This window comes from Scyliorhinus canicula, chromosome 18, assembly GCF_902713615.1.
Source record: "Scyliorhinus canicula chromosome 18, sScyCan1.1, whole genome shotgun sequence".
Taxonomy (NCBI): Eukaryota; Metazoa; Chordata; class Chondrichthyes; order Carcharhiniformes; family Scyliorhinidae; genus Scyliorhinus; species Scyliorhinus canicula.
In genome coordinates this window covers 30,611,092-30,755,270 of record NC_052163.1, presented here as the reverse complement: position 1 = coordinate 30,755,270, position 144,179 = coordinate 30,611,092, and the positions used below count along the sequence as shown (strand labels likewise).

General features: G+C 47.0%; 1 protein-coding gene across 1 annotated transcript; it reads right to left on the bottom strand.

Annotated features, from left to right (window-relative positions):
• Positions 1–74,224: 74,224 nt before the first annotated feature.
• engase (endo-beta-N-acetylglucosaminidase) lies at positions 74,225–132,032 on the bottom strand. The gene is made up of 14 exons (XM_038776858.1): positions 131,865–132,032; positions 130,274–130,350; positions 128,071–128,275; positions 124,905–125,053; positions 123,656–123,810; positions 116,949–117,097; positions 112,821–112,986; positions 109,533–109,636; positions 107,250–107,358; positions 96,568–96,755; positions 86,719–86,867; positions 83,429–83,522; positions 76,558–76,672; positions 74,225–74,678 (listed from the first exon to the last, which is right to left on the bottom strand). The coding sequence occupies exons 1-14, from the start codon at positions 131,978–131,980 to the stop codon at positions 74,265–74,267; spliced, it is 2,190 nt and encodes a 729-aa protein (XP_038632786.1). The 5' UTR covers positions 131,981–132,032; the 3' UTR covers positions 74,225–74,264.
• Positions 132,033–144,179: the final 12,147 nt, after the last annotated feature.

Sequence of the window (144,179 nt, the reverse complement as noted above, 5' to 3'; positions counted from 1 at the left end):
CACCATACTGCCCCTTTCCTTTCTAAAGGAGGCCAAAACTGCACATATTACCCCCAGATGTGGTCTGACTAAGTAGCAAAACGTTCCTACTCTTAGACTCAACTCTCCTTGCATAAATGCCTTTCTAATCACTTGCTGTAGCTGCATACCAACATTTGTGATTCATGTGCCAGTACACCCTGATCCCCCTGTACTGCTGAGTTCTGCCTTCTCGCTCCATGTAAATAATATACTGCTGTTCTGTTTCTCTGGCCTAAGTAGACAAGTCTTACAAAACCAGGTTAATGTCCAACAGGTTTGTTTCAAATCACTAGCTTTCGGAGCACTGCTCCGATTCACCTGAGGAAGGAGCAGTGCTCCGAAAGCTAGTGATTTGAAACAAACCTGTTGGACTTTAACCTGGTGTTGTAAGACTTCTTACTGTGCTCACCCCAGTCCAACGCCGGCATCGCCACATCATAAGTAGACAAGTTCACACTTTCACACATTACACACCATCTGCCAAATTTTGGCCCACTCACGTAACCCATCTATATCCCCGTACAGACTCCTTATGCCCCCTTCACAACCTACTCTCCCATTTATCTTTGTGTCATCACAAATTTAGCGACCATACATTCATTCCATTCTCCAAGTCATTGATATAGATTGTAAACAGTCTCGGCCCCAGCACTGATCTCTGAGTCACTCCATGTTATCTTCTTTGCTGTCGCCACAAAAAGAATCAAAGGTGGCACATGTCGAATTCGCGTTGCACAGTGCAAGGGGTTTATTTACAAGATGCTGCTCAAATGGTACTATGGTGAAATCCACAAAAGCCCGCGTAACACATGACATTACATCAGCCAATGTAGTTACTCTAATACGTAACACTCGACTAGTTACAACTTACCAATCCAAAAATAACCCATTTAGCCCTACGTTCTGCTTCCTGTCAGTGACCCAATGCTCTATCCACGCTAATATATTACCCCCTATGCCATGAGCTCTTATTTGGCCTATTAACCTTTGATGTAAAGCACCTTATCAAGTACCTTTAGAAATCCAAGTATCTACATCTACAGGTTCCCCATTATCCATTTTGCAGTCAAACACGATTTCCCTTTCAGAAAACCATGTCGAATCTGTGATTGCGTTACGATTTTCTGAGTGTCCTGCTGTAACCTCCTTAATATTAGATTCTAGCATTTTCCCGATGACAGATTCTATGCTTTTCGTTCTGCAACCACCGCAAAAAAGGAGGCACTGTGGGACATCACCCCAAAGATTAATTCTGATCCTACAAAATAATGAGTAGCACTCCATGCTCATTGTCCAGACAGAAGGAGCTATAAAGTTTCCCGGTTTTAATCGCTGCAGGATAGCTGCAAGTTTACCCAGTTTGTAATTCATGCTGCACATCGAAAGTTTAAAAAAAAGGAATAACAGCAGCCGCTGACTTGTGCTGCAAATTCCAAATGAGGATCCACCATAATGTGCAACGCACAGGGATTAGTCGATACCTGGAAGGTAATGAAGAGGCAATAATCCAATCAAAGGGCCCCAGATCGCAACATAAACCATCTGGCTCAGTCAGTTCAAGCACTTCATATGCCTGCCAAGATTAGATTACTGCTTTCAAGTCTTTCTAGTTATTTATTATGATTTACAATATGGGCTTTTGGAATTTTACAGTGCATTGATGAAAATGGCTGGCTAGCTGACTTGAGGCTCTCTGTGGTTATTGTTTTTTTTGTCTGACTCGGCTGTTTATAGTAAATTAAAGCTTCCGTGGTGTGTTTTTGAAGTATAGCAGTAGCATATTGTTCCTTGATGCAGAAATTTTCCCATTTTAGGAGTCAGAATGAGAGTAATGCCATTATTATTGAGGACAAAGGGCATTATTTATGCTAGTGCTGCAACCCCTGAAGTTAAACAGTGTGATATAACAGAATGTGCAGTAATGGGAGTATTTTTCAGGAGCAGTTTGCATGCACAGATAATTACGTGTACAGTAATTAATACTCGCACGTGAGCTTGCTGCACTAACTACTGAGGAATTCAGGTAGCAGAGCCCACAAGAATAGCTGGTGAATATCAAAATTAATTGCAATATGTAGCGGGGCCGCAGTTGGCAAAGCATTTTTGCTCGCCTGCCAACACTGAGATCCAATGACACAATTCACATCAAAACATCATAAAAGTGTCTCGATGTTCTTTATGCTTGCCATCATCTTCTTGAGAAAAAGTGGTGCACAGCTGTTCAACTGATCTCCCTTCTAGGCATAAACATCTCTTTGATTCCCAAGTACCTGTTACTTAGATGCAGCACTTTGTTTTGAACAGATAACTTTTCTTACTATTATGCAGCATATGCACAAGAGCAGCCAGCGTCCTGTAGAATTTTAGAATCATCGAATTCCTACATTGCAGAAGGAGGCCATTCAGCCCATCGAGTCTGCACTGACCCTCTGAAAGAGCACACTACCCAGGCCCAACACCCCCACCCCCCCATCCCTGTAACCCCACCTAATCTTTGGACACTAAGTGGCAACTTAGCATGTCCAATCCACCTAACCTGCACGTCTTTGTGGGAGGAAAGCGGAGCACCCGGAGGAAACACACGCAGACATGGGGAGAACGTGCAAACTCCACACAGTCAACCCAAGGCCGGAATCGAACCTGGATCGCTGGGTCCCTGTATTCCAGGGCTGCCTGCGTGCTAATCCCCCAAGGTAGATATCGGCGGAGACAGTGGGGTTGAAGGCTCCAGAGCAAGGTTTTACAAAGAGTTTTCTTCCCCGAGCGGTCCCTCGTGTTGTTGGATCTTAACCCTCGTCACAAGGCCTCTCTCGTCAGCTCGTCACCCTTCAGTATGTTAATGAGAAAATGGCCAATCTCATAATACTGAATATCAACAGACCACCTCTGCTTATCAAGAAAGCTTTAAACATTTAATAGAATTTATCTCTTCTCAACGATACTTCACCTGCATTACAAGCAGATTTTAACATGAATACTTTAGAAGCACTACATTTCAAAAGAAGAGTGAGTACTGTCTCCTAACAATTCCACTTTAACTGTTGAAGTGCACACTTCAAATCACAGGACAGTATAACTGAGCAATGCTTCAATGGTTTATGACCCGAATCCAGGTAAAGAATTATATTATTTTTCAGTAAAACTGTGTCCTGCGGTAACATGCTGTTGACATAAGGCAGGTCAAGCATCATAATTGCTATAAAATGCTCTTGTCCCACTACATAAGTGCTTACATCACAAAGAGTTACATCAATACTGTCATTTCTATCGCACAATGTCACTGTAACTGTCACTAACCCCGGGGAGTCACAGTAACTAAGATTTATAATATGCACAACTTGCTTCCAATCTGAGCATTTAAATAGGAGAGAGCTTGTGTTATGTTACAAGGTTGTATAATGCAATTGTGGAGTTCAAATGACTGTATAAACCACTTGAACTGTTCTGTTATGATTTATGACATCTTCTAAACTGTGAGACTGTGCTACAATCTTGTAACGCATTTAAAGCGAGGGATTGGTTCCAGCATCAAAACAGAAGTGTAGCACAATAGTCAGTCTCCAGTGAAGGCAAGGTATTACTGCTGTGGTCACACTGCACTATCAAATCTGACTGATATTCGCATTGAAGCAAATCAGGATGTGTTTAATATTTGCAATGGCTACAAAGCTGCATCTTAAAGAGGATTCATTTTTCAAAATGTTAGAAATATTAAATAATAGCAAAGGACTCACTTTGACAATGCAAGTATGGGTGCTTAAACAGAATCCAAGCCTTATCAAGCGCTACGTTCCAGCAAATGTCTTTCCAGCACTTATTAAAAATGTATTTCTGCATGTGAAAAGGCAGGATTAATGATGTTGGTTGCAACATTTTGTTTGAGGCAAGTTGGACCAGTTTAGGCTTTTGAAGGATATGAAAGAATATGAAGATTAGCATTCCTGTGAAACATGGCATCGTCTTTTGAATGAAGCTTTAAACCACAGTCTCCATCCGTCCTCACAGGAGGGCACAAATGAACCCGCAAAACTATTTTGAAGAAGAGGTGTTAACCCTGATGTCCTGGCCAACATTCATCACCCAGTCAACATCACAAAAACAAATTATTTGATTATTACTCTATTATTGTTTGTGGGACTTTGCTGTTAGCACATTGGCTGTCGTGTTAACTACATTCCAACCGTGTTTGTGCCCCGACAAGTACTTCATTGCTACTAAGTGCTTTGGGACATCCAGTAACTGTGAAAGGTGCCACATAAATGCAAGTCGCTCTTTCTTCAGGGCTTCCCAAAATCATTTTAAATGTACCCTTTTTGGAATCTCGATGGACAGTCTAGCCGCCCAACAAAATTGCAATCAAGGCCCTCAAAGGATTTCCGAGGACATCCATATGCATAATGCAAGAGCCCACAGTCTAAAGTTAAGTGGTACCAATCTGGTGAGCCATTTCCGACGCAAAACTTTCCTGGTTACACTGGGCAACTTAAGTTACAATCTATCCTCACTTTTACACAATAGAAAGATAGAAAATAGGAGCAGGCCATTCGGCCCTGGGAACCTGCTCTACCATTCTTTAGATCATGGCTGATCATTCAGTAACCTGCTCCTGCTTCCCCCCAATATCCTTTGATCCCTTTAGCCCCAAGAGCTATAAATAACTCTTTCTTGAAAACGTACAGGGCGGGATTCTCCGTTCTGAGACTAAGGGCTGGATTCTCCGATTTTGCGGCTATGTCCGGAGAAAGCGTCTGGTCTTACTTACCAAAACGTCGGTGCCGCCCCCGCACCAATGCTCTGCCCAGTGGGGGGCTAGCAGCCATGCCAAGTAAAGCCTTTACCTGCAGATACAGACGGAGAATGGCCGGTCCTGACCCGCGAATGCTCACTGCGGTGGCCGCGCTGCACAACATGCACTGACCCAGCCTGCCAGATAATGCCCCCTGTAACCCCCTCACCACCCCCTGGACAACCCCCTACCATTCCCTCCCCTGTCCCTGCCGAAGTCACCCCTACCAGAGGAACGCCCCCCCCCCCCCCCACCCCCCCGCCCCGACTGTGGCGGCGTGTACACAGTACGCGCCACCCCCGATTTTGCCGTAAAAACGGATTCTCCAGCCAGTCGTCGAACGCGATTTCGGCGTCGGCAATCAAAGAATCCAGTCCTAAGTGTTGACGCCAATGCAGAATTTGTTGACTTCCACGGCAGCAAAACTAGCGCCGCACCTGGACCGATTCTGCTACTGTTAAGGGGCCAGGTGGAACACAATTGATTCTAATCAGAAATGGTGCCAGAATCATCGGTTTCACAATTGACACTCAGGAGGCTGACAAGCTACAGCCGCATATAAACACTTCACTCCCCACACACTGATCTCAGCCAACAAAATGGCAGCAAGGCTCGCGGATGCCGAGCTCGAGACCCTCTTGGACGCCATGGAGGAGAGGAGGATGACCCTGCACCGCGGCCTGGGCGCTTGTGGCAGAGGTGGTCTGCTCCATGGGCAACATGGTCTGGACCGGCCAGCAGTGCCGAAAGAAACTGTACGGGCTCCTCAGGGTGGCCAGGGTGAGTAAACAAAACTGTGCCCCTTGCACTAACACCTCTCCAACACATCGTAACCCTATTCCCCCCCCACCCCCCAACCCGGAGGGCGTGCAAACCCTCACCCTGCACCACACGCCGGCACCCAAATCGGCCGCCATGGCCGGTGCCCTGCCCACTGAGGAAACCAGCGACCACCCTCTGGGCTGCATGCATCAGACTAAAAAAAAAGGGCAGCACGGTAGCATTGTGGATAGCATAATTGCTTCACAGCTCCAGGGTCCCAGGTTCGATTCCGGCTTGGGCCACTGTCTGTGCGGAGTCTGCACATCCTCCCCGTGTGTGCGTGGGTTTCCTCCGGGTGCTCCGGTTTCCTCCCACAATCCAAAGATGTGCAGGTTAGGTGGATTGGCCATGATAAATTTCCCTTAGTGTCCAAAATTGCCCTTACTGTTGGGTGGGGTTACTGGATTATGGGGATGGGGTGGAGGTGTTGACCTTGGGTATGGTGCTCTTTCCAAGAGCTGATGCAGACTCGATGGGCCGAATGGCCTCCTTCTGCACTGTAAATTCTATGACTATGACTGACTGTCTAACACTGTCGTTTTCTGTTTGATCCCCTCCCCCCAGGAGGAGGCCGTGCACAACCGCCAGGAGCAGGAGAAGTTAGATGGGGGACTACCGGACCTGTGGTCCCTCACTGTGGCTGTGCAGAGGGCCCTGGACGTGGCCGGCGACCCCGAGGAACGGGAGGTCGCCGGGGTGGAGTTTGGCCGTGGGTGAGGAAGTGAGACCCCGCTTAGTTGCAGTTCCCCATGACATGTGTGTCAACATCCCCCCCAACACGACCCCCATACCACCCACACTCCACCCTCACCCCCACACCACCCTCACCCAACATCACTGTCATGTGAGAGTACCTTTAAGAAATGGGTGTTTATAAATGAGTATGTATATAAGTATCTGTAGTGAGAGTACCTTACTACTGCAGTGGTGTCAGAGAGTGGGTGGAGCTGGGCTGTCTGTCAGCTTTTTACTTTTGCTTTAGGCTTTTTGCTGCAGGGTGGGTTTGGTTTCATTTGAGTTGTGGAGAAGCTGCAATCACAGCAGGATGTGTGTGAATCTCTGCAAGCTTATGAGTGTCAATTTGCTGATTTCAACTTGGTAACTGTTCTCAGTAGAGAACTGATGTCTTTCTGTTAAAAGGAAAGTAAGAATTACTTAGTGTTGTATTAGTGTTGTATTCTTTGGAGGTTGTATTTGAATTGTTGGTTGCTAAGATGTTCACGGTATGTTTTAAAAAGGTTAACTTTATATGTTCATAGAATAAACATTGCTTTGTTTTAAAAAAGTACTTTTCCATTTCTGCTGTACCACACCTGTCGAGTGGGCCATGTGCACCCCATACCACAATCTATTAAAAGTTGTGGGTCAGGTGAACTCCATGATACACTTTAGGGTTCTCTAAACCCAGGCCCATAACAAATTGTGGGCTCATGGGGGATAAAAGTCTATCGATTGGATTGGCTTAGTGAACTTAAAGACAGAGGGATGAACATATTGTGGTTGCTTTTCAGGTGTGGTATTCTAGTTTCAGTGGGGAGTGTGTTGTGGACAATGGCTCTATCGGAGTCTCTGAAGTTTTTGGGAGTGGAGACGGTCACATGCAGTACCTTACGGACAGAGACTAAAAGCAGACTGTTAGATCTGGAAAAAACATTGCAGTTAACATTACCTGATAAGATGCGAAGAGGTGAGGTAATTATGGCGGTGGCTAAGAACTTAAAGTTGCCTGAATACAATTTGACGCATTGGAAATGGCAAAAATTCAGTTACAAATTAAGCAAATGGAACATGAGAAAGAATTAAAGCAGCTTGAATACGAAAGAGAGGAAAAAGAAAGAGAGTGAGCAGAAAAAGAAAGAGAGAGAGAGAAAAAAGAACAGGAGAGAGAAGAAAGGAGAAAAGAAAGAATTGCCCTAGCAGAACAAAAATAAAGAGAAAGGGAGATACAGATCAGGGAAAAAGATAAAGAGAGAGCTTTTGAACTTCAGAAAATGGTCATGAAACATGACAGTCAGTTAAAATTGGCAGACGTAAAGGAAAACGTACAGTTGGATGATAGTGATGAGGATAGTGAGAAAGAGCGTCAAAGTCGAAGGCAGGGTGGGGATCTATTTAAATATGTCCAAGCATTGCCAAGGTTTGACGAGAAGGAGGTAGAAGCCTCTTTCATTTCATTTGAGAAGGTGGCTAAACAAATGAAATGGCCACAGGATTTGTGGGTATTACTGATTCAAACAAAGCTGGTAGGTAGGACTAGTGAAGTGTTTGCATCACTACCGGAGGAGGTATCTGGGACGTATGAGGAGGTTAAAAAATTCATCTAAGGTGCATATGAACCAGTGCCTGAAGCCTACAGACAAAGGTTTAGAAATTTAAGGAAAGAATTTGGTCAAACATGCATGAAGTTTGAAAGGATCAGAGTAATTTTGATAGGTGGATAAGGGCTTTGAAAATAGACCAAACGTATGAAGCTCTCAGAGAAATTATACTTTTGAAGGAGTATAAAAATTCAATTCCTGATGTAGTGACAGAGCAGAGGGTTAAAACTGCGAGATTAGCAGCAGAAATGGCAGATAATTATGAATTAGTTCATAAATCAAAGCTTGGTTTCCGACATCAGTTTCAGCCTGTGAGGGATAGAAACTGAGGACACGAGAAATACTCAAGTGGTAAAGGTAAAGGTGATCTGATGGGAGATAATAAGGAGAGTGTACCTCAGACTAAAAATGAAATCCAGGATGGTGGAAAAGAAATTAAAAATTTCAAATGTTTTCACAGTAATAAACTAGGCCATGTAAAGTCACAGTGTTGGTGGTTGAAGAAAAGCACTGGGAAGGCTGATGTGGTAAAACAGGTTAAGACAGTGGAGTTTGTTAAAGTGGTAAAGGAAAGCCCAAGTGAAGCGAAGGAGGTGCAAAAGATTGTACAACCCAATCAAGAGCTAATTGATAAGAAGGTGCCAGATCTCTTTAAAGAATTTACTTGTGTGGGTAAAGTTTACTCATGTGTATCAGGAGGAGTAGATAAAGAAGTCACAATTTTTTTTTTTGGAAATGTTTTTTATTGAGTTTTCATATTTTATATCCAACAAATTACAAATTATTAGAAAAAAACACGCAAAAATTAACATGTATATTTACAGGCAAGCATCTTCATAATAACAACTGTGGCCGCACCCTTTAGCCGGCATACATATTTTACATTCCCCAATATGGCCGAGGCACATGTTTATAGGCATTTATTTACAATTTGGTTTTGGGCCTTAGCTTGCCATCAGACTGTCGCTTGCGGCTTTGTCCTTCCTTTTTTTTGGGAATAATTTTTATTCAAGTTTTCAACAACAAATTTTATCACAACAGAGAAAAACAGTAACCCCTCCCCTCCAATACAAAAACAATAAATTAACAAGAAAAAGAAATAAGCATAAAACCATGAGAACAAACCCCCATAACGAACCCGTAGCCCTCCCCCCCCCCCCCCCCCCCCCGGCTACCTTCCCCCGATTCCCGTCCATTTTCCCCTGATTCTTGGCCACACGGCTATTCTTCCTCTTGTTCGTTGGCCACAAACAGATCCCGGAACAATTGCATGAATGGCTCCCACGTTCTGTGGAAGCCGTCGTCTGACCCTCGGATGGCGAATTTGATTTTCTCCATTTGGAGAGATTCCGAGAGGTCGGACAGCCAGTCTGCAGCTCTGGGTGGTGCTGCTGACCGCCAACCAAACAGGATTCTACGGCGGGCGATCAGGGAGGCAAAGGCAAGGGCATCCGCCCTCCTCCCCAGGAATAGATCTGTCTGGTCTGAAACCCCGAAGACCGCCACTATCGGGCATGGCTCCACCCTCACCCCCACCACTTTGGACATAGCCTCGAAGAAGGCTGTCCAGTACTCCACAAGTCTGGGGCAAGACCAGAACATGTGGGCGTGGTTGGCCAGGCCTCTTTGGCACCATTCACATCTGTCCTCCACCTCCGGGAAGAACCTACTCATACGGGTTCTTGTTAAGTGGGCTCTATGTACCACTTTTAGTTGCGTCAGGCTGAGCCTTGCGCACGTGGAGGTGGAGTTGACCCTATGTAGTGCTTCGCTCCAGAGTCCCCACCCTATCTCAATCCCCAGGTCATCCTCCCATTTCTTTCTTGTGCGTCCAGTACGGTGTCGGCCCTTTCTACCAGTCGGTCATACATGTCGCTACAGTTCCCTTTATCTAGGATACTTGCATCCAGCAGGTCTTCCAGTAGTGTCTGTCGTGGCGGTTCTGGGTACGTCCTTGTCTCCTTTCATAAGATGTATTTGAGCTGCAGATACCGTAGCTCGTTCCCCCTGGCTAGCCAAAATTTCTCTGTCAGTTCGTCCAGTGTTGCGATCCTGCCGTCCGTGTATAGGTCCCTGACGTCCTGCCTCCACCTTTTGAAGGTGGCGTCAGTCAGTGCTGGTGTGAACCTATGGTTGTTGCAGATGGGAGCCTTGTCCGACATTTTGGTCAGGCCAAATTGCTGCCGCAGTTGGTTCCAGGATTGGAGGGTGGCTGTCACCACTGGGCTGCTGGAGTGTTTTTTGGGTGGGGATGGGAGTGCTGCCGTGGCGAGTGCCCGGAGGGAGGTCCCCATGCAGGAGGCCTCCTCCGCACGCACCCACTCGGCTTCTGGCTCCTGGATCCATCCTCTTACTCGCTCGGCTGTTGCCGGCCATTGGTAGAATTGTAGGTTTGGGAGGGCTAGCTCTCCCCTGGATTTTGTTTTTTGTAGGACCTTCTTTGGGATCCTAGCATTTTTACCCCCTCCCCCCCCCCCCATACGAACGCCATGATAAGTTTGTCCAGCACTTTGAAAAAGGCCTTGGGGATGTAGATCGGGATGGATCTAAACAGGAAGAGGAACCTGGGCAGTACGTTCATTTTGATCGTCTGGACTTTCCCCGCGAGAGAGAGTGGGAGTGTGTTCCATCTTTGCAGGTCCTTTTTAAGAAGTCACAATTTTAAGAGATATGGGAGCTAGTCAATCTTTAATACAAAGAAAATTACAGCACAGGAACAGGCCCTTCGGTCCTCCCAGCCTGCGCCGATCCAAATCCTTTCTCTAAACCTGTCGCCTATTTTCCAAGGATCTACTTCCCTCTGTTTCCCGCCCGTTCATATATCTGCATTGAGAAAGTGGGACAATCAGCTTTTATTTCCAAACTGGATTTACTTAAAGGTTGCTGGCAAGTGCCTTTATCCGAAAGGGTGAAGGAGATTTCAGCTTTTGTGACTCCAGATGGTATATACCAATTCAAAGTTATGCCATTTGGCATGAAAAACGCCCCAGCCACATTGCAACGGTTAACTAACAAAGTTGTTTCAGGATCACCTAATTGTGCGGTATACATCAACGATCTGGTAATTTTCAGCCAGACATGGAAAGAACATTTAAAACATCTGATGGAGTTATTCAATCGACTTCAGGAGGCGGGTTTGGTGATAAACCTAGCCAAAAGTGAATTTGGAAAAGCCCAAGTCACTTTCCTTGGCCATACAATCAGACAGGGTCAAATGGTCACACAGGATGTGAAACCAACAGTTATTGAGGAGTATTGATAGCCTCAAGACGAAGGGAAATAATGCGATTTCTTGGCATGAGTGGATTTGATCGAACATTTGTGAAAAATCTTTGTAGCGTGGTTGCTCCACTGATGGACTTGCTGAAGAAACGTCGAAAATTTCAGTGGACAGCTGACTTTCAACAGGCATTTGACTGCCTGAAAGCTGTGATAATCAATGTTCCTGTGTTGGAGAATTAATTACAAGGGACTCTATGATCCGATTGAACTAAAGTATCTGACTTTAAAGAGAAATGCTGAGACGTAGAGAAATAGATGGATCGTGCAGAGACCTTCTTGTTCAAAGAGACTGTCAATCGAGAAGGATTCCAGCTGGAGAAAGAAGAACAAAAATGGACTATATTATTATACCTGTTTGCGTGTGTTGTTTTTGAAACGAAAAAGTATGTTAACTCTGTGCATTTCTTAAAGGATGGTGAAAAGGTGAAAAATGAAACCATCTTGAAGTTGATGGTTTATTTTGTTTCCTTGGGGAGTGGTGTCATGTGAGAGTACCTTTAAGAAATGAGTGTTTATAAATGGGTGTGTATATAAGTATCTGTCATGCGAGTATTTTTAAGAAATGGGTGTTTACTACTGCAGTGATGTCAGAGAATATGTGGAGCTGGGCTGTCTGTCAGCTTTTTACTTTCGCTTTAGGCTTTTTGCTGCAGGGTGCGTTTGGTTTCGTTTTAGTTTTGGAGAAGCTGCAATCACAGCAGAATGTGTGTGAATCTCTGCAAGCTTATGAGTGTCCATTTGCTGATTTAAACATGGTAACTGTTCTCAGTAGTGAAGTTAAGCCTGATGTATTTCTGTTAAAAGGTGTTTTTAAGTCTTATGGATGCTAAAAGGAAAGTAAGAATTACATAGTGTTGTATTCTTTGGTGGATGTATTTGAATTGATGGTTGCTAAGATGTTCACTGTATGTTTTAAAAAGGTTAACTTGAGTTCATAGAATAAACGTTGTTTTGCTTTAAAAAAAATGTTTCCATTTCTGCTGCACCACACCTGTAGAGTGGGCCGTGTGCTCCCCATACCACAATCTAGTAAAAGTTGTGGATCAGGTGAACTCCATCATACACTTTGCGGTTCTATAAACCCTGGCCCATAACACCACCCACACAACACCTTCACCCCCACCCTCACCCCACAGCACCCTCATCCCCACCCTCAATCCCACACCACCCTCACCTTACACCATCCCCACCCCACCATCCCCCCCCCAACCCACACGCTCACCCCCCCCCCCCCCAGTGAGGCTCCTGGGTCACTATCTGCTGTTCACCACACAGCTGATCTGGCACAGCAGGTGGAGGTAGGAACACCCGAGAGGGTGGACGGTTGGAGGGCAGGCCTACACCAGGAAGTAGCTGCCGTCCAGATGGGTTTCTGGCTTCTGGAACAGACAGTCCCATCAATCGTGGAGATGCCATCACAGAGCCAGGGACTACATGAGGTGTTGTCGGCAAGCACCCAGCACCTGCAGGTGCTGTTGGAGAAGTCCGACCACTTGCAGGAGCAGGAGGTAGTGCCAACAATGTGTTGCACCCAGGCCACACCGCACACGTGGCATCCGCGGTGATGTCTAGGGGGCAGCGGTTTTAGCTGTGGATCAGTATCACAGCGTGGGGCATTCTGTGCAGGCGCTGGCCATGGCCCAGGGCAGGGTTTCCGACTCACAGGCAACCATGTGCCAGAGCCACCTGGCCTTTGCAACGTCGCTCCTGAGTGTCCCAGTCACAGCAAGCCTTGCCCAGGTGCTGCCCGATGTGGAGCAGACACAGAGGGAAGTGGCCACTCCAAGAGGGAAATGGCACAGTCACTGGCTGATGTGACACAGTCAATGGGTGATGTGGTGCAGTCCCAGATGAGATGGTGCACTCCCTGTGCTCCACGGCTGCGAGCATGCAGAACCTGGTCAAGACCAGATCAGGCAGCACCAGGTGGTGGGAAAGCCTCAGGGGATAGCTCCACTCGCACCGCACCCCTGTCCCATGGAGTAGCCTGGGGGCAATCAGGCACCCCGAGGGAGGAGGAGGTGATGGGGGCCATGCCGGTGACTCCCGTAGGGGAGGTGTCGGAACATCGCAACATCTCGGTCCCCTGTCCCTAGTGCATCTGGTGGGCAGCCGGCAGCACAGGGCGGCATCACGCCACCTGTGACACCCGAGCAGGGGTCCCAGCAGGCCACCTCCACTTCTGCTATACCATCTGGGGGAACCACCTAGATGTAGCATTAGGGCCTGTAAGGCCAGAACATTAGACACCAGTTAAGTTGCCACGGGTGTCGGGCGCACTTCAGTTGTAGATGCTAGGGCACAAATCTGTAAATATTTGTTCACATTTAATGCCTGTTACCATTGTTACAACCTGTCTTGGTGCTCCGTCAGGTAGGTCTGAGTGGTGGGCTGATCTGGGCTGGCCACAAGAGGGCGGAGAGTGGAAATGGGCAGATGTTGTGGGTGGCTCGCGCTACCCCCCCCCCCCCCCCCCCCCCCCTCCTCCCGACCGCTCCCATCACCGTCACCCCAGGGATTCGATCGGACCATGTGATGGAATGGCCAGCTTACATGCAGGAATAACGCAGGTGGACCGAGTGCTACCGTGGGCAGGAGTCAGGCATTGTCAGACAATGTGGAGCACCAGAGCTCATCGCAGAGCAGGTTGTCATCATCCTCCATCCCATGGACCAGACCCAGTGATACTCCCAACTGAGGGCTCCCACCCCATAGTGCGGCAGTTATACATCACGGGTGGAGTTGTAGTCGGGGGCGGTCGGGGGGGGGAATTAAGGAGTGTGGGGTTGGGATGCGGTGTCCGTGTCCCTGGTCAGTCCCCCCCCCACCCCCCCCACACACCCCTCCCCCCAGTTGGTGAATCTGGAGGCGATCAGAACATCCCATGTGTTTTGGCCCTGGAGCACACATTCATAAAGCCAAAGTACAAAGGGATCTGGGAGTGCTAGTCGAGGATTCCCTAAAGGTAAACATGCAGGTTGAATCTGTGATTAAGAAAGCGAATGCAATGTTGTCATTTATCTCAAGAGGGTTGGAATATAAAAGCAGCGATGTGCTACTGAGCCTTTATTAGGCCCCATTTGGAGTACTGTGTCCAGTTTTGGGCCCCACATCTCAGGAAGGACATACTGGCACTGGAGCGTGTCCAGCGGAGATTCACACGGATGATCCCTGGAATGGCGGGTCTAACATATGATGAACGGCTGAGGATCCTGGGATTGTATTCATTGGAGTTTAGAAGGTTAAGGGGAGATCTAATAGAAACTTACAAGATAATACATGGCTTAGAAAGGGTGGACGCAAAGAAACTGTTTCCGTTAGGCGAGGAGACGAGGACCCGTGGGCACAGCCTTAGAATTAGAGGGGATAAATTCAGAACAGAAATGTGGAGACATTTCTTCAGCCAGAGAGTGGTGGGCCTGTGGAATTCATTGCCGCGGAGTGCAGTGGAGGCCGGGACGCTAAATGGCTTCAAGGCAGAGATAGATAAATTCTTGATGTCGCGAGGAATTAAGGGCTACGGGGAGAATGCTGGTAGGTGGAGTTGAAATGCCCATCAGCCATGATTGAATGGCGGAGTGGACTCGATGGGCCGAATGGCCTTACTTCCACTCCTATGTCTTATGGTCTTATGGAACGGCCTCCCTTGGCCCCATATCCTGCCCATTATCACCCTTCCCCACATCCTCCTCATTGGACGAGGCCTGGTGTTCATCCTCCTCCTTCAGCACATTGCCCCTGCGCTGCACGAGGTTGTGGAGGCCGCCAAGATGTGGGTGACCCTGTCAGCATCATACTGGAGGTTTCCTCATGAGCGGTTCAGGCACCTGAATCGCATCTTCAGGAGGCCGAAGCACCGCTCAATCACGCCCCTGGTCACTGTATGGACACTGTTGTAGCAGGTCTCCGCGTCAGTCTGTGGCCTCCAGTTGGATGTCATCAGCCACGACTGTAATGGATAATCTCTATCGCCCAGGAGCCACACCCTAAACATGTCAGGAACCATCGAGTGTGGCAGGATGAAAGAATTATGCACACTTCCCAGGTATCAGACACAGAGAACATAGAACATAAAACATAGAACATAGAACATATAATGCAGAAAGAGGCCATTCATCCCATCGAGTCTGCACTTAAGCCTCACTTTTGACCTATCCCCGTAACCCAATAACCCCTCCTAACCTTTTTGGTCACTAGGGGCAATTTATCATGGCCATTCCACCTAACCTGCACGTCTTTGGACTGTGGGAGAAAACCGGAGCACCCGGAGGAAACCCACGCAAACACGGGGAGAACGCGCAGACTCCACACAGACAGTGACCCAGCAGGGAATCGAACCTGGGTCCCTGACGCTGTAAAACCACAGTGCTATCCACTTGTGCTACAATGCTTCCCTAAGAGGTAAATGATGCACAGCTGATGGTCACAGATTAGCTGCACGTTCACAGTTTGTTTAGAGCAGCCTATCATCTGCAGGTGCTCGTAGGGATCATGCAGCCAGTCGATCACCCACTGTACAGTGATATTATGGTTGTGTTGTAATTCACCGACTGACTACTAGGAGTCTCATTAGTAAAGAAGTGAATGTTAGAGTCAGGTGACCTAAGACTGACTAGGAAGCTGGAAGAGAGAAGTTGCTTTTGCATGAACGTACTGTTATTCATCTGTTGTTTTGTATAAGGTTGACCCACAGTTAATGTTAATAACTCATTTATAACTTTAGCTACAAGTCTTCTTGTAATATAAATCAGGCCATCCGACAAGAACATTACATGGTACCAGGGTTTGATGGTATTAAACACTGAGAAAAAATATCAGCTTGTCATGAGGTCCACAGAGATTTGAAAATTTTGCAGGCTGCAAGAATTAACAACATTGAGTCATTGAAGTCACCAATGAGATTTTAGATTTCATGGTCATGTGGACAGAAACTGGCGTGTGTTTATTTCTTTTTTTTAAATTTTAGAGTACCCAATTCATTTTTTACAATTAAGGGGCAATTTAGAGTGACAAATCCACCTTCCCTGGGATTTGGGTTGTGGGGGCGAAACCCACACAAACACAGGGAGAATGTGCAAACTCCACATGGACAGTGACCCAGAGCTGGGATCGAACCTGGGACCTCGGCGGCGTGAAGCAGCAGTGCTAAACAGTGCGCCACGGTGCTGCCCTCTGCCGTGTGTTTAAGCAGCAATTTAATCTGTTTCTTACTGCAGTAAAGTTGGGAGATCAATCAGATTTGCTTAAGGTAGCGATGCACCTGACAGCGGCAGGGCCCGAAGCAATTGCTGTGTTCAATACGTTTAAGTTTGCAAACGATGAAGATAGTAAAAAAATTTTAATGAATTAACTTGAAGATTTGATGCACAATGTACCCCTAGAGAGAATGACATTTAATAACGCAATGTGTTTAGATCACGTTTACAGAAGACAGAAGAGTCCATAGATCATTTCATCACTGATGTAAAGCTAAAAGGTAAAACCTGTAATTTTTCTGCAGTGGAACCTTCCATGATTCAGGAGCAGGTTGTATTTGGTTTGAATGAAAATATGCTGAGGGAATGACTGCTGAGGTAATCGGAACTCTCTTTGAAACAAACAGTTCACATTTGGCAGGTTCCCGAGGTAGCAGCACAGCATTCTAAAATGTTTCTCAATAATGACGGTGCCTTCTTGGAGGAAAGCATTCCGGTTGCCGCCCTTTTTCCAAAAAGGTGGGAAAATTCTGAAAAAAGGCGGGAAGGTTCCTGCAGCTCCTCGCGCACCAACAGGTTAAAGATCAGAACTTAGGTATTTCTGTGTGGTCAAAGGCACAAATTATTTTTATTTATTTTTTTGTTTTCTTTTTTTTATAAATTCAGAATACCCAATTAATTTTTTCCAATTGAGGTGCAATTTTGCGTGGCCAATTCATCTAACCTTTGGGATGTGGGGATGAAACCCACGCAAACACGGGGAGAATGTGCAAACTCCACACGGACAGTGACCCAGAGCCGGGATCGAACCTGGGACCTCGGCGCTGTGAGGCAGCAGCCCCACCGTGCTGCCCCAATGACACAAATTAAAACAGTGTCCAGCATTTGGCAAGTTTCATTCCAGATGCAAAAGAAAAAATTGGTCTCTAGCATCCACAAAGGATTGGATCAACACTCTAATGATTCTGAGAACATTATCAGCAAATTCAGCGATGAGTTCACAGGTTTTGGTGCACTACCATTCACCTACAAGATATAACTCAAAGACGATGCAAAACCTGCGATGCAAGCACCAAGAAGAGTATCTGCACCTCTTCGGGGTCATCTCAAAAAGGAGCTAGACAGAATGACACAATTGGAAGTAATCAGAAAGATAGAAGAACCTACCAATTGGGTAAATTCGATGGCACGTGTAAAGAAAAAGAATGGTGCTATTCGCATATGTATGGATTCCAAATATCTTAACGAGTATATAAAAAGAAAACATTACCAAATACCGAAGCGTGAGGAAATCACATCTGAGATGGCTGGTGCACAATGCTTTACAAAACTTGACGCATCTCAAGGTTTCTGGCAGCTAAAGTTAGAGGAACAAAGTATGAAGTACTGCACTTTTAATCCACCATTTGGACGGCATTGCTTCCTGAGAATGCCGTTTGGCATAATTTCGGTACCAGAAACTTTTCACCATGCCATGGAGCACAAAATCCAAGGCATCAAAGGTGGATGATATCATCGTTTGGGGCTCAACCATAGAAGAGGACAATACAAGGTTGCTTAAAGTTCTAACAAGCATCAGGAGAAATGGGCTGAAGTTCAACGAGCAAAAGTGCCAATTTGGAGTAACTGAGGTCACATTCCTCGATGGCAAGCTCTCATCGCATGACATTGAACCTGACAAGGACAAAATCCAAGCAATTCTCAACCTGCCAAAAACACACAACAAGAAAGCCATTTTAAGATTGATGGAAATGATCAATTTTATCGGGAAGTTCATTCCAAACCTGTCAGCAAAAACAATACATCTACGTGATCTCCTGCACAAGACAATGGATTTCACTTAGACTGAGCAACATGAGCAAGAGTGGAAGAAACTCAAGACTTCACTGACCACCATGCCAGTTCTCACATTTTTTGATCCATTTAAGCAGATTAAAGTATCAACAGATGCATCAAAAGATAGTCCAGGAGCAGTTCTTCCGCAACTCGAGCACGACGATTGAAAACCAGTCGCATATGCATCATGATCCATGACAACAATGAGCAGAGGTATGCTCAAATCGAAAAAGAATGCCTAGGTTTAGTTGTAGGCTTGGAGAAATTCCATGGCTGCGTGTATTGATTTCCAACTTTCACGGTTGAGACAGATCATCGTCCTTTGGTTAACATCATCGGGAAGAATCTCAACGAATTGTCTCCGCGCATTCAGAGGTTGGTGATGAAGTTACAATGCTTTGACTTCAATCTCATCTACACGCAAGGCAAATATTTGTTCTTAGCAAATGCATTATTGAGAGCGCTGCTACAAAATATTAGAAGTGAAATTGCTGAAGATGTAGAACTGCATGTCAATCTTATTTCCACTCTACTACCAGTGTCAGATACGAAGCTACGTGAGATCCAAGAAGAGACCAGGAAAGATCAAACTCTTCAAGAGGTTACGAGGAACATCAACTCGCACTGGCCCAGAGGTCAATGTATGGAGTTCTACAATATAAGATCTGAACTCAGTATCATTAATGGAGTGGTGCTTTGTTTGAACACTATAGTTACACCTCAATCGTTTCGCAAGGATGTACTTAAGAGGATACATGAAGGATATCTAAGGATTGAGAAGTGCAAACAGAGAGCTCGTGACTCTATTAACTGGCCAGGTATAAGACAGGATATTGACAGGACAGTCAGTTGTTGTTACACATGCCAGACGCATTGTTGCAAGCAAACAAGAGAATCTATACAAATACCTGATTTACCTATGCCACCATGGCAGAAAACAGCTATGGATCCCTTTCACCTACGAGGGAAAGATTATTTAATTATCAAAGACTATTTTTCAAACTATCCTGAGATAGCCCTACTGTCAAGCAGAATGGCAAGCCGTGCCTTACTGCATACCAAGTCAATTTTTGCCAGACGCGGATCCCTCAAGTTGTCGTGAGTAACAATGGTCCTTGTTTTAGCTGTAAAGAGTGGCAACATTTTCCAGTCACGTATGATTTCAATCACGTCGTGTCAAGTCCATTGTACCAAGGCGCCGGGACCGGACGGATTCCCGGCGGACTTCTACAAAAAATTTGCGGCAGCGCTGGCCCCGCACCTGCGGGAGATGTTCACAGACTCGCTAGCTAGGGGCACGTTGCCACCCACGTTAGCACAGGCCTCAATCTCGCTGATACCTAAGAAAGACAAAGACCCAACGGAATGTGGGTCATACAGACCCATATCTCTGCTGAATGCAGACGCCAAAATACTGGCCAAAATCCTAGCCAAAAGGCTAGAAGACTGTGTACCTGAGGTGGTCACAGAGGACCAGACGGGCTTTGTCAAAGGTAGACAGCTGACCGCGAACATCAGGCGCCTGCTGAACGTGATAATGACCCCCTCCGGGGAGAGAACACAAGAGGTGATCGTCTCCCTGGACGCAGAAAAGGCCTTCGACAGAGTCGAGTGGAAATACCTCATAGAGGTACTGGAGCGGTTCGGGCTTGGAACAGGGTTCACCGCTTGGGTAAAGCTCCTGTACAACGCTCCCATGGCGAGTGTACAGACCAACAATACCAACTCCCAATACTTCCAGCTGCACAGGGGCACCAGACAAGGATGCCCACTGTCCCCGCTGCTGTTCGCACTAGCAATTGAACCACTAGCAATCGCGCTCAGGGCAGCAAAAAATTGGAGGGGGATCCGAAGGGGAGGTAGAGAGCACAGAGTCTCACTCTATGCGGATGATCTGCTCCTCTATATCTCGGACCCACAAAGCAGCATGGACGGAATCATCGCGCTCCTGAAAGAGTTTGGAGCCTTCTCGGGCTACAAACTCAACATGAGCAAAAGTGAGATCTTCCCAGTACACCCGCAAGGGGGGGGGGGGGGGGGGGGGCAGCACTAAAGGGGCTGCCGTTCAAACAAGCCCGACATAAATTCCGCTACCTGGGGATCCAAATAGCCCATGACTGGAAAGGGATCCACAAATGGAACCTCACCAGCCTGACGGAGGAAGTTAAAAAGGACCTGCAAAGATGGAACACACTCCCGCTCTCCCTCGCGGGGAGAGTTCAGACGATCAAAATGAACGTACTGCCCAGGTTCCTCTTCCTGTTTAGATCCATTCCGATCTACATCCCCAAGGCCTTTTTCAAAGCGCTGGACAAACTCATCATGGCGTTCGTATGGGGGGGTAAAAATGCTAGGATCCCAAAGAAGGTCTTACAAAAAACAAAAACCAGGGGAGGGTTAGCCCTCCCGAATCTACAATTCTACCACTGGGCAGCAACAGCCGAGCGAGTAAGGGGATGGATCCAGGAGCCAGAAGCTGAGTGGGTGCGTGCGGAGGAGGCCTCCTGCATGGGAACCTCCCTTCGGGCCCTCGCCACGGCAGCACTCCCATCCCCACCCAAAAAACACTCCAGCAGCCCAGTGGTGACAGCCACCCTCCAATCCTGGAATCAACTGCGGCAGCAATTTGGCCTGACCAAAATGTCGAACAGGGCTCCCATCTGCAACAACCATAGGTTCAAACCAGCACTGACCGACGCCACCTTCAAAAGGTGGAGGCAGGACGGGGGGACACTGACAGTCAGGGACCTATACACGGACGACAGGATCGCAACACTGGACGAACTGACAGAGAAATTTCAGCTAGCTGGGGGGAACGAGCTACGGTACCTGCAGCTCAAAAACTTCCTACGAAAAGAGACAAGGACGTACCCACAACCGCCACGACAGACACTACTGGAAGACCTACTGGACGCAAGTATCCTAGAGAAAGGGAACTGTAGTGACATGTATGACCGACTGGTAGATAGGGACGACACCGTACTGGACGCAACAAGGAGGAAATGGGAGGACGACCTGGGGATGGAGATCGGGTGGGGACTCTGGAGCGAAGCACTGCATAGGGTCAACTCCACCTCCACGTGCGCAAGGCTCAGCCTGACGCAACTAAAAGTGGTACATAGAGCCCACTTAACAAGAACCCGTATGAGTAGGTTCTTCCCGGAGGTGGAAGACAGATGTGAACGGTGCCAAAGAGGCCCGGCCAACCACGCCCACATGTTCTGGTCTTGCCCCAGACTTGTGGAGTACTGGACAGCCTTCTTCGAGGTTATGTCCAAAGTGGTGGGAGTGAGGGTGGAGCCATGCCCGATAGTGGCGGTCTTCGGGGTTTCAGAACAGCCAGATCTATTCCTGGGGAGGAGGGCAGACGCCCTTGCCTTTGCCTCCCTGATCGCCCGCCGTAGAATCCTGTTTGGCTGGCGGTCAGCAGCACCGCCCAGAGCTGCGGACTGGCTGTCCGACCTCTCGGAATCTCTACAAATGGAGAAAATCAAATTTGCCATCCGAGGGTCGGACGACGGCTTCCACAGAACGTGGGAGCCATTCATGCAACTGTTCCGGGACCTATTTGTGGCCAATGTACAAGAGGAAGAATAGTCGGGGGAAGGTAGCGGGAGGGGGGGGGGCTACAGGTTCGTTACGGGGGTTCGATGGCTAGCTAAGGCCCAAAACCAAACTAAATAAACATGTTGAGGGGGGGGGGGGGGGGGGGGCGCAGTTACTACTACGAAGATGCTTACCTGTAAATATGTATGTTAATTTTTGCGTGTTTGTTTTTTTTCTTTTTTCTTTCTCCTAACAATTTGTAATTTGTTCAATATAAAATATGAAAACTGAATAAAAACATTTATAAAAAAAAAAGTCCATTGTACCCACAAGCCAAGGACAAAGCCGAGAAAGGTGTACATATTGTCAAGCAATTGTTGAAGAAGGCAATGGACAGCCACTCTGATCCATATCTTGCACTATTGAGTTACAGAGCGTCACATTGTCGCATGGTAGATCGCCAGCAAAGTTACTCATGAATAGAAGGTTGCATACCACACTTCCATACTTGGCAAAGATGGAGGCGAATGCAGTGGTGCTGCAGGAATGCAAAACATTAAAGAATAAGAAAAGCAATTTTATGATAGACTGTCTAGACCTTTACCACCTCTGAGAAGTGATAATATTGTGAGAGTAGAAGATTCAGGCAATTGATCGACAAAAGCCATTGTACTTGAAGAAGTAGCACCTCACTCCTACAATATACAGACAGAGGAAGGGTTGGTTTTAATAAGAAATCAATGAGTGCTCTTGAAAGCCAGAGAAAACTTTCACAACAACGTGGTGGATGACAAATCTACATCAGAATCAACGTCAGCTGCAGTGCCAGATAGTTCAGCAGTTCCTGAGCATGAGAATGTCATGGAGAACATTGAATCTACAAGTTCTGAGCAGCAAGGTCAAAATTTGAGAAGATCAACCAGAGTCAGGAGAAAAACCTGATCGACTCAATTTGTAGGTTTGGACTATTTGTGCATACTATGTTTGCTGTTCTTGGATATATATAATATTTGTTAAACCACTTTTTAAAATGTCAAAGAAAAAACTAATACTGAGACACAGGCTAATTCTATCACTTGTAAATATACTGATGATAATGCATTAATTTATTCCTTCAAAGGGAAGGGGATGTGATGATACCATGGTTGTGTTGTAATTCACCGGCTCACACTAGGAGTCTCATTAGTATATGAGTGAATGTTAGAATCAGGTGACCTCAGACTGACTGGAGTGCTGGAAGAGAGAGGTTGCTTGTGCTTGGTCATACTGTTATTCATCTGTTGTTTTGTATATAGTTGACCCACAGTTAATGTTAATAAATTGTTTATAGCTTTAGCTACAAGTGTTCTTGTAATATAAATCAGGTCCTCCGACAAGAATATTACACCCTGGATCCGGGGCATCACGGCGATGGCGGTGAACCCCGCTACCCGGGCAGCCTGGTGGGCTCAGTCCACATTGAAGTGGATGTATTGAGCCGTCTGGGCGCATAGGGCCACCATGTCGATGCGGATGCACCTGTGCATTGATGTCTGTGAGATACCGGACAACTCCCCACTGGAAGGGCCCGTGGCATAAGGGTTCAGGGCAACCGTCAACTTGAAAGCCACCGGGAGCAGGTGTCCATCCCCATAACCCCACGGTGCCTGGTGTGCCAACATCTGGCCAATATGTCACACTGTCTCTCTGCTCAGCTGAATGACAGGTGGTACTGGTACACACGAGGCTTCATGCGGTGCCTCCTTGGCACCTCCCCCTCCTCGGCCTCTTGGGCGGCTCGTTCTCTATCCTGGATGGCCACCACCTGTTCCTCTGTGGCACGCTGCAGTGCTGCACCCTCCACTGCTGCAGCTTCCTCCTCCTCGAGCAGCTCCAGCTCATACAGCCCCAAGGCATCCCCCAGGGCAGCAGCGACTCTGAGGAAGGCCACCATTGGTGGTTGAATTCCAATATCCATTGTCTGAGGGGGTGAAAGGCCAACAGGTTACCATGGTGTATACCCACCGTGCCCAACCAGGTCCAATAGGCTACATGGTGGCCCCGGTTGGCACTGCCAGCTCTGCCCCCAACGTGTTTCCTCCCCCCCCCTCCACGGTGAGGGGGACTCAAGGACCCCATAAGAGGGCACGTTGATTGCATGTTGGTTGCATTGGGGGGGGGGGGGGGGGGGGGGGGGGGTCCAGAGGCCATGGTTGGGTTGGTGTGAGGGGCGAAAGCATTGGGGCAGCATTTAAAAATGGCACCCCGATCCGTAAATACTCTTCCTGCACTAGCGAGTTGACTAAAGTGCAGCCTTGACAGAAAGTTCACCACCGGGGGCTAAAGAAATATTTCAAAGCGGTGTTAAATAGCGGTGTCGTTCTTGGCGCTGCAGGCTTCGAGGAACACCCTGGTAAGTGCGCCCAAAGGGGACTCTGTTTCTGTCCCAATAAATCGCTCCCCACGATATCGGAATTGTTGAGCAGCATTAATCTGTAATAAGCTCATTTTAAATTTACCATAAGGGCTACTCACCGAAAGTGACGTAAAGTAGGCAAGTCGATAAAAAGATGAATCCATGTTCAGAAATCCGTCAGATGTTTCTCCTTTCTATGAAATTTCCAGTGTATCCCAAATTTTGCCTGAAAAAGCGGGATGTAATACAAAATATCAGTGTGTCCTAATGTTGCTGTTAAGACTTACTGGTCAGCTGTTCCTGTTTAAGTATCTAAAACATGCTGAGTCAGAACCAAGATGAAAATGGTTTCTCTGTGGGAAGTGGAAAATATTCCTACTCAATTTACAACCGCTTACACTAATTAATTGATTTATATTCCTCCACAAGGTGATTAGTCATAGGTAACAATATTTTGAGCATACACATTTGTGAAGGAGACATATGCTGTTGCTTAACAGTTGGATGTTCTTTTGAATACTGATTGAATTACTCAGCGTCGAGTAAAATGTGATAATTACCCTTTGCCTGCAGAACAGATAGATAATTAATATGTATTCATTTCTTAATCATTGGCCTTGCTGGGTATTCTTATTAACATTTTGTCATTTTGAAAATTTTCAAAAACAGGGCCTGAATCGGCCGAATCGTCTGTCCATTGAAAACACACATGATGCACGCTTCACATCTCTGTATAATCTTGCCTTCTGTACTTTATTCCTCCACATAAGCAAACTGCATCAAAACATTTTATTTCTTTGGCATTCAAAATTTAAGAATTAAACAGGCTTCAGATTAGCCATCCAGAGCTAAAAAAGAGTTCCAGAAGGAATTCGGCACCCAGTCTAAAAACTCCAACAGTGCAGAGGCCTCACAAAAACAACCTGCATTTATCTAGCACCTTTAACATAGTGGAATGTCTCAAGGCACTACAGAGGATGTTACCAGACAAATTTCGACAAACTTCAGAAGAGCCGACAAAAAGCTTTTAAAGAACATCTTAAAGCAATTGAGAGGTGGATGTGCAGAGAGATTTTGGGAGAGAATCAGAGGATTTGAAATTCTTTGTGATCTTGGTCATGAGTTACATTTCTGTAGCGTCTTTTCCCACGACACTATTTCGAAGGGGAGCAGTGGATGTTATCCCAGTGTCCTGGCCAATTTTACTCTTCCTTTAGCATTTTTCTGTCTTTGTTTCAGATTAGAATTAGAACAGTACAGCACAGAACAGGCCCTTCGGCCCTCGATGTTGTGCCGAGCAATGATCACCCTACTCAAGCCCACGTATCCACCCTATACCAGTAACCCAACAACCCCCATTAACCTTATTTTTTTTTAGGACACTAAGGGCAATTTAGCCTGGCCAATCCACCTAACCTGCACATCTTTGGACTGTGGGAGGAAACCGGAGCACCCGGAGGAAACCCACGCACACACGGGGAGGACATGCAGACACCGCACAGGCAGTGACCCAGCCGGGAATCGAACCTGGGACCCTGGAGCTGTGAAGCATTGATGCTAACCACCATGCTACCGTGCTGCCAATCTCTCAATTGATATCACAAAACCCAGATTATCTGTTCATTACTACATTGATGTTGGTGGGATCTTGCTGTGCGCATACTGGCTGCTGTGTTTCCGACATCACAACAGTGAATTCAATTCTAAAGTACTTCATTGGCTGTCCAGTGCTTTGAGACATCTGGTGGCAGTGCAAAGTGTGATATAAATACAAGTCTTTCTTCCTGTAGAAGATCATACCAAGGTACCTCAGAGAAGCAGAATCGGACCAATTGTGATGCAGAACCAAAGGAGAGATTTGGACAATGAATTGAAAGCTTGCTCAAAGCCGGGCCCATGGGAGAGATTGGGTGCACGACTGGTGCAACATATTGGAGCCCAGGGCTAGAGGAGGCCTGGACCCAGTATTGTAAATGGAGCTTTCATCATCCACACTGAGCAGAGCTCAGAGAGAGAGAGAGAGAGAGATCTTTCCCCGAGTGTCCAAGATTCAAACTGATCTCCTTGGGTCCCTGAAAATCATCCCACTCAGGCAGGATTCAATCACCACCCGTTACTGGGTAAAATATGCCCCATCTTTCAGGTGTCAAGAAGTCTGGGTTCTGTTGTCTAAAGCTAGCAGCACCATATACTATGTTGCAACTTCTTGAACTCCTCATTCTCGCTGTGCTTGACTTAAAGATGCATGTCCATTAAGTGTCCATGGGTCAAAAATGATAATGGAAAAAATAAAGGGGAAATAAGAGTTATTTTCACTGACTTCAAGCTTGTCCTATTTGTCTACTTAGCGATTATCCCATTCAATCATTGTATTTTTAGGAGTTTTTTGAATGTTTTAAGAAAGTTGTGTTGCACAGTAGATATTGAAACAATACTGTAGTGTGATGCCAAATCAGCAGACTTGCTGATCAAGGAAACACAATTTTGCCTCTGGTCTCTTAAATATTGAATTACACAAAGATGCCTGAGGGCTCCAACGCTTCTCACTGACAGTAACGGCATTTGTTTTTCAATCACTCCATCTTGTTCTTCAGGAGTGGGATTATCTTTCTACCATTTGAGATTACTGATAGAATAGAATCCAATTACAACCCTTGTATGAAATGATTATGTTAAATAACATAACACACTCAGGCTGGAGCACTCAGGCAGAGAAAAGTTGTCACTTTTTTCAACATAATGGAAAAGATCCTGTTGAGTTCAAGTAGTCATAGGCTATCCCAAACACTTTGCAGTCAATGAGCTACTATTGAAGTGGAGTTGTTGCAGTGAAACTGACAGTTCGATTTATTTTAAACTGGTCAATCACAAAGCTGCCCAAAGGTATTTTCCACTCTCAACAATTTTAATGGCTGTCAGTTGCTGAGAGCAGGAATTGACAGCAGGGCAATGATTGGAAGAGCAGCAAGTATGCGAAAGACAGAGCTGATTCACCAATCACAAGTTTTGTCCCTTCCACATTGGATGCCAGGCTGTTTCCCGACTCTGTATACTAATGTCTGCCTTTCTCCCTCATGCTGATTGTTAGGTAATTTCAGAGAATTTACAGTGCAGAAGGAGGCCATTCAGCCCATTGAGTCTGCACCGGCCCTTGCAAAGAGCACCCTACTTAAGACCCACGCCGCCACCCTATCCCCTTTATCCCCATAACCCAGTAACCCCACTTAACCTTTTTGGACACAAATGGCAATTTAGAATGGCCAATCCACCTAACCTGCGCATCTTTGAACTGTGGGAGGAAACCGGAGCACCTGGAGAAAACCCATGCAGACACGGGGAGAACGTGCAGACGCCACACAGACTGTGACCCAAGCCGGGAATTGAACCTTGGATCCTGGAGCTGTGAAGCAACTGTGCTAATCACTATGCTACGATGCTGCCCCCCCCCCCCACCACCCCACCCCCACCCCCACCACCCCACCCCCACCCACCCAAAAAGGTTATCTGTAACTTTTACAGTTGCTAAACCTGTTGAAAGCAATCTGTTGGGGAAACTAATGAGATAAGGCAAAGTGTGCATTCAGTTCGCAAGTTAGTCATTGCTCCACCTCCTCCAATTCTGGACTCCCTCCTCCCTGCTCTTGCCATTCCTCCAGAGACTTTGATTGGAGGAGCAGGAAGGGCTTGAGTGAGGGAACCTGTGATTGGAGGAGCTGGGACAGTTATTCTGTCTGTTCCATTGGCCACCAAGCAAGCCAAGGAGAAGAAACAGAAAATAAAAGAACATCAACAACGAGGCCCAGAGTAGGCCCAAGGCAGTTGTCTGATGCGATGCCGGGTCTGCTGTCTTCTGCATTTGCAACACTCCCACGGAACTGGTGCTTTGCTTCTATGATAGAGTCATCTTAAGAGAGGGGCGTCAGTGTGTCTGGGGAGGAAGGAGAGATCTTAGGTTGCAGCAAGTAAATGGGACACCCCTCCTTCCCTCTTTTCTTTCTACAAGTCTCCAACAATTAAATAATGTGAACTCTAACATGAAGGTGGTCGTTCTTGTCTATACAAGAAGAGGTAGGTTTTCTTGGAACTTGGGTTGCAAGTATCAAATCATCCCCTCAAACCAAATATGAATTTACTGTCGCTATGTCCATATGGCACAATGTGCAGAACATGTTAATGAGGCCTGAGGCAGTCACTGATATCAGTGTTATCATTTGCACAGCATTATAAATAATAATAGGATATATTCCTGGCAAATTAACAATATAGCGCAATGCTATTAAAATAAACAAACCAGAGAACACAAATGATAATAGTCATGGTGGGATCCCTTATATGGTGCACATAAACTACCACAGCATTGTATCATTACTGCTCTGAATAGCAATAACCCATGCTGCACATACATCAGAGGATACTTGTAACCTGGTGCCAATAATGGGCGTTATCATTTTGCTAAGGCCTTTCAATGACTGGTGAATCTTGAAAGGGGAAAAAAAAAATAGGCATGATTGAGAGGAAGGGGAGGATTAAAATAGGGGGAGGGGGCAAAAAACAGGATAAACACCATGATTTATCTGCCTGGTCCTGGGCCAACGAGGTGGGTTTAAAGGAGCATCTTAAAAGAATGGGAAGTAGCAAAGCAAAGGAATTAAGGTGGAGAATTCAAGGGTTTGGGAACTAGGAGCAGGATTCTCTCACCCCGGGGCCAGGCCGGAGAATCGCCGGAACGGGCGCAAATCACGCCGGGCCGGAGAGCGGAGAATCACCGCCATTGGCACCGGAGGCGCAGCACCTGTCGGGGACCGTTCTACGGGGCCCCCTGGCGATTCTCCACCTGGAATGGGCCGAGTGGCCATGCAAAAAAAGCCGATTCCCGTCAGCGCCGTCCACACCTGCTCTTACCCGGCGGGACCTCGGCATAGATGTATCCAGGGGCGACTGGTGGGGGAGGGGGGGTCCGATCCCAGTGGGGGCCTCCGCTGTGGCCTGGCCCGCGATCGGGGCCTACCGATTGGTGGGCCGGCCCCTCGGGCTGGGGGCCTCCTTTGTTCCACGCTGGTCCCTGTAGCCCTACGCCATGTTGCGTCGGGGCCGGCACAGATGAAGGAAGCCACTGCGCATGCGCAGCAATCGTGCAGGTCCCACTGTGCATGTGCGTGTTGGCGCTGGTCGCACTGCGCATGTGCAGATTTGCGGTGCCCATCTGACGCTGGGGATTGGTAGCTGGAACAGCGTGGGTCACTCCAGTGCCATGCTGGCCCCCTGTAGTGGTCAGAATCGCTGCTCCTTGAGGCCATGTTGACGCCATCGAGAAAAGCAACGGCGTTGACGACGGCGTCAACACTTACCTCAGGGTCATAGAATCCCACCCGAGATGTACAGAAGAGGCAAAAGCTGTGTTTTAATATTGCATGAGTAATGCATGTTGATCAGTCAATAAAGTGAGACAATTGGCAGAACCTTTTGGATGGAGTTCCTATTGCTGTTACGACACACTAGGCTAGTGCACGGTCAATTCCAGCCCTACGTGCCCCAGAGTCACAGCACAAGTGAATTGACCAATAATTATTATAAAGATACCCAAAATCTTTGGCCCTTGGCTGCCCAGTAATCAGTTAGCGGGGGCGAAATTCTCCGACCTCCCGCAGGGTCGGAGAATCGCCCGGGGCCGCCGAAAATCCCGCCCCCGCCATGGCAGAAAGTCTCCGCCACCCGGGAATTGGCGGGGGCGGGAAACACCACCCGCCGATCGTCGAGCCCCCTACGGCGATTCTCCGGCCCACGATGGGCCGAAGTCCCGCCGCTGGGAGGCCTCTCCCCCACCGTGGTTTGAACCACCTCTGGTGGCGGCAGGATCGGCGGCGTGAGCAGGCCCCCAGGGTCTTGGGGGGGCACGGGGCGATCAGACCCTGGGGGGTGCCCCCACGGTGGCCAGGCCCGCGATCGGGGCCCACCAATTGGCGGGCGGGCCAGTGCTGTGGGGGCATTCTTTTTCTTCCGCCGCCGCCACGGCCTCCACAATGGCGGAGGCGGAAGAGAATCCCCCAGCGCGCGTGCGCCGGTGGTGACAGGATGGGAGGAGAAGTAAAGAGAAGAGCCATGTTGAGGTTGCGCCGTGATGCATTTCCATCATTGGCAGTTTCCCCTCATGGGTGGGGAGCCAGATCGGCTACCCACACCATGTCGGCGGGCAGCCAACTGACCCAATTTCACAGCTTTGCCAGATATTTCTACTGGCGGAGCAGAATCCCGCAACGTGCGCCAGCGGAGGCAGCATCCTCCAGCCCGGGGGGGGATCTATTCCACAAAGATGACACCACAGCCAGGAAAGGCCGCACCTGCAACCCAAACAATTCCCCCACCCGGAGAGGTTTTCCCTCCACCCAAAGGGGCACAATGGCGTCACCCCTCAAAATTTGTAAATAAAATGCACATTTTCAAGGATGACTCCATGTTGAGGCATCCTCGCAGTACTCCGACCTAACACAGCATTGTCCACCTCTCCCAGTGGGAACGCCGAAGATCCAGAACTTAAGGCGCTCTTAACAGGATGTTAAGCGCGTAGGTGGTCAATTAGAAGGCAACCTCTGGGTAGACTTCGCCGCAAGGCGCACTGGTTGTAAGTGCGGGTTCAAGACCCCCCCCCCCCCCCCCCCCCCCGTTTGTTATCAACATCTGGGTCCCAAATTCAATGAGAAAATCCAGCCCAATTTATGCAAATCTTACACAATTTCAGTAGAATAAGCAACCCGATTGGCTTGCAATTAAAAAATTGCTTCTTGCTTTATAAACCCCTTTGAAAAAAAAAGCTTTTCTTGTGTATTCCTGTTTTAAAAAAAAAGGGCAGCAGTATGAAGAGAACAAATGGTTGTAATTCTGAGCGTGCCGGAACGCTGAATATTTTATGCCACTGAATGAGCTCAGATCCTTCTTTTGTCCCCGAGTGATATATTCTAGTTTAGTAAATGGGAAACTTGGCACTGACGGAGAGGTCCGTTCCTGGTCCTGCTGAATAGTTTCATTTTGTCATGCTAAATTTTAATCAACTGCTCACTTTAATGACTTCATTGGAATCAAATAGCATAATTGGCTGGTGTCTCGGGCTGGCCAATTCATCAGAATAAAAGCTGAAAATGATTGTTCTTTTTTTTTTTCTTACCTTTAAAGTAGCTTCGCTTTTCAAATACTGCCTAAGTATTGGAACTGCAAGGTCTGGATCTTTCACATATCGATTAAAACAATAAGGGCGAACTCTGCTTATTGAGCAACTTTGTCAATCTTCATTCCCAAAACCTAAATTGATTTTGTTTTTATTAAGTATTATATTTTTCATTTAATTAGCTTTGCCAGGAGCTGTAAGATTGTAATGTAATAAAATAACTTGTGCACTTACAATAACTGGAGCACTATATTGATGCATTTTTTGTGAGCATTTTATCCCAGGTACTGCCATTTATATCCATCTATGTGAGATGTAGTTAGCCACCGGTTGAAAAAGTGCATTATAACATAGAAGGTGCAGATTTAGCTGAGAAAATAACTGAAATAGTTCTCGTCTTAAGAGATGTTCGAACTTTATGAAGTTTTAAGTTGTTTCAAATTAAATCTTAGCCACGTCGACAAGCATACGATTCTGAGGCAATTACACATGAAAAGATTCAAGCAGCTTGAGACCAGGTACCAAGCTTTCGTGGTACACATTTCCATTTTTTTACATTATTTATAAGTTCCAGAATTGTTCAAGCCCTACTTTAAAAATGTGACCGTGAAAGTTCGGATTTGGTTAATCTAAATATTTAAATTTAGTGTTAATAGCAATTTACTAAACGTGATTTATTAAATCTAAGTGTAAGGTTTTGAAAAAACCTCAGTCTCAGGATTTACTAATTTAATGAGGCTTTACTTATCCAAAAGATTTAAAGTGAAGACTTAATCTCCTCGGTGTTCATAATTGTCTTTAATAAATTATACTTTAATAATTAGGAAAGAATGGCGTACCGTTTTAAAGACAAAGACATAGATGAGGGGATCTGTGTGCGAATGTTGTGTGAACGTTGCGGATGGGGCCCCGCAAACCACAGTCGTATGTTTTGGTCCTGTCCAAAGCTGGAGGATTACTGGAAGGATGTTTTTTAAATGGTGCACGCGAAACTGGACCCGGGCCCTCAGGAGGCCATATTCGGGGTGACGGACCAGTCGGGGTTGGTAACGGCCACGGAGGCAGATGTTGTAGCCTTCGCCTCGTTGATCACCAGAAGGCAGATCCTGTTAGAATGGCGATCAACCTCTCCATCCTGAGCCCTGGAGTGGCGGGGGGGGGACCTGCTGGAATTCTTGACGCTTGAAAAGGTCAAATTTGAACTGAGGGGAAGGATGGAGGGGTTCTACAATTCATGGGCATTATTCATGATGCACTTTTGAGAACTGGATTACATCAAACATTAGGGGGGGTGCTGAGAGGGTTGGGGGGAGAGGGACTGTATGTGTTAATGGTGACTATGGGTGATTCCTAATCCCTTTTTGTCATTTGTTTATGTTAACATGCAGGCTAATGTTTGGGGTTTGGTGGGAGGATGAGATCGTTGTTATTGATATGGGGAATGACATTACATTTGTTACTGATTATTGTTTATTGTTGGGTGTAAATTTGGGAGAATTGTGAAAACGGAGGAGAATAAAAATATTTTTCAAAAAAATAGATGAGGGGATCTGAGAATTCTGGATTGCGCAGTGTTGGTTTAACAAATTTGAACCCAAGGTTTTGAACAACTTCAGATTTTAAAATGGGCGGTGGCAAATGCGAACGGGTTTGCTAACACAAGTATCACGTAATTGGATTTATAAATCAATCGGAAAGCTTCACATTGTGTTAGGTACTTTTAAACTTGGCACCCCACAACACGTGGATCATACAGAAAGGGAAACAAGTAAAGGTTTGAAAACTAGGACGTCCAAGTCAAGCAGGCTTTACTGGAGAATAAAGTGTGGAAATCAGGAGCCGGCCCATGTGCTGAACATGAAACACCATCCAGCGCGGCGGGATTCTCCGTTACGCCGACCAGTCAATGAGATTTCCCATTGTGGGGCAGCCCCACACCATCGGGAAACCCCCGGGCGCCGGCAACACGGAGAATCACCCCGGTGGAGAATCCCCATCTCAAAGGAATTCACACATTCTCAATTATCAGCTTCAAACGTATTTTAAACCAAACAATTCGCAAGCTATCAGTGGAAAGAGCAGATGTGCTATCTCTCACTGGCTTTTCTCCCAGAAATATTCTGCCATTGATTGAACAGGGAAACTTTATTTTATTGTTTCAGAGAAAATATGACGCCTTTTTTCCTGGAATTATTTTCTCATTCTTCACCTTTGCAACAGAATAGAGAATACATTTGCTTACCAATGAAGGCAGGGCAAGGTTTATAACTGGGGAAAGGGTAATTACGATGTGATTAAGCAAGAATTGGGGAGCATAAGATGGAAACAGGAACTGTCAGGGATAGGCACAATTGAGATGTGGAGTTTGTTCAAGGAGAAAATACTGCGCGTCCTTGATATGTATGTCCCTGTCAGGCAGGGAGGAAATGGTCGAGTGAGGGAACCATGGTTTACAAAAGAGGTTGAATGTCTTGTCAAGAGGAAGCAGGGGGCTTATGTAAGGATGAGAAAACAAGGTTCAGTTAGGGCACTTGATGGATACGAGATAGCTAGGAAGGAGCTCAAGAAAAGGCTTAGGAAAGCTAAGAGGGGGCATGAGAAGTCCTTGGCGGGTAGGATCAAGGAAAACCCCAAGGCTTTTTACACTTATGTGAGGAATAGAAGATTGACCAAGGTGAAGTTAGGGCCTGTCAAGGACAGTAGTGGGAACGTGTGCATGGAGTCTGAAGATATAAGAGAGGCCCTAAGTGAACACTTTTCTTCAGTGTTCACAAAGGAGAGGGGCCGTGTTGTTGAGGAGGATAGTGCGATACAGGCTGGTCGGCTGGAGATGGTAGATATTCGGAAGGAAGATGTGCTCGAAACTTTGAGAAGCCTGAGGATAGATAAGTCCCCTGGGCCTGATGGGATATATCATAGGATTCTTTGGGAGGCGAGGAATGAAATTGCAGAGCCTTTGGCTTTGATCTTTATATCCTCACTGTCTACAGGAATAGTGCCATAAGACTGGAGAGAGGCGAATGTTGTCCCCTTGTTCAAGAAAGGGAATAGGTATAACCCTGGGAATTATAGGCCAGTTAGTCTCACTTCAGTCATAGGTAAATTATTGGAAAGGGTCCTGAGGGATAGAATTTATGATCATTTGGAAAGATACAGCTTAATCCAGGATAGTCAGCACAGATTTGTGAGGGGTAAGTCTTGCCTCACAAGTTTGATTGTATTCTTTGAGGAGGTAACTAAGTACATAGATGAAGGTAGAGCAGTCGATGTCGTATACATGGATTTTAGTAAGGCATTTGATAAGGTGCCCCATGGTTGGTTCATGCAGAAAGTAAGGAGGCAAGGCATAATTAACCCATTGGATCAGTAACTGGCTATCACATAGAAGACAGAGGGTGGTGGTAGATGGTAAATTTTCATCCTGGAGCCCAGTCACCAGCGGTGTACCACAAAGATCAGTGCTGGGTCCTCTGCTATTTGTGATTTTTATCAATGACTTGGATGATGGAGTTGAAGGTTGGGTTAGTAAATTTGCTGATGACACCAAGATTGGTGGAGTAGTGGATAATGTGGAGGGCTGATGTAGGCTGCAAAGAGACATTGATAGGATGCAGAGCTGGGCTGAAAAGTAGCAGATGGCATTTAATCCTGATAAGTGTGAGGTGATTCATTTTGGTAGGACACATTTGAATGAGGCTAACAGGGTTAACAGTAGGGTTCTGAAGAATGTGGAGGAGCAGAGAGATCTCTGTGTTCATGTCCATAGATCTCTGAAAGTTGCCACCCAAGTGGATAGAGCCGTGAAGAAAGCCTATAGTGTGTTAGCATTTATTAACAGGGGATTGAGTTTAAGAGCCATGAGGTTATGCTGAAACTGTACAAGACCTTGGTTAGACTACATTTGAAGTATTGTGTGCAGTTCTGGTCACCTCATTATAGGAAGGATGTGGAAGCATTGGAAAGGGGGCAAAGGAGATTTACCAGGATGCTGCCTGGATTGGGGGGTAGGTCTTATGAGGAAAGGTTGAGGGGGAGCTAGGGCTTTCTCATTGGAGCGAAGGAGGATGAGTGGTGACTTAATTGAGGTGTATAAGATGATGAGAGGGATAGATAGAGTGGACGTTCAGCGACTTTTTCCTCGGGTGGATGTAGCTGTTACAAGGGGGCATAACTATGAGGTTCATGGAGGAAGATATAGGAGGGATGTCAGAGGTAGGTTGTTTACTCAGAGATTGGTTGGGGCGTGGAACACTTTCGGAACTTTCAAGTGGTTATTGGATAGGCTTATGGAGTGCACTAGAATGATTAGGAGTAAGTTGATTTGATCTTAGTTTCAGACTAGTTCGGCACAACATGGTGGGCCGAAGGGCCTGTACTGTGCTGTACAGTTCTATGTTCTATATTCCTCAGTTTGGTATAGTGCGAGTCTGCTTGTCCAACCTTTTTCCAAGTTAAGTGCTTCAGTAAGACTATTGTTTAAAAGCAGCGCTAAATAGAAACAGAAGCACAAAAAAAAGTCAATTACGTCTCTGTTATCAAAACAGTCTAAAGAAAAGGTAAAATGTTGATCTTGTATTTTTCTCCTTGTGGTGCTCAATCAGTTGAACTGTAAAGATCAGCAGAACTAGCCCCAACTCTGAAGCAGTTCATTCAAATTGTCTTTCATTTCACATTAGGATGCTAAAGGAAATAAAACTCATTTGCCCCACATCCTTTCAAATTCACGAACAAGGAGTTCATTCTTTTTTTTTTAAATGGCTCCCTGCTTTTGAAACTACCACTCAACTTTAATGTAATTCTTTATTTGTGCTGATCCAACAATAAAATGCCTTTCCGGAAGAAGTATGAATTTTTTACAGTACAAATTTCTAACTGCCTTTGGATAAGATTTGCAGAGAGGAGGTGTCAGATATAAAATATATAAAATTAGCATATCCTCAAACATGCTCCAAGGCACTTAAAGGCCGTAATGAATTGTTTCTACCCACTTAAGGACAAAAAGAGCCTCTCCAATTTACATTTCCCAGGGGGAAGGTAAATGTAAAGATTGAAATTCAAATGACATTTCAGTGAGAGAGGGAGATTAATGATACATACAGTCACTATAGTTACATATAAATATAAACAAATAAAAGCAGTCCTGTTGTACCAATTGAACTACCACCCATATTACTGCAGAGTTACCGTAATCTCACTTTAATAGCTCAATCAACATCACAATTGAGTATTTTAAACAAAGTATCTGAAAGGAAACACAAACTAATGGTTATTAGTGCAATGGTGTGAAGAATCAAATGGCAGCAGTTTTAGCATGTGTTAACTAATGCACTGTGTTGTTGAAATTTCGGTTGTGTTAAATATAAGCAAAGGCATGCACACACAAACATATGCACGTTCACACATTCACCAATTCAATATTGATACAGTGCTGGATTCTGGCCTCAGGGCACCCCAAGGTTCTTCCCAACCGACATACTTCTGAATTGCAGGCACTGTTGTAATGTAGGTAATGCAGCAACCAGTTTGCGCACAGCTGGGAGAAAAGTATAGTGATATGCATCACTGTACATACACAAGGGGTTAATGTAAATACACTACAACTAAGTAACCACTAGAGGGAACACCAGAGATGTCATGACATGCAGACATACAACAATGGATCATTAGAACAGGACACATCTAATGGGTAATCAGGACACCCAGGGGTGTCAGTACCACAAGGGGGCACTACACAACCCATATAAAAGGACAGGGCACACAGGCTCTGCCTCCTTCCACAGACAGACATCGAGAGTTAGACAGGGTTGACCAGCAGCATCACACCCCAGCACATGGCTTAGAGCAAGCTGGCACAGTTAGACTGAGTCACTAGAGAGGTAGGTTAGCAGAATGTCAAACTCATTTAAGAACTGTGTTAATAGTTCAATAAACAGTTTGAACTCATTTCATAGTCTGGAGCATCTTTTCGTAGAGACTACAACAAGGAAACAGCTCGTGTTATCTGAAGCAGCATAACACAACAAAAAGTATTGGCCAAAACACGGTTCTAACTGCCCTCGGCCTTCTCTAAAATCATGCCACAGAATCTTTTGCGTCCACCATAGAGAGCAACCAGGGTCTCAGTTTGATGTCTGTGGCTGAGGTAGCACTGCACTAATGTGTCAGTTAAATTGTGATGCTTAGGCCTCCAGCGCGGGACGTGAACCAACAGCCTTATGACTCAGAGGCAACAGTGCTACCCACTAAGCCATGGCTAACAAATGACTGCAGAAAACAAGCCAGAAGCAATCTGTGGTTCTAAGGGGGGGGGAGGCAATAAGGCCACTTGGTTACCCAGATCCTTCATGGTCAATTTTATCTGCACAGATAAGGGAACTGCTTCAACTGATAGAATCAGAGATCAGACCTAATATATGTAAAATATTCATCTATAGCAGCTATAGATTGAGAGAGATTTCACATACAGAATAGACAAGTGGAGAAGGCTTAATAAACTCGAATGATTCTGTGGGTTATTTCCATCTCCAATGCGCACAGTGAAACCAATATAGTTGCACTTTGAAGAGAGGTTAAAGCAACAAATTGATTCTTTGTTGCTCTTGTAACATTTTTATCATCCAGAAACCTAACAATCTGCCTTTTGCAGACATGATTTATGATAATATTTTGATGTTGATATACTCCTCTACTAAATTAAGCCATCGTATGATAACATGGAGTGACAGATTAGAGATCCAGCAGTACCCTAATCAGCTCCTTCTGAAATACATGCTTCAATTACTTGGAACGACAAGATGACACAGGATTTCCAATATCTCATTCCCAGCTTTGAGTTATTGAATTTATGCATGGTCTTGCATACAGTTTTGCAGTTCCTAATTCTATTTACAAACCACATATTGAAGATCTTTAGTGTTGTATACCTTAACAGACATGTAGGTAGCATAAAGTGGAAGGTTACTCGGAACGGCCACTCCGTATTTACCCTGTCGGGGTTTTAAGCAGCACTTTTCTGATTTCACTCTCCCGGCAGGTTACCTGCTCTGGTGGAAGCTCACACTGGAACGTCAGCCGCACAATCCACACAATTTTCCGAGTGTGGACATGCATGAAATTGTGCGTATTGTGTACCCAGAGTTTCAACATGCATCCCTGATGGTTTGTGTTGCCCACCAGGGACGAAGTCCCCCGCCACTGACATTTTACCAAAAGTAGCCAATAAAAAGGTCGCTGCTATCAGGGCCGCTGCCTAATCAATTACAATAGCTCATCATCCGGTGTTGCTGAACAAACCTAGTGGACGGGCAGCACTGCAGCGTCCGCAGTGTCACCGTCAGACATGGCACAAAGTAGGAGAGGACGCCTCTGAATTGAGGTGCCCTCAAAATCCAGAAAAGCTTCATTTTTCAAGCCATGCTGAATCCAGGCAGGCAGGCCCTGGTGATCGAGAGGGTCAGTGCTCTCTGCATTGGCAGCACTGTAGCTGTGCGGGGGCGGGTTGGAAATTGCTATCTACGGGACCTGGTGTAAGCTTCGGAGCAGCAATGAAGGGTACTGAACTCCCTTACCCAGAATCCTCCAGGAGGTTACCAGGATTTACCTGCTGGTCATCCTACATGGCCAATCATTCTTCCCCGGGACTGGAGCTCCTCATGGCAGTATCCTAGGGCCAGCTTGAGTTCTTCCAGGGTCACCCTGCTCCTGACCACATTACAACCTTGGGGGGGAAAAAAAAGAGCTGAACTCTAAGGTGGGGTGAGAATGACTGTCCTTGACATCATTTGATGCCTTTAGCAGCAGTCGACCGAATTTGGTATCAAGGAGCCCTAGTAAAACTCAAGTCAGGGCAAGCATCTCCACTGATGTGGTTGGAGGCCACTCATCTCAGTCCCAGTACATTATTGCAGGAGTTCCTCAGGTAAGTTACTAGGCCCAACCATCTTCAGCTACTTTATCAATTACCTTGAGTCTATCGTAAGGTCAGAAGTGGGGATGTTTGCTGATAATTGCAATGTTCAGCACCATTTGCGAGTCCTCTGATACTTAAGCAGTCCATGTCCAAATGCAACAAGACCTGAGAAATATCCAGGGCAGACAAGTGGCAAGTAACATTCATGCCAGACAACGACCATCTCCAAGAAGACAGAATCTAATCATATCCCCTTGACATTCAAAGGTATTACCATTGCTGAATCCCCCACTATCAACATTGTGGTGGTTCCCACTGACCAGGACCAGCCCTTTAAATACTGTGGCTAAAAAAGCAGCTCAGAGACTACAGAATTTGCCTCCAGACTCCCAAAAGCCTGTCCACAATCTGCAGGACACAAGTCAACAGTGTGATGGAATACTCCCCGCTTGTCTTGATGAGTGCAGTGCCAACAACACCCAACAAGCTCAATAAAATCCAGGACAAAGCAGCCTGTTCGATAGGCGCCCCATTCATTAATTTAATTATTCACTCCCTCCATCACCAACACACAGTGGTAGCAGTGTGTACCATCTGCAAAATACACTGCAGCAACTCACTAAGACTCTTTTTGACAGTACCTGGTCAGTGGGAACCACCACAATGTTGATAGTGCGGGATTCAGCAATGGTAATACCTTTGAATGTCAAGGGGATATGATTAGATTCTGTCTTCTTGGAGATGGTCGTTGTCTGGCATGAATGTTACTTGCCACTTGTCTGCCCTGGATATTTCTCAGGTCTTGTTGCATTTGGACATGGACTGCTTAAGTATCAGAGGACTCGCAAATGGTGCTGAACATTGCAAGGTACTTCATCGTCACCTCACAAACACAAGTGGCGCTGCTCTGTTGCCTTAAGTACTGTCCACATATTACAAGCATTGGTGTTATCTGAGATTTTTCCATGCCCCACTCCCCGCTCTTTTATGCCGGCATAAAAGGAGGGCTGTATCTTCCACTCCCGCCCACTCTGACATGTGGCAATTCCGCTTGATTACTACCCCTTCCACAAACATTCACTCCCTCCATTGCCAATGCACAGTGGCAGCCGTGTGTACCATCTACAAGATGCACTGCAGGAACTCACCAAGGTTCCTTAGGCAGCACCTTCAAAACCCACGATCGCTACCATCTAGAAATACAAGAGCAGCAGACACATGGGAACCCCACCACCTGGACGTTCCCCTTCAAGTCACCCGCTGTAATGAACTCCAATTGGCTTTATTGGTTGGCCAATTGGAGTATGAGCTCCCTCAATAATAGCTCATTTAGGGGGCCCATATAAGCACCTGTGTAGGCTTTGTGAGCCAGTCTTAAGTTGACTGGACTTCTAGCAGCACTGTTTGTAGCTGCTCCTGTAATATCGTTATTGTAAATAAATATTGGTGTGGTGACGGAACTCCTGCCTCCCGTAGATTACTACAGTGGCGACGAGGTAAACTACGAATTTTGCGGAGTCCAGTTGCCGCACTCGGAGGGTAAGCCTTGCCATTTTAAAATGCCGTTTTTTGGGAGGTTAGAGGCATTCGACCCGGCTACTGAGGACTGGTCCCAGTATGTGGAGAGAATGTGTTACTTCTTCCGGGCAAATGATATACTGACGGACGAAAGGAGACGGCTTATCCTGCTGTCGGCATGCGGACCCTCAGCTTTCGCCATTATACGTAGTCTGACTTATCCCGATGCGCCGGACACGAAAACTTTCCAAGGAGTAACGGAATTGGTGAAAGAGCACTACAACCCAAAACCACCCCTCATTTTGTGTAGGTACAGATTCTACACAGCGAAGCAGGAAGACAGGGAGCCAGTCACAAATTTCTTGACCCACCTGAGAAGGCTGGCAGAAAAATGTGAGTTCGGCCCGACGCTGAATGAAATGCTTTGGGACCGTTTAGTGTGTGGTATAAACGACCTCACAATACAGAAACGCCTGTTGGCAGAAACGGAGTAAGACTGCAGGCAGGCGTTACAGCTCGCACTGTCCCTAGAAAAGGCAGCAAGTGGGGCGCAGGAACTACAGGGCATGCCAATGGAGGTAGATACCTGTGAGAGGGACTACCACAACGGGTCCTGCTACCAGATAGGCGCTCTCAGGAAAAGCCTGAGGAATAGAGGGAAAAAGGAAAACCCCAGAACTGCCCCCAAGTCTGCCAGGACTAACTGGAGACAGAGGGACGTACCGGCTGAGGCTCCCCCAACAGAGAAGGACCGTTTCTGGCACCAGACTGAGTGGGGTAACAGCGACAGAAACCCGAGAAGGAGGTGGCAAAAGAGGAAAAGCAGGTGGGGACGCAGGGAAGTACACAACCTAGACGCGCGATCCACCTCCGAAGGGGAACAATTATATAATATTGCAACAAAGAAAGCAGAACCCATTAAGATTACCCCATGGGTGAACGAGCGGCCGACAATAATGGAAATAGACACGGGTGCAGGCCGTATCAGTAATGGGAGTGGCAGCATGTAGAAAAATCAAAGATGGACTCCAGCCACTAACCCTAACAAAAACATCGACGAAACTTAAAACCTACACGGTGGAACCGTGATTCTATGCGCGACTCATGTACCTGTGGAATATGAGAATCAATTGCTCAGATTACCGTTGACGATAGTAGAGGGCTCCGGACTGAGCTTAATTGGACGAAACTGGCTGAAAGACCTAAAATTAGATCGGATGAAAATTTTCCAGAGTGGAAGCGGGCAGTTGAGTGGAGTACTCCAAAAATACCCGGAGGTCTTCCAGGAAGGTTTGGGGGAAATTAGGCGCCAAAGCAACTTTGCACGTGGACCCAGAAGCCCTTCCAAAATTTTGTAAGGCCAGGCCAGTACCTTTAGCATTAAGGAAGAAAGTAGATTATGAAATAGAAAGGTTACGGTGCGACGGCATTATCAGACCAGTACAGCTCTCGGAATGGGCAGCGCCGGTGGTACCAATTTTGAAGCCAGATGGCTCGATACGTCTCTGTGGAGATTTCAAACAGACGGTAAACAAATACGCACTGCTGGACAAATACCCAATCCTGAAAATAGACGACCTATATGCCAAATTGGCAGGTGGGCTTTTGTTCACGAAACTAGTCATGAGCCACGCCTACCTGCAGTTAAAACTGGACAAGGACTCCCAGAAGTTCGCTACGATCAACACCCTGAAGGGCCTTTTTCGTTATACTAGGCAACCTTTGGAGTGTCATCAGCCTGTGCTATATTCCAGCGTACGATGGAAAATATTCTGCAGGGACTACCGCAGGTGGCGATTTATTTGGACGATGTCTTAATCACGGGTAAGACAAACAGGGAACACTTAAGGAACCTGGAGAAAGTGCTCAGGCGTTTCGCAAAGGCAGGCGTACGGCTAAAAAGGGAAAAATGTGTTTTTCTGGCCCCACAAGTGACGTACCTGGGATATAAAGTAGACGAGTCAGGCTTACACCCATTAGAAGACAGAGTAAGGGCAATAAAAGAAGCCCCAGCTCCCACCACGGTCCAGCAGTTACGATCATTTCTAGGGTTGGTAACCTATTATGGAAAATTTATTGAAAATAGGGCGTCCATCCTAGAACCCCTCCACCAGCTACTAAAAAAGGGGCAAGAATGGAAATGGTCCGCCCGCCAAAACCGAGCATTTAGGGACATTAAGGAACAGCTGTCACCCGAAAATGTCCTAGAGCATTATGACCCAAGGAAGGAGTTGGTGGCCACTTGTGATGCATCACCCTACGGGGTAGGAGCCGTCTTAGCCCATAGAGGAAGGAATGGGGAAGAACGGCCAATAGCCTATGCTTCGAGGACCTTGGCGATGGCTGAGAGGAAGTATGCCCAAATCGAGAAGGAAGGACTGGCGGTGATATTTGCAGTAAAAAAATTTCACCAGTATCTGTACAGGTGGAAATTCACCATAGTGACGGACCATAAGCCGTTATTTGGGTTATTAAAAGAAGACAAGTCAATACCCCCGATTGCATCAGCTAGAATCCAATGCTGGGCGTTGCTACTGGCGGCATATAGATACGTTCTGGAGCACAGACCGGAAACGCGAGTAGCAAATGCAGATGCTTTGAGCAGACTTCCCCTCCCGGACACTCCGCCGCAAATACCAAAAGTAGATGAGACAGTAATGACTCTAACTTTTTTGGACACCCTACCAGTAGACGCACAACATATTCGGTTGTGGACGCAAAAAGACCCAGTTTTAGCCAAGATGAAGCATTTACTGCTAACAGGGAAACTGGAAAGACCAGTGGAGCCCCAGATAGGATAGCGTAGAAGACGGTATCCTATTATGGGGAGCCCGGATATTAGTCCCAGCTCAGGGCCGTCAGGCAATCTTAACCGAGTTACATCACGGACATCCAGGGGTGTCTAAAATGAAGATGCTAGCTCGAAGCTATGTTTAGTGGCCAGGTTTGGACACAGACATAGCAGCCTTGGTATGTCAGTGCCAGGAGTGCCAACAGGGGCAAAGAGTGCCACCAGCGGAGCCATTGCACCCGTGGGAATGGCCAGGCAGACCGTGGGCCCGCCTGCATATTGACCACGCCGGCCCTTTCAATGTTTTTGGTGATAGTGGACTCCCACTCCAAATGGTTGGTCGTCCACCGGGTAAACGCGGCAAGCAGAGCATCGACAATTGAAAAGCTCAGGGCCTCGTTCGCAACACATGGACATCCGGAGGTATTGGTGTCGGACAACGGAACAGCATTCACAAGTGGGGATTTTGGAAAATTCCTGAAGGAAAACGGAGTCCGTCACATCAAGACGGCCCCTTACTATCCAGCGACCAGCGGCCTGGCAGAGAGAGCGGTCCAGACACTTAAAGCGGGACTCAAGAAGCAGCCGGCAGCGTCAATGGACACAAAGCTCTCCCGCTGGCTGTTTGATTACAGGACCACACCGCATTCCACAACGGGCATACCACCAGCTGAACTCTTAATGGGAAGGCGGATGCGAACGAGGCTGAGTCTCCTTTTCCCAAATTTAATGGGAAAAGTGGAGAAACAACAGGAGGCCCAACGCAGGGGGCATGATAATAGTCAGCAGCAGAGACATTTCCAGGTGGGGGCACCGGTTTGGGTCAAGAATTGTGGGAATGGACCAACGTGGGTCAAAGGCACGGTAGACGGAAAGGATACCCACAACCCAGCCCCGAGCAATTTCTCCAGACGCCGTCATCCAGTCGTCAGAGTCGGAGATGGACACGTTCGACGAGGCCACCGCGACACCTCTCCCCGAGGAGGAGGAAGAACAACTTCCAAGGAGGTCGTCAAGGAAAAGACGGGCACCTATAAGGTACACCCAGCCCACTTCAGAGAACGACCCGGCAGACGACACAGAGGTGACAGACCCAGACATGAGGAGTAGGAAGAAGCTCAGAGGAATGCCAGCTGGCAGGAATTCCTCGGACCTTGGGGGGGGGGGGGGGGGGGGGGGGTAATGAACTCCAATTGGCTTTATTGGTTGGCCAATTGGAGTATGAGCTCCTTCAATGATAGCTCATGGAGGGGGCCCATATAAGCACCTGTGTAGGCTTTGTGAGCCAGTCTTAAGTTGACTGGACTGCTAGCAGCACTGTTTGTAGCTGCTCCTGTAATATCGTTATTGTAAATAAATATTGGTGTGGTGACGGAACTCCTGCCTCCCGTGGATTACTACACCCACCATCCTGACTTGGAAATATATCGCTGTTCCTTCACTGTCGTGAAGTCGAAATCCAAAATTTCATCCCTAACAGCACTGTGGGTGTACCAACACCACAGATACTACAGAGAAGGCAGCTCACCACCACATTCTCAAGGGAGCCATGATGTGGAGATGCCGGCGTTGGACTGGGGTGAGCACGGTAAGAAGTCTTACAACACCAGGTTAAAGTCCAACATGTTTGTTTCGAATCACTAGCTTCCGGAGCGCAGCTCCTTCAAAAGCTGTTGCTCTGCCATTCTGGATACATGATGTGGAGATGCCAGCGTTAGACTGGGGTGGGCACGGTAAGAAGTCTTGCGGCGCCAGGTTGGAGTCCAATGGGTTTGTTCAGAATCGCTAGCTTTCAGGACGCAGCTCCTTCATCAGGTGAGTGGGCGCCTGCGCTCCGAAAGCTCGTTTGTTCCGAAGTTTGAAAATTAAATAGGTTAACAGTGAACTTGGGATTCACCTGAGGAAGGAGCAGTGCTCCAAAAGCTAGTGATTTGAAACAAACCTGTTGGTCTTTAACCTGGTGTTGTAAGACTTCTTACTGTTCTCAAGGGAAACTAGGGATGGGCAATAAATGGTGGCCTCACTCGTGACACCCACATTCCGTAAATGAGTTTTTAAAAAAGAAACCAATTTGCATCCTGCTGATGTGATGCAGTTGAAGACCCAACCACAATCATCGAAACATAGGAAATAGGAGTAGGAATAGGCCATTTGGCCCATCGAGCCTGCTTTGCCATTCATTATAATTACTGCTAATAATCTAATTGTTACTGCTTTCCCCCCATATCCTTTGATCCCTTTAGCCCCAAGAGCTATGTCTAACTCTTCTTGAAAACATACAGGGCGTGATCTTCCCAAAAGGGAACAAAGTTCCCGAGCGAGCTCATTTAGGCGCGTGTTTCCCAGGACTCGCATGCCAAGAAACACATGGCTATTCATCGTGACTCACTTTGAATAAGGGGCCTAAATGGGGAATTTGGGGCCGAGGCTGCACGTAACCCTGTTTCTTTACAATGGGGAGCTCCGCTCGCCAGAACTTCCCATTTTAGTGAGATCGAGATGCCATTTTAAATGGCCCCAAAAAGAATCCCCGACGTTCCCCAAGCCCAAACGCGACATGGGAGGGTCCTCCGTCACCCATTTCCCCCCCAACACCCACGGCGGGCAATCCCAGCAACATGGTACCATGGCACCCAGATGGCACTGCCAGGCTGGCACTACCAGAGTACCTAGGTGGGACCAGCAGTGCCAATGTACCACCCGGCCCAAAGGCATACAATTGGGGGTCACCTGGAAGATGCCCACGAGTGCCGTTCTGGCTGGTCCCTATTTGCAGGGGCCAGTGCTGAACGGTGCGCCCGAGGTCCCTGAGGCGGAGGGATTGAATCCCAAAGCTGGGAATTTGAACGTCAGAGTGAGGCCTACTGCCTCGCTCTAAAATTCGGATTTGCTAAAATGTGATCTGGCCCATTGTGGGCGGGATTCTTCTTGCAACATCTCGCGAGATCGTATTGAATCTTGCGAGGCATTATGAGCCGGGAAGATCCCAGGAGCAGGGTCTCCGGGCCCACTCTGGCCATGCTATGATCGTGGATCACCCACAATGTTTTTTGCCTCAATTACTTTCTGTGGTAGCGAAATCTTCAGGCTCACCAATCTCTGGCTGAAGAAGAAATGTCTCCTCATCTCAATTAGAAATGGTTTACCCCGTGTCCTTAGACTGTGATCCTTGGTTCTGGACTCCCCGGCCGGTGGGAACATCCTTCCTGCCTCTAACCCTGTCTAGCCCTGTTCGAATTTATAGGTTTCTAGGAGATCCCCCTTCATTCTTTTAAACTCCAGCGAATATAATCTTCACGAACTCAGTCTCTTATCAAACGTCAGTCCCACCATTCTGGGAATCAGTCTGGTATACCTTCACTGCACTCCTTTTGTAGTAAGAACATCCTTCCTCAGAAAAGGAGACCAAAACAATATTTCAGGTGTGATCTCACCAAGGCCCTTTATAAGTGCGGCAAGACATCCCTGCTCCAGTACTCGAATCCTCTTGTAATGAAGGTCAGCCTACCATTTACCTTCTTCACCAGCTGTTGCACCTGCATGCTTACCATCAGCGAATGGTGTACAAGGACACCCAGGTCTCATCGCATATTCCCCTCTCTCAGTCTATAGCCATTCAGATAATAATCTGCCTTCCTGTTTTTATTACCAAAGTGGATAACCTCATATATATCCACATTATATTGCATCGGCCAAGCATTTGCCCATTCACTCAACTTGTCCAAATTACTCTGAGTTATCTCTGCATCCTCATCATAGCTCACTCTCCCACCCAGCTTCCTGTCATTTGAAAATTTGGAGGTATTACATTTATTTCCCTCATCTAAATCATTAATACAGATTGTGAATAGCTGGGATTCTGGCACTGATTCTTGCTGTACCCCATTAGTCACTGCCTGCCATTTGGAAAAAGACCCGTTTATTCCAATTCCTACTCTTTGTTTCCTGTCTGCCAACCAGTTTTCTATCCATCTCAATACACTACCCCCAATCCCACGCACTTTAATTGTACACGCTAACCTCATGTGCGACCTTGTAAGACTTCAATCCCATCAACCTCCCCAACACCATTTCCCTACTAATACTGACTTCCTTAAGTTCCTCCCTCTCACTGAAACTTGTTCCCCAACATTTCTGGTACGCCCACCTCCATCTGATCGTCCAAACTACCAGCGAGAAATTATGCTGGTCCACAACATGTTGGCGTCAACATGGCGGTTACATATCGGCACTTACCTGAAGAAGGCGTTGGGCAGCCTCCGGATTTAAGATGAAGCCTCCAGTGACTGTGAACCCTGAAATACACAACAGAGTGGGGAGAGGGGGTGTGGTAACCTCCCAGCCTCGGTGTCTTTGAGGAAGTTCATCTTCCAGCTTCAGCGTCCTCTTGGAGGTCATCCTCTTTCTTCGGCGGTGGGCAGTGATGTCCAGACATTGTTTACAAATGGCACCCACATATGAACGTGTGAATTCCCCGTGTCCCCCAATGCAGGAAAAATTACCATCTCCAAGCTCCCCCTGGGACTTAGTCGCTGGAAGGAAAATTCCACCCAGAGATTCCCTTCCCATCTTTAAAAGTCTCCTCTTTTAACTCCCCCACCCCCTAAATAACTGAAACATGGGGCGGGATTCTCCGACCCCCCCACCGGGTCGGTGAATCCCTGGGGGGGGGGGGGGGGGCGTGAATCCCGCCACGCCACCGGCTGCCTTATTCTCTGCCGCCATTTTTTGGGCTGGGGCGTGATTCCTGTCATGCCGGCCGGGGGCCGTTGGCAGCGAGCGGCCATCCAGTTTTGGACAGTCCCGCCAGCGTGAATGACTCACTTCACGTACCGGCGGGACCTGGCAGGTAAGTTGGCGGGGGCGGTCCTCGGGGGCGGTCCTCGGGGGGGGATCCGTCCCCAGGTGAGGCGGCGAGGCCGCGCACAGTGGCCTGGCCCGCGATCGGGACTCACCGATCTGCGGGCGGGCGTGTTCCATGGGGGCACTCCTTCCTTCCACGCCTGCCATGGGCAGAGAGCACACGCCCCCCCCCCCCGCACATGTGTCAAAATACGCAGGCCGGATCCGCGCCGGCCGTTCCGCGCATGCGGGAACTCGCGCCGGCTGGAGAATTCCTCACCTTGGGGGGGGGGCTGGAGTCGTTTGCGCCGGTTTTCCCGCCGGCATCGGGACTTAGCCCCCGGAAGGGAGAATCCCAGCCACGGTCTGTCTCCCCAACAGGCACTGTTATTGCAGTAGAGGCTCTGTGCAAATGCAATTTGTACTCTTTAACACAATATCAAGAAATGTGTTAATTTCTTCTTTCCTTTCATCTGGTTGCGAGTTCCTTAACAGGAGACTGATGATCTCTTCACTTTCCCATTCCTTGCCCGAGTGGTTCCACCAATTGCCATCAAGGCTGCTTCACTTACAGCAATTGTTAACTATGGCTGTTGCTGTTCACTATATTCGCAATGGCCAGGTACAGCTGTGAAGCTGCTACAAAGGTTAAGATGTACAAATTAGTCTGAGCCAAAGACCTGCATCCACATGACTGCAAGCTCATTTCCATCCACACTTTAATTATAGCTGCTGTCAGTTCCAATGTCCCCTGGAAATCTTTGGGGAAAAAAAACTGAAGGATTTCCATAAACTGTTGTGAAGAAAGTGCAGATGCTTAGTTACTGAGCAAACTGCAACAAGTTTAATACCAGGGGTTTCATCTGCAATTTACAAACTAGATTTGAAGGATTAGAGAAGGCATTCAGAGATCTCACTGCAATCTGTACATTATAAAGCTCGGCAGGTTTTTAAAAGAAAATGTTGGAATCCTTGACCTAGCAGAAGAGCGAATTGATTAGACTCATTATAGAATTCTGGGAATTTACTGAATCAGAAATTATCATTACAGTCCATCTGGCCCAGACTAGTGTTCAGGAGCTGCACCCCAGGATGTCCCTCATACCCTCAACCACGTTTTTCACTCAGCACTCTTTTAAACCGACTGACAGATTCAGCCTCCCCTGTCACTCAAAGCGGTCCAGCCAGGTTTGAGGCCAAACGTATAATATGTAATGTTCATCTTGCCTATCGATTTCATAGAACTTACAGTGCAGAAGGAGGCCAACAAAATAATATCTTGAATACTTCAATGAGAATCTCCCTGGACCTTCTCACTCAAGTGTAAACACTTGCAGATTTGACAGCCTCTCCTCATATTAGGCGATTTGGTCATTCGAAATTCTCCCTCAGTGTACCTGAACAGGCGCCAGAGTGTGGCGACGAGGGGATTTTCACGGTAACTTTATCGCAGTGTTATTGTAAGCCTACTTGTGACACAAATAAAGATCATTATTGTTATTAACTCAGGCGCCCAAACTCAGCTCTGAATGCCTTTGCTCTGTGCTGCACCCTCTCCTGTATGCGAGTACCGCAGAATTGTGGACAGCATTCCAAGTGGGCTCGGAGCAGCAACGTACAGACGCAGATCGCTTGCTAAGATTTGTGGTTTATTCTCCCAGTTGACCAGCTCGACATCCCATTTGCTGCCTCTGGTGTTGCCACACACTGAGTGGATGGCTTTGGTCATCTATCTTGCCACCCCCCTCCCCCCCCCCTCACCCGCAAGAGGCTAAGTAACAAGGTGAACTGACAGCTCACCCACTGAGAGAGAAATAAGGTCCAGCCTATTATAACTCCCGGGAGCAGAGGAGCTGCTGATTCCAGAAGATCAGGTTATCCATGGTCACTGGTACTTAGCTGAGTGTGGCGATGGTGGGGGGGGGGGGGGAGAGATTGGGGCGCAGGGGTGGTCTAACCCTGTTCTTCCCCATGGTCTACAAACAAATGCAAAATAAAACTTAATTGGGCCTTTTTTTTCACCTTCCTGATAGACATTACAGCCAGTCAGTCAGGGCTCGACAATATCACTGGTATACGATCTGTTGACTTTGGGTGTGGGGGCACAGTGAGCTATCGGGAAGCCTGTTTAAAAATCTATGTTCAAAGAATCCTCAGTCATCAGCGTCAGTGCATTATTATACTGCATGTAAAGCTGTGCATGATTCCTGCACCATAAGACATAGGTAACCGGCATGTATCAGAACATGATAGCTAGATAGGAGCAGAAGCACACAATTAGGCAAGCGTGACCTTATTTAAGAAAGGATTTAGGGCCTGGGTAGGGTGCTTACTCCGAGGGTCAGTGCAGACTCAATGGGCCAAATGGCCTCCTTCTGCACTGTAGGGATTCTATTAAATCCATTAGAAGCAGTTCATAGAAGATTCACTTGATTGATAAGGGGGGTTATCTTCTAAGGAAAGGTTGCACAGGCGGAGCCTGTGTTCGTTGGAATTTCGAAGACTGAGAGATGGTCTTATAAGATCCTGCGAGGACTTAACAAGGTGAATTCCGAGAGGATTTTCCCATTGTGGGAGAGATGAGAACAAGGGGGCACTGTTTAAAAGTAAGGGGTCTCCGCTGACTTCCGGTTGCGGCTATGACCAGCTAAGTCGCACGTTTGGCTGCTCCTGCTACAAAGGTGTTTTCGGGCCGATTGGAGAGCCCCAACGGCGCTGTAAGGACAAATCCCGGTGGGGAAAGGCTCCCTGAAGAGAACCAGACCAACTTTATGGTCGGTACCCGGAGTGGGGTGGTAAAGAAAGCAACAGCAGCTCCCAAAAAAAAGCGGGGGAAGAAGACCAAAATGGCGGCCGGTGGCGCACCCGAGGAATGGAGGAAATGGGCGGAGGAGCAGCAGGCCGCTCTCCTGCGCTTCTTTACGGAGCTGAAAATGGAGCTCTTGGAGTCAATGAATGCGACGACCACCAGGCTGATGGGAGCCCAGGCGACCCAAGAGGCGTCGATTCGGGAGCTGCAACAGGAGATGACTGTGAGGGAGGAGGAGGCCACGGTCCTCGTGGGAAAGGTAGAGGTGCACGAGGCACTCCACCTGAAATGGCAGAGCCGTTTTGAGGAGCTGGATACCCGAATGAGGCGGAAGAACCTGAGGATCTTGGGCCTGGCAGAAGGCCTGGAGGGGTCAGACCTCCCGGGATATGTAGCAGAAATGCTGAGCTCCCTGATGGGGGCAGGGGCCGTCCCTTCGCCCCTGGAGCTGGAAGAGGCCTACAGGGTCATGGCTAGGAGGCCAAGAGCAAATGAGCCCCCGAGGGCGGTGCTGGTGCGGTTCCAGCGACTCAGCGACCGTGAGAGAGTGCTGGAGTGGGCCAAGAGGGAAAGGAGCAGCAAGTGGGAGAATTCGACGGTGAGGGTCTACCAGGACTGGAGTGCGGAGGTGGCAAAGCGGCGGGCCCGGTACAACCGGACGAAGGCGGTGCTACATGCAAAACGGATCAGGTTCGGAATGCTGCAGCCAGCGCGCTTGTGGGTCACCTACAGGAACCAACACCACTATTTTGAGTCCCCAGAGGAGGCGTGGGCCTTTGTACAGGAAGAGAAACTGGACTCGAATTAGACCCAGGGGATACTTGGCGGCCGTAGCCGCTCGGGTACTTTCAGCTGAATTCTTTGTTTGGATTTTGAACTCTTGCTGTGGTTTTTCTTCTGATGTTTTTTCCCCCTTTGCCAACTTCCCTTAGTTATTGTTATTGTGGTTATTCATGGTTATTTATGGTTATTTATGCTGTTTGGTAGAGGGCGACTGTTAAGTACATTGTTATTTGTTATTTATCTGTTATTTATAATGTTAAGTTGGGGAGGTGGGATGGGGGGGGAGAGCAGATCGGGGATATGGGCTCCTAGGGGGGGTTCTTTACAGGCATGGACGGAGACGGGGGTGGAACTGAAGATGGCGGGGTGGGGTGTGGCAGGGCGAAAGCGCGGGCTTTCCTCTGTTTTCCCGCGCGCGGGGCAGAGGAGGGGGGAGGGGAGGAGTGCGGGGCGTGGCTAGCAATGGCGACCTTTCCCGCGCTGGAGCGGGGCCAGGGAGGAGTGGCAAGGGGGGGGGGGCCCCCCCCCCCCCCCCCCGAGCCGGGGGGAGTCGGAGTGTGGCAGGAGCAGCCGGGTCAGCGTGAACCAGCTGACTTACGGGAGTACGATGGAGGGTACATCGCGGCTAGGAGGGGTCCTAGCCTTGGGGGGGGGGGGGGGGGGGGGGGGGGGGGTTTAGGGAGGGACACCGGGTTGCTGCTGAAAAGACCAGAAACGGGAAGTGGAGGACTGGAGAGGTGGGGGAAGGGGGACATCGCCATGGGGAGCGGGTCAGAAGGGGAGGGTCGACCCGGGGCGAGCAGGGAACAGGACATGGCTAATCGGCAGGGGAAGGGGGCGGGTCGTCCCGCGACCCGGCTGATCACTTGGAACGTGAGGGGGTTGAATGGGCCCGGTCAAGAGATCAAGGGTATTCTCACACCTGAAGGGACTGAAGGCTGATGTAGCAATGTTACAGGAGACCCATTTGAAGGTAGTGGACCAGGTTCGCCTGAGAAGGGGGTGGGTGGGACAGGTGTTCCACTCTGGATTGGACGCAAAGAACCGGGGGGGTGGCGATTCTGGTGGGAAAGAGGGTGTCGTTCGTGGCGGAGGAGGTGGTGGCGGATAAGGAGGGTAGGTATGTGATGGTGAAGGGTAAGCTGCAGGGGGAGAAAGTGGTGATGGTCAACGTATATGCCCCGAACTGGGATGACGCGGGTTTTATGAGGCGCCTATTGGGCCTCATTCCGGGACTGGAGGCAGGGGGCTTGATCATGGGGGGGGACTTTAACACAGTGCTGGACCCCGGGCTAGACAGATCGAGCTCAAGGACCAATAGGAGGCCGGCAGCGGCAGAAGTGCTGAGGGGGTACATGGAGCAGATGGGAGGAGTAGACCCATGGAGGTTTGGTAGGCCGAGGGCGAGGGAGTATTCCTTTTTCTCCCACGTCCATAGAGTGTACTCCAGAATCGATTTCTTCGTGTTGAGCAGGGGGCTGATCCCGAGGGTACGGGAAGCTGAGTACTCGGCCATTGCGATCTCTGATCATGCACCACATTGGGTGGATGTGGAAATGGGGGAGGCGCGGGACCAGCGCCCGCTGTGGCGGCTGGATGTGGGGCTGTTAGCGGACGACGAGGTGTGTAAAAGGGTCCGGAAGAGCATTGAGAGCTATCTGGACTTGAATGACACGGGTGAGGTGCAGGTGGGGATGGTCTGGGAGGCCCTGAAAGCAGTGATCAGGGGAGAGCTGATCTCCATAAGGGCGCACAGAGAAAGAAAGGAGAGGCAGGAGAGGGAGAGGCTGGTGGGGGAGCTATTGGAAGTGGATAGGAGATATGCGGAGGCACCAGAGGAGGGGCTGCTGGGAGAACGGCGCAGCCTGCAGGTCAAGTTCGACCTGCTGACCACCAGGAAGGCAGAGACGCAGTGGAGAAGGGCACAGGGCGCGGTCTATGAGTATGGGGAAAAGGCGAGCAGGATGCTGGCACACCAGCTTCGCAAACGAGATGCGGCTAGGGAGATTGGGGGAGTGAAGGAGAGGGGCGGGAAGGTAGTGCAGAAGGGGCAAGAAGTGAACGGGGTCTTCAGGGATTTTTACAAGGAGTTGTATCGGTCTGAGCCGCCGACGAGGAGAGGGGGAATGGAGGACTTCCTAAACAAATTGAGGTTCCCAAGGGTCCAGGAGGGGCTGGTAGAAGGGCTGGGGGCGCCAATAGGGCTAGAGGAGCTAGTCAAGGGAATAGGTCAGATGCAAGCGGGGAAGGCGCCGGGGCCAGATGGGTTCCCGGTGGAATTCTATAAGAAAAATGTGGACTTGGTGGGACCGGTACTGGTACGAGCCTTTAATGAGGCGCGAGAGGGGGGGGTTCTGCCCCCGACAATGTCGCAGGCTCTGATCTCCCTGATATTGAAGCGGGATAAAGACCCCGTGCAGTGCGGGTCCTACAGGCCTATCTCGCTTCTGAACGTGGATGCCAAGTTGCTGGCAAAGATCCTGGCAGCTAGAATAGAGGATTGTGTGCCAGGGGTAATCCATGAGGACCAGACGGGGTTCGTGAAGGGGCGGCAGCTCAACACGAACGTGCGGAGATTGCTGAATGTAATTATGATGCCGGCAGTGGAGGGGGAGGCTGAGATAGTGGTAGCGCTGGACGCGGAGAAGGCATTCGATAGGGTGGAGTGGGAGTACCTGTGGGAGACGTTGGAACGGTTTGGGTTTGGGGAAGGGTTTATTAAGTGGGTGAAGTTGCTCTACTCGGCCCCGACGGCGAGTGTAGTGACAAACGGGAGGAGGTCGGAGTATTTCGGGCTCCACCGAGGGACCAGGCAGGGATGTCCCCTATCCCCCCTACTTTTCGCACTGGCGATTGAACGTTGGCGATGGCACTGAGGGGTTCAGGGGGGTGGAGAGGACTGACTAGGGGAGGGGAGGAACATCGAGTATCGCTGTATGCGGATGATCTACTGCTGTACGTGGCAGACCCAGAAGGGGGAATGCCGGAGATAATGGAACTATTAGCAGAGTTTGGGGACTTTTCGGGGTACAAACTAAATTTGGGCAAAAGCGAGGTTTTTGTGATACACCCGGGGGACCAGGGAGAGGGTATTGGGAGACTCCCCTTCAAGCGAGCAGGAAAGAGCTTTAGGTACTTAGGGGTGCAGGTGGCAAGGAACTGGGGGACCCTCCACAAGTTGAACTTTTCCAGGCTGGTGGAACAGATGGAGGAGGAATTTAAGAGGTGGGACATGGTACCGTTGTCGCTGGCGGGGAGGGTGCAGTCAATCAAAATGACGGTCCTCCCAAGGTTCTTGTTTTTATTTCAGTGCTTGCCCATCTTCCTCCCTAGGGCCTTCTTCAAAAAGGTGACGAGTAGCATCATGAGCTACGTGTGGGCGCATGGCACCCCAAGGGTGCGGAGGGTCTTTTTGGAGCGGAGTAGGGACAGTGGAGGGCTGGCACTGCCCAATCTCTCGGGGTACTACTGGGCGGCAAATGTGTCAATGGTGCGCAAGTGGATGATGGAAGGGGAGGGGGCAGCTTGGAAACGAATGGAGAGGGCGTCCTGTGGCAACACAAGCCTGGGGGCCCTAGTAACGGCACCATGGCCGCTCCCCCCCACGAGGTACACCACGAGCCCGGTGGTGGCGGCCACCCTCAAGATATGGGGGCAGTGGAGGCGACATAGGGGGGAAATGGGAGGTCTGTTGGCAGCGCCAATAAGAGGGAACCATAGATTCATCCCGGGGAACATCGACGGGGGATTTCAGAGCTGGTACAGGGTGGGCATACGGCAGCTGAAGGACCTGTTTATAGAGGGGAGGTTTGCGAGCCTGGGAGGGCTGGAGGAGAAGTTTGAGCTCCCCCCGGGAAACATGTTCAGATATTTACAAGTGAAGGCATTTGCTAGGCGGCAGGTGGAGGGGTTTCCCCTGCTCCCCAGTAAGGGGGCGAGTGATAGGGTGCTCTCGGGGGTCTGGGTCGGAGGGGGGAAGATATCAGACATCTACAAGATAATGCAGGAGGCGGAAGAAGCATCAGGGGAGGAGCTGAAAGCCAAGTGGGAAGGGGAGCTGGGAGAGCAGATAGAAGACGGGACGTGGGCGGATGCACTGGAGAAGGTCAACTCTTCCTCCTCGTGTGCGAGACTGAGCCTCATTCAATTTAAGGTGCTGCATAGAGCTCACATGACGGGGACAAGGATGAGCCGGTTCTTTGGGGGTGAGGACAGGTGTGTCAGATGTCTGGGAAGCCCAGCGAACCATGTGCATATGTTCTGGGCATGTCCGGTGCTGGAAGGGTTCTGGAAGGGGGTGGCAAGGACGGTGTCGAAGGTGGTGGGGTCCAGGGTCAAACCAGGATGGGGGCTTGCGATCTTTGGGGTCGGGGTAAAACCGGGGGTACAGGAGGCTAGGGAGGCCGGAATACTGGCCTTTGCGTCCCTAGTGGCTCGACGAAGGATATTAATTCAATGGAAGGACGCGAGGCCTCCAAGCGTTGAAACTTGGATTAACGATATGGCTAGCTATATTCAGCTAGAAAGGATCAAATTTGCCCTGAGAGGGTCGGTACAGGGATTCTCCAGGCGGGTGGCAACCTTTCCTTGACTTTTTAGATCAGAGATAGACGTTCGGGGTCGTGGCAGCAGCAACCGGGGGGGGGGGGGGGGAGGGGGGGAGGGAGGGGGGGAGGGGAGGGGGGGGCAGCAAGGGTCGTGGGGGGACATGCACGACTGTAACGCGGGCAAGTCTGCTCGCTGCTCATGTCTGAAACTGTAGGCTGCCTTATTTGTTAAGGTTGCCTGGGGGGGGGGGGGGGGGGGGGGAGGACTGGTGCGCGCGAGAGGGCGGGCGAGGGAGGGACATTTGCCTAGAGGGATTGTGTTGTAAATAATTTAAAAATTAGTAGGGGTAAATGTTTGTATGGAAAAACTCTTTCAATAAAAATTATTTTTAAAAAAAAAAGTAAGGGGTCTCCAATTTAAGACCGAGATGCAACGATGTTTTTTTACTCGGGGCTTCGAATCATGGAATCTCTGTAATGCAGAAGGAGACCATTCAGCCCATCAACTCTGCACCAACCCTCCGAAAGAGCACCCTACCTAGGGCCATTCCCCCGCTCAATAATATTTTGAACACTAAGAAGCAATTTATCATGGCCAATCCCCCACCTATCCTGTACATCTGTGGACTGTGGGAAGAAACCGGAGCACCCGGGCTCTGGAGGAAACCCACGCAAATACGGGGAGAATGTGCAAACTCCACTCAAGACAGTCACCCAAGGCCGGAATTGAACCCGGGTCCCTGGCTCTGTGAGGCAGCAATGCTAACTATTGTGCCACCATGCCACCCGAATTGCTTGCCCAGAGAGGGGTGACTTCAGGGTCATTGAATCATTTTAAGGTAGAGGTAGATAGATCCTTGACTAACAAAGGAATCAAAGGTTATTGGGAGTCGGTGGAATGTGGAGCTGAGGCCACAATCAAATCGACCGTGATCTTATTGAATGGTGGAGCACGTTTGAGGGGCTGAATGACGTACTCCTGCTCCTAATTCATATGTAGGATAAGGGAAGAAACTTCAGGGCCAAATTCCAATGCATGCTGAGACAATACATTTATCAAACTGTCTCGTGCATCAATAATATTTACCATTATTTCTTCCGTACATCACCCACTAACAGAGTTGAAGGTTTTTCCAATGTTAATTTGTAATCAAAAGAAGTAAACTACACATTTAAACAAAAAAATGAAAATAGTGCAGTCATATCTCTCGATTTCCTGAAAGTGATGTGTATTATTTACTGGATATCTGTATTGTTGCAGCATCTACCTACCCCACACTACTACAGATGTACATCTGCTTTGCTTTATACAAAAGCATTACTGAGTGCTGATTCCACTGCAGATCTCACGAGTTAATACTGAAGATTCTTATCCAAATAAATATTCAGCCGAATGTCCAGCAGCGAACGGCGTGAGACTTGACAGTACGGTTGGAACTCTCTGCCGTAATCGCTGACTCTTAAGGTATCTTCTTATAACTAATTCAAAAAGCCAATACATTTCCCGAAGCACTCACAAGCAAACTGAGGAGAGGAGGCCCAGAAGCTCGCGACTGCCAAGAGCTGGGTTGGTGTAGAGCAGGAAGAAAGAAAGCCTGGAGGTGCTCTGTAGGACGTGCCAGTGGCATCGGCCTACGTGAGGTGGTTTATGACTTACCCCCTTCTGCATGTTGGGCGCTGGCTGTGCAGATCAAGCTGCAGAATTCTCAGAGCAGCTACAAAGATGTTTTTCATTTCTCCGTGCTTTCATAATAGGGGTAAGCAATCAGGAAGCTTGCACAATCGGCTACTACGGATGTAAAGAATGCTATATAGATGAAGGGTGCACAAATTTTCACTCTTTCCCAGATAACATGGCGCCTGCAGTTTTCACATCAACAAGCGCCTCACCTTCTGAAGTAACACGTTTGTACCAGTACAAGTTCAATCTTATTCTCGTCCAGCTTTATTTTCCCATTAGGATTTAGCTATTGTGTGCAGCCAGACTTTTCAATAAATGTCCCTTTAAGTTCTTTTGTGTGCTCGAACTTACCCTCAAGTCGCAGAACATGTCAAAATGGAGCAAAGACAAACCCTACAATGAGAGAGTCTCACAGCCTCCCTTTGAAACTTGAAATTCAGTGGCATTGCGATCGTTGGAGTCCCCTCCATCAACGTTCCGGGGTGCACCATTGATCTGAAACTGAACTCAGTCAGCCATTTAAATAAAAGCAAAATACTGCAGGCGCTGGAGGTCGGAAATAAAAACAGAAAGTGCTGGAAAAGCCCAGTGACATCTATGAAGAGAGAAACAGAGTTAACAGTTTAAGCTCAATGACTCTTCTTTGGAACTGAAGAGAGGTAGAAATGTGATGGGATTTATGTTGTTGAAAACAAGGTAAGGGGGGTCCGTTGGAGCAGGAGGCATTGTGATGGAGAGGTTGGAGGCCATGGAGATTAAATACCAAAGATGTCATGGAACAAAAGAAAAGGGATTGGTAATGGTGATAGCCAAGAAACAAAGCATGGAATCCCTACAGTGCAGGGGAAGGCCTTCGACTCAACGAGTCTTCGCCGACGCTCGGAAAGAGCACCCTATCTAGGTCCACTGCCCCGTCCTATCCCCGTAGTCCCACCTAACCTGCACATTTTTGGACACTAAGGGGCAATTTTTAGAATGGCCAATTCACCTAACATGCACATCTTTGGACGGTGGGAGGAAACTGGAGCACCCGGAGGAAACCTACGCAGACACAGGGAGAATGTGTAGACTCCACACAGTCACCCAAAGCCGGACTTGAATCCGGGTCCCTGATGCTGAGGCAGCTGTGCTAACCACTGTGCCACCTCAGCATTGTTCCAGAGTAGGTGTTAATAGCAGAATAAAGGTCAGTGATCTCTGGAAGCAAAAACATGAAAGCAAGATACAAACTGGCACTTGGGGACAAAAATTCAAAATGGAGGAGTTCATGGTCTGAAGTTGTTGAACTCAATGTTGCGCCCATTCCCGAAGTACCATTAGCTCTCCTTTTGCCTTTTGTTCTGAGACATCTTTGGTATTTGACCTCGCCCTCTAATCTATCCCTGACTTTCCCTTTTGTTCTTCCCCTTTTCAACAGCATAAAAATCCATCACATTCCGACCTCTCTTCAGTTCACTCCCTGTTTTTAGTTCAGCCATACTGTGGCTAAAAGAGCAGCTCAGAGGCTTGGGAATTCTGCGGTGAGTAATTCACCTCCAGAATGCACAAAATCGGCCCACCACTTAGCACAAGTCAGGGGTATGACGGAATACTCTCCATTTGCCTGGATGAGTGCAGTGCCAACAACATTCAAAATGCTGTATACCGTCCAGGATAAAGCAGCCTGTTGGATTGGCACCACTTCCTCCACCTTAAACATTCATTCCCTCTACCACTGACTCACAGTGGCAGCAACATGTACCGTCGGCAAGATGCACTGCAGCAACTCACCAATGCTGCTTCGTCACCTCGTCCAACCCAGTGACTTCTAAATGCCGGAAGAACAAGGACAGCAGGTGGATAGGAACACCACCAGCTCCACGTTTCGTTCCAAGTCACAGATCATTCTGATGTGGAAATAAATCACTGTTCTTTTATCGTCACTGGCTCAAATACCTGAAGCTCCCTTGCTAATGGCACTGTGACTGTTCCTTCGCCACACAGGCTACTGCAGTTTAAAATGGTGGCAAGGACAACTAAGGAATGGACAATTAAATGCTGATTTAGCCAGCGACATTGCCACCTGGTGAGCGAATAAAAGAAAATGGGTTACTGCACAGAATTGAAAGATGAACAAAACTAAAGTAGCAGCGGGTACAATTTTGTCTTTTAAAAAGCATTTAAAGTTATATGGGTAAGATGGGTCCAGAGGTTATATGGGCCAAATTGGGTCTAGTTTAGTAGTTGAAAACTGGGCGGCATGGGCAAGTTGGGCCGAAGGGCCTGTTTCCATGCTGTAAACCTCAGGTGACTATGACTTCTCTCCTCTCTGAACTTTCTCACGACGACAGGCAATGGCAGAGTTGTCCAGCAGAGGGAGCCATTTCACAGAGGAGACCTTGACAACGTTTCGGGGGCGGGGCCACCCTTTATTTGCCAGGTTAAAGAAACAAAAATCTAAATGCAGAATGGGAAGTCTGGATTCTATAAGTTTATAAATCTTCAAAGACTGCTACATCTGCTGCCTTATCAAATTAACTGACCCAGGGTAGAATAAAACTACCTCCACAAAATCCCATAAATCCATTTTTGTGAAAACACACTGCAGCAATTTCAAGGCTGTTTTTCACCTCAAGGTTCATGTAGCAATTAATAAGTTGCTCAATATTTGCATTTGTTATTTATGAGGTCATGTGAACAGCTCACCAAGATTATTGACTTATAACCACCATGGAATAGCCAGTTTTTTAAAATGAAACTACACACAACGGCCCTTTTATTAAACCCTTCTGCAAATCATCTGATGTTATTCTTTCTGGAAGTCGGTTTCAGTTTCAGGTGCTTTTATAAGTACTGACAATGCTGCCAATTACCACTCACATTGGTGCTCCTAATCTGTAGCTTCCTCAGTGACACGGTTTAACAACGTTTGATACTGAATTTAACATTCTCGCTATTTAAGCAAGATTCTCAGGATGCATTACAGAACATTCCTTGCTAAACGATCATCAATCTTGAAGTTCTGCAGAAATTTAAACGATCGCGTGGTTTGGACCAGAATCCTTTGAAGGAGGGCCAACCAGACTCGGGGCCTCATTGGCTTTCAATGCCACATTCCCCCAATATTCTTCTACTTTAGTATTCCCAATTATCCAGGATTGTCCTGGTGGCTACCCCAGAGGGGAAAACAAGAAGAGAAACTATCCCGTGCTTGTGTCCCGCTCCTTTTTTGTTGAACTCTCTTATTTTCTAATTATTAAAATATATTGTCTAACGTTAGGTGTGATTCCGCAATTAGTCAGCACTTGCTGAACAATCCTCATGTGTGCTAAGAGTTACACGAACAAACAATTTAACATCCATCAGTTGGGCTCACAATGTAACTTCCTTCCGCTTGCTAGAAGCTACATATATTCATACAGGGACCTGTCCTCTGCAGGCAAAAGGAATACGTCCAGGCATTACCAGCTGGGCTCACAATCTTGCTGGAAGCTGCATATATTCATACACATGGACCTGTAATCTGCAGGCAAAAGGAATATATCCAGTCATTGTGCCATTTTCTGAATTGTAAAAAAGGATGAGGGACAATATTTTCCTGGTGCAATCTCCATGGCATCGCCTCATCCAATCAGATGCGACTTGCTAACCACTCAGCACCCCTTTCTCGTGCAGTAGGAATTGTTGCTCCTTTTGAAATTTGGCATTTTTGGATCTGTCCTAATGAGTGAAAAATGAAAAGCTTCATCAACATCTTTCTTTTCAGCAGTTATAAAAAAAATATATTGTGGATGAGGTGAAAAGCTCTTCCACCTCCTGGGCAGGGTTGTTGGGGGGGGGGGGGGGGCGAGAGATCTTGCTGCAGACCCCCCAGGAGCTCATCCAGACACCATGGGTGACCCTACATTTCTCCAACAGCACATCTAATAATTTTCAACATTAATTGCTTCAATGCAATGGTTTTTTGCACAACGTACTCTGCCATCCACGTTCTAAGTTATATGTTTCTATTCTGAAAGGAGAGGTTTAGGAATGTTATATTGTCCCCATGAAGACCTCGTCCAAGTCCACATGATTGACTGAACAAGACTTTCCACGTTTACCGGCTGTCTTGCACCAGGCCCATAAGTAGACAACAACCTATTCAAGTGGAATTGATAGGACAACGTGGACATTTCAGATTGAATACACTTGCATGGCCTCCATTCTCACTTAGTGCAGAACTCAACTATATAGAATAGGGAAGCCCCAGGTTCAAGCCTTTGGGATGTTCTGGGTCAGCTAACTTCAGCCAGTCCCCCAAATCTGCTGAAACTCTCACTCTGGCTTACGGTGCAGCGACCACCTGCACAGCAGATGTAGAAGTGGACGAGGGTTGGTTTATGTTTGACGGAGGTATACTGTCCACTGCTTGGGTAGCGAGCAATATTCAGGCGAATGCAAGTATTAATGTCGCCACAGTACTGGAGGACCATCGGCTGCTCTTCCCTTGGAGGGGGAGAGCCGACTGGTGGTGATTTAACCGGAGGACAAGCGCACCTCAGGCGAGGGGCACTGCTGATGGGAACTGCTGTTCTATTTCAAAAGCCAGTCGGTGAAAGATAATACTGGAGCCAACCTTAACTCAATCGTTTATTTATTTACAGAATTAAATGTTACAAGCAGGCACCTCCGAACTCAACCCCACTACACTTTCCATCAGATCCTCTTTACGTGTGCTCAAGTGAAACTCAATTAATGCCCTTCACCTGCATATTGTTGCAATTCCCATAGAGATCTATAAAATGAAACGATCTGAATTCCGAGTGACCAACGTAAAGGAATCTCCCGCCAAGATTTGAATTTTTAACTCTTACTGTAAAAAAAATCAAGCTAAAATCAACATGAACTAAACATTATCTCGTCGGCAACTAATACTTTAAAATACAGGAAAAAAAACCTTATCAGATTCTTAAACCGACTGCAACCCTCTCACTATGTTTATATCTTGCAGGATGCTTTCTGCAGAAACGTCCAATGACTGACGGTCTTCTCCCTCAGTCTTGCGAGAAATCCTGAAGCGGCCACCAGCAGCATGGCTCAATTCCAGTGACTCCTCCCCCACGGCCATGTGAGGACAAACCATCCAATGTCCTCAAATCTCTGCAGGCTCCAACTCAACTAGAAGACGGGTTCCCACCAGTATTACGCCTTGTATTTAACAGAGAACAGCCTTTTCTCCTGATGCTCACAGCAGTTTCTGGTTCCGTGAGTCGCTCTCCAGGACTCGCGCTCTCTCTCTCTCGCTCGCTCTGAAAAGTCTCTGAGATACTCGGTCTGCCCCAGATCAGGCACCAGCTGTCCTCACCTTTGTTTTTAGGTGTTAAACCTGGTATGTGGGTTTCAATAACACTTCACCTGGATCCCCAACGCCATGGTAACCAGGCCACACAAGCCTGTCATCAGGCAGAACACAATCATTTTCATTACCACATTTTACATTGAATTTAAGGTGTGGAGATGCCGGCGTTGGACTGGGGTGAGCACAGTAAGAAGTCTGACAACACCAGGTTAAAGTCCAACAGGTTTGTTTCGAATCACTAGCTTTCGGAGCACTGATCCTTCCTCAGGTGAGGAAGGAGCTGTGCTCCGAAAGCTAGTGATTGTTAGACTTCTTATTGAATTTAAGGAACAGTTTAAAACATAGCCATTTATAAAACCTTGCATTTGCAACAATATAATTAAATACAATTCATATACAATACCTCCGCCTGAAAAATCTATTATTTCATTAATGAATACAAGCTTCTGAAAATGTCGGCCAGGAAAATACAATTGATCCGACAAACCTGTCCTGGATAGATAATAATCTTTACTGTCACAGGTAGGCTTACATTAACACTGCAATGAAGTAACTAGTCGCCACATTCTGGAGCCTGTTAGGGTACATTGAGGGAGAAATGACCTAACAGCACACCTTTCGGGACTTGTGGGAGGAAACTGGTGCACCCGGAGGAAACCCGCGCAGACACAGGGAGAACGTGCAAACTCCACACAGACAGGAATCCCCAAGCCGGGAATTGAACCTGGGACCCTGGAGCTGAAAAGCAACAGTGCTAACCACCGTGCTGTGACAGCATATGCAACAGGTTGGGAGACTAATTCCTGGGCGTCATGTTTTTACCCTGGGTGAAGCCGCAAGCTCAAGCCCATTTTAGGGGAGAATTAACCTGGAAAGGTTTTGTCTAATCCCCTAGGCAATCATACCTGGACCAGGAGTCGGTGTTGATCACGGAACATTATTTGGTGCGCACCACTGTACAACACAATCGCTGGCCTAGGCAGCGATCAGTCCGGCCCGCTCAAAATGTAGAGAGTGAATCAGCATTCACTGCACTAACTCCTCCCACAGACTGGCCATGCTGAATTGGCCCTTAGTGTCCAGGGATGTGCAGCTTAGGTTGCAGGGTTAAGGGGATAGGACAAGCTGGATGGGCGAGTGCTTTTTCGGACGGTCAGTACAGAATTGATGGGCCGAATGGCCCCTTTCTGTAATCTAAGGATTCTAAAAGAATGAAAGAGAGAAAAGAATCTACCATACTTTGGGGAAAGAATGAAACATTAAGTTTATTTATTTCCCTGCATTTTGTATGGACACACAAACAAAAGAAATACAAAAGGAAGAGTAGGCCGTTCGAGTCTGCTCCACCATTCAATAAGGTCGTAGCTGATCCTTTATTTTATTCGTCCATGGGATGTGGGCGTCGCTGGCTGGGCCAGCATTTATTGCCCATCTCTGACGGCATTTAAGAGTTAACCACCTTGCTATGGGTCTGGAGTCGGTCAGACCAGGTAAGGACGGCAGATTTCCTTCCCTGAAGATCTTTCCTAAAGGAAAATATTACTGAATGGAAAGAAACACCATGGCTGTGATGTCAATAACTTGCAAATTCCTCGCCAAGCTTCTTTTAACAAAAAATATACAGGTTTTCCCATTCCGAGTGTGATGAACAGTATTAATAACTGCTGTAAACGGTACCTGACCTTTAATACCTTGCCCCTTTAAGGTGCTTGGAACTATGGGGGACTCCGCCTCTGGCTACGCCCCCTGGAAACGGTATATAGGATAAGGCTCCATGTGGTGAGCACACTTCACTCGGATTCTGTTCAGTTCTCTGTAGATTAAAGCCTTTTGATTACCGACCTCGCTCTCGCATCGTAATTGAGGGTGCCTCAATTTAATCTACAGACACATCAAGGTGGACAGCGCTCTAAAACCAGAGAAACTCAACCTGGATGCCAGGTCGCCGGAAGTCCCGGAAATGTTTAAATATTGGCTCCGGTGTTTCGAGGACGATCTGGACTCCTAAAGTCTGCCTGGCTGGGCCCAAAGGCCACAAAGGAAACCCTCACCAGGCCCAGAAATCAAGCTCCCGGTCTCACAGATCCCGCAACGCGGCCGCGCATACCCACTGCCAACGTGTCATCGACCTCGTGCGAGTCATGGGAGCAGCCATCTTGGTGGCGGCCATCTTCGAAACCCGACACGTTCGACCGGCAGCGGTGGCCATCTTGTGACTCCGGGTGGCCATTTTGTGAGTTCGACTCTGACAGCCCGCAACTAGCAGCGATCACACTCGATCAATCGCGGCCGAAACACCTGCGAAACTCAATGATGCGGGTGCAAATCAATGGCCACGACACTCCCTGCCTATTCGACTCTGGGAGCACGGAGAGCTTTATCCATCCAGACACGGTAAGGCGCTGCTCCCTGCGCACCCACCCCGCCTCCCAAACTATCACCCTCGCCTCAGGGTCCCATTTGTTTCAAATCACGGGGTATTGTGTCGCAGACTTCGCAATTCAAGGCGCTGAATACACCCGTTTTAAACTTTACATCTTTACTCAACTCTGCGCCCCCCTGCTGCTCGGCCTGGACTTCCAGTGCAGCCACCGGAGCCTGACACTGAAGTTCAGCGGCCCCCTGCCCCCACTCACAGTATGCAGCCTGGCGACACTCAAAGTTGCGCCACCCCGCCTCTTCGCGAACCTCACTCCCGACTGTAAGCCCGTCGCCACCAGGAGTCGCCGGTACAGTACCTAAGAGATGACTTTTATCAAGTCAGAGGTTCAGCGGCTACTAAAAGATAGAGGCCAGCAACAGCCCTTAGAGGGCTCAAGTATTGGTAGTCCGCTCCGGGGAAAAGCAACGAATGGTAATGGATCATAGCCAGACCATAAACCGCTTTACGCAACTCGATGCTTACCCACTTCCCCGCATAGCAGAAATAGTGACTTACATCGCCCAGTATCGGGTATTCTCCACGGTCGACCTAAAATCGGCCTATCATCAACTCCCTATCCGCCTAGAGGACTGCCCCTACATGGCTTTTGAAGCAGCCGGTCGGCTGTTTCACTTCCTCAGGGTCCCTTTTGGTGTCACAAACGGAGTCTCCATTTTCCAGAGGGCGATGGATCAAATGGTGGACCAGTACGGCTTACGGGCTACCTTCCCGTACTTGGACAACGTCACCATCTGCGGCCATGGCCAGCAGGACCACGATGCAAACCTGAGGAAGTTCCTCCAGACTGCCCGGGCCCTCAACCTCACGTACAACAAAGAGAAATGCGTGTTTGGACAATGGGGTCCTAGGCCCAGACCCCGACCGCATGAGTCCCCTTAAAGAACTTCTCCTTCCCCGTAGCCTCAAGGCACTCAAACGGTGCTTGGGGCTTTTCTCCTATTACGCCCAGTGGGTCCCCAGATATGCGGACAAAGCCCGGCCACTCATTAAGACCACGTTTTTTCCCCTGACGGCTGAGGCCCAGTCGGCTTTCAGCCGTATCAAGGCCGACATCATCAAGGCCGCCATGCACGTGGTGGACGAAGCCATCCCCTTCCAAGTAGAAAGCGACGCATCAGACGTCACCCTGGCTGCTACCCTCAACCAGGTGGGCAGACCAGTAGCGTTCTTCTCCCGAACCCTCAACGCCTCGGAAATCCGGCACTCTGCAGTCGAGAAGGAGGCACAAGCCATAGTGGAGGCCGTGCGACACTGGAGGCACTACCTAGGCAGTAGGAGGTTCACCCTCGTCACCGACCAACGGTCGGTCGCCTTTATGTTCGATAACGCACAACGGGGTAAAATAAAGAATGACAAAATTCTGAGGTGGAGAATAGAGCGCTCCACCTATACGTAGGATATTAAATATCGTCCTGGGAAGCTCAGAGTCCCCAGATGCCCTGTCCCACGGCACGTGCGCCAATGCGCAATTGGACCGCCTGAGATCCATCCACGATGACCTCTGCCACCCGGGAGTCACCTGGCTTGCCCACTTCATCAAGTCCCGCAACCTACCCTACTCCACAGGGGAGGTCAAGGCCATGACTAAGACATGCCAGATCTGTGCGGAATGCAAACCGCAATTCTATCGACCAGACCAGGCCCGCCTGATAAAGGCCTCTGGGCCCTTTGAGCGACTAAATGTGGACTTCAAAGGGCCCCTCCCGTCCACCAACTGCAACATCTATTTCCTCACCGTGATTGATGAGTTCTCCCACTTCCCTTTTGCTGTCCCCTGCCCCGATATGACCTTGGCCTCCGTGATCAAGGCACTGCACAGCATCTTCACACTGTTTGGTTTCCCCGCTTATATCCACAGCGACCGGGGTACATCGTTCATGAGCGATGAGCTGCGTCGGTACCTGCTCAGCAAGGGCATCGCCTCAAGCAGAACGACGAGCTATAACCCGCGGGGAAACGGGCAAGTGGAGAGGGAGAACGCGACAGTTTGGAAGGCTGTCCTCCTAGCCCTACGGTCAAGGAGTCTCCCAATCGCCCGCTGGCAGGAGGTCCTACCCGATGCCCTGCACTCCATTAGGTCGCTCCTCTGTACGGCCACGAACGAGACCCCTCACAATCGTTTGTTTGTCTACCCCAGGACGTCCATCTCTGGGGTCTCGCTTCCACTCTGGCTGACGACTCCGGGTCCCGTCCTACTCCGGAGACACGCGAGGAGCCATAAAATGGATCCAATAGTCGAGAGCATCCACCTGCTGCACGCAAACCCTCAATATGCCTACGTCGAGCACCCCAACGGCAGGCAGGATACCGTCTCTGCGAGACCTGGCACCCGCTGGCTCTCCCACCGAGTCTCCCACCGACCCCGACGTTTTCCCCACCGAACCCCCCTTCTACCGACGCTCCCCGCCCCGCACCGACTGCCGACTCCGACAGCTCACCCCCCATAGCGCCCCCTGCCCCCCAGCCGGCGCCGATCACACTAATCACCCCTGATACCACACCCCCTCCAAGGGGCAAGGGCTCAGTCAACCGTGCTCCCGGATATACCACCATCGGAACTGACCACATCCATGGCGCCACCACCGGAGCAGCAAAAGTCAGCACGGACTATCAGACCACCACAAAGACTGAACTTATAATTCCACTTCACCCCCGATGGACTATCTGTTTTTTTTTAAACAGGGGGTGAATGTGATCAACAGTATTAATAACTGCTGTAAACGGTACCTGCCCTTTAATACCTTGCCCCTTTAAGATGCTTGGAACCCTGGGGGACTCCGCCTCTGGCTACGCCCCCAGGAAACGGTATATAGGATAAGGCTCCATGTGGTGAGCACACTTCTCTCGGATGCTGTTCAGTTCTCTGTAGATTAAAGCCTTTTGATCACCGACCTCGCTCTCGCATCGTAATTGAGGGTGCCTCACCGAGGAATCTCATTTTCCACTAAGCATTAATATATTAAACATCTTTGCTCTTCCAAAGACTCCTTCCTATCAAAACAAATCTGTTGTCTCGTGTTTCTGCAGGGTCTATGATTGTGCTTGTTGATTGGTTTGCAATGTGTTATTGCTGCTTCACCAATGAAATGGGGAGGGGGGGGAGCGAGAGAAAGAGAGCAAAGGGGAGAGAGAGAGTGAGAGACTGGCAGAGAGAGAGAAAGAGAGAGAGAGAGAGAGAAGCTAGGTAAACATTTTCAGCAACCATTTTATAGACCTGCCTCTGCTGCATGAATCTACAGCTCTAGCGGCTACTAGATTTCAGCCAAGATATTAAACTTAGAGGATTTATAGACTCTAAGAATTCTTACTGAAGTCAGCGGGATCTTAAATTACTTGCTGGAAGTGTAGCCATGATTGTTTTCCGACATTAAAGGTGCTATATAAATGCAATTTTTTGGTGTAATTTGAGGGGCCTAGGGCATGATCCAATGGCCACGCTGCTCTGCGGCGCTGATGAAAGCCGGGGGACCCCGCTCCCAGCATCTACCGGGCTCGCCACACCTCGTGAGACGTTGCAATGTATATCTCGCCCACAATGAGCCACACTTTTGGCAAACCTGCATATAAGCGAGGCAGTAAGCCTCACTCTAATATGCAGAGTTCGCTCTTTCTTTCTTTTAGAATCCCTAGATTGCAGAAAGGGGCCACTCGGCCCATCAAGTCTGTACTGACCCTCCGAAAGAGACTTTTGGAATCACCTCCTTTGCCTCAGAGACCTTGGGCGAGCGCTGTTCAGCGCTGGTCCCCGTTTGTCTCCCAGGGGATCGGCAGCCCCCAGCTGCGTGCCCCTTGGGCGCTGGTCCCCGTTTGTCTCCCAGGGAATCGGCAGCCCCCAGCTGCATGCCCTTTGGGCAGAGCGGTGCCCCGATTGCTGGTGTGAATTACGCGGAATGTGATTCACCACATTCACCCCCTGTAAAAAAATCAAGTCCAGCGGGGGTGATGTGTCTACAAATGACAAATGACAAATTACAGATTACAAATTGAGTCGATCCGGCGGCCGAGTCGTCTTCTGGGATCGACGAAGCACCGGGGTTGTAGCCTCTTCTGGTGGCTGTGTGGTGGCGGTCAGCGAGGGTACCATGGCGGACTCCAGGGGTAATTCTGTCAGAGCTTCGTATCCGACTGGTGACGGGGAGCGCCGGAAACCCAAGGGCGCGGAGCACGGGCAGCGGAACTGGGGGTGCCGGGTACGGGGGGTTGGGAGGGGTATAGTGTGAGGGGTACCTCGGCAAGTAGTGTCGGAGTAGGATCCTGCAGGCGGCAGATCCCGGAGGGAAACAGTGTCCTGACGGCCGTCAGGGTATTCGATGAACGCGTATTGCGGGTGTGAGTGGAGTAGGAGCACTCTCTCAACGAGTGGGTCAGTTTTGTGAAACCGGACATGCTTCCGGAGAAGAACCGGGCCCGGTGTCTTCAACCATGCTGGGAGCGAAACTCCCGTGGTAGTGCCCCTGGAAAAAACAAATAGCCGCGCGAGGGGTCTGGTTGGTGGCCGTACATAGGAGGGACCTAATAGCATAGAGCGCGTCGGGGAGCACCTCCTGCCAATGGAGAGTCAGTAGGACGGTCTTCCAGACCATCGCATTCTCCCTCTCCACCTGCCCGTTCCCCCTGGGGTTATAGCTGGTAGTCCTGCTCGAGACAATGCCCTTGCCGAGCAGGTACTGACGCAGCTCGTCGCTCATAAAGGACAAACCCCTGTCGCTGTGTACATAGCTGGGGAAACCAAACAGGGTGAAGATACTATGCAGGGCCCTAATGACTGTGTGGGAGGTCATATCGGGGCACGGGATAGCAAAGGGGAAGCGGGAGAACTCGTCTATTAGGTTCAGGAAGTACACATTCCTATTGGTCGAGGGGAGTGGCCCTTTGAAATCGATACCTAGGCGTTCAAAGGGCCAGGAGACCTTGACCAGGTGGGCCCTGTCTGGTCTATAGAAGTGCGGTTTGCACTCCGCACAGATCGGGCAATCCCTGGTGATGGCTTTTACTTCCTCGGTGGAGAAAGGCAGGTTTCGGGCTTTGACGTAGTGGGCGAGCCGGATGATCCCCGGGTGGCAGAGGTCATTGTGGATAGCTTTGAGGCGGTCGTCTTGTGCGCTGGCGCACGTGCCGCGGGACAGGGCATCTGGGGGCTCGTTGAACTTCCCCGGTCGATACAGAATATCGTACTTGTAGGTGGAGAGTTCGACCCTCCACCGTAGGAACTTATCGTTTTTAATTTTGCCCCTTTGTGAGTTGTCCCAACATAAAGGCAACCGATCTTTGGTCGGTGATGAGGGTGAACCTCCTACCTGCGAGGTAGTGCCTCCAGTGACATATAGCTTCCTGATGGCTTGTGCTTCCTTTTTGACTGAGGAGTGTCGAAATTCCGAAGCGGAGAGGGTTCGGGAGAAAAAGGTGACTGGTCTCCATGCCTGATTTAATGTGGCAGCGAGAGCGACCTCTGAGGCGTCGCTCTCCACCTGGAAAGGGATGGATTCATCCACCGCCCGCATGGCCGATTTGGCGATGTCCTCCTTGATACGAGTGAAGGTCTGAAGGGCCTCATCCGATAGAGGGAAGAGTGTGGCCTTAAATAGTGGGCGGACTTTGTCCGCATACTGAGGGACCCACTGGGCAAAATAGGAGAAAAATCCCAGGCACCTTTTGAGGGCCCTGGGACAATGAGGGAAAGGGAGTTGTAAGAGGGGGCGCATACGGTCCGGGTCGGGGCCCAGGACTCCGTTTTCCACGACATAGCCGAGGATGGCTAGCCTGGTCGTGCGGAAAATGCATTTCTCCGTGCTGTAAGTAAGATTAAGTTCCTGGGCAGTTTGGAGAAATCGATGGAGGTTAGCGTCATGGTCCTGCTGATCATGGCCGCAGATGGTGACGTTGTCCAAGTACGGAAACGTAGCCCGCAGCCCGTACTGGTCCACCATTCGGTCCATTGCTCGTTGGAACACCGAGACCCCATTCGTGACATCAAAGGGAACCCGGAGGAAGTGGAAGAGGCGGCCGTTGGCCTCAAACGCCGTGAAGTGGCGGTCCTCCGGGCGGATTGGGAGCTGGTGGTATGCGGACTTCAGATCCACCGTGGAGAAGACGCGATAGTGGGCGATCTGATTCACCATGTCTGCAATCCTGGGGAGGGGGTACGCATCGAGGAGCGTGAACCGATCAATGGTTTGGCTATAGTCCACTACCATTCGGAATTTTTCACCGGTTTTGACGACCACCACCTGAGCTCTCCAGGGGCTGTTACTGGTCTCTATGATCCCCTCACGTAGGAGCCTATGGACCTTGGTTCTGATAAACACCCTGTCCTGCAGGCTGTACCGCCTGCTGCGAGTGGCTACGGGTTTGCAGTCCGGCGTGAGATTGGCAAAGAGTGGAGGGGGGTCGATTTTTAGCGTAGCGAGTCTGCAGATAGTGAGTGGGGGCAAGGGCCCGCCAAAGCTGAGTGTGAGGCTTTTCAGGTTACACTGGAAGTCAAGTCCCAGTAGGAGTGGGGCGCAGAGTTCAGGGACCATGTACAGCTGGAAGTTCGAGTCCTGGATCGTTAGGGTCGCGACCGTGCGCCCTTGGAGGTGAACAGAATGAGAGCCCGAAGCGAGGGAGATAGTTTGCCGTGCAGGGAAGATAGGGAGCGAACAGCGTCATACCAGATACCAGCTCTCGGTGCTCCCGGAGTCGAAGAGGCACGGTGTCCTGCACCTGTTGATTTCAATGGTCATCATGGAGTTGCGGAGACGTTTCGGACGCGACTGGTCCAACGTCACCGCGCTGAGTTGCGGGTAGTCGTCGGATTGATCAGCTGTGCTGGAGTAGCCCCGTGATGGCTGCCCTCGGAATTCGTAGCCTTCGAGGCGATTTTCTGAGTGAGGAGAGGAAGGATCCCAAGATGGCCGCCCCCGTGGATCGCATGTGGCGGGCGGCGAGGAAGATGGCGGCCCCCATGAGTCGCACGTGTCGTTTGGGGGCGGAGTTGGAGTACAGGCCACAGCATTTCGGGGCCTGCGGAGTTTGAAAACGAGTGCTCTGGGAGGCTGCGGGAGAGTTAGGAGATGGGGCTTGCTTTGCCAGGCAGACCCGGGCATAGTGTCCCTTGCGACTGCAGCTGCTGCAGGTCGCGTTACGGGCCGGGCAATACTGCCGTGGATGCTGTGGCTGCCCGCAAAAATGGCACCCTGGAGCTGCGTGGTGGCTGGGTGGCCACGCGGCGCAGGCCTGGGGAAGTCGCTGGTCGGGGGCCCAGGATGGGGTCGCTTGGTCCACGGGGAATGAGATGAGGCTGTGGAACGAGACCTCCATGGTGGTAGCCAATTCTACCGTGTCCTCTAAATTCTGGGCCTCTTTTTCGAGCAACCGCTGGCGTACATAGTTTGATCTGAGGCCTGCCACGTACTCATCTCTAACGGCAAGTTCCATGTGCTGTTCGGCTGATACCGCCTGGTAATTACAGTCCGGAGCTAAAATCTTTAACTCCCGCAGGAATTCTTCCAACGACTCCGCGGGGCGCTGGCTGCGGGTCGTAAAAATATGGCGCGCGTAGACCTCGTTGATGGGCCTCACGTACATTCGATCTAGCATGGCTAGGGCCCCCGTATACGAGTTAGTACTATTGAGTTGAGTAGATATACGGTGGCTCACCCTTGCGTGCAGTAGACTGTGTTTCTGCTCCTCTGTAGTTTCTGGAGTACTTGATTCAGCCAGGTAGGCCTTGAAACATCTGAGCCAGTGTTGAAAGATTTCTCTTGCCTCTGAAGACTGCGGGTCGAGTTCTAGTCGGTCAGGTTTGATGGATGATTCCATAGTCGTTTCCTTAGTCGTTTTCTTCTAGTTTCCTAAGACTATTAAATTGATGTGGCCATCAATTCACAAGACACGTGGTTGGAAGTGAACAGTGGTTTTAATAGTCTTACAACAGTGCCTGCCTGCGACGTGATGAACTGGCAGGCAGGCTCATAACTGCAAAGCTTTATACTTCCGGTTAGTGGGAGGAGCCATGGGCGGAGCCAAGGGTGGAGCCCAGTACAAACTCCTCATCTCCCCCTATGGGCAGAGCCGCGCAACTGCTCGTATACCGAGCTAACATGAATACAGCACATCATATAACAGTGTGAATTACGCGGAATGTGATTCACCACAGTGCCTAACCTCAGAAAAGCAAAGCAACCTAATACAGGTGAAGTGGCTGATGAAAATTTTCAGCCATGGCCATAAGAATACAAACTAACAGAACTCTGACTTTATTATCTTTTCGAACAGCAATACTACTGTACATTATCAGTTCCGGGGGATTGTGCGTAATTTACAGTTAACCTTCCACATGCTGATTGAGGTAATGCAAAACCTGCCCGAGTCACTGGCTGAACGAGGAATTCTACATGACGGGATGTGCCTATTGGAGCGTGGTGAAGTATCAAATCCACCACACGGTAAAGGTTCGCATTTGTTCGGCCAACACAAACCGTCTGAGAGTCTGTAACCTTTTGTTTTTTGTGGTAGTTCAGTCCTCGACTATATATCTTGAAGCAACTTGCTGTGTTTGGAGGATAGGTCCACTGCAGTGTAGCACTCAGGTACAGCTGGTCTGTAGCTTCAGGGACCTTTTTCCATGAAATATCGAAGACTGTAAGTTTTTCAACTGGCTTCTGTTCCACACGCAGTCTCGCTATATCCAGAACCTTAAACAGAGCACATCATTCATTTATCCATTCGGAAACTACTGAATGCCTCTTACAACTACAAAATAGGCATTTTTATTATTGTAAGCAACTACAAGCAGAGTGTGAATCACCCTTAATCTATTTATTTCTCCATTTACAATTTAAACTTTTATAAATCCCTGGTCAGGCCCAGGTGGACAGTGCTGTGGACAACAACATTTAAGAAGGATGTTGGGGCCTTAGAAAGGTTACCGGGGAATGAGAGACTTTAGTTATGTGGTGAGATTGCAGAAGTTGGGATTGTTCAATAGCGGTGTTCAAAATGACAAGGTGTGTCAACAGAGCAGTGTGGGAGAAACAAGCTCCTCTGGAAGTGGGTTAGTAACCAGAAGTCACAGATTTCAAATACTTGGCGAAGGGACTGGAGTAAAAGTGAGTGTAGAATGTGCTACCTCTTTCTGGTTATTTTTTTAATTTCAAACTGATGGTGCATGTTATGGGGCAGGGTTTAGAGAACTCCAAAGTGTATCTTGGCATTCACCTGACCCACAACCTTTAGCAGATTGTTGTATGGAGAGCACACGGCCCACTCTACAGGTATGGTACAGCAGAAATGGAAAAGTATTTTTTAAAAGCAAAACAATGTTTATTCTATGAACTCAAGTTAACCTTTTTTAAAACATACAGTGCACATCTTAGAAACCATCAATTCAAATACAATCCCCAAAGAATACAACACTAAATAATCCTTAATAACTTCCCAAACAACATCCAGAAAAAAGAAACGCCTTTTAACAGAAGCACATCAGGTTTACATTCACTGCTGAAAACATTTATAATTCTGAATTCACCAAATGATCAAGAGATAGTCTTTTCATGGCAGAGAGATCAACAGTACACCTGCTCTGTCTGGCTTCAGCTCCAACACTGAAAATGAAACTAAAACACACCCTGCAGCCTGCTCAAAAACGAAACTAAAAAGCTGACAGACAGCCCAGCTCCACCCACTCTCTGACATCACTGCAGTAGTAAACACCCATTTCTTAAAGGTACTCTCACTACAGATATTTATATACACACCCATTTATAAACACCTATTTCTTAAAGGTACTCTCACATGACAGTGTATATGCTTTTCATTTTGTCACAGCCCTCTACAAGTCGCATTTTTGTTTTGAGGACACAATTATTTGCACAATTCTAAAAATTAAATGCATATTTGGAACCAGTGCCCTGATTTTGCAAACTGGACGGGAGTTGTGCACATAGAGCAGAACAAGTTGGAAATAAATGATTTGCTGGGAGCTGATTCCCACAGAAACCTGTTTAAATGGAGTTAAATTGCTTGGTTGTCACATGATGATGTAATCAAATGATCCGCTCCATATACCTTCCCCAAAGTGTCACATTTGATCAATAGAATGTTTAACATTTTCAATCTTCCTCAGCGTTTGCAAAGTACCTTCTTTCCCTCAAGCACTACAAGAGTCAGACAGTATGAAATTACACTCTGACGCATATGCCTAGTTGTACTGTGCAGATGAAAACAAATGAGGACTTAAATCAGACCACTGACATGACCATAATTTGAAACCTTTTGATTTTGTAGATGGTCTATATAAACAGTCATGAGGAAATTGAACTGTTATTCCATCATATTTATGCGGTGCACTTTAATTGACAATAGCCGCAAAAGATCAAACACCCATAGCTGCTGTGTAAACAGGATCTGCAAAGTCAAAAGATTCTCCTGGACAAGTATCCTTGTGGGGAATAGGACACCCTTGTACAGCACCAGGAATTCTATATTCAAAAAAGTAATCACGGAAATTTAAATGCGCTTTTCTGGAATTTCTTTTACCCAACCCCTCCCGCCAGCAAAAGGTCCTGAAGTTACCTTGATTTCTCCAATTCTGCATTTAAACTGTACATCTTGCTGATCCTTGAGGAGGCGAGTAATGTTGACAGAGATATCCTGAAGAATGCAGTCTGTCAGTTCCAAGAGATAGAAGCTGAAAAATACAAAAAAACAATTGCTTCCAACTGCAGCAAGGAATGGTTTCTGCTGGTTTACAAAGTTAGAAGACAGCAAAGTGATCAAAGTAAAATCAGTGCAATTAGCTAATCTCAGCTGTGGGGAGGGACTACTTTGAAAAGGAGCAAGGAAGTTATTTCAGTGTCCCGGACGATATTTATCCCTCAACCCCTCTTTTTTTTTTAATTTTTCCAATTAAGGGGCAATTTAGCATGGCCAATCCACCTACCCTGTACATCGTTGTGTTGTGGGGGTGAGATTCACACAGACACAGTCAACCCACATCTCCAAAAACAGTTTAGTCTTTCATTTATCTTATTGTTGTTTGCGGAATCGTGTGCCCAAATTACTGCTGTGTTTTCCATTAAAAAATCCACTGCGAAACGCGTTAGGATATGCTGAACTTGTGAAAGAAGCTAAAACTGCAAGTTAGTTGTTCGTTCTATTAAGTAAGAAGTCTTACAATACCAGGTTAAAGTCCAACAGGTTTGTTTCGAATCACTAGCTTTCGGAGCACTGGGCCACTGCTCCTTCCTCAGGTGAAGGAGCACTGCTCTGAAAGCTAGTGATTCGAAACAAACCTGTTGGACTTTAACCTGGTGTTGTAAGACTTCTTACTGTGCTCACCCCAGTCCAACGCCGGCATCTCCACATCTTTTTATTAAGGCTTATCTGCAAGTGGTCACCTGTGGTATATGTTATTTTTTTTAACCCTGTGTTATAATAGTCTGCAGGGCAACACGGTGGCACAGTGGTTAGCACAGCTGCCTCACAGCGCCAGGGACCCGGCTTCGATTTCGGCCTTGGGTGACTGTGGGGAGTTTGTACGTTCTCCCCGTATCTGCCTGGGGTTTTCTCCGAGTGCTCTTGTTTCCTCCGACAGTCCAAAAATGTGCACGTATGGTGGACTGGCCATTCTACATTGAATCGTCATAAAAATGCCTTTCAGGGATGGAAACTTGCCATCCTTACCTGGTCTCGGCCAAAGGGACTCCAGACCTACAGTAACATGGCTGACTCTTCATTTCCCTCTGAAGCAGGCCAGACAGCTATTAAACCACTATATTAATACCAGACCAGACAACCCGAGGTCTAGCAAGACACTGGAACACGATACCCAATTGTAGAAAGATTTCCTCATCAACATTGAGGGACCGGTGTGAAAATTGGGAGAGCTGTCCTGGAGACTACTCAAGGAAAATCCTGACATACATATATTCATAAAATCACAACTTTCAGCCAATGTTTCAAACTCTTCCATCACAATCCCTCGGTATGTTCACTCCAGCAGGTGACAGCACAGTGGTATAGTCAAAAAGGAACAGCCTTGGGGAGTCTTCAACACAGACTCCGGATGCAACTGTAGTCTCAGGGACAAGGAAACCTCCTGATGACTACCCACTACCGCCCTCCCTTTACTGATGAATCAGTACTCCTTCATGTTGAACACCACTTGGCAGAAGCACTGAAGGCCCAGAATGTACTCTGGGTGGAGAACTTTAATATGTATCACCAAGAACGACTGGTCACAGCAGTATTGACCAAACTGGTCAAATGCTGGTGATGAAAACCAAGACAAGGAAAAAATCCAATTTGATTACGTCCTCACCAATCCGTCTGTCCGTGACAATGACCCCCTGTCCTGTCTTCACAACGAGGACATCCTCCACTGTGTAATGCAACACTATCACCGTGCCAAATGGGATAGATGCAGAACAGATCTAGCAGCTAAAAACTGGGCATCCATGAGGCGCGACAGACTGCCACGAGCAGCAGAATTGTACCGCCACAATCTGCAAACGTGCTGTCCAGCATATCTCTCACTCGACTGTTGCCACCAAGCCAGAGAACCAATTCTGGCTAAATGAGTACAGGAGAGCAAGTCAGGAGCAGCACAAGGCACAGCTAAAAAACAAGGTGCTAACCTGCGCTACAACACAGAAATACGTGCATGCTAAACAGCACAAGTAGCATACTGTGGACAGAGCTAAACTATCCTAAATCCAACAGATCACTCTGCAGTCCTGCCAAATCCAGTCATGGATGGTGGTGGATACTTTTACAAGAGGAGGAAGCAGAACCATAAACATGTTCGCCTTGAACAAAAGCATGATTGCAAAAGACAAAAACCACTCGAAATTGAAATGCTGAATGGATGATCCATCGCAGCCTCCTCCAGAGGTCCTTAATATCACAGATGCCAGTCTTCAGCTAATTCAATTCACTCCACGGGATATCAAGAATGTCGAGTAAAGTGGATACTGCAAAAGCAATGGGCCAAGACAACCTCCCAGCAGGTTGCTGCTCCAGCACTGGCCAGGCACGTCGCCAATCTAATCCAATAAAGCTACCACACTAGCATCTATCCGACTAACATGGAAATTGCCCAGGCATATCAGTCCCAAAAAAGCAGAACAAATCCAATTTGGTTAATTATCACCTCATCAGTCTCCCCTTAATCAACATGAAAAGGATGTAAGGTGTCATTGACAGAGCTATCAAGTGGCATTTAATCGCCAATGACCTGCTCGTTGATGCTCAGCTTGAGTTCCACTGGGACCACTCAGTGCCAGATCTCACTACAACCTTGGCCAAAAATGAGGTGAGGGACGTACCTCTGTCTTTGGCATCAAGATAGCATTTAACCACCAAGTGTGATCAAGGAGTCCTGGCAAAACTCAAACGCAACAGGAAATCATGGGCTAATTCCCCGCTGGCTAGAGTCATACCTAGCACAAAGGAAGATGATTGCGGTTGTTTAAGGCCCAATCAGTCCAGCCCAGTACATCGCTGTAGGTGTTCCTTGAGGCAGTTTTGCAGGACCAACATCTTCAGTTGCTTCACCAATGGCTTTTCCTCTATCATGTAGTCAGGGATTGTTGCCAATCGCCACCAGAGTCAGCAATAATGTTGCCAATTAATAATCATGCTCTTTAGAGTCGCCAGGTGTCAAATGATACCACCACAAGGCTTTACCGGATATCGATCAAAAGACCACACAACCAGTCAGTTCAAGTTCAAAGATGGTTTATTTACATGCAAGGATTACTTCGACGTGCAACACTACAAATTAAACTACACCTAACAACTACAATAACCTATACTTAACTTCACGGCAACTGGCTCTATGCAGATGGACAAGGCCTTTGTCCGGATCTTGCATGGCTGGGTGGAAGAAGTGGCTCTGTTTCTGCTGGGCTCATCCATCTGGTAGCGATCGTTGGTCTTCAACTTGTCTGTCTGGTCGTTATGCTGCACTTGGGTTGCCATGAGAGACCGAGCACATGGCTGTGTCTCGTCTTATCCCTCCGGGATTTTGTGCTCTTTGGGGCGGTCCTTAACTTGGACCGAATAATTCGACAGGCTTCGATCACTGCCTTCGATCTTGGCCAATAAAGGGCTGGGTGCCTTGATGGCTGGGCGAGTCCTTAGCGGTTATTGACCTTGGCTGTTTGGGCTCCCTGAGTGAAGGGAGTGGCGCCGATTAGTCTGCATCTGTATCGGTTACCTGAATACAGTTCTTCTGTGCTGGGGAATGGGCCATTAGAATGCAAACGAGCGGGGGTTTCGACCGGGTCTAGCTATCTGGTTGCAAATACACACACAAGCTCTGGGTCTGTCTGAGTCCTGGGTTGGCCATAATTCCCATTGTGGCCATCTGAGATGGCTACAAGGTGAAGATGTTTTCTGATGATTGCCCAGTCCAGTGTTCAGTTCCATTTACAATTCTTCAAATAATGAAGCAGTTAGTGCCTGGATGCAGTAAGAGCTGGACAATCTTCTGGCTTGGGTTGATGCGATAATTAACATTTGCACCACACAAGTACCAAGCAACGATCATGGAGAGAATCTAACCATCTCCCGATCACATTAAATCTCCCACTAGCACCATCCTAGTGGTCACCAATGACCAGAAACTGAACTGAACTGAACGGAACTGAACCAGCTATAATGGCGGCAAGAGCAGGTCAGAGGCTGGGAATTCTGCGGCAAGTAACTCACCGCCTGACTCCCCAAAGCCAGTCTACCATTTACAAGACACAAGTCAGGAGTGTGAAGGAATACTCTCCACTAGCCTGGAAAAACATTCAGGAAGCTCAACAGCATCTAGTTCAAAGTCGCCCGCTTGATCAATACCCTGTCAAACATCTTAACCTTTCACTCCTTTTACCATGGGTGCAATGTGGCTGCAGTGTTTACAACGAGTCAAATTTACTGTTCAGCACAGAGGAATCTTCCCAATGCATTAGGAACCAACTGTGTGATCCCACTGGTTCTTCCACGTAAATAAAAACCAGTTGCCTTGATACAAGGAAAATCAACTGCATCAAAGCTCAAACATTTTCGGGAATACCTGAAACACAGCTCCACTCAAAATAGAAGCAAAATATTGCAGATGCTGGAAATCTGAAATAAAATTTTAATGGTGTAGCGTGCTTAATCAGTCTGGTAAACCTTCGCTGCACTCTCTTCATAGCAAGAACATCCTTCCTCAGATAAGGACACCAAAACAACACACAAAACTCGAGGTGTGGCCTCACCAATTGCAGTAAAACATCCCTATTCCTATACTCAAATCCTCTCGCTATCAAGGCCAACATCAAGGCCTTCTTTACTGCCTGCTGTACCTGCACGCTCACTTTCAGTGACTAATGCACAAGAACACCAAGGTCTCTCTTAGTATTTGCCTCTCTCAATTTACATCCAAATAATAATCTGCCATGCTATTTTTGCTACCAAAGTGGATAACCTCATATTTATCCACATTATACAGCATCTGCCATGCATGTGCCCACTCACTTAGCCTGTCCAAATCCCGCTGAAGCATCTCTGCTTCCTACTCATAGCTCACCCTCCCAACCAACTTTGTATCATCTGAAAATTTTGAAATAATATTCAGTTTCCTTGTCCAAACCATTAATTTATAATGTGTTAGGGACAGCACGGTGGCACAGTGGATTAGCCCTGTTGCCGGACGCCGCCGAGGTCCCAGGTTCGATCCCGGCTCTGGGTCACTGTCCGTGTGGAGTTTGCACATTCTCCCCGTGTTTGCGTGGGTTTCGCCCCCACAATCCAAAAGATGCGCAGAGTAGGTGTATTGGCCACGCTAAATTGCCCCTCAATTGAAAAAAAAAATGAATTGGGTACTCTAAATTTATTTTAAAACATATAATTTATAATGTGAACAGTTGGGGTCCTAGCACAGATTCCTGCGGTAGCCCATTAGCATTGCCTGCAAATCGGAAAAAGACACATTTATGCCAACTCTTTGCTTCCTGTCTGCTAACCAGCTTTCTATCCATCTCAAGACACTACACGCAATCCCATGGGCTTTAACTTTACATTGTAATCTGCTATGTGAGACCTTGTCAAAAGCCTTTTGAAACTCTAAACAAACCACATCCACCACTTCTCCCTGGTCAACTCTACGAGCTACACCTTCAAAGAATTCTAGTAGATTTGTCATGCACGATTTCCCTTGCTGACTTTGTCGGATTACACCACTGCTTTCCAAATGCTGGGCGATTAAATCTTTGATAATGGACTCTCACAACTTCCCTATTACCGACCTTAGGCTCACTGACCTATAGTCCCCAGTTTTCTCTCTATCTCCCTTTTTGAATCGCGGACTTATATTAGCTATCTTCCAATTATTGGAACCATCCCAGAGTACAAAGGATTTTGGAAAATGACCACCAATGGTTCTACTATTTCTAGAGCCACTTCCTTACTCTGGGGTGAAGATTATCAGACCCTGGAGATTTATCCGCCTTCATTCCCATTCATTTCCTCAAAACTATTTCTCTACTAATACCGATCTCCTTGAGCTTCTCACTAAAATTGTGTTTCTCAGAATTTTGCTCAGTCCGCAGCATGACCCTGACATTCCCATTGTTTGCCATTTCCACTCAACATCTTGGTCTCATGTCCACATGTCCATCTTTGGCCTGTTGCAATGTTTCAGTGAAGACCAATGCAAACCGCAGGAGCAGAAGCTTATCTTCCGACTAGGCTCGTTATACCCTCAGGACTCAACATTGAGTTCACCAACGTTAGACTTTGACCTATGTCATTCGCCTTAACCCTTTCTTTCATCCAAAAAGGTTTTTCTCTTACACTCCCACCCCTCACCGGGCCAACTGTCACTTGTTCTTAAGATTTGCTTTCACTGAGCACTAACCTTGTTCTCCTATTAATACATCTATCTTACCTTGTCACTCACCAGAACCTTTCAGTTTTTGACACAACCAATAACACTTAATCGTCTTGTGCCCACATATCTTTGTTGCAATTTCTCCTAGCTCCCATCTATCACTGACTTTCTACCTTGCTCTAACCCATCTTATACAGTAATATAATGCATCACATTTCTCCCTCTCTTTAGCTCTGAAGAAGCGGCACACAGACTCAAAACGCTAACTCTTTCTCTCTCCGCAGATGCTAACAGATTTGCTGAGTTTTTCCAGCATTTTCGGTTTTTATTCCACCCAAAATGATCAAGCTTTGACAACTTTGCATCCAGGCAACTGATGCTAAAATTTAATTTCACATGCACCATTACTCTTCAGTCAAACAGGATTAATGTTTCACCCCAAGGCTGATGTTTGCAATATATAATGTAATGTAAAAATCACTGGGGAAGAAGTTACAAGTTATGGGTCATTACTACTGGACATAACTATATGCCCTCTCAATCCACAAATACATTACTGGCACTTGCACATAGACTCACCTAGTTGTCCATCCCTCAGGGCTCCATGGGGCACAGTTCTGAATAAACTTTTGAACAAGGGCATTATCCTCAGGAAGTGGTAATGGTTTCAGTACTGTAAGAGTATAAAACATGCAAAATAATAATTAATGAAGAACTTACTAGACAAACCTCTGACTGATGAGATTGTTTGAAGAATAACTTGAAGTCTGGTCAACTGGCTACTTATAGGAGAATAAGCTACCATGGAGCAATTATCTAATACCACGTTATAGTGTGATCAATGTAAGAAATTGATATATATTGTATGTCATATTAATGGCAGTAATGTTATTAAATGCATAAGTCAAAGCATATATTTATTGCAGTAATCTTACTGAAGAATCTAGGTTAAGACCCTGTGTCTGCTAAAGCTGTAATTAAGAAGTCGTAAAGGTAAGGTCATGATTCATTCCAACCACTTACTGGGTTACAGATAAAGGACTAACAGAATATTGTTATGATAGCTGTATTTTCCCTGGAGTGTAGATCATTTGAGACGTTGTGTTTAGTCCGAGCCAAGCAGGTCATGTGACATCTTACTGGGATACAGATTATGTAATTAATGGGAGCAGCCAGGTCTGTCTGTAGTTTTGCAGTTTGCCACAGGATTTGAGTCTGATAAGACAGAAGGATTTTAAGTTGAGCAGTAGTTTTTCTAAATGCTGTTAGGTTGAGCAGAAGTGTATTGAATGTACTCTTGAAAGCAACTCTCCAAAGTCTCAACACACCGAAGTAAGTAATCTGTTTAACCTTAGTATTTGAACATTTGGGTTGCTCTCTTAGAGTTGGTAGCAGGTATAGATAGTAAGTTTAAGTTTTGCCTTGCATTTAAAAATTTTAATTTATAAATGTAAAGCTATTTCTTTGATGTTAATGTGTTTATTCTGTGTTTAAATTAAAGTTTATTTCAACATAAAAGTTTAGGCAGCACGGTAGCACAAGTGGATAGCACTGTTGCTTCACAGCGCCAGGGTCCCAGGTTCGATTCCCCGCTGGGTCACTGTCGGTGCGGAGTCTGCACATTCACCCCGTGTCTGTGTGGGTTTCCTCCGGGTGCTCCAGTTTCCTCCCACAGTCCAACGACGTGCAGGTTAGGTGGATTGGCCATGATAAATTGCCCTTAGTGACCAAAAAAGGCTAGGAGGGGTTATTGGGTTACGGGGATAGGGTGGAAGTGAGGGCTTAAGTGGGTCAGTGCAGACTCGATGGGCCGAATGGCCTCCTTTTGCACTGTATGTTCCATGCTCTACACCTAATGGTCAGAGTCACAGAGTCATCGCTTCTGAGCTGAAGCACCCTTTCCTCACAGTTTTACAAATTAAAAACAAAATTGTTTGGGATTCTCGTCTGGTATCCTAACAAGTGTTTGGGTTTGGTCCGGTATCCTAACAATAGGGTGGCATTATAACAGTGACAGGACAGGCTATCATACCGAGAGTGTTGTCGAATGGCAGAAGATGCAGGAACATTCAAGTTTATTTATGAAGCACAAGCAATCTGACATTTAAACTACGCAGAACGGTTTAGCCAGCCATACCGCCAGTCAAGTTCCTGTCGTCTCTCTGACAGGACTTTTAAACTGTAGACTGATACAAACTTGTTTTGCAGCATTGTCAAACATTTTTAGTTTTAATTCATTTGTACAGGATGTGGGCTTGTCGGGCGAGACCAGCATTTGTTGCCCATCCCTAATTGCCCTCCAGAAGGAGGTGGTGAGCTGCCTTCTTGAATCTCTGAGTCAATGTGGTGTACGTACACCCACTGTGCCATTAGAGAGGGAGTTCCAGAATCTTGACCCAGCGACAGTGAAGGAACAGCAATATATTTCCAAGCCAGGATGGTGTGTGACTTGGAGGGGAACTTCCAGTTGGTGTTATTCCCATGTGTCTGCTGCCCTTGTCCTTCTGGCTGGCAGTGGTCGTGGGTTTGGAAGTTGCTGCCTAAGGACCTTGGTGAGTACCTGCATTGCATCTTGCAGATGATACATAAGGCTGCTAATGTGCGTCGGTGATGGAGGGAGTGAATGTTTGTGGAAGGGGTGCACTATAGCTGTAGTGTTCAACCTTATCACTGTAACAAGGTCCAATTTACCCCAAAAATCTGGCCTCTATTTTGGACAAGAAACGCCCTGGACCTTTTCATTCGGAATCAGCACTGACTCAACAAAGTCCAACCCTCAGTAAATTTCGGTATTTTTAATTTCAGTAACTTTTTAGACACCTGCAGCTAGTAGTACTATGCCTCAATTACTGGCAAACAACCTCTCTTGGTACTGAACAATTACTTTCACAAGTGTCGAGTCTCATTCCTTCAAATTTTAATTACTGTTGGATATTTGAAAAAAAAAAATGTTTTGACCCAGATCCTCCGTAGAGAATTCCATGCTGTCTTGGCTTTCTGCCAGTAATTACAGAAAAAAGGATGTCTAGTCTATGGCGAGTGGTGTTCATTCACTCCTCGCTCCAAATTCTGAGCCAATATCCTTTTTCTTGGACATCAGCGTGAATCGACATCCACCAGATTTCTTTTTTCAAAATAAGAAATATCGATCAGACTGCAAAGTGGAGTCACCAGAGCCAAGTGCTGGATCAAGCCTCCTGCACGAGGACTTAATATACTCTCTAAATAGGATCTTTAGCTTGGATGAAATGTGTGTTTATCCAGACTGCTGCACATTTAAATTATCAAACATTAGCACTGCCAATTGTTTGGCGACAGAAAGAAACTGGCCAAATAGGTTTGTGTGTTTTGGAGCCATCTCTGTAGAGTAAACAGAGCAACTCTCCATACTGTCTATTATGCCACAATGACATCTGCAGTCTCCACAATATACCACACCTGAAGCTTAGTCTGTTTTTTCTGATAGGCCGAATGCAGCAGATGTTTAAATGGCGATGAATCGGGAAATCGTATTGAGGTTATATCGTAGAAAACAAATTTTATTGAATTCCGGTTTCTTTCTTCATCAATAAATTTAGATGCTGAAGAGGAAAGCCAAAGGAGCAACATTGGCAGCAGCTGCAGAGCATTCTGTGCTCAACGGATGGGAGGGCTCAGGGGAAAAATAAACACGCACACACACACACACGCAGCACTGGTGCTGAATTTCCATGCAATAAACTCTGAAAGTAATTTCTATGGACATATAATAGCTTCAGATTTCAAGAAATGAATCCATTGTCAGTTTTAGTACATTTATTACAGTACGGTGTTCCAGGCTGGTATTTTACACAGACAGAAACACTCAGCTCCATTTCCATTTGACTTACCATCAACTGTAAGGGCCATCTCAGAATTGCACTGCGAGAGGGGGCGGATTGTCAGCTCTGGATTCACAACAACTTTGACGCCATCTTCTAACTTATAAACAAAGGCCACAAAGACTTTGGGAGGACTCGGGACCTGCAAACTAAATAATCTGTGGAGATCAAATTGTCGAAATGTAACACATGGTGTTTAGAACGAATATTCACACAAAAGTGGTGATAGTGATGGGCCTGACTCACCCCACCTCCGAAACAAATGAACATAGAACATACAGTGCAGAAGAAGGCCATTCACCCATCGAGTCTGCACTGACCCACTTAAGCCCCGACTTCCACCCTTTCCCTGTAACCCAATAACCCCTCCTCACCTTTTTGTTTTGGTCACTAAGGGTAATTTATCATGGCCAATCCACCTAACCTGCACGTCTTTGGACTGTGGGAGGAAACCGGAGCACCCACGCAGACACGGGGAGAACGTGCAGACTCCGCACAGACAGTGACCCAGCGGGGAATCGAACCTAGGACACTGGCGCTGTAAAGCCACAGTGCTATCCACTTGCACTACAGTGCTGCCCAAAATATTCAACCATCCGGGCATTTTCTCCCACGGTGAGTTTGCAGAGCCGGGAATGTTCCCAACTCTCCCTCCCGATCCAGGAGCAAAAATCCAGGCCTGTGTGTTTTCCCTTCACTGGATGGACAAAGACTTGACCTCTGGCCTCCATTATGTCGAGAAATTCACCAGCTGAGGTGACATTCAAAGTGAATGATCCTCCTAGATGACTACTTCCCTGGAAACACACTCGTATAGGCCAGAATAAATAACCCCATTACAATATATCCTGCTAGTGTTTCTGAAATGTTGGTACGTGCTAACAATTCCCCATTGTCTCAAACCAACATGAGTAACAGTTTGATGGCTGTCACTTCACCCGTGGGAGAGATTATTAATGTACCTAATCTGCTGGATCTGTGCAAATTAATATTTACACTACCAAATCTAAATTCAACTCAAGGATATGTTAAACTAAAAATTCCCTCTAGATCAAGTAGTCAAAAATTCCAATTTACAACAGTTGGGAGATCAGGTCATGATTTTCAACCACTGCCCATCCATTTACTGTCTGAAGGATGGATGATTGGCAGGAGAAAATCAAGTGGGACCTTGGACACCCCTGCGATGCTCAATTCAAGCATCTTTAAATTGAAATTTAGCACTTCTATTCCACGCAGGCAGGATTCTGTTTAAGTATGCAAATTGTGGCTCATTGGGGACACCGACTGCCATTTTCACTTACAAATGGGAGGGTGTGCACAGAGCAGTCTAGACTCAGTTGTATCTGGCTTTGAGTGGTGTATTCATCAATGCTTCAAAGGAAAGATATTAGCTGCTCCAAAAACAGCTGAGGAATTCTCTTTTTTGGTGGGGTTGTGGATTTTCGTGAGGCCTGCTTCCAGGCTGTCCTCACTTCTCACACCCAGACCCACCTGCTGCATCCAGAAGGTGGGCAATTTTCCACCTTCAATAACTGGCGTGCTGCAGCAGTGCGCCCGTTCACCTCATGTCTGAAGCTGGAAACGGTTACCCATGAACATACGAATTACACCCCATTCGGCCTTTCAGGCCTGCTCCGCATTTGATAAGATCATGATCGATTCTGGCTGAGATCTCAACACCATTTTCCTGCCTCCTTCCTATTGATTCTCTTGTCTATCAAAAAGTCTATCCAACTCAGCCTTAAAAAATATTCAATGATCCTACCCCAACGGCTCTCTGGCGAAAACAATTGCACTGACTCAAAACCCTCAGAAAAAAAATGTCTCCTCACCTCAAATCTTAAATGGGAGACCGTAAATTTTAAACAGGCCGACCAGTTCCAGATTCCCTCACGAGAGGAAACACCCTTTCAGTATCCGCCCTGTCAAGTAGCTTCAGGACCCCAAGATCACCTCTCACCCTTCTAAACTCCAACACATACAGGTCCAACCCGTCCAACCTTTCTTCATAAAGATAATCCCTTTCATCCCAGGAATCAAGCCTAGTGGACTTTCTTGGAATTGATCCAAGGCAATTAAGGAGGTCAAAACTATACACAGTGCTCCAGACGTGGTCTCTATGCAACTGTAGCAAAACATCTTCACTTTCATATTACGTTCCTCTTGCAATAAACAACAACTTTCCAATTGCCTTCTGAATCGCTTGCTGTATCTGCATACCAACATTTTGTGATTCATGTACCAGTATACCTAGATCCCTCTGTACCTCAGAATTCTGTAATCTCTCTCAGCATTGCCAAAGAGGTCAAAGTCACATTTTTCCACGTTAAATTCCATCTGCCAGATTTTTGCCCATCCACTCATCCTATTTACACCCCTTTCAGACTCTTTCTATCGTCTTCATAACTTACTCTCTCACCTTTAGCAACCATACATTCAGCCCCTTCACCCTTGCCAGGTCTGTATTCAACTCGGGACGTGGATCAGTGGCCCTAGATATGAGACCATCGCAGAAAATAAGGGACAGTTCTGTCTCGGAATACATGGGTTTTTAAAAATTCTAACATATTTTGTTCCCAAAGATACAATTTACACAAACCTTACATTGGAAGAATCATAAAATACTGATCTTCCTTCCTCTCCCATCGAACAGGGGAAAAGTCTGAATTTTAGATTCAATAGAATCTTCAACACAGGTCCACTTGTTAACAACTCAAAACCAGTTTTTCCACTGAAGGAGGGAAGCTCTCTAATCCCAATGAAATTGGATAGCACTTTCTTGAAAATGCTGTAACCTCAGATGGCTTCACAGCTAAAGATGCTTTTTTTAATATAAATTTAGAGTACCCAATTCATTTATTTTCCAATTAAGGGGCAATTTAACGTGGTCAATCCACCTACCCTGCACATCTTTGGGTTCTGGGGGCAAAACCACGCAAACACGGGAGGTATGTGCAAACTCCTTACGGATAGTGACCCAGAGCCGGAATCGAACCTAGGACCTCGGCGTCGTGAGACTGCAGTGCGCCACCGTGCTGCCCTGCAGCTAAAGATGTTTAACCAACCTCTCTAGGTTACTCATGCTGGATCATGAAGCTGAAATTCCAGGGAGCTGCCATGCTAACAAATAACACCACAGAACCCATAATATTACTTTAAAGAAAAGGACTGGAATTCCTTTTTCTGTTTTAATAAGTCAGTTGGAAATGCATCAGTAACGGTGTTCTGTATTTAATGAAACGGAGGAAATGTTAATACATAAAGACAACAGTAATTATGTACCATCTTCAGAACCTGCCTGTGATTGTCACTAACAAATTAGCCTTCCTTATTTGGACGAAGAAAAGTGGCCGATGTGCATCCAATTTATGATGACATTTCTTAAAAAGTAGTTGGAGTCTGAAAAAAGGAAGATTATACATCCAGTGTGAATAAAAGCACACAACTCTACTTAGAGGAATACAATATTTGAAGACATTGTTGAGCAACAGTGAATCCAGCTCACAAAATATGGTGCAAGTGGCAATCTAGTCCACTTAACATGGATTGATCCATTGGCAACAAATTCATGTGTCACATGATTTGTTGACAAATTACAGCGTGGCAGCCAGTTTGGGAATTTCACTACATTGGACACAATATACAAATTGAAAATGTAACGTGTACAATTTGGAATTGATCAATATATAATGAAGCAAATTGAACGATGTGCACGTTAGGTGGATTGGCCATGCTAAATTGCCTTAGTGTCCAGGGATGTGTAGGTCAGGTTAAGGGGATGAGATAGGATGGGATGGGGGAGTGGGTCTAGGTAGGTGCTCTTTCAGAGGGTCAGGGCAGACTTGAGGGGCCAAATGGCCTCCTTCTACACTGTAGGGATTCTATGATTCTATGAAGAGAATAACCTATCCTAGGTCAACACACCATTTTATTCACAGAGCAGCTGCAATCAAACTAGTCAGTATGAATTCTGTTCTTTCATGATTTATACTGTGGGGCAGGCCAGTCTTGTGCAGGTAAGTGGTTGCCAGTTCAAAGTAATTTAGAGCAACCTGTTATAACTTAAGCTTTCTCATACCCAACACAATAGGCAAGTCCTCACTCCCTATAAACCAAAACATGGCTATGCAGAAGCTAGTTTAGGTAATAAGGGTCAATACTGAAGTCTTTTTATTGCTGAGATACATGCTAAAAGAGAATCTCAATGCACACTCTCAAACCCTTCCAACTAAAGGGCAAAATAATACAGTCACAGACCCCGTAACTTTGCTCAAGAAACTATTAATTAAGATTACTAAAAGAAAAATATAAGATTCGCAATAACCAAAGAATTCAGAGTGGGAGATATAAGGGCCGAAGGGCCTGTTCTGTGCTGTACTGTTCTAATATATCAGATATATGAAATAAAAATAATCTAACATGATTAACATCCAAAAGCTTTTACTAATAACCAAATTACTTGGGACCAGGCATCTGTGAGGACTGGTTTTATTAGAGACAGATCTCACATTGAAGCCTGAACCCAGTGGTCCAGTGAGACGTGGGCTGGTGAACTGACAAAAAGCAGGTCATGTATCGGCCTGGTTTCAGCTAGCTGCGGGCTCCAAAACTGTCACATCAACATCAAAACCAAAACCCAGCCATGTGAGCCCCTGTCCTCTCAAAGGCCTGACTTCAGCCATTCCCCGATTTCCAAGATCAATCAGAGCTGAGAGTTTAAGATCCCACAATGAGACTGATAACATCGCTTCAAAACAACAACAACTAGTATTTATCTTGCACCTTTTAATGTCATAATGAATGCCCCCAAAGCATTTCAGAGGCATTATAAAACAAAGTATGGCACCGAGCTACAGAAGGAAATATCAGGGCAGGTGGGCCAAGCTTGGTAAAAGAGGGAGGATGTTGGGGGCATCTTAAAAGGAGGAAAGCGGGTTGGAGAAGTGCAGAGGTTTACAGAGAGAATTACAAAGCTTAGGCATCTGAAGGCACAACCATCAATGGTGCTGCAGTTAAAATTGGGGAGGTTGTGGTAGTCACCACTGTTTGTATAATATGTGTATTAGAGGTAATACGGTATGGCTCCTGTACTACAGGTACGGGGGTAGATCCCTGCCTGCCGGTTCCGCCCAGTAGGCGGAGTATAAACGTGTGTGCACACCGAGCTGCTACCATTTCTGTTACAGCTGCAGGAGGCTACACATCTCTGCTTAATAAAGCCTTGATTACTCTCCTCTCGTCTCGTCATAATTGATAGTGCCTCAATTTATTCAGCAGAGATATTACAGCGATGGAACTACGCATCAAGCCAGATCGCCTGCAGCTGCACCCTCAAGCAGACAACGCCGCGTCGGCCTTCGACCACTGGCTAGCTTTCTTCGAAAGCTACCTCAGATCAGCGACTGAACAGCCCTCGGATGCACAGATGCTTCAGATCCTGTACTCATGAGTGAGCTCCGAGGTTTTTCCCCTTATCCGGGATGCGCCCACTTACCCTGAAGCTATGGAGCTTCTGAAAGGACACTATATCCGGCCGGTCAACAAACTCTACGCCAGGCACCCCCTATCCACGAGGCAGCAACTCCCCGATGAGTCATTAGATGATTTCTAGCATGCCTGCACATCCTGGTGAGGAACAGCGATTGCCAGGCAGTTTTGGCCGTGGAACATACAGAACTCTGAATCAGGGCCGCTTTCGTTACGGGCATGCAGTCGGCGAACATCCGCCAGCGCCTATTAGAAGGGGGTACGCTCGACCTCGTGGCGACCAGGCAACTCGCGAACTCACTGACGGTAGCCTCCCGTAACGTATAGTCGTTCACCCCCGACCACACGGCACACCCCTCCGACCGCACAGCACCCTCATGGACATAGTGGGCCCCACTAGCGGGCGCCTCAGCCAACCCCAAGCGTGCGCCGCGCGGCAGCCAACCAACCCCGGGGGGCCCAAATGCTATTTCTGCGGGCAGACAAGGCACCCCCGACAACGCTGCCCAGCGCGGAGTGCAACCTGCAAGGCCTGCGGAAAGAAGGGACATTTCGCTGCTGTGTGCCAGGCCCGGTCGATCGCTGCTGTACATCGGCCCAGTGTTCCTGCACCCGCCACATGCGACCCGCGGGCGCCGCCATTTTCATCCCCGCAGACCAAGTGCGGCCCGTGGGCGCCGCGGTCGTCCTCCCAGCAGAACACGTGCAGCCCATGGGTGCCGCCATCTTTAACGACGCCCGCCATGTGCGCCCGGTGGGCGCTGCCATCTTCGGCGCCATTTTGGACGGCGCCTCAGGACCCCTGCTCGTCTGGGACTTCATCGGGTCGTTCATCGCCTTCTACCACCGCCGACCAGCCTGGGACCTACCTATACTAACCGCAACACGCCTCCATCACGCTCGACCAGTCCCGGCCGCACAACCTCGCAACCGCGACGACGACGGTGAAAGTCAATGGGCACAAGACATCCTGCCTTCTTGACTCCGGGAGCACGGAAAGCTTCATCCACCGCTCCACGGTAAGGTGTTGCTCCCTCGCGGTACACCCCATTACCCAGAGAATCTCCCTGGCCTCCGGATCCCATTCCGTGGAAATCCGGGGGTACTGCATCGTCATCGTCACCCTCACCGTCCAGGGTGTAGAGTTCAGCAACTTCCGGCTCTACGTCCTCCCCAACCTCTGCGCTGCCCTGTTACTCGGCCTGGACTTACAGTGCAACCTCCAAAGCCTAACTCTAACATTCGGCGGACCCCTACCACCCCTCACCGTATGCAGCCTCACGACCCTTAAGGTCGACCCACCTTCCCTGTTTGCAAACCTCACCCCGGATTGCAAACCCGTCTCCAGCCTCTGGAGACTGGGGAGAAACAGAGGATGGTCATTGACTACAGTCAGACCATAAATCGGTACACGCAGCTCCCACGCATATCTGATATGGTCAATCAGATTGCACAGTACCGGGTCTTTTCGACAGTGGACCAGAAATCTGCCTACCACCAGCTCCCCATCCGCAAGGTGGACCGCCAATACACTGCGTTTGACGGCCGCCTTTACCACTTCCTTAGGGTTCCCTTCGGCGTCACTAACGGGGTGTCGGTCTTCCAATGGGAGATGGACCGAATGGTTGACCGGTACGGGCTGTGGGTCACCTTCCCGTAGCTAGATAACGTCACCATCTTCGGCCACGTCCAGCAGGACCACATCGCTAACCTTTTCAAATTTCTCCACACCGCCAAACACCTGAACTTCACATATAACAAGAAGTGCGTGTTCAGCACTAACCGCTTAGCCATCCTTGGCTATGTTGTGCAAAATGGAGTTCTAGGGTCCGTCCCTGACCGCATGCGCCCCCTCATGGAACTCCCACTCCCCCACTGCCCCAAGGCCCTGAAACGATGCCTGGGGTTTTTCTCCTATTATGCCCAGTGGGTCCCGAACTACGAGGACAAGGCCCGCCCATTCATCCACTCCACAGTTTTCCCCCTGACAGCTGAGGCCCACCAGGCCTTCAACCGCATCAAGGCCGACATCGCCAAGGCCAGGATGCACGCGGTCGACGAGACCCTCCTTTTTCAGGTTGAAAGCGATGCATCGGACGTCGCTCTGGACGCCACCCTCAACCAGGCAGGCAGACCTGTGGCATTCTTTTCCCGCACCCTCCATGCCTCCGAAATTCGGCACTCCTCTGTCGAAAGGAGGCCCAAGCCATCGTAGAAGCTGTGCGGCATTGCCGGCATTACCTGGCCGGCAGGAGATTCACTCTCCTCGCTGACCAACAATCGGTTGCCTTCATGTTTAATAATATCTAGCGGGGCAAGATCAAAAATGATAAAATCTTGAGGTGGAGGATCGAGCTCTCCACCTACACTTACGAGATATTCTATCGCCCCGGGAAGCTCAACGAGCCACCCGATGCACTATCCCGAGGTACATGTGCCAGCGCACAAGTGGACCGACTCCGGGCCCTACATGATGGCCTCCGTCACCCAGGGGTCACCCTTTTCTTTCACTTCGCAAAGGCCCGCAACCTGCCCCACTCCATTGCGGGGGTCAGGGCTATCACCAGAGAATGCCAGGTCTGCGCTGAGTGCAAGCCGCACTTCTATCAGCCAGACCGAGCGACCTGGTGAAGGCCTCCCATCCCTTTGAACGCCTCAGCATGGACTTCAAAGGGCTCCTCCCCTCCACCGACCGAAACACGTACTTCCTGAACATGGTCCATGAATACTCCAGATTCCCCTTCGCCATCCCATGCCCCAATATGACGTCTGCCACGGTTATTAAAGCGCTCAACACCATCTTCGCCCTGTTCGGTTTCCCCGCTTACGTCCACAGTGACCGGGGATCCTCCTTTATGAGTGATGAGCTGCATCAGTTCCTGCTCAGCAAGGGCATCGCCTCGAGCAGGATGACCAGCAACAACCCACAGGGAAACGGACAGGTGGAGAGGGAGAACGGGACGGTCTGGAAGGCTGTCCTGCTGGCACTATGGTCTAAAAATCTCCCAGTCCCCCGCTGGCAGGAGGTCCTCCTCGATGCGCTCCACTCCATCCGATCGCTACTTTGCACTGCAACTACTGAAACCTCCCCATGAATGTCTCCTTGCCTTCCCTAGGATGTCCACCTCCGGGGTTTCGCTCCCAACGTGGCTGGCAGCTCTGGGACCCGTCCTCCTCCGCAAACACATGCGGCTCCACAAGGCAGACCCTTGGTCGAGAGGGTACAGCTGCTGCATGCAAACCTGCAGTACGCCTATGTGGTGTACCCCAACGGCCGCCAGGACACAGTCTCCCTCAGGGACCTGGCACCAGCTGAATCCCCACCCATGACCCCACATCACCCGACACCCCCACCCACCCCCCCCCCTCTGATGGCCCTGGCGCCAACATGAAATGTGGATGAGAATTTTGAAACTTGGAGCTGGTGTGGACGGGTGAATAAGATTTGACAGCAGAGTTTAGGATAACTTCAAGCTTAGAGTGGGTCGAGTGTGGGAGGCCGGTCAGGAGTGCCTTCAAACAGCCAAGCCTGGAGGTAACAAAAGCGTGGATGAAGGACTCAGCGGCAGAGGAGTCGAATCAGGGCAGTGATGGGCAATGTTCGGGAGGCAGAAATAGGAGGTCTTACTGACAACACGAATATGTGGTAGAATTGCGGATTCTACAGTGGTTATCATTTGGGACTTTGATAAGCGCTGTTCTGGTACTGTGGCAAGAGCAGAAACAAGGTAATAGAGCAAACAAAATGGATTCTGAATACGAGAAGATCATCCATATTATTAAGTCACTTGGGAACTCTTCTCTCACTCCCTTGTCCCCTTTGTCTAACGATTTCCAATTCCATAGCAAACCCTCAAATGTAATTAATAACAAAGGAAGAAAAGAACTGAGATACAGCTCTCCGCGGCTATAAACTGTCGATGAAGCAGGCCCATCCATGTAACATTTTTGTCAGGTTGCTCCTCCAAAGCACTAACCATTTTAAGATAGATATTATACTGGCGAAGTTACAAGAAAAATGAGAGATAGTTAGAAATGTGTGCAATGATAAACAGAGCTTCAATCTGTTACTGTCATTAAATTAGGTGAAAATCCAATAATTTTGTTCGAGTTATGGGGAAGTTAGTATTGGCAGAATGAATGCTCAAGGACACTTGGTGCATTTTACAAAGGAAACTGGGTTTGGTTTTTAAAAAAGTAATTGTTGAGTGACAGAAACTAGCAGCGCTATAACTCTGGCTGAATGGTGCCCCAGCAGTTTACAAGATGTCCCCGAAAACATTGGGATGACACGAGGATAAGCCACATTGAATGGGGGGGGGGTTAAAGAATGAAGAATATAATAAATACTTATACACACACACTGACCTCACGGACACATTTGATCTGGTAGCAGGGACTAACCCCTCAATCAGCAGGCAGCATCCCCCATTCCAGGCATCTTCTGAACAGCCGTGGGTCTTCACGCAACTACTGGCTGGATCCAGCTGCTGGTCTGAAAACAAAGGCTGAATTTCCTGTGCGCTGAGGTTAAACCAATTTCCAGGAGCTTCCACCTGCAGGAAGCAACACCACAGTGCTGGTAATTAACAGGAGCTGGATTCACAAACACGCTGCAGACAACTGGCAGGAAATGTTAGGCAGATTTCAATTTCCACTGATGGCACCCAGAATGGAAGATATTATAAATGATCAACTTGCTGCATTTCCAGCCATCTCGGAGTATGGACCCATTCTCCAATGGATTAATCAACAATATCAAAATCCTGAATTTCCAAGAACGTATCCATGACACGTGCCATAAAAAAAGTTCAACATTGAACTTGTATAGCGCCTTTCACCAGCTCAGAGTGTCTCGATGCACTTTGCAGCCAACTAAATATATCCGACGAGAAATCACTGTTGTAGTGCAAACAAAAATGGCAACCACGAATAATAATCTTTATTGTCACAAGTAGGCTTACATCAACACTGCAATGAAGGTACTGTGAAAAGCCCCTTGTCACCACATTCCAGTGCCTGTTCGGGTACACAGCGGGAGAATTCAGAATGTCCAAATTACCTGGCGTGGCGAAGCAACAGTGCTAACCACGGTGCTACCATGTCGCCCACTATTCTGAGCACAGCAAAGCACAAGGCACTTTCTCCTTGAGCAGATGATCCACTTTAGCGACATTGGCTGACCAAGACATGAGGGAGAGATCCACTCCTCTTCTTTGAGGTGATGCCACATGATGGTTAAACATCCACTGGAGAGGACAGAAGGCTTTAATGTTTCGTCTGACTTGTGCAGTAAGTAATACATTGAGTGGCAGCCTAGATTACTGTGTTTAAGCCTCTGGAGTGGATTTTGAATCCACAACTTTCTACCCGAAAGGTGAGAGTGGTGCCACTGAGCTGGAGACTGTAGCTGCTTAAAGGTTATTCTTCTCACATGATGCTGTCTGAAGGTCAAAATCAGGCCACAAAACTGAGCAAATTCAGTGCATCAAACATCAGAGTTAGCGACGTAGAGAAGAATTCAGTTGCTCAGATCTCGGTTATTGAATTACTCAGATATTGTTTCGCAGCACTGGAACCACTCCATTTTTGAGAGTGTCTGAAGTGAACATATGTACAAAAAATGATAGGGAGCGAGGACTGAGAACTACAAGCTTGTGGCCTCAGGGTTCCAATTCTTTGCACTGATCCTTTATTATGTTATCCAAGCTCGAGGATTGGAGGCCTGTAACTTCCTGGCTCCCTGGCGTTGGATTGGGGGGGGGGGGGGGGGGGGGGGGTACCCCGAAGGTGTGCTGAGGAATCCCTCTCAGAAGTTCCCAGGTAAAGAGTGAAGCAGCAATTGTCGGTTCTGCCAGTTTTACATTAATCGTCACTCTGAAAGAGTTTGAAGAGGTGAAACCATTTCTAATTTACTTCAGCGTAACTATTTTAAACACCCAGATCAAGCCCAACATGGGGGTCCCCCCCCCAAACTGCAGACCCTCCATTCCCCAGATAATCAACCCCCAGGGAATTCCTAACAACATCACATCACACCCCACCCCAGCCAGTGGGCCCGACTCTAATAAAGTTCATCCCATAGCCTTAGACTGTGACCGCTGGTTCTGGATTCTCCTGCCATCGAGAACATCTTTCCTGATCTACCCTGTCTAGTCCTGTTAGAATGTTATAGGTTTCTATAAGATACCCCCATATTCTTCTGAACTCCAGTGAATAAAATCCTAACCGACTCAATCTCTCCTCATACGTCAGTTACTTCATGCAGGGAATCAGTATGGTAAACAGTCGCTGCACTCCCTTTTCAACAAGAACATAATTCCTCAGATAAAGAAGCTAAAACTGCACACAATATTCCAAGTGGTGTCTGTCATGGGAGTCTCTCTTTAAGAATTTTTTTGTCTTATCACAAGGTTTCAGTGATGTCATAGAATTTTATCATAGAATTTTACAGTGCAGAAGGAGGCCATTTGGCCCATCGAGTCTGCACCGGCTCTTGGAAATAGCACCCTACTTAAGCCCGCACCTCCACCCGATCCCCGTAAACCAGCAACCCCATCTAACCCAAGGGCAATTTAGCATGGCCAATCCACCTAACCTGCACATCTTTGGACTGTGGGGGGAAACCGGAGCACCCGGAGGAAACCCACACAGACACGGGAAGAACGTGCAGACTCTGTACAGATAGTGACCCAAGCGGTAATCGAACCTGCGACCTTGGTGCTGTGAAGCCGTATTGCTAACCACTATGCTACCGTGCTTACTCACTTTGTGTCATTGTGTGGGTGGAGCTGGGCTGTGGTTCTGTGAGTTTCTACTTTCGCTTTGAGTTTGGACTGATTTTGAACTGCACTGGTTAAAAGAAGTGTCTCTCTATATTCATTATAAAAGCTGTTTCCAGACTGCTTGCTAACTTAAAAGAGATAATTACTTTCTGGAAGGAATTAAAACCTGCTGTTTGAAAAGGGGAACAAAGTATCAATAACAGCCTTATACCAGTAAGAATGCCGTGTGCATTCTTGGATTTTGTTATTGAATTGGAACAGTTAAGGGGGAATTCATTAAAGGTTATACATAGATGACTTTAGCTGTTTGGGGTCTTTATGTTTGTAGTTGATGGAGCAGCACGATGGCGCAGTGGGTTAGCCCTGATGCCTCACGACGCCGAGGTCCCAGATTCGATCCCGGCTCCGGGTCACTGTCCGTGTGGAGTTTGCACATTCTCCCCGTGTTTGCATTGGTTTCACCCCCGCAACCCAAAGATGTGCAGGCTAGGTGGATTGGCTACGCTAAATTGCCCCTTAATTGGAAAAAAAAATGAATTGGGTACTCTAAATTTATTTTAAAAAAGAAAAAGAAAAAAAATGTTTATGGTTGATAAAAATTCTTGCTTTGTGTTTATACAAACGTTAACTACATTTGTAGAATAAAGCTTGTTCTTGATTAAAAGCGCCTAAGAACTCTATTGAATAATACCTGAAAGGCAGGCTCTTGTGCTCATCCTAGCCAAATTCAATAAACATTGTAGATCAGGTGAACTCCATGATACATTTTGGAGTTTTCTAAACCCTGGCCCATAACAGGTCTCACCAAGCTCCTGTACAATTGCAGCAAGACGTCCCTGCTCCTGTACTTGAATCCTCTCACTCTGAAGGCTAACATACCATTTGCCTTCTTCACCGCCTGCTGCACCTACATGCTTATTTTCAGCAACTGGCATACGAGTGCACCCAGGTCTCGTTGCACATTCCCCTCTCAATCCATAGCCATTCAGATAATAATCAGCCTTCCTATTTTTGTGGAAAACTTCACATTCATCCACAGTATACTGCATTTGCCATGCACTTGCCCACCCAACTTGTCCAAATCACACTGAAGCATCTCTGCATCGTCCTCACAGCCCATTCTCCTCAAGAGCTCACCCTCCCACCCAGCGTTGTATCATCTGCAAATTTGGTGATATTACATTTATTTCCCTCATCTAAACCATTAATATACATTGCGAAGAGCTGGGATCCCAGCACTGATCCCTGCCAAACCCCATTAGTCACTGTCTGCCATTTGGAAGTAGACATGTTTATTCCTATTCTTTGTTTCCTGTCTGCCAACCAGTTTTCTATCCATCTCAATGCAATACCCCCAGTCCCACGCGCTAAAATTTTACACGCAAATCACATATGCGACCTTGACAAAAGCCTTCTGAAAGTTGAAATAAAGCACATCCATCAACTCCCCCTTGTCAACTCTACTAGTTACATCCTCAAAGAATTTCATTAGATTTGTCAAACATGACTTCCATTTCGTCAATCCATGCTGACTCTGCCTGATCCTGCCACTGTTTTCCAAATACTCTGCTATAAAATATTTTATAATGCACTTCCCACTATCAACGTCAGGCTGATTGGTCTATAATTCCTTGTTTTTTTTCTTTGCCTCCTTTCTAAAATAGTGGCATTACATTAGTGGGCAGCACGGTGGCACACTGGTTAGCACAGTTGCTTCACAGCTCCAGGGTGCCAGGTTCGATTCCCGGCTTGGGTCACTGTCTGTGCGCAGTCTGCACGTTCTCCACGTGTCTATGTGGGTTTCTTCCGGGTGCTCCGGTTTCCTCACACAGTCCAAAGATGTGGAGGGTTAGGTGGATTGGCCATGCCTAATTCCCCTTAAGTGTCCAAAAAAAATGATTAGCTGAGGTTACTGGGTTACATGGATAGGGTTGAGTTGTGGGCTTAAGTTGGGTGCTCTTTCCAAGAGCCAGTGCAGACACGATGGGCCGAATAGCCTCCTTCTGCACTGTAAATTCTATGATTCTACGATATCCTCATTTGTAGGAACTGTTCCAGAGTTTATAGAATCTTGGAAGATGACCACCAATGTATCCACTATTTGTAGGACCACTTCCGTAAGTACTTCAGGATGTTGATTATCAGGCCCTAGAGATTTTTTTTTTTAAAGAACAGTACAGCACAGAACAGGCCCTTCGGCCCTCGATGTTGTGCCGAGCAATGATCACCCTACAACCCAACATATCCATCCTATACCAGTAACCCAACAACCCCCCCCAACCTTATTTTTTAGGACACTAAGGGCAATTTAGCATGGCCAATCCACCTAACCCGCACATCTTTGGACTGTGGGAGGAAACCGGAGCACCCGGAGGAAACCCACGCACACACGGGGAGGACGTGCAGACTCCGCACAGACAGTGACCCAGCCGGGAATTGAACCTGGGACCCTGGAGCTGTGAAGCATTTATGCTAACCACCATGCTACCGTGCTGTCGGCCTTCAATCTCATACATTTTCCCAACACTATAACCCTATTAATAAGGATTTCCTACAGTTTCTCCCTCTCACTAACCCTGTGTTCCCCAATGTTTCTGGTATATTATTAGTGCCCTCCTTTGTGAAGACAGACTAAAGCATGTATTTATTTGATCAGCCATTTCTTTGTTCCCCATTTTAAATGGACATTTGTCTCCACCAATCTTTTTCTCTTCACATACCCATAGAAGCTTCTACAGTCAGTTTTATGGCTCCTGCAAGCTTACTTTCATACTCTATTTTCCCCTTTTTAATCAATCCCTTTGTCCTTCTTTGCTGAATTCTAAACTGCTCCCAATCTTTAGGTCTACTGTTTTTACTGGCCAATTTGTATGCATATTCCTTGGATCTAATACTATCTCTAATTTCCCTTGTAGACCATGGTTTGGCCACCTTTCCAGTTTTATTTTTGTGCCAGATAGGAATGAACAATTTTTGCAGTTCACCCAAGAACCAGACGCCATTGCCTATCCACTGTTGTCACTTTAAGTAATGTTCTCTAATCCATCATAACCAACTCGCACCTCATACTATTGTAGATTCCTTTATTTGGATTCAGGATCCTAGTCTCAGAATCAACCAGGTCACGCTCCATTTTGATGAGGAATTCGATCATATTATGGTTGCTCAACCCCAAGGGGCCTTGTACAACTAGATTGCCAATTATTCCTTTCTCATTACATAATACCCTCAGATAGTATTCAGTATACACTCCAGGAATTCCTCCTCCGTTGTATTGTTACTAATTTGATTTGCCCATCCATATGTGCAGATTAAAGTCACGCATGATTACAGATGTTCCTTTATTGCATCCTTCTCTAATTTCCTGTTTAATGCCATCCCCAACATCATCACTACAGTTTGGGGGTCAATATACAACCCCCCACTAATGTTTTATGGCCCAGCTCTACGCATCCAGATTCCACAATGTCGGAGCAAATATTCTTCCTCACTATTGTGCTAATTTCCACTTTAACCAGCAATGCAACCCCACCACCTTTTACATTTTTTTGTCTATCCTAAATACTGGAATACCTCTAGATGTTTAGTTCCTATCCCTGGCCACCCTGCAACCATGTCTCCACAATCCCAACCTTAGCATACCCATTTACATCTATGTGCGCAATTAATTCATCCACTTTGTTGCAAATGCTCTGCACATTCAGACACAAAATCGTAAGGCTGGTTTTTTTAACATTCCTTGTTCCATTCCCACTATTTTGCACTGTGGCATTGTTTGATTCTGGCCCTTGTTTCCTCTGCCCATCACTTTTCTTATGCTCTTCTGTCTTTTGTTCTTGGCCATGTTTCTTCCTCCTGTGACTCCTTGCATGGGTTCCCATCCCCCTGCTATTTTAATTTTAACCCTCTCCAACCACTCTCGCAAATACTCTCCCTGGGACATCAATCCCGATCATGCCCAGGTGTAACCCATCCTGTTTGTCCCACCTCCCGCAGAACCAGTCCCAATGTCCTAGGAATCGGAAACCCTCCCCCTTGCACAATCTCTTCACATATTCATCAGATATTTCCTGTTATTTCTGCTCTAACTAGCGCGTGACACTGGTAATAATCCTGAGGTGACTACCTTTGAGGTCCTACTTTACTTCCTAACTCCCTATATTCTGCTTTTAGAACTTCATTCCTTTTTTAACCTATGTTGTTTGTACCAATGTGTACCACAACTACTAGCTGTTCACCTGCCACTTCCAGAATATCCTGTAGCCACTCTGAGACATCCTTAACTAGGGAGGCAACAACCATCCTGGAGTCTTATTTGCGGCCACAGAAATGCCCATCTATTCCCCTTTACAATTGAATCCCCATAACTATTGCATTCCTGCACTTTATATTTGTCCCCTGTGCAGCAGAGCCAACCACGATGCAATGGATTTGACTGTTGCTGCTGTCCCCTCAGTGGTCATTCCCGCCCCCCAACAGTATCCAAAGCGGTATATCTATTTTGCATCGGAATGGCCACAAGAGATTCCCGCACTGCCTGCCTGGTCCTCTTGCTCTGCCTGGTAGTCACCCATTCCCCTTCCTGCCTATGGAATCTTAGCCTGCAGTGTAACCACCTCTCTCTATGTGCTTTCCATTATTGATTGATTGATATTAATTGTCACATGTACCGAAGTGCACAGTGAAAAGTATTTTTTGCAGCCAAGGCAACATACACAGTATGTACATAGTAGACAAAAGAATAGTCGACATAGTACATTGACAAATGGTACATCAACAAACAGCGATTGGTTACAATGCGGAACAAGGGCCAAACAAACAATACATGAGCAAGAGCAGCATATGCTGTCGTGAATAGTGTTCTTACAGGGAACAGATCAGTCCGAGGGAGAGTCTAATCGCTGTGGGGAAGAAGCTGTTCCTATGGAAATGTCTGGTAGGGGGCAAAGCCTGGGGGGGTCACTGGTAATGCTGTCTGCCTTCCTGAGGCTGCGGGAGGTGGATACAGAATCAATGTGAGGGTGGCAAGCTTGTGTGATACATTGGGCTGAGTTCACCACACTCCGCAGTTTCTTGCGATCTTGGACCGAGCAGTTGCCATACCAAGCTGTGATGCAGCCGGATAGGATGCTCCCCGTGGCATATCTGTAGACGTTTGTGAGTCGATGCAGACATGTTGAATTTCTTTAGCTTCCGTAGGAAGTAGAGACGTTGTTGGGCTTTCTTGACTGTTGCATCTACGTGAGTGGACCAGGACAGACTGATGACCTCCAGGAACTTAAAGCTACGCTTCCTGAAGTCGATGACCAGCTCCTTGGTCTGTTCCACATTGTCCACAGCCGCCTCTCCAGCTCTGAAACCCAGGTTTTCAGGAGCTGCAGCTTGAGACTCTTCCTGCAACATGCTAGCCCCGAGCACTGGAAACGTTCCCGGCTTCCAAAATAGAGGAAAAGCACACCACGACTTTGAGCTCTCCTGACATGACATACCCCTTTAAATTAAACCTTTTGAAACATATTTAAGATCAAATAATATCAATTACTCCAGAGTCCTTCTTTCCTGGTGTTCATTACTGCAGAATATAGCCCTTACAAAGAAGAAGTGATAAAAGTAGTAAATATTTACTCGGCCATACTCAGCTGCTTCCACTTGCCCTGCATCACTTTGGAATCCTGACGTCACCTCAGAAGCTCCAAACTCCAAGCCGGTATTCACTCTCGGTCTCACTCCTTCCTGTGTTCTTCTATCCTCCTGACTCCACTCTTGGTCTCGCTCTTTCTCGTGTTCTTTTATCCTCCTGGCTACGCTCCCAGTCCCAGTCTTTTTAACCCTCTTTTATCCTCCCTGCTCCGCTCTCAGTCTCGCCCTTTCTCGTGCTCCTTTATCCTCCCTGCTCCGCTCTCAGTCTCGCCCTTTCTCGCTCTCTCGTCTCCTCCTGGCTCCGCAATGCCTTTGATATAAAAAGGTGCCGGGAGAATGAGATCAGTCTGAATGTACTTGAAAACTGGAAACAGCAAAACTCAAATCTTGTGCTGATTGCTTCACTTTGTTATTGGACCTGGATATTAATTCCGCGGTAACTGTTCGTGACCAGGTCCAATTTGAGTGATGATACGAGGGACGGGGAAGAACAAGGAGGAGGGTAAGAGATAATAATTGTTTTACACATGAAGCAATAGGAATATTCAGTTAGCTACAGTGCTAAAGCATCTGATGCTCCAAATGGTCAGAAATTGAGCATGGCTTTATTGCTGAGCGCTGAATAGGTATTTATGCTCACAGAGCATTTATACCCAGTGGTGTTAGAGCCCCACTCTGTGCTAAATGGAGTTTGCAGGAGATTGTTTACAAATCAGCATTGAAGATAGTCATTAAGAGGAGATTCACAAGTAAATTAAAAAAACCATGTCCAATATTGTTTTGAGTGTAATATTACATGGAGGCACAGGACATTTATTTTACACATACATGAATAAACTTGCAAATGTTATTTTGGTGCTGAAATGCAGCATCAGTTCTTAAACAGAACTAACTTCAGTGCAGCGTCAAGGGTTCTATACAAATGATAGAGGAACAGCGAGAATAATTGTTCTCCAGGCAGCATTTAGTCCTGTATAGGTCAGTCAGAGTGAAGGGGGAAACCCTCCAGTTGTTAGTGTCTTACCCAAGACACATGGAGATGGTCATGATTGTTGGAAGCTAATCATTGCATCTCCAGGACATTGCATGCAAGAGTTCCTCAGACAAACATCCTGAGACATTCACTGGTTTAGCACACTGGGCTAAAGCGCTGGCTTTTAAAGCAGACCCAGGCAGGCCAGCAGCAAGGTTCAATTCCCGTACCAGCCTCCCCGAACAGGCGCCAGAATGTGGCGACTAATGGCTTTTCACAGTAACTTCATTGAAGCCTACTCGTGACAATAAGCGATTTTCATTTTCATTTCATCCTCAGTTGTTTTATAGACTGTGCTAACTACTACCGTACCGCCCATGGCACTGAAGAGAGAGCCATAAAGGTATGGAAAGGCCAGGTTAGTAGGCTGTGTTGGTCGGTTATCCAACGTGGCAATCAAATTACGAAAGTTATTTCCTCATGGTTAATTATGATCGAATTAAAACTCTCAGAACCTGAACAGCTGATAAAAGGCGATGAGGCGGCCTATACCACACATTGTGCGTGCAATGATAGTCCTGAACCTCAGAAAAACAATTAAATAAATCAGGGCTTGATGATGATTGGCGGCGTGATCATGATGTACAAGTCAGGGCTATCAAATTCAAAGGCCAATAAGACCATAAGACATAGCAGCAGAATTAGGCCATTCGGCCCATCGAGTCCGCTCCGCCATTCAATCCTGGTTGATTTGTTTCTCATCACCATTCTCCTTCCCTGTCCACATAACCCCGTTCCCCTGAATGATCAAGAACCTATCTATCTCGGTCTTAAAGACACTCAGTGGCATGGCCCCCGCAGCCTTCTGCGGCAATGAGTTCCACAGATACACCACCCTCTGGCTGAAGAAATTCCTCCAAATCTCCGTTTCAAAGGATTCAGTCTGAGGCTGTGCCCTAGTATTCTAGTTTTTCATACTAGTGGAAATATCCTCTCCACGTCCATTCTATTCAGGCCTCTCAGTATCCTGTAAGTTTCAATAAGATCACCCCCCTCATCCTTCTAAACTCCAATGACTACAGGCCCAGAGTCCCCAACCACTCCTTATAGGATAAGCTCTTTATTCCAGGGATCAATCCAGTGAACCTCCTCTGGACCCTTTCCAAGGCCAGCACATCCTTCCTTAGATATGGGGCCCAAAACTGCTCACAATACTCCAAATGGGGTCTGAACAGAGCCTTATACAGCCTCAGAAGTACATCCCTGCTCATGTAACTAGCCCTCTCGACATGAATGCGAACATTGCATTTGGTTCCTAACTGCCGACTGAACCTGCACGTTAACCTTAAGAGAATCTTGAACTAGGACCCCTATGTCCCTGTGTGCTTCTGATTTCCTAAGCCTTTCCCCATCTCTGCCTCCATTTATCCTACCAAAGTGAATAACCTCACACTTTTCCACATTGTATTCCATCTGCCACTTCTTGGCCCACTCTGCTAGCCTGTCCAAGTCCTTCTGCAGCCCCCCTGCTTTCTCAATACTACATGTTCCTCTGCATATCTTTGGCCTAAAGTGGATGCATATCTGGGGGTGGAGGTGATGAGAAAAGCGGTGTTAAGATTGTGCTGTTGAGCAATTAATTGAAATCTTACCATTCCATTCCTGTAAAGATTCTTCCCAAAGCCTTGGCAGAAAGAGGTGGCAAAGGGCAATGTGCAGATGCTGTGAATGGGCAAATATTCAGTCAACAAATTCCAAAACCTAGTGGGAGAGAATAAAGTAGAACAACGTAGTCACAAAATGTGTTTCACCCTGTAGCCACCAAAGTTGGCCACTTCCCGACCCAAAATGGCGATTTACAAAGCACGCAGGGAAAATTGGACACTTTAAAAAAGACAAGCAGGTTGCAGAATCTTCCTGTGTATTCTGCCTGTAAAGAAAGCAGACAGCACCGAAACCAGCAGTTTGCATATTAATGAAGCGATCCCCGGGAACAATGGATACAACGATTAGCTACATTTGGGACATTCTATAGCAGGTCAGACTTCCCGGCGCCAACGGGAGTCTGAAACAAAGGAGACAAACAAGCCAGGGAGAACCGCCCAGTGATCGAGGGACAGCCTCAGTATGGGGGGGATTCATACCAATTGATTGGTATGAGATCCAATTGATTGACAGTAAGCTCGGGGTCTGCCCAAAAGGGTGCGAAGCCCCTGGGACCTATAAAAGTCAGGTCCCAAGTCCAGTTCGCTCTCTTAGCCGGCCCTCCCAGCAGAACACCTTTGCAGCAGCTCTCTAAGAACGTGACCATGAGAAGGAGAGGCCTGGCCAACAGCTACACCGACAAGTAAGTGTCCAACCAACGCACGCTACGAGAATAGACACTCCTGACCCCTTAGCCCGTACCTACTGGGAAACCTGCAGTCTCAGGACAGAACAAGAGGCCATTGTTCCCTGATCCACTGGGTTCCCTTATCAAAGATAAGTATTGGCTCATAGTGGTAGGAATAGTTTAGTCCGCTAGTATTAGTTGCATGAGTATCAATTTACTGTGTAAATAATAAATGTGTTTGATTGAACCTTACTAACTGGTGTATTGAGTCATTGATCTGAACTTGAACTTGAACCTTGTGGCAGTATCATAAAGATACCTGGCGACTCTAGAGCTAAGGAATAAAAGAGCCAATTGAGTGTAAAGCACACTCACCAGAACGAGCAACAATCCCCAACAACAAGCACCATTAAAGGAATAAAACATTCACAGGCACTTCATGGAAGCCGCAAACAAAATTTGACACAAAGATATATTAGCGCAGGTGAGGTAGGATTTAATAAATGTGGAGGGAGACCATGTGGAGGAACCCAAATTTTGAGTGACTTTAATTGCATCAAAAACATATTGAACTCATTCAATTTTATAACTTTGGCAAAATTATTGCAGTGGAATGACTGAGCACTCTCCTGGTTCATCTTCTCCTGTTTTAAAGGAAGAAAGAGATTTGGAACAGCATAAATATTTAAAATATTTCAGAGTAGGAATGGAGTCAAACACCAATAGCACCACATCATGAATGGTGCTGCAAAAAGAAACATACAGATTATGGGTACGCCTTTGCAGAAATATTTGCTATGTGATGAACTCGGTAGTAATTTCCATGGTTCGCTTTCAACACCGGCTAAAGACTGTTTGGTTCTCTCACAGAAGAACCCAACGGTCGACAATAGTTTGCCCACCTTGTGAGTTAGTGTTTAAACATGCTCCTCGGACATGGCTTTTGTTCGCTCAAGCCTGATGTCAACAATAAAGTAAAAGAAAAACAAGACAAACTAACGACCGAGCCGGCTGATGCACGAGGCGGCCACGCTTGGGACGCGCCAGAGCAAGAAGGACCCCCACCCCCAGAATGGATGGGTGGAGGATGTTTCTCTCAAGAGAATTGGGGGCATATCGAGAAGAGACAAAAATCAGATATTCAGGCTGCTGTAGATTCATCCTGGCGTCAGCACCTAGCTCCTGGCACTGAGAATTCCGCCGCGCGTTTTTAAGATGTAAATTACTTCAGTACTAGTCATCTATGTTTTGTTTGTGATTGTAGTAACTACAAATGTGTCACTCAAACTCTGTCCTGTACTGTTCTATGTTCTATAAACTGATTAATTTACACGATTTTTGACATTGATTCAGTTGTATTGTATAGTGGCAAACTATATACATGTACTAATTTATGATTCAATGTGTATATTAGTACACCGCAGGATCGAATCATTTTGTTACATTGCCCTCTCTGTTGGGAGGTATAAATAAAGTTGTTCAATAATGGTTGCCTGCTGGGAGGCCACAGGTCAATATTTTCTCAGTGCAATCTACAATGCAGGATAAATATCACAAATGCAGATGACTGGATATTGTGTAGTTGGAAAGCTTGGTGACTTACTTGTGTTGGTTTTGATGGAATTTTTCCCTCTCCAAAGTCTCGTAGACCCAGCCCGGAGCAAATATAGCTGCTGAAAAGTTATACTTTCGGATCAACTCCAAAGACTGGAAGACAATGCAAGTTACTCTGAAGTTGCAATATTAAAAGAAACCGTATAATTAGAAGCGTTCACAAAAATAGCTATAAAATACCTTTGCAGCTTGCTCAGAAATTATCCTTGGGTTTACCGAAAACTAAACCAGTGTTAAGAGTTTGCAACAGTTACCAAAGTACGTCATAATTGTAAGTAAAAATTCCATTAATATAGTACCTTATCCGGGCTTATGGAAGTGCTTTATATGGAAGGAATTGCTTTGAAATAAGTTAGTATGACAACTATTGGCATATTTTAATGTCCCACATACATCTGTGAAATGGCCTGTTAATCGGCATTTTTTTGTTTTGTTGGTAGTGGGATGATGGTTGAACAGTTATTGGATGAATCCCTTGCTTTCCTTCAAATATTGCCACATTATGGATTGGATTGGATTTGTTTATTATCACGTGTACCGAGGTACAGTGAAAAGTATTTTTCTGCCAGCAGCTCAACAGATCATTCAGTACATGGGAAGAAAAGGGAATTAAACAGAATTCAAGAAAATACATGAGAATACATTATCTTTATCATCCAGCTGGACTATATTAAATAGAGGACCTGTCTGCCTCTTTTATGTTGCATTTGAAGAGCTGACAACTTCTGAAACACCTAATTTCATAGAATCATAGAATCAGTACAGTGCAGGAGGCTATTTGGCCCATCAAGCCTGCACTGACCCTCTGAAAGAACACCCCATCTAGGCCCATGCCCCCACCCTATCCCCGTAAACCCAGTAACCCCGCCTAATCTTTTTTGACACTAAGGGGCAACTTAGCATGGCCAATCTACCCAACATGCACATCTTTGGACTATGGGAGGAAACCGGAGCACCCAGAGGAAGCCGGAGCAGATATGAGGAGAGCGTCCAAATTCCACACAGACAGTAACCCAAGGCTGGAATTGAACCCGAATCTCTGGCGCTGTGAGGCAACAGTGCTAACCACTGTGCCATCGGACAATTTAAATCACTAATTTTAGCATCACTCTACATACGAACATACAAATTAGGAGCAGGGATCGGCACCTCTGCTCCTCAAACCTGTTCCACCGTTCAATAAGATCACGGCCGATCTAATTGCAGCCTCAACCCCACTATCCAGTGGGTTAGCCCTGCTGCCTCACAGCGCCGAGGCCCCAGGTTCGATCCCGGCTCTGGTCACTGTCCGTTGGAGTTTGCACGTTCTCCCCGTGTTTGCGTGGGATTCGCCCCCACAACCCAAAGATGTGCAGGGTAGGTGAATTGGCTACGCTAAATTGCCCCTCAAGTGGAAAAAATTAATTGGGTACTCGAAATTAATTTTTTTTGAAAATCAAGAATCTATCTAGCACTGCCTTAAAACTATTCAAAGACTTTGCTTGCATTCACTGCCTTTTGAGGAACAGAGTTCCGGAGACTCACGACCCTCCAGGAGAAAAATATTTCTCCTCATCTCTGTCTTAAATGAATGACACCTTATTTTTAAACAATGACCTCGAGTTCTAGATTCCCCGACAAAAGGAAACATCCTCTCCACAGCCACCTTGTCAGGTCCCCTCAGGATCTTAAAGGTTTCGATCAAGTCACCCCTTACTCTTCTAAACTCTTGTGGATACAAGCCTCACCTCTCCAACATTTCCTCACAAGGCAAACCACCCATTCCTGGAATTAGTCCAGTAAACTTTCTCGGACTGGTTCTCTACCAATATCAAAGACATAACACAAATCGAAATTAACACTTAAAAAAAACACATCCCAATCTGCTTCACAAAGACAATCAAAATATGTTCATCATACACACAAGCCGGCTGCAGCTTCTTATATTTATGCCAAGAATGTTTCATCGTCCCTGGTTTGTTTCTTTGCTTAATCAACATCACAATATACAAAGGAATAACCTGCAAATGGTTGCTTCTCAAAAACAATCTCCATCCCTGAGCCCACCCCCTGCAGATTTTTATAAAGGAATCAATGCAGAAAGTGGCACGCAATCCAACGGTCGACCAGCAAGAAACATCTTTGACATCTATACCCGATGAAGAACTGACTGTGCACACGCAAACTGTGCCTCCAATTCATTTGTTCCTTTTTCAATTGGACCTATAAGATGCATTGTGCTCTACTGTTAACCCAATTTAAAAAACAAGACTATTTCAGCTTGCAGAGCCTATTCCCTGCACAAATGTCTGTTCAATATTGGCTTATTTTTTGGCAGTGCCTTATGTATTTGACATGTTTTAGCTATCATGCAACAGCTGCAAAAACATATTTCTGGCCATTTTCAAATTCTTGTCTCAATCTTTCAGTTTGAAGAATTTTAAAAATGTTCAACAGTGGTTTATTATGATCATTAAAACAGCTTCAAAAAAACCATGATGCGTAACCGAGTTTGATAAAATGCATATTGCGGAGCCCATGAATATCATGAATCAACGGCAGAGGGCAGCAAAAGAACCAACATGCATTCCTTTGCAAATAACAAAACAGTAGCACCATGCCAGGAACGAAGGCCGCCCTTAATTTAGTCCCTCCTCTTCTGGTTCCTTCAGCGAGTCACTAGCAAAAGCCAAGAATTTCAAATTCCTCCACATTGAGCTCCACTTCCTAAAATGTCCCAAGTTAGATAGTCTAACGAGGTTGCTACGACAAAGCCATAACAAGTCCAGAGGTTCAAAGCTGTGAATTTTTCCAGAAGTTGCCAATTACTTCACCCACAATAAAACTTTGCTACTAGACGGATGGCTTGTGTCACAATCAGTTTACTGAACACACATCAATATTCTTCCTCGTTGGGCAGCACGCTGGCGCAATGGTTAGCATTGCTGCCTCATGGCGCCGAGGTCACAGGTTCAATCCCGGCTCTGGGTCACTGTCCGTGTGGAGTTTGCACATTCTCCCCATGTTTGCGTGGGTTTTGCCCCCACAACCTAAAGATGTGCAGGGTAGGTGGATTGGCCACAGTAAATTGCCCCTTAATTGGAAAAAATGAATTTATAAAAAAAAAATACAAGGCCATTGTCACAGTTTCCTCTGATTTGCATGGCTGGTCCACTGTAAAAATGCATTCAACTGCACACAAATAAAATTGATCTTTCAGGGCGGCGGTCGGGTAGTGTTGAATACTGCAATTTGTGTCAATATTAACTGTTGGAATACAACTCAAAGTAAGCTTTACCAGATTGGTTGTAAACTCTCCTCCTATAACATCTCCTCGGCCAAACACATCAACTCCAACATAGACATCAGCATGCCGTTCCTCCATCAGTGTCACCATTCGTTTAAGATGTTCCTCCTTCCAATTATAGTTTAGAAAAATACCATCACAGGAATCAAAAAATTGTCTGTAAGAAAGAAATGAAGGTGACCAAAGCAATAAAAAAAAAAAGATACTTCATACACAATCACTGGTTCAAAGTCAGAACAAAATAACATACCAGCAACATTTGGCACTGGCTATATAATAATATAATAATAACATTGTCACAAGTAGGCTTCAATGAAGTTACTGTGAAAAGCTCCTAGTCGTCATATTCCAGTGCCTGTTCGGGAGGCCGGTATGGGAATTGAACCCACGCTGCTGGCCTTGTTCTACATTACAAGCCAGGTGTTTAGCCCACTGTGCTAAACCAGCCCCTACAGCCAGTCCCTATACCCATGTGCTGGTTAATAAAATGTGCGAGTTTCAGAGCCACTTGTTGAAGTGTCATCCCATTTGGAAATACTCCATTCACTCATTCTCGAAGTTAACTGAAAAATATGCAATAATCTATTTTATCAGACAAGTGTGACAGCACAATTCTGGACTTTGTATGAATCTTATAAATCACTCTTCTAGCTTACTTTCAACATTGTGTTTAACATTAATCATTATTTGACCTTTGAAATCATGGCCACAACCTCATGCTTCTCAATTGTTAATACGCACATGGATTATTGTTTATGTCACAGGCAGTTTAGAGAATTACATTGGACACTGCACACTAGCGGCTGTCGCAATTCTCAACAGGCACTCATAAACTCTCAAGAGCACAGCAGCGCCAGTTCTCACTGTCTCAAATCATCACACATGGGCCTGAAAAGGTTCCAAATTCTGAAACTCGAAATTAACTCCTATAGAAGTTTAAGAAGCTGACCAAAATATGTTTTGTACCTCACGGTTTTAAAGTTTTTTAAAAAAATAACCTTTCCAAAATATGGAAGATCCAAAAAGGTACCGAAAAAATTAAGATACTATCAAAAGTAGTTGAGTAAGCAACTTTACCCAGAGAAGGTGCCCAAGTGTTATTTTCAATAAAAATTTATAAAATATTTGCAGAACTATGTTCACACTAATTTCATCCAAAAGAACTACGCATCCCCATAGATTTACATAGCGTGGAACAGATACATGGATGTTCTAATACATGTTATGGAACAGATGGTATATATTGTCTACTTTAGTGTTTTGGTGAATAAAATGTAGTGGACCTACAAGTAATTCAGAGTAGCTTAAAAAAAAAGCACAACGAACAAGTGTGAACATTGGGCCAGAGACTGACCACAGTGACTGGTGAAGTATCTGTAAGTGAATGATAAGCACATGTTTCCTATTGAAGCATCCGGGCTCCTTAAACTGCAGTGTAACAGTCATAGCAAAACAAATATACTGCAAGCAGCACATGCACTTTCTATATAAAGTCAAATGTTAATCATTCGAATAGGGTATTGTTATAAAAAACAATTAACCCCAATATTATTACTAAGATGTAAATAGGCTACAGGCAAGCTAAAAACAGGCCAGAGTTCACTATAATGCAAACACACAAGAAAACGGGTAATAGAAACAGCAAAAGAAAAGACATTGGGTCAGCAAGCCTCTTATCAAAATGATATACGTGCAGATAGAATTTAACAGAAGGTATAGAACATAGAACAGTACAGCACAGAACAGGCCCTTCGGCCCTCAATGTTGTGCCGAGCCTTGATCACCCCACTCAAACCCACGTATCCACCCTATACCCGTAACCCAACAACCCCCCCTTAACCTTACTTTTATTAGGACACTACGGGCAATTTAGCATGGCCAATCCACCTAACCCGCACATCTTTGGACTGTGGGAGGAAACCGGAGCACCCGGAGGAAACCCACGCACACAGGGGGAGGACGTGCAGACTCCACACAGACAGTGACCCAGCCGGGAATCGAACCTGGGACCCTGGAGCTGTGAAGCATTGATGCTAACCATCATGCTACCCTGCTGCCCCATTCTGCTTTCTGAATTCTTCTCCTGCCCGTAGCTATCCTCTCAACAGCCTACCCACTATGGAGCCCTGAGGTCTGAAATGTCATTGGGCTGAATTATTCAAGCTGCTGAGACACAAGCCTTCAACCCTCTGCATTAAAGGGGCTTGATTATATCACAATGTATATAACTTTAAAGAAAAAAAACATGGAGTGGATTGGAATTATGGCTAGGACATATTTGCATATTTGGCCTCCAGCAAGTCTAGCTTCGCTGTGAAGAGAAGCCAATGCTACAATGCTGATTGGCCAGGTTGGTGGCCTGAAGACTAGTTGTTCAAGACTGCCCATTCAAAAGATAGATGGTTTAGTTGTGATAAGGGGAGCCAAGGCTTCGAGGCTGATTGGAAGAACGGTCTTGATCCTAGAATGTTTCAGGACCTCCGATTAGTTAAATTAAGGTTAGATTGTTGTGGGAAAGCTAGGAGGGCTCTTCCTATTGGTCAAGAGTTGCAAATATTGGGTTAGAAGTCATTCGTCATGTTGGCACAGCTGCACATACTTGGGCCAGATTTTGCAAAGCCAACTGCAAAAAGTGTATAAAAATAAAGGTGCAAAATTGAGGTCTTTACACTTGCCAATGTTTAGAATTTGTCATAGAACATTTGCTGGACTCTTTTGGTGGGAGGAATGAAAATGAAATGAAAATCGCTTATTGTCATAAGTAGGCTTCAAGTGAAGTTACTGTGAAAAGCCCCTAGTCACCACATTCCGGCGCCTGTTCGGGGGGGCTAGTACGGGAATTGAACCCGCGCTGCTGGCCTGCCTTGGTATGCTTTAAAAGCCAACTCTTTAGTCCTGTGCTAAACCAGCCCATTAGCTGGAAGAGAGTTAAGAGTGGAGTACTTGCTAGGAAGAGGAGATCTTTTGGTGCAGTGGGTCGCATCCTTACCTCTGAATCAGAAGCTCCAGGTTCAAGTCCCACTCCAGGACTTGATGTCCAAGGACGGTCAAACAGGTCCAGTAGCAACCTGCAAAATCCTTCCAGCAAACCAGTGACAGGCGATAAGAATGGGAGAGATTGCTGGTCAGCCATGCTTGATCCAGAATGGCGTTCCCAAGCTAGAAGCCTCTGGTGGCAGACTTGCAACCTGTTCCAGGAAGAGCCACACTATGGAAACAGGTCTGCCTTGTGCACCACAAGGTGTGGGAAGACAAAACAACTTGTTGGGAAGTTAATATTTGCATAGCATGTTGCCAGTTGATAGGTATTTGTCTCAGGTTATTGGGTTGCCATAAGAACCCAGTTTTAGTTTGTGATTAAAGTAATTATCACAGGGCTGAGGATTGCGGCAAGAATCCAGTGTAGTGATATCATGATTGTGTTGTACTTCACCAACTGATCACTAGGAGTCTCACTAGTATAAAAGTGAATGTAAAGTCAGCTGACCAGACACTGGCTGGAGCAAGTAAAAGCGATCGCTTGCATGTGCATGATTTTGCTGTTGTTCATCTGCTGTCTTGTATGCAGTTTACTCCCAGTTAATGTTGATAAATCGTTCATAATTTTAAGTATTCTTATAATAAATCAGGCCATCCAACAAGAATATTACATCTAGTACTAGAAATCAGTGATAATAAAGTAATTGCGTTAAGAGAGTGAGGGAGAGAGAACACTCAGCAGGCAGTTGGGAAGTAGGTAGCTGCAGCAGTTAAAGTGGATTGGGAGCTCTAATAGTGAAGGCAGACTGGGCAGTTGTGAGTTGGAAAAAGGTCCACCAGAGTTGAAGTCTTAAAGCTGCAAAAGGGATTTGTATGTATGTAAGAGTTAAATTGGCTAAGCTAAAATTACAAAGGACGTCATGAGTCAAGAGAACAAGTTCAAGTAAAAGAACCAAGAAGAGAAGACCCTCATGCCAGGGCTCCACTAATGAAATGTTAAGTATCAATCTTTATTGCCCAATAAACTTTGTTAGTTTGCATTCTGAATTAGTCTTTTTTGCCGATATGGTTATTCTTCGACAAGAATTTTCTTACTCCAGAGTTTAGTACAGAGTCTAAATCCCTACAATATTCACTTACTTGTTGTGCTGATTAAGTTCATTCTGCCACTCCAGATGCCCAGTTTCCAGCACACTGTCATACCAGATAACTAGGCTGTGCGGAACAGCTTGCTGCATACTGGAACGGAAGTAACTAAGAAATCCAGGCACATTCTTAACTGCATTGAGCTACAATAAAATAAAATAACAGCAAACATTATTTACATGAAAAATGGAATGCCATCTACCAACGTCACTTACTCGGCTTCGATAGAAATCAAAGCTTTCAGATTCTAGGATGTGTGGTTGGTCCATGAGACTTTCAAGGCCCACTACAGCCCTTCCTGGAGAATGATACTTTGGAGGGATTTGTCTGCATCAATAACAGCTTTAAAAATACTTCTCCCCACACACACATACACACACGGGCTGCAATGCTTCAACTGGAGATTTTAAGTGACAAAGGGTTTTGAGACGGTGAAAAAGATTTTCTCCCCGGCTGGCGAGGCAGGGACAGGAAGCCATCAATTTAAAATGATCATGGAGGGATTTTACCATCCTAGTGTACTGCAAACGTCTATGGTTCTGAACAGGCAAGGAATTAAGTAAGGGTAGCTCACCTGCGCGGATATAAATCCTTTTCTGTTGAGCAAAAGCTGCTGGTTTCCACGGCACAACTATGCTGAAATAAACCTACCGGACGGCTGGGGAGATTTTCTTTCTTAAATACGCTTCCTGGTTTTCCTGGGGCCGGTAACACAGTTGTCCCAACATTAGGAGCAGCCCCACTGTAGCACAGCCACACCACAATGCAAGCATGTCGCTGTTCCCCCTCTAGTGATCGCATGGTCTCACTACCCTTCCTGTGTGCACTGTGTTATATTACTGGGTCCAGTACTATGTATCATTACTAGTTGCTGTTGATGCAGATGGTCTGATGGGGTGATCCTGAAGAAACCACGAGTCTTCAACTTAAGCAAACTAATTTATTAAATTAACGATTGATTATATCAGAGTTCGACTCTACAGAACTATCTCAAGAAATCAAGTAATAAAATATTGATATGTTAACTGATTCACAACTATAAATACTAACTATACTGAGAGCTACCTATCATACACTGCTGCTTACTAAACGCTCCTGGGTTGAAAGAGACCAAGACCCTCTCGGTATTTATACTGGGATCTCATGGTGCCCTCTAGTGTTACAGCTAGATGATATAAATAATCCTTTAGTTATATACACATATACATATCATTACACACTGGACAAAATAATCACTGGAATATGTTTCTAAAAATGGCAGCAGGTTAAAAGCGAAATAAATTCCAAGGAGAACATTTTCTCTTCAAAGTGTTTCTCCATTTTCTACCCAGAAGAAAAGGATAACAAGATAGATGATCCATTTTGTTGGCAATTTTTAAGTTTCCTGTACCATTGGTCCTCTCCATAATGTCCTGGAGAGCCTTTGTGCATTTCAATAGGGTCATGATTTTGGATTAGTCCGCAAGTTGTACTGCATCCCAACACACTCAGGAACACTTGCTGCAGGCAGAGTCTGAAGTATGCAGCATGTACAATCAGTAATGGTGTTTTCCTGGGGTCAGAGAGCTCCAGTCATTCTTTTTATTGACCACCCCTCTCCAAGGCTTTCTTTCCCTCTAAATGATGGTTGTGATGGACACAGACAATAGATTCCTGATGACTCGCCATTCAGGAGCGTTTCCAATTAGGCAAGAGCACCATGACTTTTAGAAGAAATGAGATACTAGTGAATAATCAATGTTGAGCTGACTGTGGCACGGTTGTTAAAAGATAACCTCTGGTTGTTAAATTGTAATTGTGTCTCCTGTATCCCTCTGTGTGGTGGTACTAGCCGTGGCTCTTATGACTGTCAATTTGATTGGAGACTCCATTTGACGTCTCTTTAATCAGTGGTTTCATGTTATTGGAGCACATTACAATAACACCAGTCACTGCTCAGTAAGTGAAAGGATGACAGTCATGAACTCCAAGGCATCGCACACTGGCACAAATCACTAATGTTACAAAACTCAACCAGAGTTCATGAATGCCTGGAGGTGATTAGATTGGAGGAAGGAAAGTTCTCTGAGCAACTAACAATCTTACATAGTTTCACAGCCGATTATTCAGTAGCGCCATCGCAATGAACGAGAGGGGACAGCAACTGAATTGAGGATCAGGATGGTTTTTTAAAAATTTTAATTTAAGGTCCCCAATTCTTTTTTTTCCAATTAAGGGGCAATTTAGCGTGGCCAAGCCACCTGCACTGCACATCTTTGGATTGTGGAGGCAAGACCAATGCAGACACGGGGAGAAAGTGCAAACTCCACACAGACAGTGACCCGGGGCCAGGATTGAACCCGGGTCCACAACGCTGTGAGGCAGCAGTGCTAACCACCGTGCCACTCCGAGGATCAGGATGGTTATTCAAGACATAAATAAAATATGATGAATATTTAAAAATCAAAATTTCTGCAAGACCACCGTCAGATCTGATTCAGGACAACACTGTTCATTAGGAGCAGGAGTCGGCAATATGGCCTATTGAGCTTGTCTCTCCGTTCCCTCCCCCCCCCCCCCCCCCCCCCCCCCCCCCAAATTAAATGTGGCAATATCTTATGGTCTTATGGCTGAACTGTTACGTAAACTCCACTTTCCCCACCCTATCCTCAGTCAGTGTACTGAACCTCAGATCATTCCTAGAAATTCAATTTCTTACACACTGGTGCTCTGTTAGATAATGGGTCTTTGAACTGCAGCAATTCACAGAATCATAGAATCCCTACATTGCAGAAGGAGATCATTCAGCCCATCAAGTCTGCACTGACCCTCCAAAAGAGCACTTTACCTAGGCCCACTCCCCCGCCCTGTCCCTGTAACCTCGAAACCCCACCTAACTGTTGGATACTAAGGGGCAATTTAACATGGCCAATCCACCTAACTTGCACAGCTTTGGGAGGATGCCGGAGCACCTGGAGGAAACCCACTCAGACACAGGAAGAATGCGCAAACTCCACATAGTCACACACGGAAGGGGTAGAACCTGAGTCCCTGGCGCTGTGAGGCAGCAGATCTAACCGCTGTGCCGTCCTTTCTTTCAATTCTTTCAAACTTTAGGCGGCACAGTGGCGCAGTGGTTAGCACTGCTGCCTCATGGCGCTGATGACCCGGGTCCGATCCCGGCCCTGGGTCACTGTCTGTGTGGAGTTTGCACATACTACGCCTGTCTGCATGGGTTTCACCCTTACAACCCAAAGATGTGCAGGTTAGGTGGATTGGCCCCCCTATAATTGCCCCTTAATTGGAAAAAAATAATTGGGTACTCTAAATTTATAAAACAAAAGAAAATGCTTTCAAAATTCCACAGTGATTCATGGTGGAGACAATTAAATCCTTCCCTTCTTAACAGCAAATTCAATCAAATATTAACATCAGCAAGGCAAAACTATTAGCTATCCACAACAGTGAACTGTTGCTGCAGTGTTCTATCAAGGCTGTAAATATCCGGACAGCGGATTCACCCGGTGCCTGGGACTCACTGACCGCACCTGGGAGAACTTGCCACGGCGCTGTTTAGTACGGGTCCACACAAACATCAGGGGCAGGGCAGCGTGGCACCCTGGCACTGGCGACCTGGAACCTGGACAGCTTGGCACTACCTGGCTTTCACTGCCTGGGTGCCAGGCTGGCACTACCAGGGTGCCCAGATGCCAGGTTGGCACTACTATGGGTCAGGCCTTGCCAAGCAGGGGATGGGGGAGTGAAGATCGGGGGGGGGGGGTGCTGGACAAAATGGTATCCCAATCTTCCAGGAGCCTTTAGCGGGAAATCCCTCGAAGTGCAGCCTCGACGGAGAGAACCTCCCCAAGGCCAAAAATAACGGCAAAGTGCCGTAGGATAGCAGCAGCCACCGACAAACACCCCATGAGACATGCCATTCAGCGGACTTCAAATTCAGTCTGCTGAATCGCACCCCTGGTAAATAAATCCTCGAAGAATGTCATCAGCGCACCAACGCAGACAGGAACAAGGCAGGAAATAAATGATCTTATCAGGGCGTCAGCATCAACACGCATTCTACAGATCGCACACTCCACAACAACAGCAGCTTGAGATGAATTGCAAGCGTCATTTGTTGACAATAATGCGATAATTATAGTCAAATAATGTTAGCAGGATGATTAAGGAGTTGAGTTTCTTTATAAAACCCCACATTTTAACTTGCGCACACAATTCATTGGCTGTGAAGTTGGGCAGGCAGCCTGCTCTCAATCTGCACAGCATCGGTCTCCAGTGGGCCGCACAAAGGCAGCCACCTGGCAATAAGTCATCTCCAATGCTCCCTCCTTCCCTCCCTCCAGGAGCACTTTACCTCAGCCCCATTGGCAAGACTGAAGGTATCCACATTCAGCAGGTTTCAGCTCATCCAGGACTATACCACCGATTCCTTATCCCACACCAAGTTCCTGTTGTCCTGCATTAGAATTCTTGTCCTTGTTTACATTCCACCCATGGCCTTGATCCTCACTATCTTCCACCCCCACAATCACCTCCCTACCCATCCAGAATGCCCGGTGTATCTTGTATCTGTTTTATAATTAGGTTTAGGTCCTTTTTAACCCGAACATCAGTCACTAAACCAACAACCTGAACTGGCCCTCCCTGAACTAACAAGCACCCAAAGAAATGCCTTCAAATCAGCCAAGGAGTCAGAAAGAAAAGTAAGAGCAGCAAGAGTCTGGAGAGGAAGATCAAGACCGCAAACATGAAGAGTGAATCGGAGCTGGACATGGCAGACCGAGAGGGACCACCAACGCAAATGCCAGCCCACCTACCGATAGGCAGTGGATGGTGCCCCTCACACAAGAGCTTCTCAAACATAAGGATTCCATTAAAGAGGACCTCATGGTGACTGTGAAGTCACTGATACTAATCGCTTTGGCCCCCTTCAAGGAGACGTCGGAATGGTCAGAGCAGCGATTGGAGACCCAGGAGGCGACGGTGCCGCAACTGGAATAAGCAGCAACTGACCAGAGTGATTGGATCGCCTCGTTCTAGGCAGAAGTGGCAAGGTTGGTGGCGGCCCAGGGAGCACTCAAGGAGAAGATAGGAGACCAGGAGAACAGGGTTCGCCTCCAGAACCTCAGGATTGTCAGACGTCACAGAGGGCAGACACCCAACATATTACGTAGCACAGATGCTAGGAAAGCTGGTCGGGGAGAAAGCTTCCCCAGCCCCTAGAGGTCCCGTGCACTCCTTTGCAGGAGCCCCACGTCACGCCCTACCCCCATAGCAGCTCGCCCTCAATGATGTCAAACCCTGACCCCAATGACGTCAATGTCCTTCTGACCCCACCCACCCTCACTTCACACAATGCAAGGCACAAAAACCCATAACCTTGCTGCCCAGTCCAGTTGCTTTCCAGCCCAGTTCCTGCTCAGCCAGCCCTGTCACTCTCAACCTTGCTGCCTGTCTGGCCTCTAGCTCTGATCGAATAGCCACACTGTCTCTGGCCGCTGCTCACTGGTTCTCCAAGACACTACGCCAGCATCTGCCTGGCCTTCTTTGCACTTCCCGACTGCTGCTCTGTTCACTTCTGGGCTCTTGCTCAGGTGGCTGGGCCTCGAACCTTGACCTTTGATGACGGTGTATGTTCCTGGCTGGCTGCTGGTTATCTGGCCTGGTAGCCGCTGTTCGTTTTGGTTGGTTGCCAGCCCGACCACCCTGCTCAGCCTTGGCCTGGAGGTCGAGAGTTGCCCCGCTGCTCTCCTCGACGGATGTTGGCCAGTACCTTCTCCTCACTCGTTGAAGGCTTTGCAGCAGAAGCGGACTTACAATTTTTGGGGGCACACACAACCACCTCTCAGGATGAGGCCTCCCCATTGGCTGGGGCCCCACACTGCAGCATTGTGTGTTTCATTGTGAGTCAGCCTCTGGCTGGATAGAGGGTGAAAGGTTACTGGCCATTTGTGGGAATGTGTAGTTGACGTTATCTTACTGAATGGCGAAGCAGGCTCGAGGAGCCAAATCACCTCCTCCTGCTCCTAATTTTCATGATTGCATCTTCGACCAGCCTTTTTTTAAAAATCTTTGACCCCCTCCTAAAACCTCACTCTTGACTTGTCATGCAATCCTACCCAATTGCAGTTCTATGACCTTGGGACATGTTTCTACATGAAATACACTATATAAATATATGTTGCAGTGGAGGTTGTTGTAAACTAACAATGTTGAAAGCAGCAGGTAAGAGCCGGGGCCCAAATAATCTGCAGTAATTCAGCTGCATTGCATCTGCAAACCAGAAGCCTCTGGAGTAGATTTCCGCTTGCCAGAAGGTGATGTCACAGTGACCATTAGTCCTAGGTTCTCCCACAAACATGCCGCCGATGGACGACACGGTGACATAGTGGTTAGCACTGCTGCCTCACAGCACCAGGGACCCGGGTTCTATTCCGGCCTGGGGTCTGTACTTGTGAAGTTTGCACATTCTCTCTGGGTCTGCGTGGGTTTCCTCCGGTTTCCTCCCACAGTCCAAAGATACGTAGGTTAGGCGAGGCTGTGGGGATAGGGCGGAGGATTGGTCGCTCTTTCAAAGGGTCAGTCGAGACTTGATGAATCGAATGGCCTCATTCTGCACAGTAAAGATTCTATGATTCTATGAAAAGGAAGCATCCTTTACTTGATTAATACGTGTCAACATAATACAGGGTCATTTTACTCACACTCAATTCATTTTCAATATTAACCAACCATCCATCAAACTGAAAGAAGTGGGCAATGAGCACCAGCTTATCGGCCATCGCACGGAACGTCTCCTCGTTCTCCAAGAAAGCCTCACAGATTGCAGCCCCGGCTTCCCATTCTGTGATGAAAGTTCCTGAAACCGAAAAGCAGCCGAATACAAAAATCAAAACTTTCCATTAAAATAACTTTGCCTGTTCGATTGAAATATCCGTCAATGAACATCTCTGCTACTGCATTCATCCGAGCACTAACCCAAGCGGAAAAAACATTCTGAAATGAGAACATAGAACATACAGTGCAGACGGAGGCCATTCGGCCCATCAAGTCTGCACCGACCCACTTAAGCCCTCACTTCCACCCTATCCCCGTAACCCAATAACCCCTCCTAACCTTTTTTGGACACTAAGGGAAATTTAGCAAGGCCAATCCACCTGAACTGCACGTCTTTGGACTGTGGGAATAAACCGGAGCACCCGGAGGAAACCCACACAGGGATAGCATGCAGACTCCGCACAGACAGTGACCCAGTGGGGAATCGAACCTGGGACCCTGGCGCTGTGAGGCCACAGTGCTAGCCACTTGTGCTACCGTGCTGCCCGTATTATAAAACAGTTTCCATAATACACTCTTTGCCTAAAATCAGAAAACAAACCGAATAGCAGACAGAAGGGGAACTCAATACAGATACTGGGATCCATTCAATAATATTTACAAGACACTGGAGAAAACAGGAAAATTTAACCCAGTGATAGTTTCTGAAATGATTCAGGTTAGCATCCTAGTCCTTGGAACATGACAATTAAAATAGATTAAATTGCCAGAGGGGAAAACAAAACTCTTATGAATCGTTACAGCTGGAACGTGTTGCTTCCATCAACATGTCTGTATATCAGGGGCAGCACGGTGGCCTAGTGGGTAGCACAACCGCCTCACGGCGCTGAGGTCCCAGGTTCGATCCCGGCTCTGGGTCACTGTCCGTGTGGAGTTTGCACATTCTCCCCGTGTCTGCGTGGGTTTCGCCCCCACAACCCAAAAATGTGCAGAGTAGGTGGATTGGCCATGCTAAATTGCCCCTTAATTGGAAAAAATAATTGGGTAATCTAAAAAAAAAAAATTAAAAAAAAAAAAAAAAACATGTCTGTATATCAAACTACAGAAAACTAACAGCCTTTTTTGCGGTTCTGAGTGAAACAGCAATCATTTTCTGCCGAAACAGATCATATTTACCTAGAATAGCAACACCGTGTTTATGTGCAGCATTTGTCCAGCAGACTGGAGGGATGGTCACCATGTGGTGACTGAAATATACAAAGATGTCTATATATAGCCAGTGGTAAAAGACAAAAGGATTCTCTTCGTGCACACCTTGTATGAACCTGAAAGAACAAAGCAGTGAGGTTAGTGTCCAATCTCCCAGAATCTCAAAGGAAAGATCCACTGAACCGAGTGTTGAATCTTCCCTTTAAGTGGTATTGTGAATGAACAAGTAATCCAAAGGCCCAGGGTAATGCTCCGGGGACCTGGGTTCAAATCCCGGCAGGGCAGTTAGTGGAATTTGAATTCAATAAACAATCTGGAATTAGAAGTCTAATGGTGACCATGAAACCATTGCTGATTGTCGTAAAAACCCATCTGGTTCACTAATGTCCTTTAGGGAAGGAAATTTGCCATCCTTACCTGGTCTGGCCTACATGTGACTCCAGACCCACAGCAATGTGATTGACTCTTAAGTGCCCTCAGGGATGGGCAACAAATGCTGGCGCAGCCAGCGACGCCTACACCCCATCGAAGAATATATTTTTAAAATCTCCTCAAACCAGTACGTTGCACTGGTTGGTCACTATGGGGCAACAACGTAACCCAAATGACACTCCAATGATAACTATCAGCTTCCCTATAAAAGACCAGCATCTATCTATATGGTGCCTTTCACAGCGTCGGAACATCCAAATCCCAATACAAGTAACAGAAGTCCAAATATATGGACACACTTTCCCGGTCTCTTCATTTTTAACTAAACTGAATACATACAAATAAACTGTGATGATTCTTCACTGCTTATCAAGTGAGATTCTGGGCAGCACGCTGGCGCAGTGGTTAGCATTGCTGCCTCACGGCGCCGAGGTCCCAGGTTCGATCCCGGCTCTGGGTCACTGTCCGTGTGGAGTTTGCACATTCTCCCCGTGTTTGCGTGGGTTTCGCCCCCACAACCCAAAGATGTGCAGGGTAGGTGGATTGGCCACGCTAACTTACCCGTTAATTGGAAAAAATAAATTGGGCACGCTAAATTTATTTTTTAAAAGTGAGATTCTGACACTCCCTCACTTGTAATTCCTGTTCGCAGTTCATAGTTGATGAACCCAACTAATAGCACCTGCTAAAAGAACAACAAAGAACAAAGAAAAGTACAGCACAGGAACAGGCCCTTCGGCCCTCCAAGCCTGTGCCGACCATGCTGCCCGTCTAAACTAAAATCTTCTACACTAGGTTTCTAAATGTAAGGTATACACTGGGTGAAGTGCAACCTTTGAAAAACTGAATTTGCAACTTGTATTCAACAGCTACGTACAATTATCTTTGCTTTTCAAATACTTTTGGTGCATGAAACTCTGAAAATGCAAGACTCAAATGTTGACCGTGGGACTTCAATATTACCAGCAGAATAGTTATGGGGGGAAAACCAGTGGATATGGTATATTTGGCTTTTCAGAACGTTTGCAATAAGGTCCCACACAGGTCAGTAAACAGCATTAGAGCACACGGGATGGGGGTATATACTGGCATGGATTGAGGATGAGCTGACGGACAGAAAACAGAATAAATGGGTTGTGATTAGTGGGGTAACGCAAGGATCAGTACTCGGGCCCCAGCTTTTCACAATCTTGATCAATGATTTGAATGTAATATTTGCAAGTTTGCGGATGACACAAAACTAGGTGGGAATGTGAGTTGTGAGGAGGGTGTAAAGAGGCTTCAAGGGGATTTTGTTTGGTTTAGAGAGTGGGCAAAAACATGGCAAATGGAATATAATCTGGATAAGTGTGAGGTTATTCACTTTGGCAAGAAGAATGAATGTGCAGAGTATTTCTTAAATGATGAAAGGTTGGGCAGTGTTGATGTCCAACAGGACCTGGGTTCCCTTGTTCATTAGTCACTGAAAGCTAACATGCAGGTGCAGCAAGCAATAAGGAAGGCAAATGGTAAATGGTAAAGGCCTTTATCACAAGAGGATTTGGGTGCAGGAGTAAAGATGTCTTGCTTCAATTGTATCGAGCCTTGATGAGACCACACCTGGAGTTATGTGTGCAGTTTTGGTCCCCTTGCCTCAGGAAGGATATACCTGTGATAGAGGAAATGCAGCAGAGGTTCACAGACTGATTTCTGGGTTAGCGGGATTGCCCTATGAGGATGAAGAGAAATTGAGGAGACTGGGCATGAATTCTTTCACGTTTTGAAGAATGCGAGATGGGCGCATTGAAACTTTTAAAATTCTTAAAGGGCTGGACAGGGTGGATGAGATAGGATGCTTCCGTGGCTGGGGTGGGGACTTGTTTATCTAGTCCCGGACCTGGTTAATTCTTCACTACACTATAAAGTCATAGAGCCACACAGCATAGAAAAGGCCCTTCAGCCCATCAAGTCTGCGCCAGCCAGTCAAAAACAGCCACCTACTATTCCAATCCGATTCCCCGGCACATGGCCCAGACCATTGTATGCCGCGGCATTGCTAGTGCACAGCTAAATACTTCTCAAATGTTATGAGGGTCTCTGCCTCCATCACCCTTTCAGGCAGTGAGTTCCAAACGCCGCCACCCTCTGGGTGAAAAGGTTTTTCCTCACATCCCCTCCAAACCTCCTGCCCCTCACCTTAAATCAATGCCCCCTGGTCATTCATCCCTCCACCAAGAGAAAAGTTCTTCCTGTCTACTCTATCTATGCCCATCATAATTTTCTACATCTCAATCATTTCCCCCCACCTCCCAGTCTCTTCTGCTCCAAGGATAATGACCCCAGTCTATCCAATCTCTCGTCATAACTAATGAGTACTTTATGTCGTAATTTAATGTACCAATCAAAACATAAATACGTACAGCCAGCATTGTGCATTTGCAATTACATGAAAGGAAATGTTGCGCATTTTTGATTTCAATAACTAGATGGAAATGAATATTAAATCATTAATAATGACGAGATCAAAATGGCCATCGCAACAGTCGAACTTCCCAATTTCACCAAATTGTGTGAAGAGCAGAAGGTCCTCGCCAGGTTTTATAGTATAAATGATGCAAGCGTGAATTGCTCATGTTTCTCTCTGTTCCACTGAGGCTCACATCACACTCAGTAACACTGTCAGGATATTGATTGGTCATCCTGTTATCCCGAGAAAACGCACCTGTCGCTCAAGTAGCCGCCAGCCATGTCATGACAGACCAGTGTCCTTGGCCGATCGCACTGCAGAAGTGGCTGCCGTGGAGCCAAGGGGGTAGCAGCTCTGTTGAAGTTCTCATCTTGAATAAAAGGCTGCCACGATTGCAGTTCTGCGAGAGACGAGATGTAAAAGCTGACTGGTGCAGTGGTGTCAGAGTCGTAGCAGCGGCCTGCAGTTAACAAAGGACCAAACAACAATCAACTGACTTGCCTCCCACTTGCACATGACACTGAACCTTCACAGTCACAATGATGACGTCTAGAAATTCACAACAAAACATCAAGGGCTGGATGAGGCAGCTGGTTGGCTTGCTGTCCTTGAACCATGGTTCAGACCTATACTTGGAAAGCCTATTCCCTCAACTCGGATGTAATGTTACTTCATGGAGAGTTGAGCAGTTTCAATTTGAAATACATTTGCGCACACTCAGACCTTCCATGTCCTTTAATTACAGATAAAAATTCAGAAACGGTAGGAATTAAAATGCGAGAAGCCCAGCAATCCACAAGACAGGAAAACTCATCCCAATCTCTGGGTCACTTAAATCCCTTCAAAATATCCCAGTTTCAGGCCTTCTGATCAGAGAATGCCGCCCTCATTTACTTGGGCCACACCAGTTGCTGAAATGTTTACATTCGAGGGAAATGTATAAGCAATAAGTATTTAGCATGGTCAACCACGCCATAATGCCTTTCTCCCACTTTCCAGCTCAGTGGGACTGACCTGGTTTGGTTCCAATCAGGCAGATCATCTGCGGTGTGGCTGCTTTTCCGACCACTGCATCGTTATCCCCACATTCCTCCAAGGATCTTTCCTGGATACTCTTCACTTCCTCACCTTAATCTACATTGGCAACATCATGCACAGATATAGAATCAGCTTCTCCAAGTGTACTGATGACACTCAGCTTACATATTCCCACGGCCGTTTCGCTGTCTCAGACAATTTACGAGACATCCAGTCTGGGATTAGCTGCAAGTTCTTCCAATTAATCACAGGGAAGACCAAGGCAGTCATCGTTAGCCCCACCATAAACGTCATATCATTGTTACAGATATCATCCACGTCCTCAGCCAGTGTCTCAGGCTGGGGTCCATTTTTTTTAAAATCTTTTTATTGGTATTTTCAAGAATTATCACCCCCACAAACTGCAAGGTAGGTGGATTGGCGGCCCTAAATTGCAAGTTAATTTGAAATACTTAAAAAAGAAATACAATTTAGAAAATACATTACTTTAAACAAAGTCACAATACTTAAAATTGGTTATTTAATATTAGAATTTCTTGCAAGTAGTTTCCTTCTTATAGACATGCTCTTTTGTTTGACACCTGGGGCTTGAGTTAGAAGATTCATTTGTACTTAGAGGAAGCAAAAGCATGCAAAATGGCCGAAACGAAGAAAATTAAAGGTGAAATAAATTGTTTCTACTGGAGATTTTATTTTTTTCCAGCAATCATTTAAACACCTTTGTTTACACTCCAGTCGCACCACTGGATAAAATAGATAAAATACACAAAGCATTTAAAAGCAAGGTACTTGAAATGATGCGTTCTTACAGTATCTCACAGTCTCCAAGTGAAAAGCCTGGAAGTGCTGGGAACATTTCAGTACAAACAACACTCACTGCAACCTGTACTTGAATGAAACACTTGACGATACATCAGGTAATCTCTTTATATATTGAATCATTTTTCTTTTAAATAAATTTAGAGTACCCAATTATTTTTTTTCCAATTAAGGGGCATTTCTAGCGTGGCCAATTCATCTACCTTACACGTCTTTTGGGTTGTGGGGCGGGACCCACGCAGACACGGGGAGAATGTGCAAACTCCGCACGGACACTGACCCGGGGCTGGGATCGAACCCGGGTCCTCAGTGCTGTGAGGCAGCAGTGCTAACCACTACGCCACCATGCCACCCTATATATTGAATCATAAAAGAATTAACATAATAGATTGGAAGGGAGAAAAGTTCCTTCATTCCAGTCAGCACTCAAAAAGAAGATGCACCAGATCTCCAGCACTAGTGGATGATTAAAAAAAAACCAAATCCAAATCTCTTGAAAGCATTTCAGTACTAACATCTGATGCGCGCATAATTACTGGGGTCTTCTGTTTGCGGTCTCACTCAGTCTATTATTAAGTTTGCTGAAGTTAAATGCACTCACCAGGGAGTTGAAGTGCGTCATACTGGATTATGTGATCAATTTGCTGCTCTGCGGAGAACCCTGGAGTAAGGGCGAGGCTGTAAAATAGGCATTGATGCACGAGAAGATTTAACTCTGTTATCTGAAGCAGTATACTGAAAATCGCAGAAAACCAACATGCGGCATTTGAATAAAAAGCAAACTACCAGATGTATGCATAGCATAATGAGCATAATGGTCCCATCTGCACCGAATGCACATGTGAAGGGAGGCAAAACTGTTATTATGTAACAACCTCCCTGAGGGAGCTCAAATTACAAGAGCAAAGTTTGAACAAAATGTTTCTTGAGCCGAAGAGAAGATATTTTTCTTGTCAATGATATATCAAACAATAATTTGTAACATAAGACCATAAAACTATAAGATATAGGAGCAGAATTATGCCATTTGGCCCATTGAGTCTGCTCCGCCATTCAATCATGGCTGATTTGTTTCTCATCCCCATTCTCCTGCCTTCTCCCCATAATCCCTGATTCCCTTATTAATCAAGAACCTATCTAACTCTGTCTTAAAGACACTCGGTGATTTGACCTCCACAGCCTTCTGCGGCAATGAGTTCCACAGATTCAGCACCCTCTGGCTGAAGAAATTCCTCCTCATCTCTGTTTTAAAGGATCATCCCTTCAGTCTGAGGCTGTGCCCTCGAGTTCTAGGGTTCTAAGTGTTAAACATGCAGAATTAATTAATGGTGCAAAAATGCTGTACACCTGCATCTGCAATACAATGCACATAACCATATAACAAGGGGTTGAATTAGTGCGAGCAAGGCTCAATTTCCATGCCGCACTGCACTGGGTTGGTTTTAGGGGGGAAACCACGTTTGCTCGGGAGGGAAATAAATGTATGTCAGGTAAAGACAGGGCTATCTGCTGGTGGTGGTTACTTAGCCAATACACTTGTCTGGGTTGACAAATAAAAAGTGGTCATTTGAACAAGACACCAGAGGGCAGCCTTTCCCATCGAACTTGACTCCATCACTTCATACGAGAAGGGGATGACAAGGTTTTATATCCTGAAAAGTACAGTCTAAACCCACAGTACAATGATAGTGTGATTAAAAGTAATTAATTGCTGGTTTTCACAGTGTGTATGGAGTTTCAAACGGAAACAATGTCAGAATTATATTAGACATGAGAAGTGAACATCTTTAGACTATTGGCAACCTGGAATTTCTACTACTCCTGATTTCCCTGTGACTTTACTGCTGATGTTGAGATTATGCATGAATCGAACCATTATAATCATGAACCGTAAAATGCATTATCCAACCACAGATCACTAAACATCCTGTTTTGGCTCTGCACTTCCTGGTATCGCAACTTTGGGGTTGCGTTTTTCTGTCAACATTTACCCGTGTGATTTGCTGCAATAACATTTCCAATGAGTTAAATCGAGGCGGGCAATCGGTGCAGCCGGAAAGTGGGACCAGAAATAAAGTGTTCATTGGAGAAGTGCGAGCAAAAGGCAAGGCTTCTGAGCCTGGCATGGCTTCAACCCACAGCTGGGCTGCTGCTTTGCAACATCTGGGCGTCTGCCCGGTCACTTTACTCACTCATTCCCGTTGTCACCTGGAGTGAGGGCTGTGCCGCTCTCTGCCTCGTCCTCCGCCGCTCTCCCGGCCCCAGTCCCGAGCTCAGGCTCAAACCTCCTCTTCTTACTTTGCTCCATCTTCCGCCACACAAAACGGCTGTGTTGCCACTTCTTTACGGCAGCTCTTTGAGGACAACCTACCTCATCCCCCCCATCCCTCCGGGCAACCTCGAAACGCGTTGCTCGCAACAAATTGTGGAGCAGCAGTTTGAGTGAAATGTGTGCTGAGTTACTGACCTTAATGCCTTGGAATGTAATGCTGCGGTTCCGTTTCTTTGTAAGTTTGCCAGAGACAAAACCAAAGTGAAGGAAGTTTCTTTTATTTTAAAAGGCCTGTCCGTTTTGTTTACTGCACATTGACATTCTTGCAAATGCAGTGGTGAAGTTGGGGCTGCATCTTATCATAGAATTTACAGTGCAGTAGGAGGCCATTCGGCCCATCACGTCTGCACCAGTCCTTGGAAAGAACACTCTACTTAAGCCCACACCTCCACCCTGTGGCATGGTCACATGAAGAAGTCTCACACCCGGTTAAAGTCCAATAGATTTGTTTCGAATGACTAGCTTTCGGTGCGAAGCTCCTTCCTCGGGTGAATGACGAGGTGGGTTCCAGACAAAGTCAACGATGCAAGACGATACTTTGAATGCGTCTCTTTGCAGGTAATTAAGTCTTTACAGGTCCAAACGGAGCAACTGGAGAGAGGGATAATCACAGGTTAAAGGGGTGTGAATTATCTCAAGCCCGGGTAGTTGGTAGGATTTTGCAAGTCCAGGCCAGATGGTGGGGGGTGAATGTAATGCGACATGAATTCCAGGTCCCGGTTGAGGCCGTACTCATGTGTGCAGAACTTGGCTATCAGTTTCTGCTCGGCAGTTCTGCGTTGTCGTGCGTCCTGAAGGCCGCCTTGGAGAACGCTTACCCGAAGATCAGAGGCTGAATGCCCTTGACTGCTGAAGTGTTCCCCGACTGGAAGGGAACATTCCTGCCTGGCGATTGGCGTGCGATGTCCGTTCATCTGTTGCCGCAGCGTCTGCATGGTAGCCAAGTTCCGCACACATGAGTGCGGCCTCAACCATGACCTAGGTTTCATGTCGCATTAAATCTCTACCCCCCCCCCCCCCCCCCCCCCCCAGCATCTGGCCTGGGCTTGCAAAATCCTACCAACTGTCCTGGCTTGAGACAATTCTCACCTCTTCAACCTGTGATTATCCCTCTCTCCAGTAGCTCCATCTGGACCTGTAAAGACTTAATTACCTGCAAAGACTCGCATTCAAAGTATCCTCTTGCATCATTGACTTTGTCTATATATGTGTTTCTGGAACCCACTTCTTCATTCACCAAGGAAGGGGCTGTGCTCTGAAAGCTAGTGATTCAAAACAAACTTGTTGGACTTTAATCTGGTGCTGTATGACGTTTTACTGTGCCCACCCCAGTCCAACGTGGGCATTTCCACATCTGTGGCATGGTAGCACAGTGGTTAGCACTGTGCTTCACAGCACCAGGGACCCAGGTTCGATTCCCGCTTGGGTCACTGTCTGTGCAGAGCCTGCGCGTTCTCCTCCCCGTGCACATGGTTTCCTCCCACAAGCCCCAAAAGATGTGCGTGTTGGTGAATTGGACATTCTGAATTCTGCCTCAATGTACTCGAACAGGTGCCGTAGTTTGGCGGCTAGGAGATTGTCACAGTAACTTCATTGCAGTGTTAACGTAAGCCTAATTGTGACACTAATAAAGATTATTATTATTCCACTAACCCCACCGAACCTTTTGGACACTAAGGGGCAATTTAGCATGGCCAATCCACCTAACCTGCACATCTTTGGACTGTGGGAGGAAACCGCAGCACCCGGAGGAAACCCACGCAGACACGGAGAGAAAGTGCAAACTCCACACAGACAGTCACCCGAGGCCGGAATTGAACCTGGAGCTGTGAGGCAGCAGTGCTAACCATTGTGCCACCCATAAAGTTTTGCACCGGTTGGGTTTGGACCGGGATTTAACAACAGGCGCTATCTGTGCTGTTGCTTTGCAACTTTCTGCTGTTTCACAGAGTACTCCCAAGTCTCACCAACTAACCATGACCTCATGATTAAGATTGAATACATTTAATACACACCAAATATTTCATTGCAAATTACAAACAAATGCTTAAACGTTCATATGTTAATAGAATTATCAACTTCAAATGGTAAAAACAAAATATATATTTACATTTTGATTGGACACAGAGGGAGGACATGGCTCTGGCAGTCAATGTTGTGGGCAATATGCACACATCTCAATTCACGTGCCCTTGCTTTACGTAACGAATCACTTCAGTCATACCCGTAGGAATAAAGAAACTACGCAGATGGAAACTGGTGGTATCTGGCAACCCTGCACCTGTACAACGGTCAACAAAATGTCTCATGGGCCCAACTCAGAATCCTAATGGGCTGCAAGTGGCTGCTGGGTTGCAGGTTGCCTTACACTGTTACAGATTATGGTGGAATACAATTCTGCTGCTCCTAATGGCCCCACAGCACCTCATGGCTGTTCAGGTTTGAATTGCTGCATCTGTTCTAAACCATTTAGCACAGTGGTAGTGCCACATAACAGAGTGACGGGTGTCCTTAATATGGAAAAGGGACTTTGTCTCCACAGATACCATGAAGTGGTCAATCTTACCAAACTTGTCATAGACAAATGCATCTGTCGGTTAACGAGGATGAGGTCAAGCAGGTTTCTGCCTCCTGTTCGTTCCCTCACCATCTGCCACTGACCCAGCTACGTCCTTTAGGACTCAGCCAGGGAGGCACAGTGGCGCAGTGGTTAGCACTGCTGCCTCACGATGCTGAGGACCCAGGTTCGATTCCAACCCCTGGCCACTGTTCCATGCGGAGTTTGCACATTCTCCCGTGGATCTCACCCCCACAACCCAAAGCTGTGCAGGTTAGGTGGATTGGCCACGCTAACGTGCCCCTTAATTGGGAAAAAAAAGATTGGGTACTTTAAGTAATTAAAAGAAAGGACTCAGCCAGCTCAGTCGGTAGCAGTGCTATCGAACCACGTTTGTACATTGAAGACCCCAGCCAGAGTATGTCCTGCCATATTCAATGCTTCTTCCAATTGATGTTCAACATGGAGGAATACTGATGGCAGAAGTGGTGGAGTTGGGGGTAATAGATGGTAACTATCATGTCCAGCTTTGACCTGAGACTTCATGGGGCCCACAGTCAATGTTAAGAACTCCCAGGACAACTCCCTCCCAACCGTAAACCATTGTGCTGCTGCCACCTCTGGTGGGTCTGTCCTGCTGGTGGGACAGGGCATGCTCAGTGATGGTGGTGTCTGGGACATTGTCGGGCCGGCGTCTCAACGGGACGCACTCTTTCCCCTCCGCCGCCCCGCAAGATCAAGCCACCACGTCTTGTTGAGCAGCGGAGGGGAAGACGGCAACCGCGCATGCGCGGGTTTGAGCTGTCAGCCGTCGTGACGTCAGCGGCTCCAACCTGCGCATGCACCGCTGACGTCACTGAGGCGCGCCGGCCGCGTCATTCTCGGCGCGCCACCTTGACGCAAGCGCCAAGGCCCGGCCGCCGAGAATAACGGAGCGCCGCTCCTAGCCCCCCCCCCCGGGTGGGGGTGAATACGGTGAGAGGAGTGGCCTCCGAGGCCGTCGTGAAACTGGGCCGAGTTCACGACGGCCTTCCCGATTTTTCCCGGGAGCGGAGAATTCTGCCCCATATTCGAACCGTTCTGGGTAAAGAAGTTTCTCCTGAAATTGGCTATTGGATATTTTGTGGCTATTTTATATTGATGGGTCCCTAGTTTTTGGGCCCCTCCATCAGCTGTAACATGGGCCGGGATTCTCCCGTACCCGGAAGGGCGGGGGGTCTCGGCGCCCACTCCGGCATCGGGCCGCCCCAAAGGTGTGGAATTCTCCGCACTTTTAGGGGCCAAGCCCTCACATTGAGGGGCTAGGCCCGCGCCGGAGTGGCTCCCACTCTGCCGGCTGGTGTGAACGGCCTTTGGCGCCACGCCAGCTGGAGCCAAAAGGACTTTGGCCGGCGTAGGTCCGCGCTGGCGCCAGAGCGTCAGCAGCTGCTGACGTCATACCGGCGCATGCACAGGGGAGGGGGTCTCTTCCGCCTCCGCCATGGTGAAGGCGGGGGGGGGGGGGGGGGAAGAATGCTAGGATCCCAAAGAATGCCCGACAAAAAACAAAATCCAGCGGGGGGGCTAGCCCTCCCAAACCTACAATGGGCGGCGACGGTGGAGCGAATAAGGGGATGGATCCAGGAGCCAGAGGCTGAGTGGGTGCGCGCGGAAGAGGCCTCCTGCAAAGGGACCTCCCTCGGGCCCTCACCACGGTGGCACTCCCATCCCCACCCAAATAACACTCCAGCAGCCCGGTGGTGACAGCCACCCTCCAATCCTGGAACCAACTACGGCTGCAATTTGGCCTGACCAAAATGTCGGACAAAGCTCCCATCTGCAACAACCATAGGTTCACACTAGCACTGACTGATGCCACCTTTAAAAAGTGGGGACAGGACAGCGGGACACTGACAGTCAGGGACCTTTGCCTGGATGGCAGGGTCGCAACAATGGACGAACTGACAGAGAAACAGAAATTCCAGCTAGCCAGGGGGAACGAGCTAAGGTACCTGCAACTCAAAAACTTCCTACAAAAGGAGACAAAGACGTATCCACAAGCGCCACGACAACATTACTGGAAGAGTTACTGGACGCAAGCATCCTAGAGATAGGGAACTGTAGCGACATCTATGACCGACTGGTAGAAAGAGTCAACACCATACTGGACGCAACAAGAAAGAAATGGGAGGAGAACCTGGGGATTGAAATAGGGTGGGGACTCTGGAACGAAGCACTGCATAGGGTCAACTCCACCTCCACCTGCGCAAGGCTCAACCTGACGTAACTAAAAGTGGTGCATAGAGCCCACTTAACAAGAACTGATATAAGTAGGTTCTTCCCGGAGGTGGAGGATAGATGTGAACGGTGCCAAGGAGGCTCGGCCAACCACGCCCACATGTTCTGGTCTTGCCCCAGACTTGCAGGGTACTGGACAGCCTTCTTCGAGGCAATGTCCAAAGTGGTGGGGTTGATGGTGGAGCCATGCCCGAAAGTGGCGGTCTTCAGGGTATCAGACCAGCCAGATCTATTCCTGGGGAGGAGGGCGGACGCCCTTGCCTTTGCCTCCCTGATCACCCGTCATAGAATCCTGTTCGGCTGGCTGTCAGCAGCACCACCCAAAGCTGCAGACTGGCTGTCCAACCTCTCAGAATCTCTCCAAATGGAGAAAATCAAATTCTCCATCCGGGGGTCAGACAACGGCTTCCACAGAACGTGGGAGCCATTCACCCAATTGTTCCAGGACCTGTTTGTGACCAACGAACAAGCAGAAGAATAGCCAGGTAGCCAAGAATCAGGGGAAAGTAGCCGAGGCGGGGGAGGGCGGAATAGACCAGGGGGGTGGGAGGATAGCAGCTAAACCTAAGAGAAAAAAAGGGCCAACCTCAGGAGAAGGGGGTGAGGGGGTGGAAGGGGGAGGAGACATGGAACAATAGAGGGAAACCAGTGAGGTGAGGGGGAGGCAGGGAAATGACTGCTGGAAGGAGGGCACGGGAAAAATAACAAACTTAGCATCTCCAGGAGCAGAGAACAAGGAAATTCCGGGTGAAAGGCAGACAAACTGCTGAAGCGGAGGTGATCACGAGACGACAACGGCAGCGAAAACCGTCTGGGAGGGGCCAGCGAAAACCATCTGGGAGAAGTAAGCGACAACACCAACACCAGATCCATTCACGTATTGCCCTATGTAATTGTTCTGTAATTGTTTCCCCGGCGCCCAAATGTATATGTAACCCCCCCCCCCCCCCCCCCCCCAGTTTCCTCCCCCCCAACAAACAGATGCCTACTTATGCGCTAAAAACAATACTGCCAATTGTACAGAGCTGCAGTTATTGGGCTGGTATAATACCCTACCAGTTATTTTATTCTACATTTTTTATTGTTGTTGTCTGTTTTGTTTTTTGTGTGTGTTCCCTTCTCTTCTATGTGTATATATATGTATTCTATTTTGTGTACATAACGGTAAATATACTTTATTCAAAAACCCAATAAAAAACATTTATTTAAAAAATGATAACTTCTAAAGGCCAAGGAGTTTGACAGCTGTACACAGCAGGATCTACAGGGTGGAATATCTTAGAGACTGAACAGTATAACTGCTCGCACCCTCCTTGGGGAAGGAGGCTGAATCTCCACCTAAGAGCCAGACAAGCCAGTTCCATCTGTGATCCAAGCCACAGAGGCCTGTTCCAGCTAACATTTAGAAACATGGCAGATTGCAGATATTCTCCTCTAAAAAACGCAGTTCTGTGCCTTCACTGAACCGAGAATAGGCATTTTCCCAGACTTGGTCACTTAAGTGGTATTGTGTGGTTAACCGATAGAGTTACTAAAATTGGATGTTGCTTGGGAAATGGGGTGTCTCAGTGTCACTGAGTGTCTTTAAGACAGGGATTGATAGGTTATTGATTAATAAGGGGATCAGGTGGGGGCAGCACAGTGGCGCAGTGGGTTAGCCATGTTGCCTCATGGCGCCAAGGTCCCAGGTTCGATCCCAGCTCTGGGTCACTGTCTGTGTGGAGTTTGCACATTTACCCGTGTTTGCGTGGTTTTGCCCCCATAACCCAAAGATGTGCAGGGTAGATGGATTGGCCATGCTAAATTGCCCCTTAATTGGAAAAATTTAATTGGGCACACTAAATTTATTTTAAAAATAAAATAAAATAAAAATAAGGGGATCAGGGGTTCCAGGGAGAAGGCAGGAGGATGTAGATGAGAAACATATGAGCCATGATCAAATGGCGGAGCAGACCTGATGGGCGGAATGGCCTAATTCTGCTCCTACGTCTTATGGGTTGTACATGGTTCCTCATATTATTTCAAACAACAGTACACCACTAAGAAGCATTGTTTCAAGTTATCCTTCGGGGCATTGAGACAGTCTCACAGGTAACGTCAACCATATCTGTGTTTTTCCAACAATGTTCATGGATAATATCAGATGTGGAAAACTTGGCTACTCCTTCTCTCCATAGGCCAGAGAAAGCTAAGTCCAACTGTCGCGCAGTCAGTGTGTCTGAGACAGGTGTATGTCAAAAATCTTCCTAACCCACTGTTCATTTTGCAGAATGATATGCTGAAGTCAAGCTGTTTTTAACCCAATTTTACACATTTGAACAAACGTTATTCTTGACATTTTATGTTGCAAATAATAATTTGTATTTAAATAAATTAATTCCTTCAATACATACAAGGAACTGACGATTAATTGAATTGAGTCTAACTGTGTACTCAAATTGGCTCTGTTACTTCCCCATGGCGAATCACATTTGTTTTTGCTAAGCAAATGTACTGATCGCCAACATATCCGGTTAACCACTTCTATAGTAATGGATATAAAACAATATAATTATCTGTACATACAGTGAGGTGCCCTTGTTATATCCATTGGAAATGTGAAACTGCGATTGCTAGGAACACACAACAGGCCAGTCAGCATCTGCAGAGAGGACAGACAAGCCAGCATTTGAGGTGCAGAGTTCTGTAATAGGATCTACAGTCATGTTAGCTTCATTTTAACATAATTCACAGTATCACATTCACTTTGATGTGTAATAGTAAAGATATTTTTTTTATTTCCTTCAAGTTAACATTGGAATTATAAATCATAACCTGATACAACCTTGATAACCTAATGTCTTTGTTTACAGTTCAATACCGGAAAGCCAATTTTCTTCATCCTTGTACTTTGTAGTGATAATTTATTGATTTTGCCATCTGTCTACAAAGTCTCTTTAGCAATCTGACCATTGGATTATTTTATAATGTAACAGATTTATATTGTGATACTTTGGTCTTTATCTATTGCAAGCAAAGTACAGGGAGAATTGCTTCATTGCTTTGGAAAAATGGGCAAGATTCCAAGTTCAATATAAAGTGCGAGGGTACAAGTCTATTTGTTCAACGCAATGAAAAATGATAATTTTATAAATGTAAGTTTTCAATATGGTTCTTCCCTTGTGCAAGTCAGATTTACTAGGGGAAAGAGTCATTCAACACAGTACCACTTTAATTGGTGCTATGCAGACTTGCAGCAATTCCCACGGGGAAGATAATGCCGTGGGCGACTAACTGCACAGCCTGCCTGTGTTTCCTCATTGGTATAATTCAAGAACGCTTCTCGGTACGCAGGGTTAACATCCTGTGGCACTGTCTGGCTCCTGGGAAATCATACAAACATAAGAAATTGAAGACAATAGTAGACCATTCGGTCCCTCAGGTCTGCTTTTAACCATTTAATATGACCATGGCTGACCTTCTACCCTAATTTCACTTTCCTAGCTGCTCCATGAATCCCTTGGTTCCTTAAGAGACCAAAAATCTCGGTCTGAAATATACTCAGCGGTCAAGCATACGCAACCCTCTGGGATGGACAATTCCAAAGATTCATAACCCTTTCAATGAAGAAATGTCTCATCAGCTGAGTACTAAATGATCAACCCGTACCCCAAGACTCTACCCCTGTGTTTTAGGTTTCCCCAATCAGGAGAAACAACCGCTCAGTGTCTACACTATCAAACCCCTACAGAAACTAATATATTTCAATGCAATCATGCTTCATTCTTCCAAACTCCAGACAGTATTGGCCAAATTTACTCAGTCTCCCATAATAGGGCAACCCTCTTGTCCTAGAAACCAATCTAGTGAACCTTTGTTGTACCATCTCCAGGGTGAGTATATCTTTCCTAAAAATGGTTTCGCCAAAGCCCTACAATTGGGGCGAGGCTTCCTTATTCCTCTTCCTGGCAACGAAGACCAGCCTCCTGAATTGCTTGCTGTAACAATTATAGAATCATAGAGTCATTGCAATGGAGAAAGAGACCATTCAGCCCATCATAAGCCTATGGGGCTGGTTTAGCACAGGGCTAAAGAGCTGGCTTTTAAAGCAGACCAAGGTAGGCCAGCAGCACGGTTCAATTCCTATATCAGCCTCCCTGAACAGGCGCCAAAATGTGTCAACTAGGAGCTTTTCACAGTAACTTCATTTGAAGCCTACTTGTGACAATAAGTCATTTTCATTTCATTTCATTTCATGTTGGCTCTTTTTTCAAAACAACTTTGCTAGTCCCATTTCCAAATGTTTTCTCTACCGATAATTATCCAATTCCCCTTTTAGAAGCTACAATTGAAGCTGCCTCTGCCACACTCTCAGGCTTTTCATTCCACACTCGCTGTGTAATCAAAGTTTTCATCACCTCATCTTTTGCTCATCACCTCATCAGGGTCCTCTGGTTCTCAATCCTTTCACCAATGGGAACAGTCTCTCACTATCTATTCTGTACAAAATCATCACAATTTTGAACACCTCCATCAGATCTCCTTGCAACCTCCTCTTCTCTAATAAGAAAAGCCCCTGCTTGGGCCAGCACGGTGGCGCAGTGTGTTAGCACTGAGGTCCCAGGTTCGATACCGGCTCTGGGTCACTGTCCATGTGGAGTTTGCACATTCTCCCCGTGTTTGCATGAGTTTCGCCCCCACAACCCAAAGATGTGCAGGCTAAGTGGATTGGCCACACTCAATTGCCCCTGCTTGTTTTTGGTGACATCAATTGTCACCTTAAATTAAATTGTTTGATTGGAATAGCATTTCCTACATCTACATCGTGCATAACTACTTTTGTACTTCCCAATTTATTCCTATATGTAGCTCTATGTGTCTGTTCTAACTCTTTTAGATCATTTTGATTTTCCTCTGGAAGGTAACTCAATAATTTTGCCCAATTTCTTAACAATGCCTCATTATCCAATCTAATTTGATGAATGTCAAATGTGGGCCACGAAAGTGTCCACACTGAGTAGCTCAAAATAAGCAAAGTTTTATTTCAAAGAACTATTAAGTGCACCATACGGCAGGTCCCTGTCGGTGCCAAGACTGACCTACGTTCTATCACAGAAGATTGTTCTACAATTAGAGCTCCCGTTTGGATTCTGCGAGGTTAACGGGGAGACTGATTGTTGCTGCCCCTTCGGAGGACGCTGGACTCTCTTCGTCTCTGACTGTGCATGGTGCACCGCCATGCTGGATCGGGCAGCGTGCAGCGGGAAGATGAGCGTCGCTTCCGAATGGAACGTCATGGCAGGAGCTCTTCCTGAGGCCAGTGTGCCATCGATTCCCCATCAAAGGCTACCTACGTCTTCACTTCCATGTCTGCTCTGGTCTTTTTGGGAATCAGGTTTCAGGTCCGGTTTGACAAGAACAGTCGATGCATGAGGAGATTTACATGGAACCAGTTGCCAGGACCGAAGGTGATCCAGGTGCTTTTGTATTGCATGACCCGGGGCTTGGACCTGATAGGAAACCAGCCCTGTCTGGCAGACGATGGTCCGGTGGACCCACTTTGCGCCGTCTGCACAGTTGCGGATAAACAATGCGTCACCTCGCACAAAGAGCCTGGTTGACGTCAATCGGGGTAACGCCCTTGCTAGTCCTGGTTGTGGCAAATCTTCCTGCCTATGTCGGGGAAACCATGTTAATGTGGGTGCCAAGACTTCCTCCCATCAGCAGTACAGCCAGGGCCACCCCAGTCATAGTGAGTGGAGTGGTCCTGTCGCAGAACAGGAACTGGGCCAAGCTTGTGTCCATCAACTCCGAAGACTGTTTCCGCAACCCCTGTTTGAACATCTGGACTGCCCATTCCGTGAGTCCATTCGAAGCCAGGTGGCATGGAGCAGTACCGTATCCCGTTAGCTTTCAGGAAACCAGAGAACCCCTCGCTGGTAAAGGATATGTTGTTGTCTGTAGCTAACACTTCAGGTTTGCCATGTGTGCTGAAGGACAAACACAGCTTCTCAATCCTTGCTCTGGATGTTATCGCCGCCATCTTCTGGACCTCCATTTGGAATGGGTGTCGACCAGCAGGAGGATCAGAGAACTTTGAAACAGACCGACGAAGGCAGTATGCAACCTTGCCAATGTTAGGTACACCACATGGCAGTTCTCTGCCGCGTCTCTGTTTGTCGGTGCCAAAGTCGGCTGACTTTATATCACAGCTGATTGTTATACAATTGGAGTTTCTCGCCCCTTAACAGGGCAGCTTGTATTCTGCGACGTTAGCAGGGAGTTTGATTGTGTCTACCCCATAAGTTCCGTTGTGGTTATGACACACTTCAACTCTACTTTTGTTGTTGAGCAATGTTTTCGTTTATTTAGCATTGTTTTCAGCCCACGTTTGATTCTCTAATTGTTTATTGGTTGTATGGTCTATCGTGTTGGGGTTGACCCTATGGATGGCTTTGAGGTGCTTTGCTTTTTTGTTTAGCTGAAAAAAATAACTTTTTTAACTGAATGTTTTTCCCCTCCACTTAGTTTTACTGTTTTGTTTTTGCAAATGCCTTCTTTGTTACTAAATTTCCCGTGTAGAACAATGGCTTTTCCTCCTATTATTGTAGCATTATGTGTGAGTGGTATCCTCGTGCCAACCTAGTGCAGTTGATAATGTCATTGCCTCTGAAGCAAAAGGCTGTGGATTTGAGCCCTATTCCTGGATAGAATGCATGAATGAGGCTGATGGCTCATTGTTGCACACGTCATTCAGATATTATCTGTCTGCTTCAGGTTCAGTGGATCCAGTGGGATTTTACAAAGAGCAGGTGTTTCTACTGATGCTCCTACCAACATTCCTCACTTAGCCCCCAGCACCAAGAAACACTCAGGATTTTGCACATTCCGGATAAGGGCAGCACAGTGGCACAATAGTTAGCACTGCTACCTCAAAGTGGCAGAGACCCGGGTTCGCTTCTGACCTCGGGTGACAGTCTGTGTGGAGTTTGTACGTTCTCCCTGTGTCTAAGCGGGTTTCCTCCCACAGTCCAAAGATATGCAGGTTAAGTGAATTGGCCATGCTAATATTGCCTAAAGGTTCGGTGGGGTTACGGGGATTGGGGTGGGGTATTGAGCCTAAGTAGGGTGCTGTATCAGTGCAAGGGCCGGTGCAGACTCAATGGGCCGAATGGCCTCCTTCTGCACTGTAGGAATTCTATTATTTCTATGATTTCTATGATAACCAAAGGTATCAAATTCTCAGCAGGAAGAGCCTGCCCTCCCACCACACTACCTCCCGCACTTCCTGAGACTATGTCTGGCCTGGGGAAGTGTCTCTGATGAATCTCTCCAACAATCACATCACAACATCCATTCAAA

Excerpts from the sequence above, each read along its gene's own strand:
- engase (XM_038776858.1), bottom strand. The coding sequence starts at position 131,980 with ATGGAGCAAAGTAAGAAGAGGAGGTTTGAGCCTGAGCTCGGGACTGGG. Across the intron at positions 125,054-128,070 it reads GGCGGCTACTTGAGCGACAG|GTTCATACAAGGTGTGCACG; the intron begins GTGCGTTTTCTC and ends TTGTTCTTTCAG. Across the intron at positions 112,987-116,948 it reads GAACTTAATCAGCACAACAA|ACAATTTTTTGATTCCTGTG; the intron begins GTAAGTGAATAT and ends TCTTTCTTACAG.